At 42.6% G+C, this 142560-nt stretch overlaps 8 protein-coding genes across 11 annotated transcripts in view; 6 read left to right on the top strand and 2 right to left on the bottom strand.

Annotated features, from left to right (window-relative positions):
* Positions 1-9715, bottom strand: part of dipk1aa (divergent protein kinase domain 1Aa) — an 11159-nt gene extending 1444 nt beyond the window's left edge. Inside the window, exons 1-6 of the mRNA XM_083991091.1 lie at positions 9403-9715; positions 3454-3588; positions 3007-3114; positions 2133-2309; positions 1337-1468; positions 1-945 (exon numbers count right to left, since the gene is read on the bottom strand). The exon at positions 1-945 is cut by the window's left edge and continues 1444 nt beyond it. Coding sequence (XP_083847217.1) covers positions 265-945; positions 1337-1468; positions 2133-2309; positions 3007-3114; positions 3454-3588; positions 9403-9456 — 1287 coding nt within the window. The 5' untranslated portion in view covers positions 9457-9715 and the 3' untranslated portion in view covers positions 1-264. The remainder of the gene's footprint in view (positions 946-1336; positions 1469-2132; positions 2310-3006; positions 3115-3453; positions 3589-9402) is intronic.
* Positions 9716-10459: 744 nt separating this feature from the next.
* mtf2 (metal response element binding transcription factor 2) lies at positions 10460-20374 on the top strand. 2 transcript variants are annotated; one of them, XM_083990604.1, is made up of 15 exons: positions 10460-10658; positions 11563-11764; positions 11968-12049; positions 12971-13081; positions 13213-13313; positions 13538-13722; positions 13854-13949; positions 14276-14344; positions 15126-15249; positions 16125-16192; positions 16298-16447; positions 16600-16708; positions 16940-17004; positions 17334-17438; positions 17997-20374. In XM_083990604.1, the coding sequence occupies exons 1-15, from the start codon at positions 10654-10656 to the stop codon at positions 18355-18357; spliced, it is 1833 nt and encodes a 610-aa protein (XP_083846730.1). In that variant the 5' UTR covers positions 10460-10653; the 3' UTR covers positions 18358-20374. The 2 variants fall into 2 exon arrangements, with proteins under 2 accessions (XP_083846730.1, XP_083846729.1); XM_083990603.1 differs by having other exon boundaries at positions 16937-17004.
* A 1119-nt stretch (positions 20375-21493) lies between these two features.
* On the top strand, positions 21494-43705 carry ccdc18 (coiled-coil domain containing 18). The gene is made up of 24 exons (XM_083991198.1): positions 21494-21568; positions 21987-22151; positions 22397-22503; positions 22732-22860; positions 24023-24119; positions 24207-24328; positions 24500-24788; positions 24987-25074; positions 26033-26250; positions 26342-26452; positions 26556-26687; positions 26956-27090; positions 27559-27636; positions 27744-27860; positions 28002-28169; positions 31502-31644; positions 32507-32670; positions 33710-33923; positions 34970-35069; positions 35210-35347; positions 37824-37922; positions 39829-39966; positions 42277-42693; positions 42786-43705. Exons 2-24 carry the CDS (start codon positions 22017-22019, stop codon positions 43551-43553), a joined length of 4107 nt encoding a protein of 1368 aa, XP_083847324.1. The 5' UTR covers positions 21494-21568; positions 21987-22016; the 3' UTR covers positions 43554-43705.
* An 8890-nt stretch (positions 43706-52595) lies between these two features.
* scinlb (scinderin like b) lies at positions 52596-67820 on the top strand. 2 transcript variants are annotated; one of them, XM_083991732.1, is made up of 17 exons: positions 52596-52693; positions 54947-55134; positions 56394-56548; positions 58698-58859; positions 59816-59965; positions 60554-60643; positions 60999-61131; positions 61650-61738; positions 61837-62052; positions 62154-62287; positions 62426-62516; positions 63271-63441; positions 63540-63714; positions 64718-64833; positions 64947-65024; positions 65127-65187; positions 66934-67820. In XM_083991732.1, exons 2-17 carry the CDS (start codon positions 54954-54956, stop codon positions 67092-67094), a joined length of 2163 nt encoding a protein of 720 aa, XP_083847858.1. In that variant the 5' UTR covers positions 52596-52693; positions 54947-54953; the 3' UTR covers positions 67095-67820. The 2 variants fall into 2 exon arrangements, with proteins under 2 accessions (XP_083847858.1, XP_083847857.1); XM_083991731.1 differs by having other exon boundaries at positions 62139-62287.
* A 1928-nt stretch (positions 67821-69748) lies between these two features.
* wls (Wnt ligand secretion mediator) lies at positions 69749-93346 on the top strand. 2 transcript variants are annotated; one of them, XM_083990977.1, is made up of 13 exons: positions 69749-70132; positions 73881-74153; positions 78876-79000; positions 79361-79522; positions 79622-79758; positions 85561-85729; positions 86597-86716; positions 88944-89041; positions 89252-89315; positions 90202-90345; positions 90475-90558; positions 90641-90809; positions 92392-93346. In XM_083990977.1, the coding sequence occupies exons 1-13, from the start codon at positions 70027-70029 to the stop codon at positions 92499-92501; spliced, it is 1761 nt and encodes a 586-aa protein (XP_083847103.1). In that variant the 5' UTR covers positions 69749-70026; the 3' UTR covers positions 92502-93346. The 2 variants fall into 2 exon arrangements, with proteins under 2 accessions (XP_083847103.1, XP_083847104.1); XM_083990978.1 differs by lacking the exon at positions 86597-86716 and having other exon boundaries at positions 69751-70132.
* A 1071-nt stretch (positions 93347-94417) lies between these two features.
* Positions 94418-120783, top strand: gng12a (guanine nucleotide binding protein (G protein), gamma 12a). The gene is made up of 3 exons (XM_083991627.1): positions 94418-94795; positions 118538-118646; positions 119240-120783. The coding sequence occupies exons 2-3, from the start codon at positions 118554-118556 to the stop codon at positions 119363-119365; spliced, it is 219 nt and encodes a 72-aa protein (XP_083847753.1). The 5' UTR covers positions 94418-94795; positions 118538-118553; the 3' UTR covers positions 119366-120783.
* Positions 120784-124717: 3934 nt separating this feature from the next.
* Positions 124718-127151, bottom strand: gadd45aa (growth arrest and DNA-damage-inducible, alpha, a). Its single transcript, XM_083991002.1, has 4 exons — positions 126995-127151; positions 126280-126381; positions 125899-126124; positions 124718-125599 (listed from the first exon to the last, which is right to left on the bottom strand). The coding sequence occupies exons 1-4, from the start codon at positions 127042-127044 to the stop codon at positions 125486-125488; spliced, it is 492 nt and encodes a 163-aa protein (XP_083847128.1). The 5' UTR covers positions 127045-127151; the 3' UTR covers positions 124718-125485.
* Positions 127152-131890: 4739 nt separating this feature from the next.
* The window catches only part of LOC311000584 (sodium- and chloride-dependent GABA transporter 3-like), a gene marked incomplete at both ends in the record, with an annotated part of 21535 nt that continues 10865 nt past the window's right edge, over positions 131891-142560 (top strand). The window contains 5 exons of the mRNA XM_083991322.1: positions 131891-132077; positions 132195-132329; positions 133841-133913; positions 133995-134127; positions 134215-134349. Coding sequence (XP_083847448.1) covers positions 131891-132077; positions 132195-132329; positions 133841-133913; positions 133995-134127; positions 134215-134349 — 663 coding nt within the window. The remainder of the gene's footprint in view (positions 132078-132194; positions 132330-133840; positions 133914-133994; positions 134128-134214; positions 134350-142560) is intronic.

Genomic DNA, 142560 nt, shown 5'->3' with positions numbered 1-142560 from the left:
TGCGATTGATGGCAACATGCAATCATTCAGTTTGTTTCTTTTTTAGTGTTGTGTTGCAACATACACGGACGTGTTTTCCAGGCCCCCAACATGTGTAACTGGGACGGAGGAGGTAGAGTCTCCATCGGTCAGTTCATTCATAAGTGTTAAGAGTTGATAAAAATTACTTTCTTTTTTTTTTTTTTCATTAATCACAGCATTGTTACTACTCAGCTCCATGTGGAGAACTGACTGGCTTCATGTCGGAGTGGTTTCTTCTCCTCGTCATGAGTCCTTCGTGTGTGAGATCTGTTTCCACAGCAGAGCTTTCAGGTTGTTGAGGATAAGCGAGTGCTCCATGTTCATCTGTCCAGCATTGCCCTTCAGAGCCATGCACGCGTACAGCTGCCTCTCCAGCTCCTCCCTCATCGCCGAGGGCGCCCCACGCAGCAGGTAGTCCTTCAGCGCGCCGCACGCCTTGGCCAGGTTGGGCTGGAGCGGCTCCTCCCTGCACCTCTGCTCCGTGACGTCGCACGACGTCCGGCAGTCCGCGCCGTACACGCAGTCGGCGTCCGTCTCGCACTTCAGCGCTCGCATGGTGCGTTTGAATTCGTCTTCGGAGATGACCGTTCGGGCGTTGGTGAGACGGAGCTCGTGGCGGTCGGTGTAACCGAAATGCGTGGCGGCGAGGTCGCAGATGAGGAAGCTGCCGTAGGTGCCGTGGAAGATGTCCTCCACCAGCTCCAGCAGGCCCATGGAGATCTTGGCTTTGCGAGGCCAAGACGGCGTGAACCACTGGTCCATCCGGCGCTGCAGACCGCTCGGCACCCAGGACACCAGCGGCCAGGGCAGAGACAGACCGTACAGGGGCCCGTAGGGGACCCGCTCCGTCATGTACAGGTCCCCGCAGTAGCCCAGGAGGCGGGGGGTGTGTCCACGGTCCTGGAGCAGCAGGCCCAGCAGCACCTCGAAAAACAAAGAGAAACCCGTTCATCCGTCTGTCATACCTGTGCAGGGCCGTTGTGTAGGGGAGAAAGGTGATGATAATTCTAGGGGCCCAGCGCCCAGAAGGGCCCACAAAAAACCCCAGTGGTCTAATCTTTGAATGACTGAATTATTCTACATAAGACCCTGACTAATAGTAATGCTGCATTAGCATCAAAACAAAGTAAATAAAAAAAAAGATAATACGTAGTCTAAGAAAAAAGTGGAAAAGTCAGGGGACAGGGGCCCACTTTAGTATTCTTTCAGGGGGCCCAGAATTCCTAGCAACGGCCCTGTACCTGTGCACAGTGTTTCCCCAGTGAGCAGAACAACAAAGATCTCCATGTTCTCACTTCACTGGCTGTTCTCATACCTCGTCCATCTGCAGGAGGGCCCACGTCGAGCGGGCTTCTGGCAGTGACACCCGTCCATCTCTGTTGCCATCGGCGACGGACAGGATCTGGCTGACGAGGGTAGCGAGGTTGGCCTGTTCTCCAAGCTTGGACTGAGAGATGGAGAGAGACAAGACAGACACTGAGGGTGCTTAGACAGACACGGATCTGGTTCTGGTTCTGGAGTCTCAGAACCTCTGTGCTTTCTGGTGAACCAGTTCACAACCAGTTTACGCAGAACCAAAGTGGGCCGACGTTACTCTGCATAATTGGTGGAAGTGAACACAACAGTGGCAACATTTTTGCTCTTTTGCTGTCTCTGTTATCATCCTTCAGTTTATTAATTATTTGCCCCAAAGGGAAATTCATACAACTTATTCTTTCTTGTGCTGCTTTCTAGCTTTTCTTGAAATTCTCTAGACGCCCAAAATGCCACCAAACATGTAGTTTCTTTAGCAGACCACGACAAATGCCTTTTCTCCATGCTGTCAGTCACTGCCTTCTCCTCCTTCCTGCTCGTCTTCACAGCCAAGAATACGACACACCCACTGATGATGTCACGGTTCGCACAGAAGAAACAACTATTTTTTGGCTCCTTTGAAAACAGACTTTTCAGATTCTGAACCTTTTGGTTTTTTGGTCTGAACTCACCGGCTGGTTCATAATTTGGATCGGTAACTAGAACCAACACAAAGCCCTGCCGGTGTGAAAACCCCTTTGAGAGACTGAGGCTTCAGGCGTCACACCTGGTTCTGACCCACATCCACGGTCTCTTACCTTGAGGTGATTAAAGACCATTTCTCTGAACTTCTCCACCGATGTGCCTCTGGTGGGCTTGTCGAACACAGGGGTCTCTCTCCGAGGCTCCGGCTCCTCGCCCAGCTCGTAGTGCACAATCTCCCCCAACTTGCAGCGGATGATCCCATCGTGGTCTCCCCAACTTCCTGTGTACACCTGGTCAACAGCACAGTGCCAGAGAAACATTTATCATACTGAACATTATGAATGATCTGATTAGTTGGGGTCTTTTCTTTTTTTTTTTTGAACACATACAGGAGCATGCAAACGTTAGGGCACCCCTGGTCCAAATCTCTGTTTCCTTGAACAGTTCAGCAAGTGGAAGATGAAATGATCTCCAAAAGGCATCAAGTTAAACATGAAACACTCTTTTGCAATATTTTAAGCAATATCCGTGTATTATTTTTGTTTTCTACAATTTTAGATTGAAAAAGGGGAACAAAGCAGCAGCCTGCAAAAGAAAGGGAAACCCAGTCGACTTGAGCTCTCAGATAACTTTGACCAAGGTATCAGACAAGATATTTACCATTTACATGCTGTGATAGTTTCTAAAGGGGGGGGCTACTAGGTACTAACTATGCACTGTGGCCAAACCTTTGCTGCAAGCCCCTTTCCTTTTCAGTCATTTAGAAAATGTAAAAGATGACAAAAAAATAAAAATAAAAATAAAATAATATATATATTGTTTAAAATGTAAAGGGAATATGCCATCTGTAACTTTATGCCTTTTGGAGATCATTTCATCTTCTACTTGCTTAACTGTTCACATTAACAGAAATTTTGACCAGGGGTGCCCAAACTTCTGCATGCCACTGAATAACCACTTCAATAGCACACTGTATATTTTTCCTACCTGGTTGTTTGGCAGTACTGACAGACACCTTCCCATATAGAGCGTTTCTTTGTCACACAGGCTGCTGCAGGCAGAGCCATCGATGATTCCCCTCCTGTATTTATCACACTTGGAGAAAGAGAAGACAAGTGTTAAGTGTAATTCTATTATCCAGTATATTAGGACCAGGGTATCTCACATTCAGAAAATAGGGGACATACATGGAGTATTTTCATCTAGACAAGACATTTAAAATAAAATAAAAAAAATGTCACTGTCCGCACAGAGCTCAGATTACATCCTGAGGAGGATTTTCAAACCACAACCACTTAGATTCTTGAGGGTTGCCGTGATCTTGTAACGGCCTGTAGCTCAGGTGTCCCCTGGGGTGCTGTTGGAAGGATTGCTGTGCCCAGAGATACAGGGTCTGAACAAGTAGAGAAACGAGCCAATAAAGCAGATACTCACAATGGCGTTCTTGCACTCGTGTCCTCTGCACAGCTCTGTGTAGGCGGAGTATTGCACGTACAGCACCCAGCTCCCCACCAGCACCGTCAGCCATGTAAGGAACAGGTACTTCACCCGAACAAAGGAGATCCGAGCCTGGGAAGAGCGAAGCACAAACAAACACAAAAGATGGACCCAAATCTGAAACAGGAGGGATCACCCTGTTGTAAAACGTTCATTTCATTACTCAATGTTCATCATGTTGATATATGATATTATCATATCAATTGATTACATACAGAACCTCTATGACATCAAATACAAGTGCAGGACAGTGAGAGAGTCTAGATGAGGCAAATCCTAATCAAGCCTGATCACATAATAGGTTGCCACGGTGACCCCATGATGTTATAGGGTGTCCCATAACAAGGAACTGGTTGGCTGATTAGTCGCTACTGGCAACAGTAGCTCATTAAGCTTGTTGTTTTGTTTTAGTTTTGGAGGTGCCTTCTGTTTACGGCTTAGAAAAGAAAAAGAGCTGTTATGTGTGTCACGCCGGGATGAACATGTCACATGTCTCAAGTCCTGTTGTTTCTAGGCACATTGTGCAAACAAATGCAGTCTGTGAGTGCCACAGAAATGTGATGATACTATACAACCCCTCTCTTTTACCATGTTGTGGAAGTTAGACTTTGCAAATGCTTAGATTTAAAGACAAGAAAACACAGTATACAGAGGTCCTTCACTACCAATCAGCGAATGTTTGCTGTTGTCAAAATAGAATCAATATGAAGTTGATGAGAAATGGGAAAATTTGTTTTTCAATTAATCATTTCAGCCGTATAAACAGTCAGTAAATATTACAATTTATTCCACGGATCTATGCTGTATTCTGATTGGTCAGTCACTGCATCCTAATGTCTGATATTTCTGTATAACAGACCGTTGCTGGGGACCATGGATGTATTATACAGTATTATACTGGGGACGCAGTCTGATCGGCCAGGCTACTGCTTCAGGAAAAAAAAAGGGGGGGGGGGGAGGAGAGATTGAAACCCCTCAGGGTTCAATCCATCTTGTCTGGGTTTATTTAACAACCTTCTCCCTCTTCATTATACCTTACACAGTCAGCAGCCATGAGCTGTACGTTGTGGCACAGTGGTGTTTCGAGGTAAATGCTTTGTATGAGCATGCTAGCATACTCACATTTAAACAGTGATAGCTGTTAACGATGATGACTAATTGCTCACTGGTCCTTGAAACAAAGTGAAGCTGAGGTTGAGGAACGTGTCATCAGTATTTAAGGGAATAAGTACAGAGCTGAAAGTTGGTCCTGCTGGCAGCTCTACAGGTAGAAAAAAGGTCAGGGGATTACCAAGGTCACTAGGACACATCCACTGGGGACCGTGAGTGTTACATTTACTTGAAATGTATCTGGTAGATATTTCAATCTGAGCTAAAGAGGTGAACCTCACAGCGGTCGTATGGCTGAAACCCAAACCATCAAAGGCTTTCATTGTGACCACTGTGCCATCTTCAACTGCTTCTGACAAACCACTAAACATTTACCAATTCCACTTGACAACAGATGTGTATCATTTTATTGGAGTTGCTATTTAGTCACTGACAAATTAATCAGGTAATAAAATGCTCATTTCAGCAATAGCTACTTACACTACTAACAAAAGGTTAGGGACGATAGGCTTTTGAATTAATTAATTAATTTCAGAACGCAACTAAAATGCACTATAACTTTTGTAGGAGCCATGAGTTGTGTTTCCTGTTAGTTGTAAGGTTGATAATTATTTCATTTGTGTAATCACATTGGGTCATGGATCCCATGATTAAAGGGCAGAGATAGCAGTTAATATGTTCACCTGCTGGTTCTTTTGTTTGAATGAGAGACAGCGAGCTGGGGTCGCCGTATTTTTTATTGACTTTTTTTATTACTTGGCCAGTGCGAGGCTTCAAACAGGCAAAGTGTCCACTGAGCTTAGAGTGTCATCAGCAGGTTTACGTTTTCCATAAATATCACCCAAAAGTCAAATATCTATAACTTTTTGTGAGTTGTGTAGATTAAGTGCCTCCTGCAATGCAATCAAATAAAAAAAAAGATTATGAAGTTGCTAGAAGGGGAAATGGAGCGGTGACAAGGAATTTGGGTCGAACTTGCGGTTTCAGCCTCAGTATGCGACTTTTACCACAGCGAAACTGCAATTCATTTTTCTTCAGGGAGTGTAACAGCACTTGGGGGGGATCAAGTGATTTTGACTCTCACTCTGATCACATGGCAGGAACAGCTTGTGTAGTGTGTATTTTGGCAGCGTGCTGGGCTTCTCCGCACAGCTTCAGCACGGTTTCCGAATCCCAACAAAAATATGCACCCAGCGAGGTAGGGACCAAGTCAAAAGCCTTTTTGTGTTTGATGTGATGTAATTACTGTAAACAGGAATGAAGCTCTTGTCTGTTTTGGGCCCATACAAGCTGCAGCAGAACACACACAGACAGTTGGTTTACAGTAACTGATTCTGCTTCTTTATACTTTTTTTTCTTTTTTTTTCTGAAGGGGGGGCATACGACTTTGTAGGTTTTGGACACAATAAACAAAACCCTAATGATGGTCCTGGGCTTTTTCATGGAGTTAGTTCACATAAAATATGTAAAACATCCCCATCCTAAACTACTGGCTTCACAGAAAAGCAGAGGCTGAGTACAGGAAAAACATCATTTTCCTGCCTCTCATGCACTTTGGTGCTTTTCACCAAATCATCTCTTGGCAGGAGGAGGCTGTCAGAGCTTTAACAGCAGCTCAGAGCTGGAGAGATTTCTCCTCTGCAGAGCTGCTGTGTGTGTGTGTGTGTGTGTGTGTGTGTGTGTGTGTGTGTGTGTGTGTGTGTGTGTGTGTGTGTGTGTGTGTGTGTGTGTGTGTGTGTGTGTGTGTGTTTTTCTTTATAAATGCTCTGTGTCCTGAAGAGATGAACAAACAGATAGTGGGGCCTCTGGGGAGGGAGCAGGAGGTATCAAGGGAGTATAAAGCAACTACACTCTACGATCAAATCTCACTCCTTTGGCATGTACGAAGGTGTGTGCAAGCCGAATGTGCATCAGACACGCACGCGCGGACAAAGCGGCGGAATAAAAGGGTGTTTGTTACAGGCGAGTGACACCGAGTCATGAGTTCACGTTGTCTGTCTGACGGTGTGTCTCGGCGTGTGTCTGCGAACACATGATGAAGCCTGTGCGTTAAAGAAGTGAAACCTGAGCAGCAGAGAGCCTAATTGTTCATTTACTCCCTGTGGCCTTTCACAGCGTCTCCTCTTCCTATCACGTAGCAGTGGACTCAGCTAAGATAACACTGGGTAAACTAAATGGTTACCATGTAGGAATTCAAGTGTCTGTGTCTAAAAAGACAAACCGTATGACAGAGGTACTGCAAACAGTTCACACATAGTGAACGCATAGTGTGTGCTGTAAAACTGTTGTCGTACTATGACCCTGAGGACGGGGGTTTAAAAAAGATAATAAAAAAGAAATACATAAACATTTATGGTTAAATGCAAGTGAAAAGGGAAATAATGACCTTGAAATGGGTATGAATAGGCATGACATGGCTGAGCGCAGCAGAGTGAATATGATACTGATGTCAACACTGATGATGGTAACGAGCGCTGCAGGAAGGAAAACTTTAACAGTTGAGTGAAATATGCAAAGACACATCCCACTAAACCCATAGTGTAAACTACAGAGTTACCGGCTGTCAGCGGTTAGATTCAGTTACCCAGCGTTAACCCTCATCCAGTATCGACTGCCGTAAAGTCCGAGTCTCTTCAGCGGACACAAAAAAAGACCTGAGCTATCGCAGCCTCACACACTGCAGGTGGGAGCGTACCTATGTTCCCCTTGAAAAAGGGTCCTATGTTCCCTGTTTTTCCCAAAAAGGGTCCTATGTTCCCCGTTTGCAATACATACTGGGGAACATAGGACCCTTTTTCTGAAAAAGGGTCCTATGTTCCCCGCTGTTGCTGGTTGATGGACTCTCTCCATCTATCTGGCCTGTCTAGCCTCTACCTGGTCTTTTTACTAAACGTAACCAACTCCTTTCTTCATTGCCTAAACCCAACCAATAGAACAATTACACTTCTCGCTCAAAGTCACAACTCAACTTCTCACTCAAAAATAGGCAAAAATATGCCAAGTCCCTCACAACTCCACTTCCAAGTGGGTACAAAAATTGCATGTTCCCCATACAAAGTGGGGAACATAGGACCTTTTTTTTAGAAAAAGGGTTCTATGTTCCCCGGTCCCATACAAAGTGGGGAACATAGGACCCGGGGAACATAGGGATGATCCCCTGCAGGTGGGACAACCTGTAGCTAAAGGAACGAGGGCCGTGGCGGTTCCTCCGTCCTCCTGTTCTCCTCCCTCCTCCTGCTCTTTGGGGTCCACAGAGCTCCTCAGGACAGAGTGGGCTGTCCTCTTCAGTCTGCATCTCTGAGGATGCATCTCAGAGTGAAAAAGACGCCATTAAACCAAGCCTTAAAAGCAGGTCCCCGTTAACGTAGCAAAAAAAGTTACGAGCGCATAAGAACCACAATGCTGATATCAAAGATCAAAGACCCAACAGGAAAGACAGAAATGCACAAAATACAAATCTGGCTTTCAAGTGGCTTTTTTAACCTCTGGTACTTCAAAAAGAGCATTGAAATTAGAGGCCATGTATTCTATCTAAAGTGTATAGAGGTTATGTGGCTTTATGGTTTGGTCCAGTGCAGTAGCTGTATGATTCATGCACAGATGGAAAAAAAAAACACTTGGTAAAACTACATGGTGTGTACTTCTACCAGCAGCCAGCCTGTGGACCTTTGTACAAACCAGGCACAGTGTCCTGTGACATACCTAAACACTCGACCTCTGCCAACACACTCTTACTAGATTTGGTACCAGTCAGGGTTTGCTTTGTGTAGGTGTGTTGACCTAAATATGTATATATATATATATATATATTAAAAAAAACTACTTTGAGAGCTCTGTCAGCTGCAAACAGCCCAAAAATGTTCTCAGCCTAATTTAGCCTTCCTTTTTTCTTTTTCTTTGCGGCCAAAATAGGAACTGAGGAAATTGTGAGGAGTGAGCTTGCACATTGTAGTGCTGTCTCAATGCAAGTGCGTGGGACAGGAGCAGTTTATTTTCATACAGGATGAAATGAAGCCTAATTATGGTTGATCTTATTGAAATTTACCCGACCACGAGGCCACAGGGAAAATGCTGGCTACTGTTTTCAAGTGTTGAGCAAATCACCTCTGCCCACATGTTTCACCTTTCAGGAGGATTTCAGCCGCACTGACTGTAATCATGTGGTCGACTCGTGCAACACTCGTCCCCAGAGCAGATGCAACCTTCCTCTGGCATAATCTCCTTACTGTAGCCTACAGAGCTGTACTGTAGATGCTGGCAGCAGGCCAATGGTGCCCAAATCAGAAGGTTCAACTCTTAAAATCCACACCAAAGGATTACTGAAAACAACTGTGGGCGGAGAGTGAAAGTCTTGGCAAGCTCCTCAGTAATGTGAGGAGGAATTAACTTAATATTAAGTGATATGAAATGAACCAAACAGAGATTGCTCTCTGACCTGGCCTGGGTTGTAAATCCTGGCATCAATTGCCACAGTTACACACTCACACACACACTCAGAGGTAGGCCTGAACTCTGCTCTCTGTAAATCACTGTGGATCAGCAGGAAAGACTGTCATGATAATCTTTAATCCACAGTGTCATTCCTCAGGTGTTTTGCAACAACCCACAATCCCCGTCTGAGCAGCAGGAGGTGTTTGATATTAACTGCCAGCTGTCACTCTAACGTGACACCTCAACCACCTCATTACACACAAACTCACAGTCACAACCCGCTGGGAAAAAAATAATTATATAGGCATGCTATATATAACAACAACTACCGACCTGTGATATTACCTGGAAATAGAAAGACTTTTTCACCCAGGCCCGTGGAAACAGACCCTTCGCCATCACAAAAATAGATCATCTCAATACGTGGACCTGGCTGTGGGAGATCATCCAAAATACATGGGAGAAAGCGGCTTCCACTCAAAACCCCAGACCGACTGGTTCTCCTTCACGGTACCGGGACAAACGACAGCATCCCCCGCCGGTCTCAGCCCCACAACAACGATCCGCGGTCCGGACTGTCGGCTCGTCTCGTCCGTGTGGACCGTTTTGATATCTCACTTTGCCTGCTGCGCCTCTGCTCTTTGCAGCAGCTGCCGATTTTCAAGCTGAGCAACATACCTCACGCTGAAAAAAAAAAAAAAAAAAAAAAAACGCAGGTTCAGGGCGCACGCGCAGCTTTCTTTGTGGCTATTAGGCGTTTTAAAGTTTTAAGGTCGTGAACCAAAATGACGAGAAATGTGAGTCAAAGTGCAGTCACTGGTGCCTCACAGGCTCCGGTGTTATCGCTGTGTCTCTTGTGTTCAATGGTTGCTTAACTCTGGAGATGTGACCGGGTCATGCTACCGAGCACAAGTACACGCTTCCGCCGAGTCCTTCACAATAAAAGCCCAACACATTACCCAGCGCCAAACACAACTTCCGGTCATCACATCCAAAATAAAATAAAAACAATCTCACGAAATGTTGAAGCAAAATTAAGTGGCCAAAATCTGAACAAGTTAACTAAACCATTTTCATTGAATTTATTAGCATTGTGAATGAACACATGCTTAATCTCTGAAACTGTCTAACCGCTAATTAATAACGCTGAAAACGTCAGTTAATTTTTTTTTTTTTTTTTTTTTTTTTTTACATCCACATCAGTGGAAGAAACTCCACAGAGAAGACGCTACATTTGAGCAACAATAAGTACATTTTGTGCCCCTGTAAGAACGGATATGCTGTGCTGCTAAGTAGCTGTAGCTAAATGCCCTGCCTACAATTTCAAATGTTTGAAAAAAGATGAAGGCAGCAGCAGCAGCAGCAGCAGCTCAGCTCTTCCCATAATGCACTCCCCGATCATCAGCGGGAAACCAAAATGGCGAACGTGCGGGGGGAAAATGAACCGTTTGTTATTTTCTGAAGAAGACCCGAGCCCCGCAAGTTTTCGCGATGCACTTCTGAAGTGTATCCAGCAGCAGTAGGAGCGGGACAGCAGCGGCCACATCTTATTCGTTATTTCGTCGTACGAGTTGAGGGTAGAAGCGGAGGTGACCGATGAGGTATTGTTGTCATCATGTTTTCCTGCTGTTGGGGGGTGTGGGTCCGACGGTCAGCGACCTGGCGAGGGTTACAGCTCTGCATGTGGATTATTCATGCCTACACTTTGTTCCCGCTGCCGACTGTTAATTTATAAAACCACATTTCAGTTTCCAAGGCTATTTCAGGCTGCCCATGTGTCCTCTCCTGTGGCTGGTATTGATCATGTTCACCCTGTGCTCGAACAAAGGGAGTCTCAGACTGACGGACTGAGGCTCAGAGGAAGCAGAAAACTAAAACCTCCAGTTTCTTACAAAACCTAATACATAAAGTTCAATAAACAACAGAAGACGGAAAACACCAAATGCTTAATTTGTAGAATTACCAACTTACCAACTGTGACTGACAATCAAATGCCTTCTTAACCTGTGAGCCAGGTGAATGATCAGTATTGGTACAATAACTGCTGCCTTTCATTGGTAATTTTCCGATGTGTTATGGAAATGCTCAGCATTGCACTACCGCCATGGCGCTGGCTGCTTGGACGTGGTTACTTGCCAATTAGCACTAATTAGAGTATAATCACCTGTTGTTTGTACCCACTGGAGGGGAAATGTCATGTGTTTCAGCATGAGGCGTTGTTTTGTAAGCTCCTCTGTAACCACACAATCTATCATTACATTCCTCGTTGTGCACAACAATATTGCATATATTTATCAGCAGGTTATTTCTCTTGTTATCAAATATAATGAAATTGCATCAGAGCTAATCAAAGAGTTGCCTGTTGCACATCAAACATGTGGTCAGTTTTGCAATTCTAGGCAATTATGCACAGAATGAAAATATGCCATGATCTAGAAAAAAAAAAAGAAAGGATTTTTAATTTATGATATAGCTCATCCCTTGTTGTAATTGCATGTTTTTCAGAGACTCAGGGGTTGTGGACCACCTGTCTGCCCATCTCAGAGCCCACCCCCAGAGGCAGCAGCAGGCTGTGTCCTTGTCTCCCACAAGCCTGTCTGCTAGAGGGGAGTATGGAGAGGACGACATGTCTGGCAGGTTTACAGAGGGACAAGATGTCTTGGCCCGGTGGTCAGACGGTTTGTTCTACTTGGGGACAATCACAAAGGTTAGTGTGAGCGAAGCATTCCTTCTGGTGCTGTAATTAGATTATTTTTTATCACTACCATCAGATTCTTATTGTCAAACTCATGAGGTTTTGATGAGATTTGTTGTCTTATGTCTGTGGATGTGTGATTCCTGGGCAGTGTGACTGGCAGGTTTTAAGAACAATGTCCCATTTTTAGGATCTATTCTTCATGTGTTTTTCAGATTGACCGGGACAAACGGAGATGCTTTGTTGTCTTTGAGGATCGCTCAAAGTCATGGGTCCTTTGGAAGGATATTCAGACAGGTAAAATGTTTCTACTTATATTTTTACATGTTAAATGTGATTGTTCAATAAAAATTCAGTGTCGGGAATCGCTAAAGTACTTTTGCTTAAAACCCTGGATGCGGTCCACACCCCTGTCTGCCTTCTTCTGCCCTACTTATCTCTCTACTTTTGTTACTGGCAGTTAACTGTCCACAGTGTCTGGTATTGACACAGCAGCAGTGCGTCGACCACAAGTGAAAATGAGCAAAGGGGGAATACACGAAGAGGGTTTATGCAGTTATAATATGACGCATAATTCCCTCTTTTAGTAAAGCTTAACTTGGTTTGTATTGAATGAAAAAACAAACAAACATTTATGACAAATATCCATTATTAGATTAAAAAATCAGTATGTTGCTGCACAGCTGTATGTTCAAATTGTTCAGTGCATTAGTATTCAAAAAGTTACCATCAGTTGAAAGCCTTGTTTTGTGCTGACCTCCAGTGGTTGAAGTTCTCACTGATCTGCACTGACATGACACGCTCTGTTTCACTACTACACCCTGACGTTACCTTTGGGTGTGGTGCAACAGACCGACAGTGTGGTATTTAGGTTACTCTTCGATTAGTGGTTTGGCGATTGTGTTCTTGGCCCATGTGAAAATATTCACATCATATTTTTTGTTGTTATTGTTCTGTTGGGACAGCTGACAATTTGGCAGCAGCCAAGCATGGACATTTAGATGGCAGCCACTTTCTGAATTTTATGGATTAAAAATAATGAATATCGGTGTGCAGGATATTATGAAACACCTGTTCCCATTTTCATTTTTGATTTTCTAGTTTGAGATATCCATATCTAAAATATCTGCTGCCACTCTCATACCATTGAGGCGTATGTAAAAGGCTGGTTGTAAAAGAGTTGGGATTCTTTGCCTTAATGGTCTCTGTGTGTTTCAGGGGATGAAAATGATGACGATGATGAGGACGATGACATTGTGTGCTCCATATGCCAGGATGAGACTTCAGAGGAACCCAATGAGATTGTCATTTGTGACAATTGTGGACATGGTACTGTTCATCGTCTCTGCTCTTTTAATCCACAATGACCACTGTTATTTAAATTGGTACTGAGCTCTAATCTCTGTGTAATTTTGAAAACTTGACCCAGCTGGATTTAAATGTGTTTGTCTTTTTTTAAGGTTACCATCAGGTGTGCCACTCACCCATCATTGATGCCTCTGTCATTGACTCGGATGACAAGTGGCTCTGCTCAGAGTGCGAGCTAAGCTCTATACCTAAGGTACAGCTTTTTCTTTCAGCACAGACACAAATCCTTTAGTTGAAGTTGTTTGATTAAATACGTGTGTATTTACTTGATACATAGCTATTTTGTCAGACTCATTATTTACCCTGCTTTAGCTGTGAAGCATGAAGGAGAAAAGAGAGATAAGATAATCTATAGAGTAAATATCTGTGTACATAGTTTTATGTTGGGTTAAACACTCTTTTGTCTGTGTGGTACAGAGGGGGAGTGCGCACAGGAGGGGAGGGTCAGCGAAAGGTTTCCCTAAGCAAGAACAACCACATCAGCAGCAGCAGCACACGGGGCTGCACCTGTCCTTCCCATACGACCTAGAGGACCTGGTGTGGGACCAAGGCCACAAGACTAACATGCAGCAGTGTTACTGCTACTGTGGGGGCCCAGGAGAGTGAGTGGCGCGTTTCATGCTTCCAAAGACAGACTGAATACAAAATTTCCAACATGTACATGTTTTTTAAGAATTTTATGTATCACACATGCCAGAGCAGTTCACCACTCTCTCCATCTGTTTCCTTCTAGCTGGTACCTGAAGATGTTGCAGTGTAACAGATGTGAGCAGTGGTTCCACGAGGCCTGTCTCCATTGCTTACAGATCCCCATGCTCTACGGAGATAGGTGCGGATTTTGAGAATATTTTCATGATGGTTATTGAAAAGCTCTTCTTTGGTTGGTTGTCTTTCTGAATCAGTATATTTGGTGTTAAACTGCAGCAAACATTAGAACAGTACATCAGCTCAGTGCTACCTGAAAACAAGCCCGGGTTAATAGTTTTGAAAATCTTTTTCTTGCTTTGTGTGGATCACTCCAAATCGCCTTGCTAGAGAAAATACAGTAAATTGATCATGTGAAATGATACCCAAAGCTGCTCTTTGAACACAAATGATTTCAAAGCAAAATAAAGCCAGCTACTGGAGTAATGTGTGTTTTTTTTTTGCCTTCAGGTTTTATCTCTTTATTTGTTCTGTTTGCAATGATGGGCCAGAGTACCTCACCCGACTGCCTCTCAGATGGTAGGTGAATCTCAAGACGTGTTTAGCTCGGACACAAACATGTCTCATGTGACTGTCAGTCTTTCTAAAGTAGTTAAAGCAGAAGTAAGCGATATTTTTGTGTTAATCTAAGTCTTAAATAGTTATATCTTCCGACAGCAATCACTTACATAGAGTGTTTGGACCGAAACACGGGTCTCTCAGTCACTCTGCTCTGCTCTGAGCCGGGGAGAAAACTTTTCTCGTATCCTACAAGTTTTATCCAATGAGGAGAGAGAACGGCATGAAGGGCTGTGTGTGCAGGGACGAGGACCAATAGATCCATGACGAGGGCGGGGGCTGCTAACTCCATCGGCTGACAAGACGTTATGGTGCGTTCAAGGCAACTCGTAACTCGTGTTTTTCCGACCTGTGAAGTTGTACCAGTTCGATCTGGTACGAGTTCACGGGTCGGAAGTTACGAGTGGCCGTTATAGTGCACTTTCACAGGTAAAACAGGTCGGAAAAACACGAGTGGGTTGCCTGGAACGCTACTAAGTCGTGACGTGGAGCTGTAATTTACAGTTTCAAAAGCCTGCCCGGAACGCAGCATTAGCCAAAACGACCGGATCGCTTACTTCTGCTTTAATGTTTTAATAGAATTTAACATCCTACACCAACTGCTAGAAACCTAAGGCACAGTGGCCCTGCTACTGTACCAACACCCACAATTTTTGCTTTTTCTACTCATATTAGTTCTGTATGACATTCATTTTGAACCAGATTAAGTTAAGAAAACACTGCTTTTACTAAAATGTTTCAGGGAGGATGCTACACACTTGAGCCTGTACAACTTGAGTGTGATCCACAAGAAGAAGTATTATCACTCGGAGATGGAGCTGATGCCTTACATCAATGACAGCTGGGAGCGACTGCAGCTCGGAGAGGTAAATTCTCAGTCGTTTCAGAAACGCAACACAAGATGGTGCACCGTGCAGCCACTGGTAACTGCTGTCAGAGAGCAGCTAAGAAAAATTGCTTTCCGTTAAACAAACACACATAATCGCACTAATTGAACTTATTCTGGGAAGACAGTTTTCCCCGGTGGTTACTTACTGTTGCAGAAATCCTGTGGTTTGAAGAAGGCCACAGTTTGTTGTTGAGCCCAGCCCAGTTTTAAGTTTGTTTTCCATATGTTTAGTAAGATAAGACCCAGAATGAACCCTGTAAGCAGACGGCTGGATTACAGGATAATTTAATCACCATTTGTATAGAAATGATCCTGTCCCAAGCTTGTTGATCCATATTAAAATTGTTTCCACTGCCTATGTATTTGTTTATGTTTAGCATTATGGCTTTAACCTGTGCCATGCAACAATGGCAGATATCATCACATCCATACAGGGTTACACAGCTGTTTAACATTTTTCAAAGGCATTGGATTCAATATCAGTAGGAGGAAAAATGGTATAAGAACATCTCGAGACTTGACATTAACGTCGGCTCCAAAGTGCCTTGCCTTAATGCTTCTCTGGGTACCTGGCTATATTGTATCTATGCATAGGTGGCAATATGCAACAACATAACACTGTAGCAGTGGCAACAATGTGGGAAAATGTGCATGCAGGCACACACTAGGTGTCCATTATGTGTAGCAGCTAAAGAAAACCACATTGCTAGCCTGTCCTTAAAGATTAATTTATTTTCCAAATTCTAATACCCTGGCTGTCAGGTTGATGTTGTTGATTTGTGTTTGCTCTCCCCCCCCCCCCTGCATCCTGACTTTCCTGTTTGGTATCCTCCCCCTCCCCTGTATCTGCAGCTCGCCAACACTGAAATATCGGAGCGATATGGAAGTGTTCTGAAGGCACTGAACAACAACGAGAGCAGGTAAGTTATTTCCTTCCTTATTTGACTGTATGTGATTTTGATGATTGTCCGAAAGTGCCCAATCATCTCTTGTGTGCTCCTATCCATCATGACTGTCTCTACCAGGTTCGTGTCGGGGAAGGAGTCAAAGAGAAAGAAGCACCTGTTTGGCCTGAGGATCCGATTCCCTCCTGCTCCCCCGAACTCCAATGAGGCGGCCAGCAGAGAAATCAGAATTAAGGGATGCAAGTCCGCCAAAGCCCTGTCTGGCATGAGGTACGCTGTGAATCACCCAGACAAAAAAAGCCTCAGCGTCTTGACTTTAAATCATGAAGTTAATTAATTTTCGCTGATGCGACTGAGCACATCTATATCTATAAATTAACTCCTTGTCAAACAGTTGAAAACATTATGTTCCTGTGCTTCAGGACTGCTCTAACCAATGGCACAGAGAAGAAGAAGAAAAAGAGGAAGCAAGGAGCTCGTTCTCTGGAAACTCTGGCTAAACCAAAACGCTCCAGTGAACTCTTGTCCCAGGTGTGTGTGTGTGTGTGTGTTTGCATGCATGCATGTCTTAGGGGGAGTGAGCTGGGTGTGTATGTAACTTTTGAAAGGGGTGGGTATAATTACATTATTCTGCACACATCTCGACATGTGGCCACTCTTGTGAGGAGAACGGTAACTCCTGATGGGTGCATTGAGAACATGTTAACTTACAAAGAAACCCACTGACGGACGCTAACAGTTTTTATTTTGCATTGACAGCAGATGAGACAGATGAGAAAGCCTCTACCACTAGGGTCCCATGCATTGGATCACTTAACTTCTATCAAGTAAGTAAGAAATGTGGTGTAAATGTAGTCCTAAACAAGATTAGAAACGATATCGATTGACTTCAATCAATTGATGCATTGGTGTAGAAAACATCAGCAAATTATCAAAATTAATTAATTGATCCATTTATTCCTGTACTTTCTTCTTCAGAGTTTTGTTGTCATTGTTTTGCCATGTGCAGCTGTCAGAAAAACATGTTGACATCGACAAAAGGATGCAATTCCAATGATGGCAGCAGTTTTCTCTTTCTGTCTCTAAGGTTGTTTTTCAAATTTTTTCTTATCAAACTGTTTCCTTCTCTTTCATTTCACTGCCGCCATGGCGCCAGGAGTGAAAGGTCTCTGCTGTCTTCTTCACAAACTTCAGATGTGGAATCCATAGGAGCCCTGAGCACCTCAGAAACTACCTCAACTAGCATTTCAAGACAGTCCAGGTATGCCTGCTATGCAGCTGCAGTGTTTCTTCCTTTCTGGCTCTGACGTCTGTGGCTCAATAGGTGGCGATGCTGCTCTGTCAGTTGGTCGAATGCATTGATCAAACATCTCAACTGTTATTGTCTGGACTGTCGTCATATTTTGCACAGACAGGTCCAGTGGATGAATCTTAACGTCTTTATGGATCATTATAGCTTTTGTTCTATCGCCCCCTTGAGGTAGATGGTTGTGGATTTGAGTCAAAAGTCAAAAACTATTGGATGAACTGCTGTAGGTACAGATGTGCATGTTTACCTCAGCACAACTGGAATCTTATTTTGAACATGGTAAACATTATACCTTCATGAAATCAGCTTGTTGCTATGGACGAGGGACAAAATGGTGACATTAACATCTATCTCAAGGCATCGCTGTGCCTCGTAGAGCCACTAGCATAAATTAAGATTCTTAGCCATGTTATTTGCACTTCACGCTCTCTGCAGACTTTGTTTTTGTTATTTCCCTCAGAACCAAAATCAGTTTTTTAACTTCCTCTTTTCCTATCAAATACCCCCCAGCCTCTGTAGCTCCATCAAGACACGCACGGCACCCTGCGTCATGCCTGTTTCCTCTCCACCATTAAAGAGGAAACGTGGGCGGCCACGGCTGAAACCGGAGATCCCCCCTCTCAGCCATGCAGACCCCAACCCCACAGCAGTGGAGATGCTGAGCAGCCTTCCAGGGCTTCACTCAACAGACATAGTTCATGGCATGGACCCCAACAGCCAGCTCTCCCACCTCAAGAGCTCCATCAGCAGTTATTTTGGAGCAGCAGGGCGCCTGGCCTGCGGTGAAAAGTATAAAGTCCTGGCCCGACGGGTCACCCTTGACGGCAAGGTGCAGTATCTGGTGGAGTGGGAAGGAGTCACTGCCTCCTAAGGCTCGTCACTGTCGTCAGCATCATCATTTCTAACTTTTAACCAGCACCTACAAGAGGCTGCGGTGAGGACGCCTACACAGCCTGTATTTGGAGCATTAATTGATATGCCTTTGTTTAGTTTAGACAGGAACAAGTTTTGACTGATAAGCTTACTGTAAAGCCTACTGGTTCTGTGCAGTGCAATGTGATAGTAGCACATTTAAACACATGTATTTTTGTCATGCGTTTAAATATTGTAGTTCATTGACATTATACCACAGCATATTTATGTTAACTTTCATTATGTGCGTCGAATGTTTACAGGAACCCCCAGTTATTCAGGGGCAAATAATTGATCAGTGCACTGCACCTGTAGGCTTTCAGTGAACCGTGATTGTGCTTGTTTTCGATCCAGTAATATGCTTTTCGTTTTCAGACTCGGTAAGTATGAAACTGTACACAGTAGTTCTCCAGGCATTTACATGGTGAATCACAGGGGATAAGAGAAAGAGGGAAGGTTTTTCCTTCAGCCTTTTATTATGACAAACTGCAATCACGTAGTGAAGAATTACATACATTACGCACGTTTGATTAACATTTATTTTCTTAATGTATTTGGTAAATAAAAACAAGTCCCTTTACATCAGTGTCCCCTCCTTCTCTAGTCCCAGCTGCAAGTACCTCCTGTTGCCTTGGGCAGATGTCTCCTTCAGTTCTGGTTGGAGAGGAGGAAATCAAAACAAAAGACGTGCTGCTGCAAATGTTTATTATTTTATATAGAATTATACTACATTTATTAATACCTTTTCTACTTATACACTCTTGTATGCCTTTTTCTGTTTCACACGGCAGATTTCTCAGACTTTCATTTTATTTTCTAATTATGGATTGCACATATCAAATTCTGTTAGGCCATCATCTCATTTGGAAAAAATAAACCAGGCAGCATTTAGCATGCATTGAACAGTTTGAATGTAAGGGTGAGTCTTTCAAAATAATGTCCCCAAATGAAGTCCTATTTCAGTGTGTAGTTGTTCACAATCCCATACACAAGAGGATATCCAGAAGAGTGTGTGCTTTCTGAAAAAACTAATTTTGTTTCCAGAGTCGAGATTTTCTTCGATGTCTTTGTCTAAACATATATATCATTTTAAAGCATTTTGATTTGAAATCAATGACTGTTAACTCTGAAGTCTTTCAGGACCTATTTAGTTTTTACTTTCTCATAGTTATTAAAAAAAAAGAGATAAAATAAAGTGCTGAATAAGATGGATGTTGTATACCTGGTTCCCAGTTCAGAATTGTTTTGTGTTTCTTGTGCTGCCTATGCAAGTTAGTCCTGGACAAATGTATTGTTTCACACAGCTTGACCACGGGGAACTTCAGCATTACTATTTTGACCATTTGACTCAGGTGTTTCAATTTTGTCATGTGATCGGTGCAACAAAAAATAATTTAAAAATGCACTTGGAGTTTTACTTTTACAGTCAAGTTCACCTTGTAGTCTACACACTCAGGATATTCCCAAAAAACGTCACTGTATTGCATAGGACAGCATTTGCAGCCTGACAGGAGGTTTATAAGTTATTTACTCTGTTTTTGGTCAGTATTTTTATATCAGGTCCTCCATTTGTTGCATTTCTTTGGACCATTATGTAATTATGCTTCTTTTCTTTTCTTTCTATGAGCAAAATAATTTGTAGTCCATTTTTACTGCTATTCTTGCTTGTTTAAACTGAGTCAGAAAACAATCACTGGAAAACTAATAATGCTGTATGTCATTGCAAGAGGTAAATATTCATTTAGTTTGGCTATCTCCATTTGGAGATGTTTTTTCGTTTGACATTAATACCTCTTCACTGTAGGGATGTAGGCTAGTCAGTGCATTTAAAGCTTCTCTCCTCTGTTCAGTCGGTGTCTCAGCCCTCATGCTGCGTTCACTGACTTCCAGCGGGCCTCTGCAGCCAAAGAACGTACGTCTGCTTTGTCTCTTGAGATTCTCCTTATTACATTTTTACACATCATTATATAGGTTGACGTGTTACTTCTGAACCTGTTTCGTTAAAGGTTAAATAAAAGCAGATATTTTTAAATGTTGTGTCGCATTGTGTGTGTGTGGTTGAATTTGCTTGTAAACATTTCAAATTTTCTGAATGTCTGTGAAAAACGGACTCTGACAGGCAGCCACGCAACAGACGCGCCGCCGTTCTTCGCGGTACTGCCCTCTCGACCAATCACGTCACAGACCAAGTCGCTTTATCCAATCACAAGACGCGTTGTTCAAATGTAGGCGGAGACGCAGGAATACAAATCGTTCTGGTAACAGTGGCTTTTGCTGCATCCATCTACACTCGCTTAACCTGGAATACTTTCTTGTAACTTGCAATTTACAAATATATATTTTATGTCTTCATGGCGCCATGACGATAAATGTCATTTAATCAAGAACTGAAACGTCGTCTTCCGGTTGGCGGCAGCGTTTGCTCTAAAAAAAAAAAAACCCCGATAACGTTAAATCTTGAGCCACCTGTTGATGCGACGAGCGTCTGTTTACATTTAGCTAGCGTAGCTATGCTAGCTGGTTTTGTTAAACGCTGCTGTAGACACAGCTGTTTAAAAAGTAGAGGTAAGTGTGATGTTGGTTTCCTGTATCTTTTCTAACCAGTCACACAAAAGTGAAATGTTGTTTGAGCCACTTGAAGCCAAACTCAACCAGTCGAGGAGTGTGTGACTAGCTTGGAGGTGGACATGCACTCATCGTTAGTCCAATGTTTGAGGACGAGGAGAGTTTAATTCAAGATGTGAGGGATCTTTTGGGACTGACAGACCACAGCCTGCGAGGTGTGGGACAGACACAGAGGTTCGCTATCTGCATTATTGCCATGAGCACACAGTGTAACCCAGCTGTCCAGAGCTTCTTGTGCCACAGAATAAACCTGCAGCCAACACCTGAGAGCACTGCAAAGGGTTTGTCATGCTGCATTTGACCCCTCTCTTATCTTCTGTCCAAATCTTAATGTCCTCCTCACTAGCCCCTTGTACTCTCATGCCAATGGTCATGGTGGCAATGTTGAGCAGCAGAGTCCAGACATGATCTTACGAGGCCTGCAGATCCCTGATGCTCCTCTGTCCCAGTCGGGCTGTGTTTGTGGAGAGGAGAGGACTCCCAGTGCTGCATCTGAAAGAAGAGCCTTTGTTCGCAGTATCAGCCCACTGTCCTTCAACTCAAGGGTAAGACTGAGTGTGTCCTGCCCTAACAATCAAATTATGCACTGCACATCATCTATTATCTTGTCCCTTGTATGTGTGCATGTCTAGGGATGTGGTACTTCCAGCTCCTAAAAAGCATAGATGAATTCAAGCTATGCACACGGAAAATCACCCGTATCAATTGGCAGAATAAATACAAACTATATTTGCATTGTTGATTATATCAGTACTATAGCTATAAATTAGATGTTATTATGTCAGTCAATTTTAAAGGATATGATAAAGGAGATGGTATATGCACCAGTCTGTGGTCTCTGATCTGAAAACACAAGTTTTATGCAAGATACTTGATGAAAAATATGGCCCTGTGGAGCGTCATATCTAAAAAGTAAATAAAAACCCTTGACACTGATCCACATCTGTTATTTTCTTCTTTCAGTCGTCTTCAGTCAAAGCTAAGTCAGTAGACATGGAGTCTGTTTCTATGAGGAAGAAGTTGGGCTGTGCCGTGCGTCAGGAGAACGCCTGCCTGACCATGCAGGATGAGCAGCACATCTGTGACACTGATGCGATGCAGTATGAACTGGCCACCTCCAAATCACAGGTATGACAATCACACCGACACTGTCAGTACAGTTTTCTTAAGAGACTATATCTTGTGCTTCATTTTTGTGTTTTTCCAAGTATAGCAATAGATTGTTATTTAATTTGTTTAGGTATGACATTGGCAAAACAGATTATTCTGTCTGTTGCTTCTGCACTTGGAAGTCACATCAATGAATTTATAACAAATATTAAAAACCTAATAGAAATTATAATGGTGTCATATATGTCGTGTTTTTTTTTTAGCTCCACCTTAGAGGCCCCAGGATTGGGGTCAGAAACAATGTGGCAGTCATGAGTGAGCAGATTCGTCAGCTTCAAGCAGCACTGGAGGCTCAGGCCAAAGAACGAAAGTAACTTCATGACCTTGTTATACAGTACTTATGTAGATGTATAAGATTATGTCATGTGCTATGGAGCGCAGGCAGCTATTGTTTAATCCTGGCTATAGACAACTGTACTAATATAGGTCACTGTTTTCTCTCCTCCTACAGGGGTTTGCTTGTAGCTTCTAATAACTTGCATTGCATTACCCGCTCACTGGAAATAATATCCTAACAACCTGTCTTTGTTTGTCCCAGGGCAGCAGAGCTGAGGGCTGAGTGCAACCAGGAAGCAGCAGCTCACAATGACATTGTGGTGGCAAGTCTTACTGAAGAGCTGAGTTCACTCAGAGAAGAATTGGATAACAAGATGGCATTAGGAAAACGGTGATTTATTAAGCTGGGCTTAACTTCCTTTCATGGAACTGAAGTTCACGATATTGTTTACACTTCCCCAAAGACGGGTTATAAATATTATGATTACATGAACCTGGGGGGTATTCCATCAAAGTCGCTAAGAACATCCAGACTATGGTGTAATCTTGAAGCTTGAATTAGCGAGAACTCTAAAACTAGCCCCAACCCGTTTCATCAAACGAGATATGCTGGCTCCACTTGACGCTAATTCAAGCCTCACCTGTATTTTCGGCACTCGACTGATGTGGGCTTGGACCAGGTGAGGTCCAAGCCCACATCAGTCGAGTGCCGAAAATATCATAAAATGGCCGGACAACGGACAAAGTGAATATAGATAGTGACACCTATTAACAATTCATTTAGCCTAAGACCTAAATAAATTCACAAAATGTAGGCTATTAATTTATTTTAACAAGTGATATTTAGCTATCACTTTTATCAACTAGCCTATTTCATATGGTTCATCACATATATTTCAGAATTGACTGTATAAAATCATATTTACCAAATCCATCAATTCAAGGAGATGAAGAGATAGTGAATAGCAGTTTTAAATGCCTCCGTTTCATTTTATTATTTTTTAATTTGTTTTTAATTAATTTTATCTTTTTAATTTTTTAATAGGCTTTTTTAAAATATCATGTAATATAACATGACGGTGAGTGTGTAAAAACACCAGCAGAACTGTCTTTTGGACATTTTTTGAACATAAATGGAGTTACTTCACCTTAATCCTGCTCCAGACCAGAATTGGCCGGCAGCATAAGTCACCATGGTTACAAGGTTGGCATTCGTGTTAAACCACTTTGATGGAACCGAGTTGAGGCTCAAGTTGATGGAACGGGAAGTCGGAGCTTAGCTCGAAGTGTCCGGCTTAGCCAGAACCATGTTTCCATGGTTACCGAGGTGGAGCTAATCTTAGCCATGTTGATGGAACTGAACTCTCACTCAAATAAGCGAGACTCGGCCATTTAAGCCAGACTTCGAGCTAAGCGAGCTTGATGGAATACCCCCCTGATCTGCTGTAGTGACCGCCTGCTTTGTCCTAACTCTATAATGTATGTTTCACTTTCACAACTTGATGAAGTTCTTGTTTTACTATTTACTGTATTTTCTACACTATTCCTCACAGGGCGGAGCAACAAAGGAACCAGGCACTTGAAAATGCAGAGAAACTCAAAGAAGCTTTCAAAGATTATAAAGCCACAATTTCCATTAAACTTAAAAGGGTGACTTTAATCAATATAGATAATTTAATTATTAAAATGTTCAGGTACTTAAAAACTGCATATTGATGCCATTTTTTTGTTTTTAAGGTGATGGAAAGTGAGAGCAAACTAAAAGAGAGTCATATTGAGTGCGACAGAGAAAAGGAGGAGCTGCAGATGAAGTGCACTGTGTTGCAGAGAGAAAAGGCTGAACAGAGCCAAACCATAAGGTACACATGAGACTGCTTGTTTCATGTAACTATTTCTGTATCATTGTTTTCCTAAATATTTGCATGTGTAAAATAAATCATGCAGAGACTTCAATCATCAATCAAATTTTTTAAAGAAAATATCTCTTTGTTGAGGTTATCCTGTTTGATCCCTTTTATTCTGTCTCTCAGCCAGCTGAAGGAGGAGGCGGTGCAGGCCAAGTGTTCGGCTGCTGAGAGCTCAGACCTCCAGGTTCAGCTGGAGGAGAGCAGACGACGGGCCTCACTTCTGGAACGGCAGCTTGTGGAGCAGGGAGCGGAGTCCAGGGAGTCGGCCTCTCTGCGCAGGGAGCTGGAAAACCTGAGGAGTGTGACCCAGAGCCAGGAGCAGAGAGAGGCCCACAGCCACAGAGAGGCTCAGCAGAGCCAGGCCGAGCTGTCCAACCTGGAGGCCATTCTGGCTCTGCTGCATCTACAAGAGGTCGAGAAATATAATACCCACATTAACATTGTTTTTTGTGTTCCCATGTCACATGTTTTATCAAGTTGCCTGCAGCGTTTGACCCAGAGGATTGTTACATCATTAGTTCCTTTTTTTCTTAAAACTGAACTGCCTTGAACATGCTGCCATGTTTATCTCTTGTGTTTATTGTTGTCGCATGTTACTTTTTACCTCCAGGGTGCTGTGGGGCCACTTTGTGCCAGGCCGTGCATGCTGCCCCAAGTGGACTATTCAGGAACTGCACAGCTGCTGAAGCTAAAGCCAGGTAACACTGGTGTATGATACATGAGACACAAATTAAAGGGGAATCAACACAGTATTTTTAGTAAGTAACAACAAGTCATGTTATAGTGGGTTTAGATCTGGTGACTGAGAAGGCCACAGCCTATGATTCACATAATTTTTATGCTCATCATATTTCTCCACTCATTTCCTTAATTTTCAGGGTTTTCCTTTAATTTTTTCATTTCTTTTCTCCAATTTTTCATATATATAAATATCCTCTAATTATGTACTGTATGTCTTTTAAAGGTTCAGTGTGTAATAATTGGCGATTATTTGCAATATTTGCAAAATCTGACCATACTACCCATGAATATATTTGTATAAATGTATAATGGCTATAAAATAAAAATTAGTTTGGTTTTCGTAGCCTTATAATATTCTTTTATATATACTGTACATATAGCAAGGGTCTTGCTTTAGAGAGCGTCGCCATCTTGCGCCGCTTAAATGGAAAATCCAGCCAGCCAGAGAGCACGTTTCGCGAGTTTCGCATTCATAAATACACCAACAAAGAAGGTGGAAGGAAAGAAGGAGTAGGAAACAGCAGACATATCGTAACATTTTTTAGAAATGGTTTAGACCTTCATCTCATCGCTCCTTGCTCCTGAAATACTCCCAGTCGTCCCAGTCATGGTAAACAAGTTATTTTGTCCGACCGCTGGATATCATGGTTTTACCCCCATATTACATACTGGACCTTTAACTATTTTCTATATCTTTCAACTGATTTTTGCCTCTTTTTTTTTGGTTGATGCTTATGCATAGTTGTCTCATTGGAGTTGGCAGTAGTACATTTTGGAACTGCCTTCAAAGCTGTTATTTCCATTTCAAAGAAAGTTCAAACAATCCAGCTATTAAATGCCTTTAGATGACAGGGACATTTTTCACTTTAATAAAACGTGTAATCCTCTCTCTGCCTGCCCTTTAAATCTCTCCAGGTGAAGGTTACCAGCAGCTGTTGCGGGTGCTGCAGTCGACAGAAGCTGAGCGATCAAAACAAAACAGCGTGATCGAGCGGCTTCAGGAGCGTCTGAGGAGAACCCAGGAGGAGATCTCGTCCCTGCAGAGCTCCATGGCCCAGAGAGCCTCCCACTACCAGAGTCTCCACACAGAGCTGATGGACAAAGTCAGCCAAGCCACTGACACAGAGAAAGAGGTAGAGCTTTTGTTTTCTTTTTCCAAGCTTGAGGAATAATTATTGGTTATTACATAGCTTTTTTTATTTTTCTATTTCTGTTTCACCTCAGTTGAAGAGAAAAAGTGCTCGTGTGGCTGCACTGGAGAAGCAGTTACAGGAGAAAACTTCAGCCTACAGTCAGGCTGCATTGAAAAACACTGAGCTGGAGAATCAGATACTGGTACAACACATACACTGAACACATGTTTTTGTCAGACATGAAGAGGGTATCTGTGAATATAGCTGGGCACATACCCGGGCTGAATGTCTAAATCTAATTACAGGAGAAGACCAGCAGCCTTCAACATTGTCAGTCACTGATGACCAAAAAGCAAAGAGAGTATCAACAGTCTCTGGACAAGTGTAAAAAGTCTCAGTCTCAACGATGCCTGGAGCAACAACACAGGATAGAAATGGTGAGCCACATTTTTTCAACTCACTGTCTCCCCTTCCAACCTGACGACTTCACCACAGTGCAAATCTGCTACACCACCATGTTATTGTTCAGTTCATTTTGATTCTGTTCAACCATAATTTGCTCCATCAGCGACAAGTATGGTGTTGATTTAATCTGCATTTAAGTTACTGCAGCAACTCTGGATGTGATCCTGTTTTTAATACAGTGAAGCTTTGTCTGAAGTATTATCCCTTGCAGTAAGTGATTGTATTTTCTCTCCCCTGCAGTTGCAATTGTCTGTAGAGCAAGCTCAGTCTCGGGTGTTGGAGATGGAGCAGGAGCTGTGCTCACTTCAGAGGGAGCGAGATGAGGCTCAGAAAGCAGCTCTTGTGCTGCAGACCACAGTGGAGCAGCTGACACAAGTAAGCAACCTCACTGTGTAAAGCAGAGGAACAATTTGTTTATTTAAGACCCCAGTTGTCATTTTCTGCAACTAAATGCTCTAAATTACATTTTCATTTTGAATTTGGGAGAAATGTTGTCAGTAGTTTCTATAATAAAAGAAATGTGTTAATTTTACTCAAACACATACCTAATATAGAATATTTGTATTGTCATTTATACCAAGGTACAGATTAAATTCATATTGCAAACCCATGTGGTTAAAAGAGAAGGAATGAAGGAGGCAGTGAAGGATAAAAACACACAAAGCAAACAACAATAAAACAATAATAAAAATTCAGTATTGCACAGCCCTCTAAAGTGCAGCACAGTCCAGTGTAGGAAATAGAAGTAGTAAAACCAGAGAAACTGATCATTTTGAAGTGGTCTCTTATTTTTTCCAGAGCTTTGTATACTGTGTTATTTACATATGGGCAATTTGATTTCAGGAAAAGCAGATTGAAGTCAGGCACAAGGAAGAGTTGCTGCAGAGTTTCAAAGAGCAGGCAGCTCAGTCTGCCAGCAAGGTTTGTAGACAAACGCAAACAAAACACAAAAAACTAAATTTGCAAAAAAAACAAATTCCACAATAACCACCGGTTCGCACCATCCACGACTCCTGTCTTTACATCAGGTGCGTGAGCTACAGTCATCTCTGTCTACGTGCAGAGAAGAGCTGGCCTCATACAAGCAGCAGATAGAGGAGGTTAAGACGAACTATGAAAGTGAGCTGCAAAAGAGCAATGAGAAGGTAAAGTATTACATATAATCAGAGATGTTCTTTTAAACGTTGAGACTTTAATAATGAAATAAAAACATATATTTCCGTTCTTGTTCTCCCCCTGCACTTGTATATTTAAGCAAAGATCAACCCCTGTTCCTCCCTCCGCAGGTGTCCTCTCTGCAGGACAAGCTCCACAGCACCAATCTGATTTGTCAGAGCTCCAGTGAACAGAACCTGCAGCTGCAGCTTTCTCTCCAGCAGCAGCAGACCATGCTGACTGAGAGCACCGCCCACATCTCTGAGCTGGAGGAGAGCCAGAGTCAGCTGCAGAAACAGGTAGGGAGGGGAGAGACCTAAACACACAGTATGTAGGCTCTGCTACTAAAAGACGGTGTTTGACCCTGAGAAAAGTCACAAAAATCAACAACATCATTTGTGTATAAGAGAATATATTCCTCATCCCCATATACATGTATTAATTATAACATGATGTCATACAGAGTCAAAGATGAGTCACAGAGTTCATTTTACTGCAAGATCAGTTGTTTTCCTGCTCGTACTCTAACTACATCAGGCTGATACAGATGATACTTGTGCTCTGTGACTGCAAATGAACCGATCGAAGCTTGTTAAATACAAGAGAGTCACGCTTAAGCTACTTTTGCATCAAATCAATATTTGAAGCTCATTAAGCTTAGAGTATTTGGATCGAGCAGTATGTCAAAACAAGTAGCTAGATAGATACATGGATGGATGGATGGATGGATAAATAGATAGAACTAGGGGTGTCACGATTTCGATTTTTTATCGAAATTGATCGAAATTACGTCACGATCTCGAGCATCGAAGTCAGAGAGGATCGACGATACTACACAACACCTACAAGCACTGAGAGCCGCATGTTGCTGAGACGTTATAAGATAAAAAAAAATAAAAAAACCCCGCAAATAATAAGCCAAAAGGTGCAACTTGCCACTTTTTGTCGATGTATTATTTGCGGGGGCTTTCGGGGGATCTGTTGACGGTGGAGGATCCGGGACTGATTGACTGTAGGCCACCGCCAGTCTGATCAGGACCTGGTCCATCGCAGCTCTGCCCCGCTGTCACATGACTCTCGCGTATCAGCGCAATCTCGTTTACATTACATTAAGCCGACATCAGGAGAATAATGAGACACGACGGTAAATTAATGAAAATAAAATTATGATAATGTACAGATATAAATATATTTGTTTCAAAACCTTGGGGGCAATTTTGGCCCCAGGATCATGATTTTTGGGGGCATGTTACCTTTATATTGTAAAGAAATTATTTAAATGTGACCATTAGTGCCTATAATGTGATACATTATGGAAATTGCATCACTTATATGTATCCCATCTTTTGAAATAAGATTTACTGTACAAAACTGACTAGACTAGTCTGAAAATAGCATAGGCGTCTGTGCTGTAAGAAAAAGTAAAAAAAATCGAGAATCGAATCGAATCGTGACCCTAAAATCGAAAATCAAATCGAATCGAGGATTTGGAGAATCGTGACACCCCTAGATAGAACGTCTTTTTTTTTTTTTTACAGCTGGTGAATGACACAAACAGCTTGACATACTGTATATGGAGACTTATACAAAGTTATAATGCGTAACACAAAGTAAGGTATACAGTAGGGGTGTAATAGCCTCGTAAACCAGCCTCTCGCGGAAATGCATTTCATTTCATTTCTCGGGAGACAAATAACCACGGAACTACTACTTTAGTTCGAGGACATTTATTACTAAAAGCCGGTTTGACCATAGATGATGTTCGGAAACTTGTGGATATGTTGAAAGGCAAAGAGAAGTGATTCCAGAGGTGATGTGTAATGGTGGATGGACTGTTTGTATAGAGGATGTCTGCTCACTCTCAGGTTGGAGCTCCAGGTTATTCACATTAATTGGTTTACTTTCATTAATGTTAATATTGATTAAGTTAGTTAAAACTTTAGTAAAGGATTTTTCCTGGTTAGTATTTCAACCTTGTTTTGGAGAGCTGCTTTTTCCTCTGTATCCATGGCATCAGTTATTCTCTCTGTCCCAGTTGAGCACTTCATCAGGAACATGGAACGTACAGCATTCATACAACATGTGATGCAGGACAGGGCCTCTCTTTGCTCTTAAATAGCCTCAGCTCTGTATTGTATGGATTCCATGAAGTGCTGGAAATGTTCTGCTCCACGTTGACACGACTGCATCGCGTTGTTTCTGCTGACCTGTCAGCTGCTAATTCCCCGATCTACCACTTCATAAAGGTTCCTACTGGATTCAGATTAAACTACACAAATATACACATTGTAACATCAGTAACATTGTATATGATAATGTACCGCTCTGTTGACTGATTTCTCGCTGGCTACTTTGTAAACAAATGCACATGACCAGGATGAGGGTTAGCAAAACAGCAGAAAAGTGACTGGACTTGCATAGTTCCCTTTTAAAGGGCATTTCCAGTTGTAATCAATGTTTACCTGAGACATCAGGTCACCTACGATCAGGTCAGAGAACACAACAGTAGAGGGACTCTCTCTCATGAGAGACTCTGAGGCGTTTGTTCTCTGACCCGGAAAGGAACAATGCGGAAGCCGCAGTACGTCCGATTTTGATTTAATTCAATTGTAAAGGGAATTATAAAATGTAAATGATGGTCAAAAGGACGATACTTGCGACCACAGAACAATTTTAAAATGACCTGATCTGAAGTAAACATAGATTACGACTGGACTGGAACTTTAATGTGTTGTTCATTCTGTGATGTCCTCATCTGACCTCTCATCATCATTTTACGGGCTGCAGTGCTGCTGCTTGCTTGATGTTTTTTGTTTTTCACACCATGTTGAGAAAAAAACTCTAGAGACTATTTTGTGTGAAAATCCCAGGAGATCAGAGGAAATATTCAAACAGCTCGTATGGCATCAACAGTCAAACCAAAGTCAACTCAAAGTCACTGAGACTACATTTTTCCCCATCCCCATGTGGTTTGTTTAGTTGTCATTTTAAATAGTTTTTGGCCTCCTTGCTGGGTTTTGCTGGAGGGTCTGGGCTCAAGAAGCTTTTTATTAGCTAAGCTCGAGCATGTTGCATAATAACAGAATAGAAATGCCTGAAGGACAGAGGACACGTATGAGTGACTTGACCTAACCCGTGTCTGAAACACACATTTGCAAAACTGCTGCTGCATCCATTCCCACACAAATCACAGACTTGTGTTAAATCTGCAGGGCTGCCTGAGGGAAACGGCTCTTTGAGCTTGTGATTTTATTTATAGTTGACCACATTTTAGCCCCTTGTTGTACGGTCTGTCCTTCACAACAAACAGGACACAATGGTCTCCATTCAGTACATAGAGTTGTGCAATGACAGCAGCATGGAGCGTTTGAACATATTGGTCTGATCTAGGTAACAGACAAGAAAAACAAATGACCCGTCCCGTAGGCATCAGGAGCATTGTTTTGTAGTAGTAGGTCAGGTCTTCTCTACAAGACCATGAGTATCTACACTAGTTTCTTTAATAGCGTCATTATTTTTTGTTTTATCCGGTAGAACTGAAACATATGAACAAAATGGACTGCCTGTTTGTTTTCATGTAAGAGGACAACAACAGAGATTGACCCTGATGATGTTGTGTGTGTGTGCACAGGTGTCCGGTCTGGAGCAGCAGCTGGAACGAGCCAGGGCTTCTCTGCAGGACGAGGTCAGGAGCAGAGAGCAGGAAGCTCAGGAGAGAGACAAGAACCTGCAGGAGATGAAACAGCAAAACACTCAACTGTCTGAGTCTGTCACGTAAGAACATCTACACACGCAACATAACACAGGAAACAAAATCAGAGCTCAGAGGTGATAAACGTGGGAAAAATGCATCACAGTGATTTCAGTCAGCTGATTTTGTGGCCTTTACCACCACAAGTGTCATTGGTGCTGGATCGTCATTGCACAAACTACTATAAACAACGACAAACATTTCTAAATGACATTGGTTTGCACTTTTTTCAGTAGAGTTTCTATTGGTGCTACTGCAGTGCGTTTTCTAACGCTTGTAGTACATCTAATAAGTACATTTCCTGATTACAATGTTGTGGCTATTTCATGCTGCTTGTATGAGGCTTTTGTTAATGACTATATCCTGGCTGCTCACTTGTCCTGCAGCAAAGAAGATAATCAAACAACTCCTCAGTCTGAGGCAGTCTTATGATTACACCACATTCCATTTGTCTGTAGGCATGAAGCCGCCCTCCCATTCTCCATCAATACGTGTATATAAATGAGCTTCCCGCTCCTTGGTAGGACTCGGAGAGAGAAGCCTGACGTGTTTGAAGTAGTTTCAGTCTGCACAGCTGCTGCTGGTTGCTGCTTAGTTATTCTAGGCTCCGTAGGAATACATGTGCTGTCAAAAGGCAACTTTGGTTTCTTTTAGCTTCTCTGATAGTTTTGGAGGCTTTTGTCACTTGTGAAGCCGTTGCAAGTCTACAATGGGAGCCGTGCTCACGTTAAGGTGGGAGTGAGCCCTGCATGTTGCACCTATCCAGCCTGACTCGATCTACGCTTTGTGTGTGTTTTTGTTTTTTGTCTGCAGCTACTGAACTTCCCATTCGTTTGGTTCCTTTGACAGCACTCCTTATAGACGGATATGATTCTCTCTTTGCAGCCACCTGACATCTGAGATGACAATGTCTCGAGGGGAGCTGGTGTCTAAAGATTCGGAGCTGCTCCGACTGAGGAGGGATGTCTGCGTCAAGGCTTCCCAGATCAGTCGAATGGAGGAGACCCTGCTACACATTAGGAATCAGCTCGACAGAAAGAGCGACTTGGGTACGAGATGATGTTCTACGTAGTGCACTAGGTTTAATCTGAAAGTTATTTTCATTTAGATTTTCAATTTCAATTTCAATTTTCAATTTCAATTTCAAAAACTTTATTATCCACAGAGTGGAAATTCCTCTTTGGTTTCACCATAGACATGTCTCACAAAACAGAACACAATGACACAGTAAAAAACATTTCAAGGATATAAAAAAAAAAAAAATATATATATATATATATATATATATATATATATATATATATATATATATATTTATATATATAAAATAGCCTACGGCAGTAACTGTACTTCACACATCACACATTCAAGTAGGCCCACATAATTTCATAAAGCACACAACAGTACGAACCTGCTGTGCAGGGAAACCCTCAGCAAAGGAAAAAACAGGAGTAAACAGGGTACCTAGCTACCGCATTCTGATCTTATTTATTGCGTTGACAGCTTCTGGGACAAAGGACTTTTTGTATAGGTTCTTCCTTGCCATCGGTAGTCTATACCGCTTCCCTGAAGGCAAAAGCTCAAACTCGCTGTACATGGGATGAGAGGAATCATTAATTATCTTCTCAGCTTTACTTCTAATTAATTCATCATAGAGACAGTTCAAATGTTTATGTGGCTTCCCTAAAATCTTAGAGGCCAGAATATGAGTTCCAAAATTTGACGGATGAACTGGGCCAGTATCAGATGGATGGAGACTGTTTTTATGAACTAATATAAATGACATGTAAAAGCCATTACTTAAAAGTAAAAGGAAACGTACAATCAGTTTCAGTGGGAGCAGAGTTGTTAGTCACCCTTTTTTGCCAGTGCATCAAATTTTGAGATCTTTGCTATAATTTGGACAATTTTGTACCAATATTTGATGGGCTGGATTAAAAAGCCCTACGGGCCGCATTTGGCCCGCAGGCTGTAGTTTGCCCATGCCTGGAATAGACCCGAAGAGAACACACTTGACAATCTTACACTTACAAATTTTCCCTTTATTGTGGTTTTATTTACTTTTCATGTCCTCCTCACCCTTTGTAGTTGTGGATCTGGAGGAGAAGCTCCATCGCTGTGAAGCAGACCAGCTCAACTGCGCCCAGCGGGTCCAGATGCTGGACGGACAGCTGCAGGTGGTGCGGGGAGAGCTGGCCGATACTCTACAGCAGCTACAGACACTCAAGGACGTTTTGCAGAGGACACAAACCATCGCGGACGAGCGACAGGCCACTGTGGAAGAACTGACTGTTCAGCTTAGGTGAGGATATGCCCTCGTGCGAAATGTTCTTCTGCACACAGGAACATGGGGGGACACGCTTGAGATGGAGAAACCGTCCACGTGCTCTCGCTCAGATGAGACACTGTGCTCTATCTGAGTCATCTGTGTCCAAACAGTGTCCATATTGTTCAGCACAAACACGCCGAGAGACACATGCACAGTCACTGAGCTTCTTGTTGTTGTTCCAGTGCCCCTCTCACTGTATGACGTCATTATAATGAACTGACAAATCTTAACAGTCAGATGATTCACTGACATATGTGTGATTTTATTAAGCAGATCCTCACCGTTCAAGATGTTATAATATAAATTTCTGTTGGTTATTTTTTTAAGTTATTTTCCTTATTATCCATGGTGGATCTTCTGTACCATGTCATGTAATTTGCTGTGACAGATTTTTTCACACATGATGTGGTGGTTTGTGATGTAATGTTTTCTTTTTAAAACTGACAACAAAGATGACAACTGTGTACATTTAAATCACATACATTGTGAAGGTCACTGTGCGAAACCTGTTGTACATAAAGCACTAAAATGGTCGCACATGACACAGATCATGAAGAATTTTCTTGTGTGAAAGAGGAAAGAGGGATTTCATGAGTCATTAGTCACACCGTCCGTTACTGTTAGATGGTGTAATTATCCCACAGCACAATGAGCACATGGTGGGTGTATTAGGGACACGCAGAGGCTTGTTTTGGGGAATGCCCAATTGAACAAAAAGGCCTTTTTAATAACAGCTATCATGATGTAGGTTGTAGTCATGAGCTGCTTTACACACTCAAAAGACACTGAGATTAGTTCAAGTCCCATCCACTCAAGGATCAGTCTGCGTGTGTTCAATAATAAAACTCTTACAGAAATTACTCAAACCATGTTCCCTGTATTTTGGCCTGCAGGAATAAGACTCAGTACTCAATGTTTTTTTTTATTACAAATATTAATCAGACACATATCGGTTGAAATCTTATACAAGTGTGTCTGTGTCTCTGTCTGCGCGCGCGCGTGTGTGTGTGGCTTCATAGTGAGACCCGGAGGGAGTTGGAGGAGAGGACTCATGAGGTCTTAGACATGGACACTGCTCTGAAGGAGAGACAGGGGGAGCTCCAACAAAGAGCACAGCTGGTACAACTCACGCATAAACATAACAACATAACATCTTATCTTATGTGTTTTGGATTTAATTGGAAGATAGCATGCCGTTGCTGTCATGTTGACTGTTTAAAATGTTCTCCACTTCTACCCGTTCGTTCTGTCGTCCTCAGCTGGGCCAGCTGGACGTGGCCATCAGAGAGCACAAGCAGGAGATGGAGAGGAAGGTGGCGTCCCTGCAGCAGAGCCTCGAAGCCCGAGAGAGGGAGCTGAGAGATGCACAGAGGGACCTCGCGGACAGAAATTCGAAGGTCAGCAACAGTCACAGAAAAGGAGGGTAGAACATGTGTTTTAAAGGGGACCTATTATGCTTTTCCAGCTTTTCAGACTTTTATATATGTTTAAAATGTTGGATAATGGTTCTAGAGGCCGTGGAAGTGTCATATCCTGCATTTGGAGGTAAACCCTGCTAGATGATTGGGATTTCTCTTGGATTTCTCTGCACACCTCAGTGCACTGACACAGTGCCATGACGTCATGGCGTGCCGCACTCCCCTACATAGTCATGCCGAGGTCTCTGCTCCAGCCGGCCCCGCCTCCTCCCATGCTGCTCTGTTGTGGCTGGTGTCACAGCGGAGAGCGGAGCGGACTACTTCCTGCTTTTTCCCTGCATGTTTTAGCGTTGTAGCGTCACTTTACTAAGTTTTATTTAGAAGTTTACGCCGACGTTTCATGTAAGTGAAGCTGTACCTGTGTGAGAAGCGACCTACCGCGGGGCGACGTTGTTCGTCGGACCGATGTAACGCTGGACCGACGGAGCACCGGAGCTCTGGAGCTGCAGCGGCTCCTCACACAGGCAGAGCCCGTCTGCAGGCCTCCTTGGCCGGGCAGACGTCCGTGCTCATCGCGGTAGAGAAAACCATCGCTAATAAACATACCCGCAGGTTTTTTAGACGTTTACCACCGTGTTTGAATGAAAAGTGAAGCTGTGAGAAGGAGGAGGAGAGGAGGAGCAGTGCTGCGGAGCTCTGTAGTCTATGTGCACAAATCACCACATTTACATCAATAAATAACTGTTTTACAATGAACTGACCAGTCTGCATATATTTTTAATTTATTTTATATATTTATTTTTGCATTTTTATATTACATGTTACATGGTTACAGTAGCCTACATGGCAAAGACTACTCTATACCATCTTTGGTTAGGGTGAGACTAGGTCATGGGCACATTTCATTACACAATGTAGACTGGTCAGATGCAGACTGGAGATCTGGCAATTTGCCTACTGCAGATTTAACTTTTGTTTGCATACTACATTTTGGCCAAATCAGTATAGGTACTAGTAGTAGACATCGTCATGGTAACGCAATCCTGAGGGAGTGGTTCATTTGCATTTAAAGGGAGGGGCCACTGAAACAGACCGTTTTGCAGAGCCCTGTTTTTGAGAGTGCTGTGATGTTTGATCTTTGGGGTATTTTGACCGAAGCACGTCACAGACATGTCTTTAAGACACCCAGGAACTATTTTAGTTTGTGCAAAAAGGAGCATAATAGGTCCCCTTTAACAAGTGTTTAAGCGTCACTAAGACTCAACTCAGTCTGAACAGATATTTAAAAAACCTTTTTTTGGACCTTTCACTGAATGTTTACAGAAGCGGTAGATGTAATAGACTGCAGCACTGTGACCTTGAGAGATTATGATACCAGTGATAAGTGTTATCTGTTACTTGTTGGTACTTTTATTGTGTGCAGCTCTAAAGTGTAGAGTCAAGAAGAACAAATTAGAGTAAACAAGATAACGGTCTATCGTGAATGTTTACTCCTGTCAGTTCATATTGCTGTAAAATTATGTTGTCAAAGCGCTCAAAAATTTTCTGCTTATACATGATAAACAACAGCTATGAAAGTTAAAAGAAAGAAATAATAGTTAGCATTTTAAGAGCAATGTATTTCATGAAATGCATTGTAAATTTAAAACTGTCTTTTAGTATTGATTATAAAAACCATCTTTTTACAACTGTCCCCACTGCCAACACTCATACCGACCACACTGTCTGGGGCCTTAATGACAAACTGTCTTGTCTTACCATTAGGAGTCCATTAGGAGTGCTCTTAGCAAAGATGTTTTTTAACCACAAAGCTGCTGAGAGCAACGACTATTGAGGAAGTGAAAGAGCTGGTGAGCGAAGAGTAAATGCAAGGTTGACTCTGCTGCTGTGTCTGAATTATGTCCACTGTGTATGACTGACAGGTGAATGAGCTAGATAATGTAAAGTTAGTTATACCGCAATCCATATGGCTCGATTGGATAAAAAATTACATACAAAATATAATATTTAACTGTAAATTTAAGTATATAAAGAATTTAATTTGATTAAATCTAAAAAGCTGTAGCACATTCTGCAGGGAATCCATCAATGGCCATTAAATCAGCGTCATACAGAGCTTAGAAAGTGTCGGGATATTAAATTTGGAACAGCAGTTATGATGTACTGTACTTTCAGCTGTATAATGTGCTGTCCGTCAGGCCCCTGGTTACTATCAGCTTCAATAACTGAGGAGCCAACAATGAGAAACCTTGATCAAACATTATCAGTTAATCCGTGATGATACAAGGCGTTTACTCATGTTTACACATCTTCTGTTTGCATTAATTTTGTGGTCTGTCTTCATAAGAACTATGGCGTTTTATAATGAGTAAAAAAACAAACATTGTGAGACCTAGAATATAGTCACAGTGTTGATCATTACACAGCATCTGTGTGTGTGTGTTTGTGTCAACAGAAACTTCAGACTGGGCTGCAAGAGCTTCAAGAAAGTCAACATCACTGTGAGGCCTTGACCAGAGAGCTGGACGCTGTCAAACTGCAGACCAAAGAGACGGTAAAGCTGACGTACAATTTATTATCATTATCATTAATATTGTTATTTAATTACACAGGTTGAAACTGGCCCTGTGATGGACTGGTGACCTGTCCACGGGGTCCCCAGCTCTCGTCCTGTGTCAACTGGGATTAGCCCCAACCTCCATGACCTTACAGCGATAAACAGTATAGCTCATTGATGGATTTTCAGTGCATCACCTGGTAACCAAAAGTTGGATTTGATGATGTTACAGTTTTTTTTTTTTTCAATGACTAACCCGCATTGGTCAATACTGAAGCTTCTTTTTCAAAACTCTTAACACAGTCTGCATCACCAACACCCATCTCAGCACAACACTTCATCTCATTCTCACCAGAAAAACTCTTTCTCACCAACAAGACACTTTATACTCAAAATATACTCATTTATTCATAACGGTGCCAACAAGTCAAGTCTCACTCAGGAAGCACTGTCAATTTGAGTACACTGAACTACAAAATACCAACAACAGAGAGCATTACACACAATGAATTTTAAAGGTCCCATATTATGCTGGTTTTCAACTATTTCACATGGTTCTAAGTTGTCCAACCATATGGTATTCCTAGTGTATTGTCCCCAAATCAATCTGCAGCTCTACATCTCAGTAATCTAAAAGTGGCTCTCCAGAGCTCTCCTGCGAACGAGCCATTTCTGTGTCTGCACCTTGAAATGCAAATAAGATGTGTAAACCACGTCCACTCCACACCTGTCACGGGGAGAGGGTGTGGTTTTCACTACAGGTACATGTGCCAGTGTTGACATTGGGACAGGGGTCTGGCATTGATTTCCGAAAAAAAAAAAAAAATTCTGAGACTGGCATCTTGTCTGAAAAAATTTAAATGTTCCTTTTTTCTTTTCTTTTTTTCTTTTTTTTTTACTGTGGCAGAAGGAGAAACATGGAGAGACTCCTACTACCATCAGAAAGTGTGAAACTGTCAAATAAGAAAAACAAGTGAAACTGAGGAGCAGCACAAACTGTGCACTGTTGTATGGACTGATGAGAATATTGAGGTGGTTTTGCGCCGGGAGAGGAGACTTCCTCGTTCAGATGTCTCTCATTCCCTGATGAGGACCGCTGCGCTGATGAGAAGCGGTATCATTCCAATATTCTCTGATCCGCGATTTCATTTTTAATGACAGGCGGCTGTTTTTCAGTCAATGATTCAAAAGGATCATCTGGTGGCCACGGTACCGACTGCTCCTCACGTAGGCCTACCGCTTCATGTCAAATGACGGACGGACGGACGGGGGGGGGGGGCGTGTGTGTGGATGGGGGGGGCGCTGTTCTGGAAAACTGTCAGCGGGCGGAGCTCACGTTTTTCCAGACTGGCCCAGGGGGAGTATAAGGAAGTACCGGGAGGTGGAGTCACCTGAGTTCAGCGCATCCTGGCGTCAAGTCTGCCAGCACTTCCAATTCGCCCGTTTGGAGACACAATCTCAAAAAAGTGTAGAAATCAATTAAGGGAGTGAACAGACTTTTTTCACCTCCAGGCGTCATAGAAAGGCCACGGGAACACATAGGACCACTACAAAACCTGTAGAAAGTGGATTTTGCATAATATGGGCTCTTTAAGTTTGAATACTTTTTTCAGATTCATCAGTATTATAGAAAAACATCCTTGCACTTCACTGGGTGCACTAAAGTATTGTATATTGTAACAAGAATGAATAAGGAACGCAGCATTTTGCTGCAAATCCATGTATTGTTCATAGTGATTTACAGTTCTTCTGAAAAATAAAGTTCACTGTAAATAAAGAAAAAAGCAGAAGCTCAAAATTCCAAAGAAGCAGCACACAAAAAAACGTTTTCACACCCTCTCCTCTGCATTTGGAGACTAACTAAATACATTTTATTATATTGTGTGTGTGTGTGTGTGTCCAGGAGGCCCGGCTGTGTGGTGTGGAGGAGGAGCTGGTGCTGAAGGAGGCCCACTGGCTGCAGGCTGAGGCCAGGCTGCAGGGCACCGTCACCTCTTTAGAGCAGGAACTGGAGCTGGAGAGGGAGCAGCACTGCAGAGAGGTACAGTAGCTCCTGAGGCATCAAACTGTCTTAACACTTTTTCAAAGCACTGTTAAGTTTGGACAAAAAATTGTATTTAATTTAATTAATTTAATAAACATGTTTGTCAACAACTTTTTTTTTTCATGACTAAGATGAGACGATCCTGTACGGAAAAGAAAGACGAAGTTTTGCGAGACCTCAAAGTAATTTTTTTCTGTTCTTCTGAGTATTTTTTTTTTCTGACTTAACAAGATTTCAGCAAGCAAGTACATTTAACAGCTGCGCTCAAGTCAGCCTCCACTTCATCATGGATCTATTAGATCCATGATATGTATCTGAATTTACAGGGAACACAGTGAAAATAAGAAAGATTTGGGCTTTTACTTTGAAAATCTACATCACCTTACAAATTATACAATTGAATCCCTTTTGGAAGGTCACCTTTATTTTGAAATCAGTCTTTTTACACGCTTAACTGTCGTATCACAAAACACTGCCGGGGATAGCTTGACTGTATTTGTAAGTGGACCTTGTACATATCATTGATATTAATTATTAAACGTTACTTGCAGGTGGGAGCTTCTCATGGGATTTTGAAATCTCGTTAAGTCAGAAAAAAATTACTCCAAAAAACACAACAAAAAAATACTCAAGAAAACAGAAAAAATATTATTCAGAAAAACTGAAAAAGAAATTTCTCTGAAAAACAGAAAAGAAAAAAAATCTCAGAAAAACAGAAAAAATAACAGTGAATGCAATACGCTTCCGTAGTAGAAATGATCATAACTCACTGAATTTTCAACCTATGGTTTGTTAGAAACTGCAGACATGTTGTTATGATACAGGGTGCTTTCATACATTAAAAATACATGCGTTCATACTATAATACTTCAATAAAGAAACAGCTATTTAGATCCTATAATCCTGTGATGGCAACAATGTCATTAAACACTAGCTGTAGCTGTATCAACATTTAATATCACTTGCACGTGCACTAAAAATCATCCTTTCTTTATACATCTTTCATCGTTGTTTCCTTTCTGTTTGTCTTTCCATGTAGTAAGGATCTTGTGGGTTTTAGATCCCTATTCATCACTTTGTCTGTGTCTGTCTACCGTAATTTCTTTTCCTTTTTTTAATTTTAAAATGTCAGCATCACCGTGAGAGTTCCTTATTTCTTCTGTCTTCTTATTGCCACATTTCTCCCACACAAAGCTGATAACTTCCTGATAGTATCTGTGATGGTTCTTAATGCTCAGTTCTTTGCAGCCTTTGAACTTTGAGCCAGCTACATTAAGTGGATTGTATGTTGTATTAATGCAGCACATGAAAAGTCAGTCAGATAAATGACAGTGGGCAAAATCCACATAGTTGAAATCTCATATATCAATCAGTCTGTTTATTTATTTATTGGATCTCCATTAGCACCAGCACATTAGCTTGGCTATTCTTCCTGGAGTCCAAACATTCAGTCAAAATTACCCACTATTTCTCCAGGTACATCAAGGATAAAGTAGAACAAAACAACTAACACAATCCCAACACACGGATACAATCACACAGTAGACGCAGACATACGTATAACACAAGACACGATACACCACCAGTACAGTACAATCAAGAATCAATAAATATACATATACAAGGGGAAGGCAACACAGTAAAACATACAAAAACCGAAATAGTAATCTCATAGGGCAGGGAAGAGAACAGGCACCTCATCATATAGCATATACCATATACCAACTACTGGAGCTTCAACATAAGAAACTGTTTGAGCAAGAATTTATACCTCTCTTTAGAATCTGTTAACACAATATAAAGTGGCAACGAATTCCACTCTAGGATGGCTCTGAACAAAACAGATTTCTTCATCACATTAGTGTTCGCTTTAGGCAAAGTAAACCTCCCTTCTATAGCATGTCTTGTCGGATAATTATGTCGACTCCACTGATGTGAAAACAAACAATACAAAAAATTTGGAGACTTGTTTACAATAATATTCCTAAGGAAGTTCAACAAAAGAGCTTCTTTGAGTGACAGTTAGCCAACCCAGTTGCTCATGAATATGTGCCACATTAGTTCTGTAGGAGCACTGTAGTACACAGCGTGCTGCTTTATTTTGTGCCACTTGTAATTTGTTTAGATCCTTCATTGAGGCACTAGACCAAATTGGAGAACAATAATCTAGCTGTGACCACTAATGTGCCACTAATCTTACATCATACTGTAATTTATTATTTAACCCTACTATGGATGGTTCAGCTGAGTATATTGTACAATCATCAGCATACATGACAGTTTTAGTTGTTCCCCCTCCGTCCTCAGCTGGAGTCCCTGCAGCAGACCCGAGGTCAGCTCCTCAAAGTCTCTGAGCAGATCTCCTCCACCATGCGCTCCTCCCAAGAGCAGCTCACCGCTAAACTCCAGCAGAGCCAGACCCAGCTTGAGGAAGCCAAAGCCCTGCGAGACCACACTAAATCGGAGCTGGATCGCTGCCGGAACGAAGCCACTCGGCTCCAAACTCAGTTGGACCAGAGCCAGAGTGAGCTCCTTCAGAGTGAAACCCAACTGGAGCAAAGCAGGCTTCTGTATGAGCAGACCAGATCCCAGAACAGTGACCTCCACGTCCAGTTGGAGCAGCTCGCTGCCCAGTTGAATCAAGCCAGAGTGGTGACCGCCCTACTGCAGGCTCAGCTGCAGGCCGAGTGCTTGGAGGCGTCCAGCGCGTCCGTCCTCATCAAGGTAGGATTTTAGGATAAAAAGGTGAAACTTAAATAGCTGGAAACTGCCTCTCAGTATTTTATCTGTGTTTTTTTGTTCTGGTCTTCCCATAGGAGTGTGAGGTGACCCGTCCCCGAGCTAGGATCTCCGTTCTGGACCGGGCCGCTGACCGCCAGAATCTTTACAACCACGCTCTCTCCCTCCCACCTCTGGACAAGTTCACTCACTCCCCAGAGCGCTCGCCTCCTTCCTCGCCCAAAAAGCTTCAACACACTCTCTCAACCCATGTCCCATCCCCAACATATGTTCACGGTCGGTCGCCGCCCCCTGCTCACGTACACCTGCAGCCCGCCTCGGCCCCTCGCCGCTCTGACAGCTGCCAAATTCACGACTGGCTGCAGAGCAGCAGCGTCAACTCCTCCCTGGACCTGCCGCCGAGCCTGAAGGCAGCGCTGACGGAGGCTCTGAGGAAGCAGCCGTGGGAGTCCTTCTCTTCCCTCTCCTCCTTCTCCTCCCCCGTCTCCCCTTTCCCGCACGAAGTGGACCACAGCTGGCAGGGCCTCAGCGCCACGGAGACCACAGCGTCCCCTGACCGCTCCTTCAACCCCCTCACGTACATGGTGGACAAACAAGATGACAGAAGCCCCAAAGTGGAGGCTACCTCGGTACACGAGGGAGGCGATGAGCGGCTGAGTGAGTCGAGGAGGGAGTCGGTGAGCACCGTGGTGGGGGAGGAGCAGGAGGTGGATATGGGCTCGCTCACAGGGATGCTGAGGTTTGTCAATCAGACTTTAGCCATGCAGGAAGACACGTCCCTTTGGAGCTCCGCTGGCCTGTCACAGACACGGGTAAAGACACCACTTACACACGTTATAATCTAAACCAGAACTGTGTCATCTGTTAAACTAAGAGGAAGATGCATTCAATCAAAAATACCTTCGAACTCTCTCTGGTTCCTTATTCTCTAATGTGGTGATGTGCTGCTTCTCTGTTTTCTTGCCTCTGCACCTCTGCATGAGCATAATATCTTCAGTAACACTTCAAATCTGTCACAAGCGCTCCTGGACTTGGACCTGGAGAAGTGATTAGATTTTAATGGTCAAAGTGACACCTTCAGCCCTGGGAGGCAACGTAACCCTTTCCTGATATTTATAAACTAAACTATTTATTTCTAATGTAACAGGTTAATCCATAATGAAAATAACTGTTTCTTTCAAAACTGTAATGAAATGATCTTGAGAGTTTGCCTGACTGTTTCCGGTGACAGTATTCACTGTGACTGGTGTAACTAATGCGTGAGAGATCCACTCATCTGCTTTATCATAATTGTGTGGATGTGGTTTAATCAAGCAAAAGCCCCAGAGCTGTCAGCACATTTTGATTCAAATCTTGCTTAACGCTCATTGGTGCACAACATGTGACATCATCATTTTCCAAACAGTAGGCCCACCCCCTCTTTAAAGGAGAGTGAAAAGGAGAGAGGAAAAAAAAAAGACCTAACATCTTTAAAGAGAAAGAACAAAAACAGTTTTACCTGAAGATGTAAAATGTTGTGTTCATGCTTCGCTGCATCACTCGCAGCATCGGTGTGACAATGATGCACGTTTCTTTTTCTGTTTTAGGGGAACATTAAAGCCACATAAATCTGCGCTGCCATGGAGATGTCAGGGAGCAGACCAGCTGTTTACAGTGTAAACAAAGTTGGTGTGCGCTGTCCAGGCTGAAATATTGTCTGCGAGGGGAAGATGAACGATCTGTCCAGTGTAGACGGCCACTACTGTTCCAGTCTGTAAATGATCCACCGCGATGATGGTTCATGTATTTTGTAGCATTTGCATTTCATGTTGTCTCTTTTCTAAACCAATATTTATATAGTTTTACACAATTTTAAATAAGCTAGGATAATAAAATGTTTTTATGTAAGTATTTTGTCTTCTCTCAGTTATGTTGTGTCTGTTCGACTCGTACTTGTTCTCCAGAGAAACACGAGGCTGAGCTTCCTGTATCATGTGTTTGGATGTTCCCATGCTGTTGGCGACTGTGGGGTCATGTTTCCAGAACAACTGGCAGCTTCCAGGCCAGAAGAGGAATATTTGGATCAGGACCGTGGAGGAGGTCACACTGAATCTAATACATACTCCAGCTGGTTAAATTGGATTTGGCGCTGGCATGTGGTTACATAACTGGAACATCAGAAATTATTGGTCTGGGGATAGTTTTAAGATGAGTTTCACTCCTTCAGGCTCTTTTTCTTCATCAGATTATGTGCTAGTGCGACTATTTGTATGAAGTATGTAGATGTAAGGGAGGAAAACGGTTTTGTTTGAATTTTTAATAACAGTGAGTACAGGATGTGCAACACCACTTATGGCTAAAACCATTTATAGCCACTTAAAGGTAAATGTCTTTTACACTGATGGATCCCTAAGGGGACCAAGAAAACAGGGTCCCAATGCTACAGCATCAGGTAGATGTTGAGGGGGGGGTCAATCAAATGTCTTGATGTCCCAATTTTTCATAATTAACTTACTTGGTCATTTGCCAGTTGCGAGGATTGGCTTATTTTAGCATAAATACTGGGGTTAGCCTAGATATGTCAAAAACAGAATTGCCCTCTGGGATTAATAAAGCTGATCAAATCAAATCAAAACTAATAAAATAATGGAGTAATTCTGCAGGTGCAGACTTAATGGTGACCAAAAGACAACGTCAATGTACCTGGCCAACAAACTGTCTCATAAATAGCCCTGTCTAAACTCATATGTGTGATGTGTTGAGTTGGGAGCTTTAGATGTGCTACTGGGTGGATTGTGTCACCTTTGAACAGACCAAGGCTAGCTGCACCCCCCCCCCCCCCCCCCCCCCCCCCATTTCCAGTCCTTGTGCTAAACTAAGCTAATAGTCTGCAGGCTCAGTTTATATAATTTGCTTTTTTACCTTTGAACATTTATGACGTACGCTAGTTATGACAATAAACACGTAGTTAAATTCTGTGCTGTCTTCATGCATATGGTTTTGGACAGTAAAAGGTTGTTATTAGTGATTCTAGTTATTAGTTATTTTAGCACAATGACTGGTCTAGGTGTGGTGTTGAACCACTTGCTGCAGGTCATAAAGTGTTTGGTTTAGCAAACACAGCATCAGGAGGCTGCCTGACACAATGAGTGACATCCTGCCCAAATAAAAGGGGGCTGAACATATTTACATTTTCTCACCACTGGCTTCGGTTGTTAGAGGAGCTATTCTCTTTGTGTGTTTGTGACAGACAGTTTATGTGTGTGTGTGTTTGTTGCCACTGGAGACGGGGTCTGCAGTCGTTTCTGTCAACACAACCAACCTGCCTGTCCTGCATGCACAGCACACAGGTCTCCTTCCCCCGATTATAAATATAGCTAGGTGTGGGAGACTTCAAATGAAAATTTCTAATGATGATATAATTCTATTTAAGTTTTTAGGGGGTTTTCTTCCCATTTTAATCTATTATAGACTTTTAGGACCACCTTGTCTCTGTTCTCTTTTTCTTTGGCTGACTTTCTAGATGTTGAGAGCATTTTTTTTTGAAGGATGTGGTTGAGTAGGTGGTGTATTGCGTGCCTTTAAAGCCGTGCTCTAGTTCCTCCATGAAACTTCCTCAGCACAGTATGCGTCAATATATACATATGAAATCTCAAGTAAACATTCATTAGTCCTGACCTCAGCAGCTGAGGAGATTAACGACAGACCACTCAGTTTCAGAGAACTCCACTTTGACCAGTTTACGGCATTAAAGTACATCTTTAATCCAGCTAATGATTATCATAACATATAACTAGATTTATGTGGATATAAACAACTATGTACTACACAAGAAAATATTTTGGGGTCTTAAAAAATTCAGTAAGATTTGTTGGAGAAAAAAAATCAAAATCAAATGATAGAGTTTTGCTGGCTAGTAGTTAAAATTACACTGTTAAAAAAAAAAAAAGTAGACACAATTACATCCACATAAGATTTATTAAATTTTGTTTGAGACATTATGTAAGAAAAGATGTTTTTAATGTTAAGACTTTAATGAGTGAAAAAATAAACCTCCAATTGAGACATCTTGCATGAATATCAGGAGACAAGATTTAGCCTCTGTATTTAGACGTGCTAATCCTTATACATGTGGCACAAATCAGCAGAGAAAATCAGTTTAGAGTCACTCTGGCTGCTTTTTTCTCAGTAATTTGAAGATTTATTTTTGTCTCCTCACAGTACATGACATTTGACAGATGTTTTTATCTAAAGCAACCTACAAGTCTCAGTGTTTGATAACTGAACAGTCCTTCTTGCCCTTTCCCATCATGGAGACATTATGACCAATATGATCAAACCAGGATAATGAATTATTTAATTAGATACCCATTCATTCAGTCTTAGTGGCCTTCTCTGCTATTATACCATTTTATGAAGAACTGGGTGCAGTGGTTAAGAGCCAAACACAATACATTCAGTTTTGGTGAAGTTTGGTATCAATTCAATCTTTTCCATTTAGTATCACTAGATTCTCTCTAACTTCTGCTCAAGATGGCGATGATGTGCAGAACAAAGTTGAGTCATCATCATATATATAACCAACATGTAGTAAATCATTAATGAAATTTGAAAATAAAAGTGCAATCAAACAACTCATCGATCTGTCCTATGTAGTAACGTAGTGCCCTGTTTTCTGGTGTGTGTTCGCAGTAGATGGTTTGTGTGCGTGTGTTGCTACTGGAAACAAAACCGGCAGTCATTTTTTGGCAGTAAACCAACCTGCTTGTCCTGACCTCACAAATGTCTTTCCACCCCCCGATGACACATAGAGCAGGGGTTGTGAGCCTAAAATGGACATTTTTTCAAAAGTTTGAAATGCATGCGGCTGCATGAGTTTACATTATGATAACTGCTCATGTGGTGCAGTAAAGGACCCAAAAACATCTTCCAACACTAAACACACTAAAAAGCTAACTTAGAAAACTACACAATTACACAAGTTGAATGCAGAGTGTAGTTATCAGAGAGAAGTTGCAGAGCTAGAAACCAGGACCAGGCTTTGTGTGCCAGTTCAGTTAGACGTTAACCACACGCGGGTTGTCAGGTTGACTGGCACACGAGTGAAACCACAGAGAGCAAATAGGCTGGTCTTTGTGCAATAAAACAATAATTGTATGATCAGCGCAACAAGATCCTTGTTTGCTCATTGTACACAGATCTGCTTTATTACTGTATGTCTGTTACTCTGGATTTATCCTGTCTAATGTATTTTTACTTTACTTTTTACTTCTCCCTCACATGTAGGCTATAGGTCTTTATGGAAATTATTCTTTAATGTATGCTACGTTACTTTGTTCTCCTGTTTCCCCTTACAGGAAATCACAGATACATCTCTTATCTTGATTTGACATATCAGGATGTTGGCTCTGGGGGTTATGCTGCTTTGCTTAGTTAATACAGCAAGGAGAAATAACAAAGCCAGACCTGACAGTACTGTCACATGGAGTCATGCCAGGTACCAGATACAATGACCTGGTTGTTTTGGTACCTCACAGCTGACCAGCTAAACCAAAAGGATGGACACTCATCGTTCTCCATCTACTGCAGTAATTTTCAGGAAATGTGATCTACTTAGCTGCATTTATCCAGGGGCTCATACTGGTGGACGAACAGGTTATCTGCATCCATGCCCTTCCTTCATAGCACTGAAAGTGACAAATGTCATTTTATTTCAGTCACCAAGGAGCTGTGTTGTCCTCATCTGACGACCAACTTTCAATTTCAAAGGAATTCTAAATCGAAAGCAACTGGACTTGGTTATTTGTCTAGGAAGACATCCAAGAGGCTTCATCGGTTCATGCTCGCATCTGACCAGGCTGGGGACTGGACAAATGAGAAAATGGTGCGGGAACATGAAAGGACCAGTCCCAGCCTGGTCAGATGCGAGCATGAACTGATGAAGCTTCTTGGATGAGAGGTGAAACGTCTTCCTAGACAAATAACCAAGTCCAGTTGCTTTCGATTTAGAATTCCTTTTAGATACTATGACCTAGACAAATGAGAATATGCACAGGCCAACTTTGACATTAATTTTTGTGAAATAAGTCTGTGCTCGTCTTTTGGGTGTGGCAGGAACCTTTACCTTTTTCATTTTACTGGTCAGACAAGTTTTGCATGACGCACCACAATCCAGAGGCCAATTCTTCCTGAGGAGATGATGCCAAGATCTGCAGTCGTATCCAAAGCACAAACTGAGCAAATTGTCTTGAAGTTGAGTTTTCATGGAGGAGTAGGGCTGTCAGTTTTTAGAAAAATGAGGTTCGAACGATTATTGAATGACCGGTAATTCGTTCGGATATATTCGAATATTCCCCCCCCCCCCCCCCGCCGCGCCGCGCCGCGCCGCGCCGCCGCAGCACAGTCGCGGTGTTTTATTTTGAAAATTGACCGGATACTCTCGTTGTTTCCTGTTTGACTTCCTGCCCAGCTTGACGCGATTGCTCGCGGCTCGCGCACAAAATAGACCAGACGCTGCACGGCGCGAGCCGGCCGCGGAGGTGCACGCCGCGACACCACACCAGCGGTTTATATGGGCACAGAAAGTAAACTGGCTCCGCTTCTCGGCTCTTCGCGGCCCTTCCGCGTCCGGTGGACGTTCCGCGGCGCTATGCAGGCACCGGGCACTGCAGCCAAAGGCGGTAAATAGAGTATCTTTGCTGCAGCCTGCATATCGAGCAGGTCATTACTGCTCGAATATGAACTTTTCCCCCCACATTCGAACGAATATTCGAATGTCGAATAAAAAGTGACAGCCCTATGGAGGAGTTGTGTTGTTTTCTTTTTATTCAGAGGGAGTGCTGTTTGAGTCAGTAAGATGGAAAACAACCACCAGGCTACTGGTTGTCATTGGTGAAAGGTCATTGTTATCTTCCCCTTCCAGTACTCCACAATCACCGAGCTGCAGCTCCCAGGATCTGACCTTTCTCTCAACAAACTGAACCTCCAGACATACGGGCGGGAGTGGGTGGGTTAGGTATCCTAGTGACCGGTTTTATGACAAGTAAAGGTTATAGACATTTGCCTGAAGCAGGCAGCTGATGTTGTTGCTCCTTTAGTCACTGTCTCAGTTCCTCTGAATCATGTGCAACTTTCTTGACCCCTGTATCTTTATCAAGGGTCATGTTTTTACTGTGGACACTCTCAGAAACAAGGAGCAATATACGTAAAAGTCAGGGCCTGCTGGAGCCACACTTCTGTCTGACTACCATAAAAACACACTTGACATTGTTTAAAATGTGTGATAGTGGTCATCAGTTGTGACCACATGCTTTTGGTAGGCCTACTTCCCTGTCTTTTTGTATTTATTCTTTTTAAAATGAATAGGTGGAAATCCTACTTGAGATATGCTTATTCACTTTGTTGCTCATCATTAGATCTGAAAATATGAAGCTAACGTCAACAGCTGGTTAGCTTGGCACAATGACTGGAAACAGTGGGGAAACATCTGGCTCTGTTGAAAAACATCAATAACTGCCTGCTAGGGCCTCTGAAATAAAACTAAAGCTAACAAATTAGCTTGTCATATCGCATGTGTTTATTACACACCAAAGCTTTGTGGAATTGATTTTGAGAGCCAGCTCAACTCAGGAAGTTGAGCTGAAGAAGCTGAAAGAATGCATAAAATAGAAGATATGTGTTAGAGCTAACATGCTGAATACTGATGGTCTCATCAAACTCCTTCAAAACTTCCCTTTAAGTTTTTAAAGATGATTTTTTACAACCGTACTACGAAAGCTGACAAAGTGCAACATTTTATCAGGTCATTTGTGTTTCACTTTATTTCCTGATTTTTCACTGTGGGTACTTTTCTGCTTCGTCTCCCTCAGTGAGCTGAACAGCTTTGGTACTGTAGCATCACCTCCCCTCGGTGTGTAAGCCTCTGATGATGAGAGTCTAATCCATCATGGGTTGGTTGCATTGTCACTGGGGATGTGCAGCAGTCAGCTGTCAGTGTGTGGCACAATGGGTCCGCAGCAGCCCAGCCATTCAGCCTGCACATCCTGTTCGATGATAAGACTCGCCCACCCACCCTAACCCAGAGACGTCCCGTTCACAGGGACGGTGCAGCAACCAATGGAGCAAGCAATGGAGGAATATGAGGTGTGATCTCAGGGTGTCAGATCTTCACTTTGTTTCTGGTGTCTTTTTTTGCAATGAGTAGAAGGAGTTCGTAACCATAACTGATCAAAATCATACAAAGAGGAACAATTGTAATTTACAGGTTGTGGAAAGGCCACAAAGCCTATAGCAACTGCCATCATAATATCAACTATGTGTATTTTTTTGTTTTCTACAGACTTGAGCAGAAAAGGAAAAGACAAACAGTCAAATTGAAAAAAATGCTTGACCATCAAGCATTTATCAACCCCCCAGCATCGTTGGCTCCGTCCACACTGCGTCGCAGATATTTCCTCTTTTCTCTGATCCACATGAGCTCCTTCACTCAAGTGTGATTTGACTCTGTTAGTTCCTGTGCTTTTCACACAAATGAGGATGTGAGAATGTGTTTCTTTGTGTAGTGATGACCAGCTGTCGAAGTCCTCATCTACTGTGTTTCTATTGTACTCCATTCAGTGAGATTTAAACGGACACTTTATACTGATACAAGCTGCTCCACTTTGTCCTGCCTGTTGATATTAACTTGGGTAAAGTTGTTTTGTACAGTTGTGTTGGAAAACTTTACCAATGAAAGAACATGAGTAATTTATCATCTCATCTTGCTTCCTGTTTGAGGCATCTACGAAAGCTTGTATTAGCAACAGTGATGAAACTGTTTTTTTGTTTTTAAATAGCAACTCTGTCATGTAGTTGCACCCATCAGATAAAAGCAGAAGTGTGCAACATTTGGTGAGAAGTTCACAAATTCTTCTCACACCAAGTCACAGAAGAAGAGCTTTTTAAGACAGAAGACGTGAGTCATCTGTGAACAACAGCTGACTAAATTCACTCACAGTCAAACAATTTTTAACCCAGGTCCAATTAAAGACCTATTGCAGCATCAGGCTTTGTTTTGAAGCTCTGGTCTGCGTGTGGTTTGATTGTTATACATAAGTTATACAGAAGATGACGGTCTTTGTGTGCGACATACAGTACTGTAAATGGTTGGATAACATCCATTCATCGCCACAGAGGTGGGGGATTTGTCTGTGTACACAAACACTGACAGAGGGAGTATGGTAAAGGCTGCAGGGCTACAGGTGCTCGACTTCTGGTTCAACTGGGATCCAGTGTGTACAAAGAGCAGAGCTGGAGTAAATACAGTATGTGTGTGTGTAATGAGGTAGTCTCAGCAGGCTATGTCAATATTTTGCATCCTCTATTTAATGATTATTCGTGGTGTGTAATGTCTGCACTCCTAGTTTTTGAAGCTGGAGGTTTTTTTTTTTTTTAAATCTCTTAAAAACTGACTCACTTTCCGTGTTGACTCTCCCTTTCCATTTAGCCTAAATCCTGTTTTTGCTGCATTCCAGGAAATTAAAGGAAGGGAGACACCTTTTCCTCGCTGTTACTTTTCAGTCTGTCTCACTTTTCCTTCAAGCCAAAGTCAAACAGACCAGCTGTTGATTAAACTGCAACCCTGACTTGATCAACTTTGTCCCTCCCACTTTGAACACTTCATAATCTGCACTGCAAATAAAAAAGGCTGGTGGAGTGGCGTTCTGACAACAGTGGGAAAGAGAAACCGTTTTGTGTCCCTGAGCTCAACTCGAGCGCTGTGTAGCATCTACATCTTTTGCGGCCCGTGTCCACCAATCAGTGGCTCCTCTCACTTCTCCTCCTCCTCCTCCTCCTCAGAGCCGTGCAGGCTGAACACTCCCTCCTCCTCCTCCCCCTCCTTCTCATCTACACATTAAAACATACAAAACTCTCCACGGTCCGTTCACTCCCACCTCCACAGCCTCCACCAGCGGTTCTGCTCCACTCCGTCTCCGTCTCTTCTCCTGCGTGTTTCCTCTCGCCAACTGTGAGTTCAACAAGTCAACATGCATCCACCTTTTTGTGACTTTCCGGGCTTTTAATATCTGTGGCAGCTTTTTTTTTTTTCTTCTTAAAAGCGTGCAGGATTTCTTTACATCGAGGCTAAGTGTTGTTGCCGATGTGTAGTTGGGACTTTGATTGTAAAAGTTGTGAGTGATTTCATTTCCAGATGTGCAGAGTCTCGGTTCATTTCGCTTTTCTTTTTCTGAGTCGCTGACTGAGCTTCTCCGCAGCCAATGAATGGACGGGAAGTACCAGGGCTGGACGTTTAGGTTTATTATGGGAACAGACTGCATGCATTGTTTATTATATTTAGTGAAAAACGATATTCTCGTCTGTGGGTGAAGCGTAAAAACTAGTTAGAAATGTGGGAAGTTGTAAAGTTGGAGTTTGGAGGTTATGTAATACAAAAAAAAGCCTGCCTGGAGAGTTGGCAGTGGGTAATAGTACTAATGGGGGAAAAAAAACAACTATGAATGGATCCTGGAATCTGCTCTGCTTTAAAAAAAAAAAAAAAAAATCATAGACAGACTCACCTCTCAGATTAAATAAACAGAGGAAATCTCCAGCAGCAACAGCAGATTACATGCAGTCTCTTCATTAGAGATGCTCTTCCCAGCAGACATCTCTTCTCTTGTCTGCACTGATCCCCACAGACCTGCAGTATTATGCTCATGTCAGTGTTATTACCGGTGCAGCTGCTTCCAGACACTTACTGTCCAGAGGAAGAAGTGGTCTGCAGCACTTGCCTGTGATGCAGCATTTATTGATCAGCCTGTTACAGGAAGTCCACTGGGTGTTTTCTTCTCACTGCACTGAAACATGAGCTACATTTAACTCCTGTCTGAACAAACTCCACTGTAATAATAATAATAATATTCTGTCAGGCGGTGGTGATGATGTGTGACTGTTTGTTTTATCTCTGCATGGTGTATCGGGTATAATCTAACTCTTCAACATCCACCTTTAGATAATACACCTTGCACAAATAAGCAGGTGCAGGGTGCAGTTAAAGTGGATCACAGGGTAAAGTATACAGAACAGTGCTCTTGAAGCTCTGGTTGTATTACGGTAGTGAGGAAGTAGACGTTCTGTGAGCACGGTCGACGTCAGCCTCACTGCAGCAATAATCCTGCTGCTGCCGCCGCCGCCGCCTAATCTGGCTCTTGTGTAAGCGGGGGAAACAGTAATCTGTATAATCTGGCAGACCTCTCTCATCATGATGTGAAGACGTTTTCTTGAGCAAACTTCCTGTAGCTCTGGATGTAAGGTCTTGTGAGACCAAAGAGTTTTTACTGCAGAGTAGTTTTTACATTCGATTTGTTAATTAGAACACACCCCTCATGTACAGTACTCAAACTTTATTTTCACTTCATGGGAGCTATACATATTTATTAGTTAGGTGAGAGTTGGATCATGCATGTTGCCCCATGTTGATACCTAACTGTAAGGTGATAAAGTTGGCACAGGTATCAAGTTATGACTAAATAACAACTGATAATGGTGCAAAGTTCCCTCTGCGGTCTGGTTTCACTTGTGAAAAACACACTTTATGCAATTCACTTATTACACATGTTTACTATTTTTTTTGACATCTATGTGACAATTTATACATTTTTATGGACTTTGGTGTGCTGATTCAAGAGGTCAAGGGTCAACGCTATTTAAAAATGAAAGCATCTCCAAATTTTTCATAAAAATCAACCCTGGTTTTGACTTTTGAGATGATACAATGGGGTTTTACTAGCCAAAGCAGCAGATGTACTTTACCATTAACCTATAATTTACTCCCCCAGATTATGTGAAAACTTCAAAGTCAGCATATAATTAATGTATTGAAGTCAGCACAGTGGTTCATGCGTAGTAATAATCAACAGATGTGACAGCAGCAGTGAGTTACTGGAAGTTTGAAAACGAGTTTGTCTGTTTAGCACCTTATATGGTAAGCAGTAAACATGTTTGCCTCATGTCAAGATGACAGCTATTATTAACAACAATTTAGTTTCTCTCAGCTCTTGACCACAACTATTCAAGCACCTGCTTCTCAGGTACCCACAGATGACATGACCCAATATTCGTGCTGCAAAACAGCTTCCTCCTTCGTATGTTTCGCTTGGGTTAAGCATTACGACATTAAAACCGCTCCCTGTGGTTTCATGTTGTGTGTCCTGTGACCCCCTAGTGTTTAGAAGCATCTCCATATTTCTGACCTGTCATCTCCTCTCTCTCTCTCTTTCAGAGCCATCATGGTTTCCCATAAGGAGTTTGTGGGTGCAGGGAAGACGCCGGGGCTGCAGGTGTGGCGTATCGAGAACATGGACCTGAAGCCGGTTCCCAAGACCCTGCACGGCAGCTTTTACTCCGGGGACGCCTACCTGCTGCTCTTCAGCACCTCAGCACCTTCATACAACATTCACATGTGGCTCGGTAAGACACGACGAGGCACTTTTGACTTGTTTAGGGCGTAGGCTTGTCTTACCTGATGAAATGTATGTTTTCATCGCAGTTTTCAAAACAGGAACAGGTCTTACATTTTGTTTTTGAGAAATCATGAACAACACATTTGGGAGCGGAAGCGATTTAACTGCAGGATATTCCCCAATTCTATTGTTGTTTTCCCCCCAGGTTTTTTATGGAGGGGGTTATTGCTTGACACTTGTCCTTGTGTGGTTTCATCAGTTTTTCTCTTATGTTATGTGTTACAGTTTTGTGATGTTAATGTTTAGTTTATGTTATATGTGAGCTCACCAAAGGAAATTCCTATTTTTATGTGCTTATAAACTATTGGCTGCTGAAGTGGTGAACAATTATCTCCTCTAAAGCTGGTATGCATACAGCACATGCGCTTTAATACTTAGACCCACACAGACACACCAAGACTAGAGAAGTGAAACTTCCTGTGGTCTTTGAAGTAACAGGAGATCAGATGATGCATCTGATCTCAGAGCTTAAACATCCTCCAATGAATGAGTCGCAGAATTTTTTTTCTAAAAGTCACACCAGTTTGCGAAATTCCTCTCCTCACGTGTCCCTTAGTCCAGGCATGAACAGAGCGCACAGACATTTAACTTTGAGTACTTAAAATAAACTGAAGGCAAAATCCTTTTCTCATGCCCTGTAAATTTTCAGTTACATAACTAAATCAGAGGCCTAAACTAAACCGCGGCATGACTCACACATGGAATACCTCTGTAGGCCACAACTAACAGGCACTGGTCCCTGCATGTTTGTGCTCTTCCCTGCCAGCGTTTTCCTGTGCCAGAACACACACACACACACACACACACTCACATGCACACACGCAGGCTTTTAGTTCTTTGCTCCCACTGCTGCCATCTGGAAGAAGTTAGACTAGAAATAACATGCAAGAATAATTAATCCCTCTGTCTGAGATCCACGTTAGTCATGTAAAGTTATGGCATAGTTTAATCCACGCTGTGTGCCTTCTGACAGTAATAGCAGGATTCAAAGATCCTCTGTAGATGTGGTTTGATCCGATTCAAAGGCTCCGCTCCCGACTCAGAGGTCTCTTAGGGTCACAGCAGAATCTAAAGTGCTGCCGTTTTCTCCATTAATGTAAAGAGACTTAATGTGTTTGTGTGAAACTTGATCAAACATCGATGTGAAGCACTTAAAGGACTTGACAGAAACAAGCTACTTGAGCGCAGATAATCTCATCTCTGCAGGGGACGAGTGTTCACAGGATGAAAGTGGATCAGCGGCCATCTTTGCCACACAGCTGGATGACTTCCTGGGTGGTGGGCCGGTGCAGTTCAGGGAGGTGCAGAACCACGAATCCAACACCTTCCTGGGGTACTTCAAGTCAGGCATCAAGTATCAGGTGAGCAACTTTGCATTAATGGTGTCACTATCAATGATATTCTCAACATTAGGGTTGCCCCCCACAAGGGGTCACAAGATAAATCAGGGGGGTTGCAGGTTGATTCTGATGTAGACAATAAGAAAACAACAACTAAAAAAAAAGTGTATAGTGCTAATGAGCTAATATTAGCATTCTAACACGCTAAACTTAGATAATGAGCAAGGTTAAAGGTGTACAGAAATGGCCGTTTGTCCTGTTTGTCGCACCTAGTTGTCACGAGTTGCCGCACGAGTTTACCCGAGTAAGGAAAACGAATTTGATTGGTCGTTATCGAGCGGGGGTGGGATATTCAAAGCTTGGGGCTAGACCGAGCTCGGTGTGTGTGTGTTGTCTCAGACGTTTGATTGACGGATGACGGATCCAATATCAGTGGCTGATGAATCGTGTGCAGGCTGACGTATAATTCGTGTGCCTGCATTATCCACTGCAAAAAAAAAATTCCACACTTTCATCCCGGATTTAATCAAAAATAGAATTTTGCACAAAGTTTGGGCTACATCGTCTGATAGATGAGTTATTACACTAATGTTAGGACCCACAGTGGGCTCAAATTCAATTTTCTTTTCTGTACAGCTTTAACGTTATGCCTGCTAAACATGAGCATGTTGGCACCGTCGTGGTGCACATGTTAGCATAGCAGTGCTGACGGTAACATTTACTGCTGTGCCTAATTGCAACCACACAAAGCCACTGGCAACAGACTGTAGACTCCTGGTCTGGTTTTGAAACACTCGCAGTATTGTGTCTCCAAAGGAAAATCGCTTTTTGAACGAACAGATCATATTAGATAATGACTGCATGGATAAGGAGTGACGCATTTCTTTCAGCATTTACAGTGATTCAATTTGTGATGTCTAAAAACATAGAAAAGGGAGAAGAATCTGTTTCAGAAGTTTCTTTGACCTAAATATATCAACAGGGTTTAATTATTGTCAGAGTCCCGTGAACTTCGACATGCAGTTAAGCTGATGAGTCTGAAGTTCAGAGAGAAGACACAACATTCCCCCTTTTGCTATTTACATCCAAGGGTGTGTCTGGCTCACTGGCTTAGACCGTAACCAAGTCAACCGGGCTGTGCAAAAGGAAGACGTTTGAAAAGACACAAGCGAGGCCACTTTTACCAGGCGTCTGTTTCTCATTTCCATGAATACCATCCAAACCCCCTCCTGGCTTTAGTTAGGGGTAATTAACCCAGAGACTTGTTTACTACTTTTGGAGAGTTGAGGATGGAAACTCTGCAGTGCACATGTGCAGAAAGCCAGTCCACACGCACACGCTTCAGAAAATCTGAAAAACAGTGAGGAACAGAACTAAACCTCATTATCTCTTCATAGTTTTGGTAACTCCACTTTTGGGAAACAATACTTCCATTAGAATAAACAGTGCCGGCATTGTTGCCATGGAAAATTTTACTGTTTCTTTCTTGAGGGAAAAAACAAAAAACATGAATGTGGTTTCCATTGAGGTCTGTATAGTCACTATGCAAACAAGACTCTGCTTTTGTGGGTAAATGTAAAACCCTCAAAGGCCATTTTAAGAAATAGGAAGCCCCCTCTTGGTTTTTGTTCTCATGACATTTGCTTTATTTTCTACTTGTTGAACACTCGCCAAACATGTCTAGCTTTTGTCTAGCAGAGAGTGTGTCTGTTGCTCTCTTGCAGATTTAATTTGCATTTCTTGTAAATACCTGTTTTGTTTAATGGCTTCACCAAGGACGGCACATTACGAGACAATCCAGCCTCCCAGGTACATGATCCTTCTTCTGTCCAGAAGCAGGCATCATGTTAGTTTCATTTCATCCATTTGATAAGGTTTATTGGTTCCATGGCTGTGATTTACTGTCAGCTAATCTCATTATTTGGCACTAGTATAGAGCCTTTTGTCCTTTGAAGTTTTACGGTTTTGTGTAAAACTCATTTCACCCTCACCATGCTGCAAACGCTGTGTCTCATGACATCATCTGACTCCATACATCCTGCCTTAAACCTGCATTTGTGAGCCGAAACAGTGGCACATGCTGTTACATTTCCTCCCTGAACTATCCTCATACACACTGTGAATGAAGCCGGAAAGTCTGCATGACCTGAATTGTTTTTCTTTGTCACAGAAAGGGGGTGTGGCCTCAGGTTTTCAGCATGTGGTGACCAATGACATGAACGTCAGGCGCCTACTGCATGTCAAGGGCCGGAGAGCCATCAGGGCGACAGAAGTGGATCTGGCCTGGAGCAGCTTCAACAAGGGCGACTGCTTCATCATCGACCTGGGGAAGGTGAGATCTGTTAAATACATAGTTTGTGGCTGGGTGTTTGCTTCTGTCAAACTCACTTTTCCACATTAACAAAGGGGTGGGAGAAAAAATCGATTCACATAAGTATGGCAATATTTTTTGGGACGATTTTTAAATCAATTATTCTTTTCAATTTTTTTTTTTTTAAATTATTATTATTATTATTATTATTATTTATTTTTTTATATTGTGCAATGTGCATTTGTTTGCCTTTTTTACATACAGAGAGTCCAGGTTTTAAAAAGGGTTTAAGTTCACTTTATAATGGAGTATGTTAATTTATAGGCTCCTACAGTATTTGTGTGTGCAGATAAATGTTAAAATGTAGCAGTTTACCTCATTTAGTCAGAAAGGTTTCAGAAGCCTGTTTTTTCTATACTCTGTATAGAAATAGCCTGTTTTTTCTATACTATTTTTGCCTCTTTTATGCAGTCCAGGCATTGGAAAAGAGATATTGCTGCTGAATAAATCTTAAAAACTGACTTACAGGTGATGGTTCCTGGAATAGTCTGTAGACAATCATAATCATTCAACTGTTTCACGGGTGTTAAAAATGCAGACTAAAAATCGCGAAAATCGGCAATATCGTAGAATCGCAATTTAAATCGAATCGGCATCCAAAAAATCGTAGCAGAATCGAATCGTCATATATATATGACATACTTTTAATTTGCATACACATGAGGGATTCGCTGTGAGTGAAGTATCATGTATTCCAGCATTACACTTTGTGATTTTAACCTGATGGTTGCTCATTTGATTGTTTGGCTGCGCTGTAATTTTTTTTGCAACATTTCTGACATGGCAGTTTGGAATTGAATTGAATTCTGGGATTTGAAGTGTTAGACAGTAGTTGCTGTACCACCACCAACAACCACAGTTGTCACCAAATCCTCCAGGACTAAAGCACTGGACCATCTCTTTCCCTCTCCCTGCAGGACGTCTATCAGTGGTGTGGCAGTGAGTGTAACCGTTTCGAGAGGCTGAAGGCCTCCGGGGTCGCCATCGACATCAGAGACAATGAGAGGAACGGCAGAGCCAAACTGCACATGGTGGAGGAGGGGGAGGAGCCAGCAGCAATCACAGAGGTAACACACAATCACACACACACACACACACACACACACACACACACACACACACACACACACACACACACACACACACACACACACACACACACACACACACACACACACACACACACACACACACACACACACACACACACACACGCACACACACTCACAAGCCCTTAACCCAGTGCGTTTTACACCCCTGAGGTGGTCGAATCTATAAGTGTCATTGATGCATTTCATGGCCAGTGAGTTGGTCAGCGTGGGAACGAGTGGTCACAATTGTGTCCTTTGTAAGGCGCTGTACATGTGCCAACTCTGTGCCAACTGAGGCTGCATTGTAAACACGTTCTTTACAATGACAGAGGGGGGTGAACTGCAGAGAGGAGGCCTAATGAAGAGTGAGAGGAAGGGAGGGTGCTTTGGATTCATTTATAATCAGATAAAAGCTCTACAATACAGTCATCAGAACAAATCACAGCTAAGGCTTTCCCCTTTATCAGTGACAAAAGACACATCTTTATAATTTGTAGCACAGGTAATATTTATGAGAAAAAGATGAACACAATAGTTAACTCCTCTGTTGTGGCTGTTGTGTAGGCTCTGGGGCCCAAAACCACCATTGCCCCCAGCACTCCTGATGACGACAGGGTGGACACCTCCAACAGGAAGAAGGGTGCCCTCTACATGGTGAGTAACACAAGTGCTGCATTTGTAATTCAAATAGAGATAGTTCTGCATTCTTGTAGTTCTGTAAAACCAAACTCTAATAGAGCCAACACAAAGGTTTAATGAGTTCTGAACATGCTCATAGATTTGAATTACGAGACAATTTATGAAACACTGAGAATTATTTTCAAAGACTGCATCTATACCCTGGAGTTCAGTTACAAACAAACAAACAAAACACTATGTTTTTACACACTATGAGTCTTATGTGTATCTCATGTGATTTCAGTCTGTACCTTTACATCCCAAATGCATTTACTGTAGAAAATTAAAAGTAAGCCGAGCTGGCGGCTGATGATGTTCCTCTGATTTGTAGATCTCTGATGCATCTGGCTCAATGACGGTGTCGTCTGTGGCTCCATCCAGTCCCTTCAAGCAGGCCATGTTGTCTCCTGAGGAGTGTTACATCCTGGACAACGGGGTGGACAGGAACATCTTTGTATGGAAAGGTGCCGACAGAATCATAGACTCAGTTAACACGCCAGAAAATGGCGTCAAACGAACTCAGAACACAAGCTGTTAGTTTTCTCCCCGTGTCCTTACAGCTATTTTTTCCTTCCACAAATTAGGAAGAATTTATGTGGAAAATGTGTGTCCACAACTAGCTGTACCTCCAAGCTAAATACAAGGAAAACAGCTGTTCTGTCCCCAATTCGGTCTGATATTTTAAAATTCTGGCTGAATACTGTTGTATTAGCTTATACACAATTTACTGGTAATCATTAGCTGGTACGCCCAACTCTACAGTAATTATTGTCTGTGTTGAGACTAGTCTGATAAGTTTTTGAGCCTCCCGGAGGAGATGGAGCCTGTGTAGTTAATAATGCCGGTATAAACCTGCCCAGACAAATGCCTTTTAATATTTAATATGTACTGTATAAGGTAGTATATGATATAGTATCTCTCTCAAGTCAAATCATGTTATGTTGTATTTCTCATCATATCCTCCTCGTTTGGCTTGAACCAGGCCCCAAGGCCAACATGTCAGAGCGAAAGGCAGCCATGGCAGCGGGTCAGAAGTTCATCAAAGACAAAGGATACTCCAATAAGACACAGGTAAAGCTGATGTGTACTTACTAACTCAAATATTGTGACAAAAAATACACACACTTGGGAAAAAGTCCATCAAGCTGAAACTCCTGTTCCTCTTGCAGCTCCAGGTTCTCCCTGCAGGAGCGGAGACGACTCTGTTTAAGCAGTTCTTCAGTGACTGGCGGGACAGGGACGAGACGACGGGCCCCAGCAAGGCCTACGCCATCGGCCGGATCGCCAAAGTGGAACAGGTGCCGTTCGATGCCTCCACCCTGCACTCCAACAAAGTCATGGCAGCTCAGCACGGCATGGTGGACGATGGCAAAGGCAAAGTCCAGGTACGTGTATGTTCAAAACAAGCGGGGAGGACTCATGACAAAGGCAGCTTAATGTGGTGGTGGTTTGTTGTGTAAAATGGATGTAGTCGTCTCGCTTTCAGATCTGGAGAGTGGAGAATGGTGAAAAGGTGGCTGTGGATCCTTCCTCCTACGGTCACTTCTATGGCGGAGACTGTTACCTCATCCTCTACAGCTACAGACAGGGAGGGCGGGAGCAGCACATCATATACACCTGGTGGGTCGAAAGAAAACATTTCCACAAACATGAACAGCATGAGAGTGTGTTCACACATAACCCCACCACACCCAGTCTACACCAGTGAAAAACACTTTTCCAGGAAAATAACCCGGACTGTGTGTGTGTGTGTGTCAGGCAGGGGCTGAAGTGCACACAGGATGAACTGGCAGCTTCAGCATTCCTCACTGTGAAGCTGGATGACTCAATGGGAGGATCCCCAGTTCAGGTTAGCTCTACGTGACAGCACGCTGCTTTACCTTTTTATTATTAAAACAAGTCCATTCAGTCCCATCTTGGTTTGAATATGATGAGATGATTAGATCATCTAGTGTCAGCGGGAACAATTACTCAGTTATTCTAGGAGTTTCTCTTCCTGGAAGCAGATTTTAATATACAACGGTGAGTTCTCTAAATTTGTGTAGGGGATTTTGGAAGTTGCAGCTTAAGTATCAAAACTGAGAACTAATCTGAATATTACATTACAACATATGATATTCAGTGGTGAAGTGGTGATGAAGGTCCATCCTCACAAATCTCTTGTTATGGATAATCTTGTACAACTGATCACAACCAAAGATCTGAGAAGTAACTTCACTTCTTTGCTGTGAAAAACAAACAACCCTGGATGACCAGCAGAGGGCAGTGCTGCTGTAATTTTTGTTGTTCAACTCAACTCAAACTGCAACACTCCCTGCACAAGATGACATCCCAATCTTTGTGGCCATAATAGAGTTGTTTGGGTCAAAGTTCAACATTTTTGATACATTAAACTGCATTAATGTCATAAAGATGAGCTGTAAAGCAGATGTAGGTATGCTAATAGATCATAAAGAAATTAATTGTAGGCAATTGGCAGGAGTTTTCTAAAATGTACAGAGACATTCAGCAATAGTCTGATTATCTGATCTTATCATTTTATGTAGTTGTGTAAAACATTTAAGTAGACTAGTGGTGACGTTTCTTAATGACTTTGTCCACAGGTGAGAGTGACTCAGGGTCAGGAGCCTCCACATCTGATGAGCCTGTTCCAGGGCAAACCCATGATCATCCACAGCGGAGGAACGTCACGCAAAGGTGGACAGTCTCAGGCCGGCAGCACTCGCCTCTTCCACATCCGACAGAGCACTTCCCGTGCTACCCGGGCTGTCGAGGTGAGCTGCACCTACTGTACACTCCCCCCTCCGAGTTCTTCATGTAGAAATGTCTTATTGTCGCCCATTTCTCACCAATCCTGCATGTGTTTCCTCAGGCCGAGGCCACCGCGTCCAATCTGAACACCAATGATACGTTCGTGCTGAAAACCCCAAGCGCTGTGTTTGTGTGGCGGGGGGTGGGGGCCAGTGATGAGGAAATGGAGGCAGCCAAACATGTGGTGGGCTTCCTGGGTGGAAGTCCCACCAATGTGTCAGAGGGCAAGGAGCCAGGTGGGTGTCCAATACACAACAACAGAAAGGACAAATTATTATCTTAGCAAGATTGTAACTCCATACACGTGCACCAATGAAACGAGTCTCAGATGAACTTTATTGTGAGGGGAGTATGCAACACCTACATACAGTATATGTATATGAGTGAGCATTATCCTCATTAGCCATATTACGGAAATAACACTTTTTGAAGGCTCTTTAATATATATTTGGGTGTTTGTCTTGCCTTCTGGCCCTCAAAATGTGAGAACTGACAACTAAAAAAACTGTAATAAGCCCCCCTAAGTTAAAATCCATGTGGTTTTATGAGTTGTTCCCTCAGTTGTCTGACAATGATGTCATTAGTTTTCGAATTTGCATAATACCACCCCTACCTGGGACCTGTAGAAGGGGCGGGGCGGGGCGGGGCAAACAGTGGTTCATTTGCATTTAAAGGGATAGGCACTGAAACCAGCCGTTCTGAACAAGGCTGTTTTAAAGAGGATGAAAAGAGAGCTGTGATGTTTGATCCTTGGCATATTTTGACCGAAGCATGTCACAGACATGTCTTTAAGACACCTGGGAACTATTTTAATTTGTGGGAAAGGGGCATAATATGTCTCCTTTAAGGGTGTGCAGCATTTTGAAGCCAGTTATGTAAATTAGCTCTATGAAATCACTGGATCTAATTGTGACATGATTTTGAGCATGAAAAACTGTTCAGCTTTGTTTTGTTGTTTAAATAGTACAGACTGTCAGCCATTACTGCTACACAGTCCTGTCATGTCGCTACATGTTGTGTCTTGCCGTGCTGCTCTAGCTCTTCCAACCAGTTACAATGACTGGGCTGATCAGATATAACTGGTACATTTCTGGTCTGGTTTAGCTCAGACTTGAAAAGATGATGCAAATTGTTGCTGATTGGCCCAAAGAGGATGTGATTTACTTCCTCTTGAAACAAAACACCAAATATGGGGCAAATTACTTGGAGCTGATTGCTGTTGTTTTTGTTCCCTCCCAGCTGAATTCTGGTCTGCTCTTGGTGGCAAGAAGGAATACCAGACGTCCAAGAGTCTGCAGAACATGATCAAACCCCCACGTCTGTTCGGCTGCTCCAACAAAACTGGAAGACTCATTGTAGGTCACACAGTGAAATGATCACCGGGGTTTACATGTACAGTCATTTAATACTGTGCAATACAAATAGTGACATTCAAACACCCACAAAGGTTTCTTCTGTGCTCTCTCAGGTTGAAGAAGTACCAGGAGACTTCACACAGTCCGATCTGGCCACTGACGATGTCATGATCCTGGATACCTGGGACCAGGTAAGATGAGTTCCCGGTTTTGATTTTTATGAGCTGCTCATAACAGCCTTTGTAGATGTCGAACGTGTTAATGACTGTGGGTATTGTCTCTCCTCCCTGTAGATCTTCCTTTGGGTCGGCAACGAGGCCAACGCAGAGGAGAGGACGGGAGCTCCCAAAATAGGTTAGTTGCACTTAAGGAAGAAATGTGTCACTCAGATTATATTATCTCTCGCTTCAGATTATTTCTGACTAGCCAAATATTACTGATTCATATAACAGGAAACATTTTGTATATTAGTATTAGAATTAGGTTAGTGTGAGTATTCGAGTATTGTAGGTCCAAAGCATTACACAAATTCAATTCACAATAAAAATTGTATTTATTTAGAATCAGGGTTAAACGTTGCTATTTGCTACTCTACTGTCATTATTGGTACTACATTAAGATATAGTAGTACCACAGTCTTTAATAACAATACGAAAGGATTTTTGTAAATAGGATGTAATATGAATACAGACTGGATTTTTATATGTATTTAAAAAATGTGTGGCGAAAATGTTAATTGCAGGTTTATTCAAATCAGATTTTAGTGTGGTAAGCTACTATTCAGGATGCTACTGTGGGACTGATGTCTAAATACAAGTAAAGGAGTAGTTCTAAACTAAGCTTTCAGGACAGTTTGCCATCTTGAATTATGATACAGTAATTACAATTGACACATTATTCCAGGTGGCCACCTCAGGTTTTGACACCTTGATGATGTTAATCACACAGAGTCAAGTACACAGTTCTCTATTAATGAGCAACATAAAGGAAATAAAGCATCATATCTAGGTCTTCTAGGCTCACTGTGCATATTATGACTGTATGTATGGAAGACATTAAATATTTTTTATGATGCTTTGTGTTAAACATAGTTCCCTGCTCTGAAGTCAATTTGTAGGGCTGTATTAATATGTTAGGTTTTCAGTGAGTGAATATTCGGCTATGACATTTCAAAGCTGCATTAATCAATATTTTCATATTAACAATGGAGGAAAAAAAAAACTTAAATAAGAAAGGTAAACCAATGATTGTGTATAAAGATGGACAGCACATCTCCACTTCCTCCTGCTGTACAAAAGTGAAGGTGAAACATCTCTGATACAAGTGCTGCCATGTTGTGCTGGTGATGTCACTTGTGCAGAAGAGATTTGGAGGTGGAGCCGCAGTATTACAGTCCGGCCCAAACGCGTATTTGACTCAGTCATGGTGTCCCTTATTATAAGATCAAGTAAAAACCAAACTTTGAAAAGAAAAATTGAGAAAGATTAACACTTGAACATACAGCAGCATGATATGAAGTATCCAAAACAACGAAGGCCATCTTTGGGAAAAAATGTATTTGATGTGGACTTAAATCAGTTTTTGCCCATGTCCTCACCAACATGGAGGTGTCCAAGGCTCATGGCCTAAACTGAAACCAGCCACCAGAGGGAGATGTTAATGTTTTGGTTTCACTGGGGGGAACTGTCAAAGCAGAGAGCTCTCACATGACTGTGCAGTCCCCCTCTGAGCTTTTTAACCTTTTGGGGCCTAATGTTTTGGTTTTTGCCTATATGACTCCTTCTCACCATTCCCATCAACTCTTCAACTCTTCAACTCTGCAGCTGAAGTAAGCAATACTGACCTGACCAGCAACAAACAACAGACGGACACCAGCCATGAATAGTTGTTGAAAATAGTGGTGCATTTAGCAGCAAGAGTCAATAAATTTCAGGAAATCAGGAGTTTTGTATGGTGGTAATATGCCACAGATTTTCTCACAACCTAGTGGGCAAAAAGTTGATTAGTGTTAACATTTCTTCTGTTGTTTTTGCATAATTATGATGTCAGATACTGTATGTGTTCTCACTTTGTCTCCTGTGTCTGTCTCTCCACCTACAGCAAAAGAGTACGTGGACTCAGACCCATCTGGTCGCAAAGGACTTCCCATCACCACCATCAAACAGGGAGCAGAGCCTCCGACTTTCACTGGCTGGTTTCAGGCTTGGGATGCTAAGATGTGGGAGACAGATCCATTGGACAGAATCCGTGCCCGTTTCTGAATGCAAAACCCCAGGCTCTTCCCCCCAGTCTGACTTTTTTTTTTTTTTTTTTTTTTTTTTACCTATCGAGCACTTCCTGTTGCTTCTTTGTTTATCTTACCTCCAATCCCTAAGTGCCAAAACCAATGTCATCACTGTCATCAGGTTGAATGGCTGCCTCAATGCCTTGGTCTCGGTGCAGTGCACTAGACTTCATAAACTGGGATGCATCCCATCAGGAGACAAATGACTTCCTCTTGTAACATTATCCTTAACTGATAGAAGTGGGTTTGTTGTCTGTTCACATCCAAAAGCTTGTTATCTTTACATGTTCGGCAAATACCTACAGTTGCTCTAACATGAATAGGAAATAAGAAAGGAGGCCATTTTTGACAACTGGATTTATTCCCTGTTTCTCTCTGCTTTCTTTCACTGCAGTGCACTTGTGTTCATCAGACACCATTGTTCCTTTTCTATCCGTCTTGACAGTCTGTTTTTCCATAGTGAACTAGTGTTTGATATAAACTGTTTACTTTATTGCTGCACTGTGTCTACATGTGTTGTGTTTATCATTGGTAGTGGGATGTTGCACACTCATAAGAAGTTGCATGCTGCATTTAAAAAAAATCATATTATGTGCTTGTGAATTGTAAAAGCCGTACAGTGGTGTGTGCACAAAATGTCAGTTGTGTCTTCTCTTTGTTTAATGACCCTGAAATGCTCTTGAGTATGGCTTTTAAATAAAACCCAGGATTTCAAAGATGTTTTCTTTATTTGAACATTTTCGAGTCTGGTGGTTAGGTTTATCCTAAACATGCACTAGGACTCATTCGCCAACAGCATTTTTAATTTGAATCAAAGCAGCAGAAGGTTTATGCTGAAGGTTTCTCTCCTCTGTCTCTCAGGAGGAGAGAATGGGATCTTGTTGCAGCTCACAGCATCTGTCTAAGTCGGAGGAAGACATGAAAGCTCAGCTCACAGCTGCGCCGTCCTTCAGGATGTGCCGCCACACGTTTTCGTGGAGAAAAAAACAGCAGCCAGCATGACAAATTCTGTATAACTGAGAGATACAGAGCATTGTGTATTGTGCAGATACAGCTATGCATGAATGGAAGGAAAGTAGGTTACAATCTATAGCTACTATATGAGTGAATGGAAAAACATTCTTAGGTGTCCAAAATACTTTCCTTAAGTTATTTTAAAGGATGTGCAACATGTGGTAGACGTTTGCTTGACCTAAAGAGTAGCTTACCCTGAACACCATACTTGAACGTGGTTTTTGAGTCCACAAACCACCAAAGGTCCTGGTCCTAGTGAAAGACGCAAAGAACCCGCAGGGGACATATCCTAACCCTCTATGGCATAGCGTTGCCCTCAAGCAACGAACCACATAACTGGACCTCACACTGTCCCTTTAACCTTTTTTTGGGGGGAAATGTTTTAAAATATCTCCAGAGGTGCACACACAAGAGAGGTACACACTGACACACTACAGAGGTGCACACACAACAGAGGTACACACTGACACACTACAGAGGTGCACACACAACAGAGGTACACACTGACACACTACAGATGTGCACACACAACAGAGGTACACACTGACACACACACACACACTACAGAGGTAGACACACACTACAGAGGTGTACACACACGCGTATGTGCGCACACTGTCACACATGCACACACACACACACACACTACAGAGGTACACACACACACACACACTACAGAGGTACACACACACACACTACAGAGGTACACACATACACTACAGATGTACACAGACACACACATACACTACAGAGGTACACACACACGTATGTGCGCACACTCTCTCTCTCTCACACACACACACACACACACACACAAAATGTCAAAAATAAAGTTGTTTTCTATGAATATATTATTAGTTTTACTTGTATAACACTAATCATAATCACATAAAAAGCTCGGACTTTTAGGACCCTTATAGCACAATGTTGGCCTGAGGCAACAAACCCAAATCTGATTCGGGGGGGTGGGGGGGTCAGATTTTATGATGGATATGTTATCAGGGACCTCCAAGCTCCCAAAAGATGGGGTGAAATATTTTTTTCCCCAAAAAATAAAAAGTCATGCCATAGAGGGCTAACACACAAGGTTTTTAGTGAGGAAACAGCCAAATAAGCAGACCGTTGTGTGTAAAATGTAAGTTTTAGTGCAGTTATTGGATTGGGACATGTCTAGGTGTTTCTGATTGATCTAGTTTCTCCAGGATTTTTTGGAAACAATGTCTGTTCAGAAAGATTATCCAGGTTCCTCTGTGCAACTCTAATTAAAGGTCTTGATGTGAATTAATTAATTTAAAAAAGAAAAAGAAAAATCAAGTTACTACAAAGCACCTTTGAATAGGACTATGTTGCCATAAACTCAACATCACAGAATAGGCTACTCGAGTTTAGGTATAATTGTGCAGACGACACATTCATCAAACACGTAGCCAGACCAACGCCGATTAAGAATAGACTTTGAACCACAATGTGTTGACGGGTATTGGTTCACCAAACATGAGTTAGGACCTGTAAACCTTCCCTTTAAATAGCCCTGCAGCCTGTGACCGCAAACAGGGGCGCTATTACAGTCATTCAATGACACGGTAACCTGCATTACCAGCCCCTATTTGCAATGCAGCGGCGCTCCACGGATCTCTTCCCAGTCTGGTGTTGGCTGTTCGGGGATAAAGCTGAGTGCTGTTCGGTCATGTGATTCCTGTTTTTTTTTTTTCTTTTTTTCTTCCTCCCTCTAAGTTGAAAGGCAGGAGCAGAGCGGTGGAGGGGGGCCCAGCCAGTCTTCCTGCTGCTGGCCGTGGATGCAGCGTTTTCGTCCCTTTTCCAACACACTGTTGTTTGTTTCTCGCTCGGTGTGATATTTGTATTTTTTTTTTTTTTGCTCCAACCTTCGCTTCGCCATGGCGGGGGCTATTATTGAAAACATGAGCACCAAAAAGTTGGTGATAGTGGGAGTTATTCTGCTTTTGTTTCAGGCGTTTGCCTTCATGGTCGGCGGTTTAATTGGTAAGTTTTTTTTTTCTCTCCCTCTCTCCCTTTCTTTCTCTCTCTTTTATATCCCCCACTTTTATCATTTATTAGTTATCCAACTCTTGCCCTTTGTGCGCGCATGTTAACGTCTCCAAACGGGGTAAAGCACAAAGTTTGTGACTTTGCTCTTGCTCGCTGCATGCCTTCATACCAGCGTTCATAAACGTCCTCATCAGAGACAAAAGACGGTGAGTGTGCTGCTAACTTTTTTAGCCGTGTTTTACCCACCTGGGCTGTGTCTTTGACCGAGCCTCGCACAAACAATGCGGCGCTTTGAAGAAACAGTCACTTTAGACACCGCAGCCGGAGTGAGTGCACCTCGGATAAATCACTGCTTTGTATCAAGGTGTTTGCTGCTGCCTGCCCTGCGTGCCACGACCGACCGACCGCTGCCGTGCTTTTTTTCTTTTCCTGCTAAAAATAACACGGGACACCATTTTTGTCTTGTGGGTTAATTTTTTTTATTGGATTTTTTGAACACAGGAGTGCCGTGGAAATGCACCCAGCCTCCGTTTTTCTGTGTTGTTCACACTTCTTTGATCTGAACTCGTATGTTCTTGTCCTCTCTTCTCCCCTCATACCTCCCCCTCCTCCCTCCTCCCCCCTCCCCCCTCCCCCTGCATATAATGTCTGTCTGCTGTGTGGGGCCCCAGGCAGCATCTCTACCTTCCTTTCACTCCCTTCTCCTCTCCCCCTGTGTGTCTCCCCTTCTCCCTAAATCCCTCTCGCCTTGCAGGCAGTGCATTCATGTTCCCTCCTCTTTTCTCTCTCTTTTCCCCTAGATTCACATTTGCATTGAGGCAGACAGTGGTACACACACACACACACACACACACACACACACACACACACACACACACACACACACACACACACACACACACACACACACACACACACAGTTGTCAAAGTTGCATTTTGCCTTGAGGAGTGTATTGGAGTTGCTGTCAAGTTTCTTCAAATCCACCCACTCATATTCGCACAAAGCAGCTACACACACACACACTCACACACACACACACACACACACACACACACACACACACACACACACACACACACACACACACACACACACACGCACTCACTCTCGCAGTTAATAGAAGTTGAGTACATGTGAAAGATGCCAGTCTTTCCTATGGGCTGAATTTGGAAACCATTCACATCCCCCAGACACCAGTCACCCTCCCTCTCACTCACTACATGGCTGGTGATAAATTAGCTTGTTCGGTTCGTTCCTGGCTGAGATGGTTTTAATGAAGCCAGATTCCTTTGTGCTTGCTCGGTGGCCGGGGGCGGCAGAGGTAATTGAGTAGAAAGGGGTTTTTCTCCCCTTGTTTCCCGACAAACCCGGGGACACGGCATGGGGTCAGTGGGCTGAGGGGACTGCCATTATTCTGGACACACTGCGATGGCGACAGGAGGAGCCGGTGTGCTGCTGGACTCACAGGGTCACTAGATAATTGAACTCCAAGGGGCTCCAGATAACTGGGTTTAATTCAGTTTGGTGGGTCTTCTTTGTCACTCTGTGTGTGTGTGTTTTTTATTTTATTTTAACTTGGCTTACACACTTCCTCTTGAAAATAGACAGTGTTTGGTTTTACAACTGTGGACTGTGTACCCCAAAGGGTGTGTAATCTGTCTGTTGGTGGTGTCCGCCCTTAAGCTCTCTGCTATGAGTACACAGATATGATTAGATAGACAGATAAGTTAAGGGGTTCTTCTTCTTTAAGTGCTGCTGACTTTTATAGTTTTCATGTAGTTGCAGTTTGCATACTTTTTGGAAAGTGAACAAAATGACAAACTATCAAATCTCTAAATGTACTCGTCAGCATCTGCATGCTCAAGCACATAAACATGTCATTAATCTTCTTCATTAGCTGATTCTGGAAAGTCCAAGCATTTTCTCTCTTCCATGATTCACTACTTCCCACAATCCCCCTCAACAGTGATCACAGCTCGTGGGGGTTTTCTAGGTATGTCACTAGGACGCAAACCAAGCTTGTTTTTACAGATGAACTCAGAAACATAATGAGCATCTGCACATTTCTTCCACAGAATTATAGTGGGATTCAGCGTTTTTTCTGGGTACACAAAGTCTGCCACAGACAACACCGTCTTTTGATCGTCAGAGATTTAGTAAGACTGGTTTTCTGTGTTCCAGTTGATGTCATAAGAGCGTCTTGGTTTCCAAATGTTTTTCTTTTATTTCACAATTATACGTACTTGCACAAGTTAACAGCATTTAACTGTTACCAATAAAGGAACTGTAGTACCAGTTCCTTTTGCATTAGTGCTGAAACTAATGTTCGTTGTTTTCCTTGAATATTTTGGTCATTATTTGTAGATAAATATTTTTGGTCCTGATGAAGGTCGATAGACTGGAACGTTGTTGACCCAATAAACAGAGCTTTGATATGAGTATGGGAGTAAGATGTGATTTTGCAGTGAATTTGTCTGGGGATCTGCTCCCAGCACCAGCCTTTTTCAGGAGAATGTGCATGTTTGGTAGATAAATATTATGAAATATCTTGGAAGGAAAAACTCTAGAAAATGTGCCCATCACATTGAGTTATAGTGACATGTTGAAAATGCGAACAGTCCAAAGCACACAAACTTCATGAACTTCGTCATATTTGACAAGAAGAACAATATGTCAACTTTGGGGAAACTTTAACCAACCGATATTGTCATTAGTTTCAAGAGTGCGAAACAATCGACAAATAGTTCCAACTCTGCTTTGCTTCTCCATGACTCTGATTCATAGTGCTGCAGTTCAGTTTGTGCTTTGTCCTGTGAAGTGGCACATAATGTATTCATTTCAATCTACTGTAGTGTTCAGTGAAACAGGACATTGAAATTGCATTTTACGTGCCTAAAATGTAAGGGAGACTTAATTAACTGTGACTACATAGTATTTTCTCTTTGTCATTTCCGAATCCTTTTCTCTCTGCTTTGAAAAAAATTCCTTTGCTTTTTTCATGTTGCAGACGAAAAATGCAATGTCATGCTGCCCTAATATGGATGGTTTTTTACTCTACCTGACTTAATGCCTGTTATACCTGATACCAGAAAGTAAGGGTTCCTGTCTGGGTGCCTCTCTGACGTCATCTCCTGACCTTATGAGTAGCTTACCCTGAACAACAGCTCTTTTTTTCCCTTGAGGCTACAGCTGGACTCTAAAACCCCTCAATGACACAATTCACGTCAGACCCCCGGTTTTTACAACAGGCAACCAATGTTTTTGTGTTCTCATGATAATGATAGATCTTTTCCCAAGCACTACTCAAATCCTGTGAGTAGAGAGACTACAAACACCAGTCTTGTCAAGCTCATGAATCTCAATGCGTAAACAGTGTAATTGGTGCCTGAGAGCTTTCGGGAATTTTCCCTCCCCGTCATTTCAGTGAGGGAGAGAGGACCTTGTTGCTACCAGGCATTTTCTAAACAGTGTTAAAAGTAATTGCCAAAGTGTTTGAACCGGATTTGGCTCTAACCCAACCTGTTGACTATTCCTAATGGTTGCCAAGATATGAATATTATCCATGGACAGTTAAATCCACAGTGTCGTTTTATTTATTGATTTTTTTTAAATTCAAACCTTTTCTGTGATTTATTGGTTTGAGAGGAAATTTGACTTGGCAGGGCCTTGAAACACTTTGCTGCAGTATTTCAGTATGACATCCGGACTAATATCAATCCTACTTTCTATTTGTCTCACCAGCTCCCAGCCCAACCACAGCGGTCCACTACTTGGCCACCAAGTGTGTGGACACAGTCAAGCACAGAGACGACACAAAATGGTTCATGCCCTGGGGACCCGACCAGTGCGACAGGATCCGAACCTTTGATGAGGCCATGGCCAAGAAGATTGAGGCCAACAACATTGTATTTGCTGTCCACATTCCTCTGCCTAACAAGCAGATGAGTCCCTGGTTCCAATTTATGCTCGTCATCATGCAGTTTGACATTGCCTTTAAGATCTACAACCAGATAGGTGAGAAAACCAATGCTTTCTTATGGGTAGAAAAGTGGGTAAAGACAATGTGGCCTGTGTTTCTCCTCCAGGGCATGGCTTACTGGCTTTCAAGGTGAAAGAAAGACTACGGTAACCTAATGTGCACAGGCTTGTAAGAGGCCATGACGTCTTGCATAGGAATCTTAAAACAACCGAAAGCCAATTAGGTAATCATTAAAGGGATAGTTCAACATTTTGGCAAATTGGCCCATTGCCATAATCGCTATAGTCATAGCAGTAGGTTTGTTACCTTTATTTCTCGGTATTTCTTGGTTTCCCTCATCAAATACACAATCCAACAACTCCAAAACACTCTGGTGGACAAGTTGTGACCTGCACATTCACCACGCTATGAGATAATAACGGAACGTTACGAGACAGAGTTGTTTTAGAGGTAAATTCATGCAAAACTGCTGATGCGCGTTGCGTTCAGGGGCAGTTTTTCAGCAAGCAGACTCTGCGTTTACCTCAAACGGCTCCGTTTCGTAACGTTCCATTATTATCTCATAGCGTGGTGAATGTGCAGGTCACAACTTGTCCACCAGAGCGTTTTGTAGTTTTTGGATTGTGTATTTGATGAGTTTGATGAGGGAAACCAAGAACCATTAGCCTCCATAGTGTAGCTCTGAGCAGCTCGTGGCTCTGGTCCACCGTTCTAAAAACAGCTTGCACTGACAATTAAAGGTAACGAACCTACTGCTATGACTATAGGGGTTATGGCAATGGGCCAATTTGCCAAAATGTTGAACTATCCCTTTAACAAGTGATATTTACTTGGTTGGTTGTGTTGTAAATTGCCAATTGTCACTCAACATTTTCAGTATCAGAGGTTTCTACAACTACTGTTGTGTTAGTATTTGTTCTGTTTTCTTAGTTTCACAACCTGAAGGCAAATGTGCAGAGGCTCAATGAGACCAATCTAGCTTGTGAAATATTCACAGCCGTTTTCGCTTCAAATCCCTCACATCTTCAATGCAAGTGCAGAGTCAACTTTACTAGAAATAAATGTTACCTTTCTGTATTACCTTTCCTACACAACGTCCTGGTAGGATGTTGTGTTCTTAGTTCAGTTTACCATAGTGAATGCTTGAGGGATCCACAGGAGTGTGTCTTTGTCAAAAGATTGGATTTCTTGACACTGAAAGGCAGCAAACAATGATGGATGTCCTGCTGTTTGTTCTCTGTAGCAGCGTAAGCCCGTAGGGGTTTCGTAGATGGGCTTGTCAGACACCCTTGAGACAGGTATAAAGAGGAGAGAGCGGTAATCTGGACCGGTTTCATAGTTGACTGACTCCAAACAATGCAGTGTCCTATTTTCCAATCCCAAGACACAATCAAACGATTTACATACATATGTGTTAAATATATTCAGTTTTCAAAATGATGTGATTTGTTGCTCTCCCTCTTTTATAGTCAGGATGAATTTATAATTTGTGTAAAGACCAGGCTTTGTTTTTCTGATTCTTTTGCCCAGTTTTAGAGTCTACAGAATACATGAGGTGATTTCAAAACCTAGAGACTAGACTGACACACATAAATCTTAAGATAATAAATAAACTTCAATTACAAACACCTCATTAATTGTTTTCTTTTGCTACACCACACATATTATGGTATTTTATACCTCAGATGTATCTTGAATCTTCACCTTTCTAACTCCTGAGGTAAATGTTGTCTTGTGGAGCCCCGAGGTCTGTGCAGTATGTCGTTTCCTTTGTCATAAAGAACACAAAAGCTTATCGCCAACCCATTTCGTATCCCTACTTGGTGCTGTAAAGTGCATCAGCGGATAGACGGTCCTACAGCATGCTGATGCTGAAGTGCCTGTGTGAGGGGAAGGGGAGGGGGAGGAGAGCGAGATAACTGGTGTCTTATAGGAGACGTGGCTCAGTATCCTGGCAGGGTGCTTGGGATCCTGAAAGACAGGATTAGAAAGGATGAAAGTCTAATAAGTGACTGGATCCCAAAGAGAGCCTGGGAATGAGGTTTTGACTCTCATTTACATCTTTTGCTTTAAGGCTTAGAAAGTTAGAACGTATCTGTATTGAGACGGGATCCTCAGAGTGACCAGTGATGTACCGAGATGACACATCCGCTTTAGTCCAGTTAATAATCAACAGAAAAGTAAGATGAATTTATAACAAAAGTTTTTTAAGCGGTGTAATCCTTATTGTGACACAGCCGTTCTGGTCTGGCTTGTATAAGCAGTCATGTAGCAATGGTGGCCTAGTCATCAGCATCATTTACTCACTCACATTCTTGGCCTTGGTGAAAATCTGTTAGGGGGCTGTGGATTGTTTACTGCCTGGCTGCCAGACAGACGAGCTTGTGAATCAGCCTGGACCTTTTGCCAGATGCTGCAAACTCATGTTGATCTTTCTGAAGTCTAGGAGGTGCTGTGAGAATAATTGGTTCTCTCCTTTTCTGGAAATTAGTTTCGGTTTGTTCAAAAAAAGTTGCTTTATTCATCACTAGGTGCTTTGTGAAAGCTTTGTAACCTTATTGTTCAGCAGACATGGTCACTAGTAACTTCATCAGTCAGGTTGATGTTTATATGGCTGGCCCTGCTGCTTCTGACCACCAAAGAACTGGTGTAGGCTGCATTTTTATCTTGAACCTTCATCGTCCAACATTTCTTTATGATTTGATTTGATTTTGAAATATAACAGGCTTCTTACAGAATTTTTAGTATATATTTTTTTGGCGTTTTTGCCTTTATTTGATAGCACATAGTGAGATAGACAGGAAAAAGGGGGAGGCAGAGAGAGGGGGAATGACAGGTCTGCCCGACGCGGGCTTCGAACCGGGGACGCCTGCGTTGAGGACCGTAGCCTCTACATGGGGCGGCCGCCTTAACCACTGCGCCACGCACCGCCCCTTCTTACAGAATTTTTAAATACAAAATTAAATTCACCACCAGTATATTACAAGACCATAAAACTACTATTAACTGGCATATTTAACAAATGGCAAAATGGTGAAACTGTACTGTGTTAAAACTTTTACCTTCTTTTTTAAATATCCCATTTTAAACTGGCTTACTGGCTGGATTAGATATGTTTTCTGATTCCATGAGCTGAGAAACTGAAGTTTCGGACTGATTCACTTTCGCAACAGTCAACCCACAAACATCGGAGCCAGGCCTTCCACAGTCAACAAAATGGCGCCTGGTGGTCTGTCTAAACCCTGACCAGAACATTTGCTCTGTGCCTGACTAAGGTGGGGAGGTTTTTGTTCTCCCGCTGTGTGACAAACCAACACAAAGCCATCTCCTTCCTTGACTACGTTATCTGTGCAACAATGTTCATCCCAAAGAAGAGCTTCGCCCTTATTAACCACTCCACCTACTCCACTCCACCCCGGCACCAAGCACCCGTTGGCTGAGGTCCAGCAATAACACAGCTGTTGAGGAGGCTTAGTTTCCGTGGCGATGGCCGCTGGACTGAAGTGGAATGTTTGCATGAAGCGAGCTGACATTTGAGGGCGTCGGGCTCAACCAATGGCAGAGGGGAGGGCATTACAGAGACAGTCGGCTGCCAGTTCTCATCTGGCTCCCTCTCTTCCGCCTCTACAGTTTTTTTTTTCTCTCCTTCCTTATTCACAGCACAGGCCACTGGGTTTCTTTCTCTTCATTCCAGCTTGTTTCATAACGGCACAAGAGGCACCCTGGAGGGCTGGAGGAGAGAACACTTGGCTTTGTAATGTGATCTAAAGATGCAGTTTTAATAGCTTTGCTTTGGATGTTTTTGCTGGATATACCGAGCTGTGCTGTCGGAGGCCAGCTCAAGGTCTTGTTTAAGTTTGTCAAGTAGGAAGTAACCTAACCTAGATTTGGGCCACCGTGGAGAGCAGACTCACGGAATCAGAATATATTTACATGCAGAGAAATAATCCTGTTAATCTGGCTGTTTCAGACTCATTTCAGGTGACTGTGCCACGTTTTCATACTCGAATGATTTGGTCTTGTATGAACATGTTTGTTTTAGAGTAAACCCACCAAAGCAGTTCCAGTTACAAATGCAGCCCTAATCACCAGACTGAGCCATAACGGATATTAAAGCTTCAGCCGTGAAGCTCAGGTTCTCGGTGATTTTTAAACACAATAGATCCACCTTCATCCTTTTTAACTCTCTGTACCTCTCTTGAACACACAAGCATGTGAAAAACTAGCTTCTATGTGAAAACGAACAGAAAACGAACAGCATATCTAATGTTATGCCATCTTTCTTTGCTTGTTTACAAAAAGCCGGCATATTGCCACTCAGAGATGTGACGCGTAAACCAGCAACACCACCATGCTGGCTCTCCCTTTTACAGACATCAGTATTGCTCTGCTCTGCTACAGACTTAGAATTCAAGGACATCACTGTTGTGCCTTTGTAGCTGTGCTGTAATACCGGATAGCGAGGCAGAATAAAGGAGCAGCATTCCTGCTTTGAACAGACTGTGTAACGGGGGCTCATGTGATGTCAGTGTTGGCAACGTAGTCAAAAAGGCCAAGGCTGCCTGTCATCGGGACTTAATTTTATCCCGTCAATGGGATAATAACAGCCAGCAGGATTGTGCAGTGATGAGATGCAACACCCGTGATTTTGTTGAACGTATTTATTCACGTACTTTGAATATGAAAACTCTTCAGTTGACTACCAATTTGCGTGTATTTATTTTAAAGTAAATGACATAACTTATTCTTGTTTTCAGAGGATGGGGCAATGGTCACCGTTGACGTGGGTCTGGCTTACAGAGACGACACAGTCAGTGAGTGGACGGCGATGGCACACTCTTTCGAACAAAGGAAGCTCAACTGCAATTTTACTGCTCTGAAGGTGGGGAAAGAACATTTTTGATGCTTTACCATTATGATTATTACAAGTAGCGATGACGATTATATTGAGTTTGTTTATTTTTTAGTTGTATCATGGGTGAAGACGGGTATATCTCCTGCTGTTTGTCAGTTTCCAATTTAAGAAATGATAGTTTCAAATAACTGAACTGTTTTTCATTGAAGTATAATCTTTTGTTCAGCACATTTATTAACACTGGAGACTTGAAACTGTAATTTGAGCTGATTGTTTCTCAGACGATCAGACGTTGCGCTTTAAGTCTTGAGTTTGTGGCTTTTATATTATTAAAAACACATGAAATAGCAGCCAGTGTGATGTGTTGTGTATCTTTTTTTCCCCCAGACCTATGAGAATGAGGGACGTTACTACGAGTGTGATCTCCTGCCCTTCATGGAGATCGGAAGCGTGGCCCATAAATATTATCTTCTCAACATCCGCTTGCCTGTCAATGAGCGCAAGAAAATCAATGTGGGGATTGGAGAAATCAAAGATATTCGTCTTGTTGTAAGTTTTCATTGTGGATTAACATTAAGGAAGTAGCCTATAATAAAATGCCTCACAGTACTAACCAGTTGACATCGATGTTGTTCTCTCTCCTCAAAGGGCATCCACCAGAATGGCGGCTTCACAAAAGTTTGGTTTGCCATGAAGACCTTCCTCACACCCAGCATCCTCATCATCATGATCTGGTACTGGAGACGTATCACCCTTATGAGCAGACCTCCGGTGCTTCTGGAGAAGTAAGGCCACTCCCTCACAAGTTATCACATGGGTGCTCACTACTGCAGTGAAATAAGCACGCTCCTTATTCATAAACAATTAAATTCTAGTATATCATGTCTGTGGTGATAAAGGATGAATGCAGGTCCAGGGGGTACGCCGGTATACGGCGTATACCTACTTATTTTTCAGTCAGGATTGCGTATACCCACTTCTAAATCCCCCCCTGATGCGCACAAAGGGTTAACAGCCGGTCTCTGCTAGAAGTCCCGCCTCTAACCTGAATATTGATCTCCGTTTCTCGCTAACGTGCATGTGATTGGCTGTCCCCGCTGTCACTCCGTCTGCTTGTAAAAGTTACCTGCTCGTTGGTCGGACGGGACAGGAGGTCACGGTGCTTGAATCTGCAACCGCGAAGTAGTCAACATGTTCGGCATCTGTTCTGCCTGGGTCACGTTAGCTGAACGGATTAGTGGTGTCATTTACATGTGTTTCTGTCTGTCTGTCTGCATGCGTGCGTGTGGGCGTGCGTGTGTGTGCGCTCTGCCATTGGGTCTGTGCTTGGTAGGCTAATAAGGATGTCAAAGACAAGGAAAATGGACATAAAACACTTTTCTAGAAGTGAAAGTGTAAGTTACTTAAAGACCGGGTAAACCAAATTAAGTAAATGTCTTCTTATCATATTAATTAGGCCTTAAATGTGTCCCTCAAAACATGTAAAAAGTATTTTTCCCATTCATAATTTCCTTGAGGAGCTAGGCCTCAGAGACTGTTCTGTGTGTGCAGGTTTTGAATGGGCGGGCCTATGTCGAAGGCCGCTTTACGTAAAGCGGCCGTACTTACATAAACTCGCCCCCTGCTCTGCTCTACATATAAATACATTCAGCCAACTGACTTCCGAGGTTTTCCGTCCCACTTGCTCTTCAGTCTAGCTGAAACACTTGAAACAGCCAGCTAACTAAACGTACGGTAGTTCATGTTCACACACAGGGGAGACCACTACTGTCTTGTTCCTTCAACGAGTTTACAGTGCTAACGTTAACGTATTCACACCGCGATAAGCAGCAGTCACCGCGAGGAGAGAGGCTGACTCCCCCGGTCACACACCGAGAATCCTTCACGTTACACACGCAGCAGCAGCAGCAGCAGCAGCAGCAGCAGCAGCAGCAGCTACAACACCGTCTTTTGACCAGAGTCTCCCTCATTAACACACTGTCCGACCAAACAGCCTCCACTCACGCACACAACCAGACACACGGGAGACCAGACCAGCCATACAATCACGGACAGAAAACACCGTTAAAAAAAAAAAAAAAAAAAAAAAAAAACTCCGCCGTGGTCTCAGTCCACCACACGTCCGAGCGGACACACAGCTGATCAAACCATTTCTTACCTTCACTCTGGTGTCTAAAACAGGCAGCAGCAGCATCATCCAGCCCCAACAGTTTATTAATCCACCGATATTATTCCCGTTTTGATCGTTACTCGCGTTCTGCCCGTTTCCTCCGTTTGCATTGTGTGAAAGAAGAAAAAAAAAACGCTTTTAGCCGCCGTAGCAGCCGTAGCCTCCCGGCTCCACCGTGTTGTTTACCCTGGTCTGGTTCTGATCCCGGCTCCACTGTGTTGTTTACCCCGGTCTCCTCCCACCGGGACACGGCTGCTGCTCAGCTCGGACGCCGTGTGTCACGGGCGCCGGGCGGTCTGGACCGGGTCTGGACTCGGTACCAGGTCCAGAGATGATTCACTGTCTCTGCTACTGCTTCTCCTGTCACGACACTTGAAGCTAAAGCTAAAAACTTTATTTATTTTTTTCACACAATGCAAATAAATGAAACACGCTGACCGGTAACGAGATGTAAACGGGAGCAGCATGGTGGATTATAACCTGTTGCAGCTGGATGGCTGCAGCAGCTGCTGCTGGGACTGTTTTAGACACCAAGAGTGAAGGTAAGAAATATTTCCTTTAGGTTTATCAGCTGTGTCAGTGCTGAGGACTGGGGTGTGTGGTGGAGTGTGTTAGAGGTCACTTTCCCGTCTTTATTTCATGACGACGTGTACAGGTTGTGTGTATCAGGGATGTTCAGCAAGTGAAGCCCAGCTCTCCTGCCATGGGGCGTGGTTTCTTTGCCTGCAGCACGACCATATCGCGACACACCCCCACCGTCCGGAAGCAGAGAAAACTGCTAATTTATTGACAACTTTGATGCAGAATTTTATATACTTAACGACTTTTTTAGTCCTCCAAATTTGACAGAGTGGTTAATAATGTTTTCCCGTGGTATTATAAACTTAAAACACATATTTATTCTTGGTTTACCCGGTCTTTAAATGGTATCTAACTGTATCCTCAACAATAAAAACCAATATTTAATGGCAAACACTTTAAAAAAAAAAAAGTTATTTTTACTACTAGCGTATTATTTCCATGTATCCTTTGTGTGAAAGGGAGCAACTGTTTAAAAAACAAAAATAAAGAACATTGGTCGGGAAAAGGCCTAGAAAAAAACCTCAGATTCCAGATGCTCATGTAGGCTAATTTTATACATTTTGGGGGAATAAATTACACTGTGTGAAAGTAAAAGCCTTTTTTCCTCAGGCAATAACTGTAGGCCTACCACCAAGCTCTATTGTATCCCTAATATATCTGTTCATATGTCATGCATCAACATATTTTTGTCAGGTGACAGACAGTAGAGAGGCTGGAGGAGATAGAGAAGGAGAGACCAGAGGAGGTAGAGGAGGAGAGGCTAGAACAGAAGGAGGAGAGGCAGGAAGAGGTAGAGAAGGAGGAGAGGCTGGAAATCCACAGGTGAGGTTAAATAATGATGGATGTGTTAGTCATGATGATGCACAGTTGACTTCAGCCAGAGCAACTGAGAACTCTTCTAAGTTGCCTTCTTGCCTTTCATTAGTTGCTCATTAGTTACCCCTACATAACATAAAACTATGATTGCAAATGCAAAAAAACATCAACTTTCAGGAGCGATGCCTCGGAGCACTTTTGTGTCCCCACCAATGTTGCCCTTGGCAAAGAGAATGATTTGTGTGTTTTATTTAAGATGAAATATGAACAAGGATGCATTGTCAACTTCAGATTTTAAGTAACTATAAACTATGAATAACTGAAACGCCATGTTTGCCTCATGATAAATACATTCATTCAGGCTGCTTGTGTGACCAGTAGTAACTACAAACTGCTCCTAATCAAGTCATGATCATTTTATAATAGTGAGCAAGTAGAAATGATGGATTTTTTGCATAAACTAAATAGAGTAGTCTGTTTCTAAAGCAGGGCTTTTTTTCTTGACTACTTATATAAAAAAAGGTGAAAATACCCACTTCTCCAGGGACCACTACACCACTGGATGAATGATGCCTATTTGAAGACACACCGCCAGGTCTACAGTGACAGTTTAATTCAGGCTCTGCTTCAGTGCATCCACGAGGTGAAGGTATTAACAATGAATGAAATGTACAAGTAGGTCATGCAAACTCTGCAGTGAAGGTCACTGAGATCAGACGGCGTTGTTCATCAAGAGCCAGAGGAGGAACAAAGTCTAGAGCCTAGAGATAGGAATGTGGTATGAGCAAATATCTGTGAAACTACACGTTACCTCTTAGTTTCTCATTTACTAGAAAATGAACAGGAAGGGCTGCTTCATGTATTTTTTTTTTTTTTTTTAACATATATTTAAAAAATAACTATTTATGTTCATTTTGGGAATTTGTGTGCAGGTTAGGAGGTTAAAGCAACAAATACAGTTAATGCCGCCTGGAGCAGAAGGTGTGAATTCTGTCTGTGCTATGTAAAGTTAAAGCCATGCTCGGAGCCCAGTGTTTGTCTAGCCCCCTGCCGTGCTGGGAAGACGGATCAGTAAGAGGCAACGTTCTGCACCACAGGAAGGGCCTAGCCAAGCGTGAAATACGTTACAAAATCTGCAAGCTAGCACTCAACTGACACATGCTGCACGCACACACACACTTTCAGGACATGCACACACCAGCTAGTGAGACACCACATGTACAAAGCTACACGCAGCCAGTGTCTCTCTCCTGCCTTCTATCTTTTCCAACTCAAAGGCTTTTATTCCCAAATGACCAGCAGGCTCTCAGGAAGTGCGAGTCGTACCCTATTTATGGACAGCGGATGATTTTTTTATGCTGTGAAAGCCTTACCAAAGTCTCCTGTCATGCTTGTCCACAGAGGTGTCAGAACGGTGAACCCCAGACTTCCTTTAAACATAGAGGACAGATGTGAGCGGCATTTCTCAGTGTGGAAAATGAGATAATTTGATTTCAGTATTTCAGTCTTTATTCAGTCAGTCATCACGTAATACAACAACTATCAACACTACATTGTCAGCACGGTAGTGACTCAAAAGGCACAGGCAGAAGCATAATGCTTATATTTATGCCTGTCCTTTTATAGCATATTGAGCAAATGAAGCTACCCTTCAGCATTTTTACAATATAGGAAAAAACAAACAAACATAAAAAGCGAAACTAAATGGGGGAAAAAAGGACCACAACCAACAAAGTTCAGTAATTAAATATAGGAGTAGAAAAGAAATCATTATATAATGGAGAGGGAAAAAAACATTTACAAAATCATTAACACTTGTAACCTCCAAAAATTGTCCTACATACTTTTTTTTTTTTATAAAAAAAAAAAAATGGTATGTACAATCTGTAGATATCATGTTATAATTCATAAAGTTGGTTGTTACACGACATCCATCGTATTTGTTTTGTTGCACTCAAAATAGTGAAATGTAAAAAATATTCCAAGCTCGCCAAAAGGAAAGATACCAGAGCCCTGGCAGTAAGAGCACAGGTGGAATTAATTACACTAATCATGGGCTCAGTTCAGTGACATGTCTCAGTGAGTTGGCATGCTCAGTCCCCAGGCTCAGGAACTGGCTCATTCAAATGGAACTCAGAAATAATTAATGCTATTAGCCCACCTCTGCATTTCCTGTGTTTGCATGCTATAACATCCAATGAAAAAAAAGAAAAGGAAAAAAAGGTCCATTTAGGACCTTTAACACATCAATTGAGCACATTTTAATATCGAGCCGCCTCATTTCCTTCCACACGCGTCCACATACAGATGCCGTTCTCAGCTCTCCAGTCGGTGTTGCTTGTGATCACATCAACACATTCCCTGCATATTTCTCAAATGTGGTATCTGTTGGTTCGTGCTGTAGATCACTGCTCACTTAAGTTCTGTTAACCGCAGCCTTTGCATGTACCATTCGTACCAACATTTTATTTTAAGGTCACTCAATGTGCCTTTTTCCCCTCCTCCCCTTCTCACACACAGTGTAGCTCTGTTTTGCCCTCAACTGACTATTTACGATCATCCTTTCATCTACTGGCGGCATGCAGGAACCTGCTGCTGAAGGCTGATTGTTCCTAATTCAAGCTTATTTCTCTCTAAATGTCTGGATTCTTAAGGTCGTGGGAGGTTTGCTGTAATATTGAGGCTACTTGGAACAGTGGTGAATTATGTGCAATTGGATAGATCGGGGGGGACATACTGTGCTCGTAGCTGAATGGATAATTTAATCAATGTCTTGGGATCTAAATGAGCCTTCTTCAGTCATTGCTGATGTATTGCTGCTGTGAAACATTGATTGTGTCTGTGTAAAAGCTGTAGTATAGATTTGGGTGAAGTTTTCAGTAAAAGTGGCTTTAAATTTCATCTGCCACAGTTAAAGTAGGACGAAGGACAGCCGTGGTTGACACCTTTTTTGAATTCAAAACGAGAATGATGATGGAAGTATTGTAGTTTTTAACTCTGTTTTTGCTCCTTTTTTTAGGGTAATCTTCGCTCTGGGTATCTCAATGACATTCATCAACATCCCAGTGGAGTGGTTTTCTATCGGCTTCAACTGGACCTGGATGCTGCTTTTTGGAGACATCAGGCAGGGCATCTTCTACTCGATGCTGCTGTCCTTCTGGATCATCTTCTGTGGGGAGCACCTCATGGTACTGTACCTGGAACAGTTCAAATGTTTCATCTTTTTCTGACTGACCTGCAGCCTTGCTTGCTAACTACAGTCTCACTTGCAGACATTTAATACCAAAGGTGTTTCACAGCCACTCTAAATGGTGTTCAGCTGTGACTGCTCGCCTAGAGGAATGCTTTAGCGCCTGTGTGTCTTTTCCTCTTCCTTCAGCCAGGTTTATATTAAAGATCAAAAGTGTAGCGTACCACCACCAGCTTTCAGTAAGACTTGCCCAAGCATTGAAGGCTTCTGGATATGGCATGTGTCAATTTTGCAGGTGTATTTGATTTGTCATCACATTACAAACTTAAAAAAAATTACACCAAGAGACATAAACTCTAGCTCCCTTTCAGGGTAGGGGTGTGTATACAGTATTTACAGATGTACTCTCTTGTTCTCAGTGCAGGCTATGCATCTTCACCTAATCAATCAAATTACATCCCGTGCTTTCAAGAGTATTTACCCCAACCCCTGGACTCTTGTCATTTATTGTCTTTTTTTTATAAAATTGATTTGTTTGGTTTTAAATATACTCTTTGAGAGTAACGCAGGAGAGAACCAATAACACAATTTGAGAACATGCCAGTGTGCGTTTGAACTATGAAGGGCTCAGTTATGCTTGGATGCAAATGAATCAGGTGTGCCTTTTTACTAGGCAGACTGTTTTCATTAGTCTTAGTAAAACCTTTACTTTTCTGTGCTGTTTGCGGCTCTTTCTCCACTCTTTGTGACTTGTGTCCTGTATTGATTCATTGGTCTGTCAAACAAAATGAGTTACTGTTAAAAATCTAAAGTCAAAAAATGGAGGGTGCCTTGCCCATCTTATCTTGGTGTTATTTTTGTTTAGGAAATACAGGTCTATTCAACATGGGTCACGGGCAGTGGACAAGTGAAGCTGTGTCAGAGTTGTGTACCATCCATCAAAATCTTCACTGAACTCGGCTGTCATCCAACAAAAAGCGTGCAGGTCATTCTTGTCTGACGTCTGTAATTTGTCCCTGATTGGGGCAGTCATGGAGATGGTCTGCCATTTCTCTTATTAAACATACAGACTTATTTAAATTTCATGATCTCCATGGCTGCCTCAGACAGGACGACTCTCCCCAGCTCTCTGGTCATCAGAGTATTCTGCTCAGCAGGCTGTCTCTCTCGTTGGCCGACGGGCTGAACTCTGCTTGCTTATCTGTGAAGGATTTCTGAACTTAAGTCAAAACGGCACACCAAGGTCTCCACGGTGATGTTGCATCTCCACCTCAAGCTAACTGCCTTGTCTATTGACTTGTTCCCTACATAATCTATTCCTAAACCTGGTTTTGACAACAAGCTAAGTTGTTGTAAAATACAACTTGAGTTGTTGTCAAGGTTCCACTTGGCAGACACTCTCATAATCACCTGTGTATGTCTCGTTGTACACTCGTTTATGGCACTTGATTTTGAATCACCCAGTCTCACCTCGTGCTCTTTGAACTGTAGCGCTCGAGTCAGTTGTGCATGACATCCGTTAAACAGTGCTTCATCAGTCTGTAAATGTCAAAATCAATTTCTGTCTGTCTGCACCTTCCCATAAAATGGGAACTTGATCTCCTTTTTCCTCAGATATTTCTCAAACAGTGTTTCTTTTGATTTTAACATGAATTTAAAAAAAATCATTGCTGGGTTTGATTTGGCTTTATTGTGTTTACATGAAACGTCTTGTGCAGTTTTTTTCCAGCACATCACAGGTACGTGTGATTTTTGCCTAGACTGCCTGCTTGATATATTGCACCAGATCACAAGTTTTTCTTTATGTCAGATCAAAAAGCCTTTGTCTTTCACTTTTCTATACACAAGACTATGCAGTTCTAATCCCTAACATTCAATGTAAAAGAGAGTGACGGATTCAGTAAAGTGAGACCACAGAGGAATGTCATGTTACAACATCCAGAGAAAGGCTGATTGGCCCCGACCCTGATATTCTGTGGGTGGGGGTAAACACTTAGGTATGTGTGAAAGCATGTCCTGCATTCCTCCAGGGAAAACATCACAGCCTTTAAGCATACCACCAGTAATTCAGCAATTGATTTTTTGTGTTTTTCCATCAAAAAAGTGCTGATCATGTGCCTGTTATACCTGTCCCCGGCCACCATTGTCCCTCATCTGAACCCACCAGAGCCTTCAGTAGAAAAAAAGACCAAAAATATGCCTTTTTCAAAGAATGACTTATCCTTTTTTCTGTGGTTTTTCATTGAAAAGAAATTACTCATTTGGGAACTGACTCACTTGGTAGAGTTGCCACCCCATGTTGAGGCTACGGTCCTCACAGCAGGCGGCCCCCAGTTCGAATACCGCATCGGGCAGCCCTTTCCTGCATGTCATTCCCCCTCTCTGCCTCCCCATTTCCTGTCTCTCTCTCGACCGTGCTATCAATTAAAGGCAATAAAAAGCCCAAAAAATATACTTTAAAAAAAAGATGGGTAGTCTGTATCAGCATTGCACATCTGGAAACTCCCATTGTCTGTGCAAAAGTGATTCTGTCGAGCTGAATGGATTAATCGGCAAACTCTTAACTGGCAGGTCTTTACTATGACTCTATTACTCGAGGACTTCAGTGAACTTGATTGTAGGCAGCTTTTTTCTTAAACATGAGGACCTAGTGTTTGAATTGTTTCCATGGCCTTTCAGGTTTGAATGGCTTTGTCACCATTACCGCTGAAGGGAATAGAGGAAGACACATAGTTAAAGGCTGCATTTAATCATCTTTTCAGCCTTATCAATCATGTTGTCAAATGTTTACACTCTGATCTTAACTCTATTTCAAATCCGTATTCTGGGGTGACCTCAGAATATCCAATCTCAGTAATACCTGGATCCACTCCAGAGAGTTGCCAGTGTAACAAATCAACATATCAGCTCCTCCAAGGTTTTTCCAAACTTTTAATGGATGCCGCTGAATCATCAATATGGCATTTTAAAATTCCTTATGCACATTTCATGACCTTGGGCGGACAAAACGAACAAACACAGAAATTGCATTTTTACTGCAGTGCAAGACAGAAATGCTACCTGCAGAATGGCTTTGATGAAGAAGGATTTTTGTTTATAATGAACTGTTTATTCTATGACATGAATATAGTATAAGTAGCCTATACTGCTAAACCAGTATACTGCAGGACTATAAGGTGCATCTTTAAATCAGTACTGTCTGTTTCTCTCAGGATCAGACGGAGAGGAATCGTTTCTCAGTCTACTGGAAGCAGGTTGGACCCATCGTCTTCGGCTCCTTCTGCCTCTTTATCTTCGACATGTGTGAGAGGTGAGAATTTCCCTCATAATCCCCCAACAGACAGTTTTTTATTGAAGTGGTTGATTCCGGTGTGCATTATATTGTAATAATAAATCTTCTGGTTCCTTTTGTTTATTTTCATGCATAATCTCAATCTCCTATTTTTTCTGCCCTGTATTATAAAATGCTGGTACTCTAGATGTAAATCTAAAATGTAAATGAACTGTTTTCTGTCATCAGAGGTGTCCAGCTGACAAACCCCTTCTACAGCATCTGGGCATCTGATGTGGGAACTGAGCTGGCTGTATCCTTTTCAGACAATTATCTGATAACAGCAACAAGAAAAAGAGCACTTCATCAGCCCGAGGATGATGCCAATTAAAAAGCCTGACAATGTAATGTTTTTTCAGTTAATCAGCCATCGATCATTTCAATTGGTTGCTCTTCTGTACTCAGCCAAATGCCAGACTAGTCTGTTTCCTCCTGTTGTTTTGAAATCACTGGTTATGACGACTCTGTCTCCAATTCTTGCACAAATCTGGTTTTTCTTCTTTCTTGGTTTTTAGCATGACCTGAAAACAGACCTCCAGACTGCTATGATAAGAAATAATTTAGTAATGCCATATGTGAAGGTATTACCCAGGGTCTTGGGATGGAGTGTTTCTGAGTGTGTACCTGTTTGTTTGCTTTGCTTTGCTTTGCCTGCCAAGCTGAGCAATGTTGGATTTATCAGCACACCTCTTCTAAAACGACTGCCAATAACCCCCTTTTTTTTCTTTTTGGTCTCTGCCCCCCTCTCCCCTCTCTTCCTCTGAGACTCATCAAAAGCAAAAGGCTGCTTAGTGTTCCTGACTCTCAGCAGTGTGACAAAGACATTTGGCATTGTGCCCGTAAGCAGGGTCATCAATTCTTTAAAGGTCCATGGGTGACAAGTTTCTGCTTTGCTTTCTACTGCAGTGAAATCTTAAGGTTTTACAAATGAGACACATCACCTTACAAAGCCCTGAACAGCAGTTTTTGTTATTTACACGTATTACTTACACTTATTGCTCACGTACAAGCAAGTTAATGTACAAGCAACTATAAAGGTCAGTTTGGCAAATCCGTTTTAATTATTTTGCAAATTCAATTTAGTTTAAAATGTTGAGTGTGATGCTCCATCAGTGTCTCCTTAACCAGTGCTACCTCAGATGGCATTCATCATTGTGGCAGGGATCTGTGCCTGTCTCTACTTCCTTTTCCTCTGCTTCATGGTTTTTCAAGTCTTCCGCAATATCAGCGGTAAGAGGACGTCCCTGCCTGCCATGTCCAAGGCCAGACGCCTGCACTACGAGGTGTGTGTTGTCTCGATCTCTCTCCTGCTCATCTGTCCTGTTGGTTAATCATTGCTCCAACTTAAAGGTCATGACAAGTGCAAGAGGTTTGCTCTTCAGTAACTCATCTCCTTTACCGCTCTCTTTCAGGGGCTAATTTTCAGGTTCAAGTTCCTCATGTTGGTCACTCTGACATGTGCTGCCATGACCGTCATCTTCTTCATCATCAGTCAGGTGAATTTTATGAAAGACCAGTGAAGTGATCATTGGTGTCTTTAAGAGTTAAAAGGCATTTATATTTCTGTCCTGTGTCCAGGTGAATGAAGGTCACTGGCACTGGGGAGAGCACACGGTGCAGGTGAACAGCGCCTTCTTCACTGGGATCTACGGCATGTGGAACCTGTACGTCTTCGCGATCATGTTCCTCTATGCACCATCTCATAAGCGCTATGGAGATGAGCAGTCAAGTGGTCAGTGCATCACCGGTAACTACATATTTCTACTAGCTTTCTAAAGAAATAAGATGTCTGGGGTCCTCCTGGTTTTAAATTGGTACTAAATTGTTAATTTATAGTGGGTCAGGATGAAATTTCCTTGTGGGGAAAATGGGTATTGTAGCAGTTGACAAGTATAACAATAGAAATAGTTTAAGTTTTTCTTTAATGTGTAATTCAAATGATGTAACGTGACAGATTTGTGTAGAAGTTGTGTACAAGGCATTCTGAAAGTATTCAGACCACTCTACTTTGTCATTATGGGTCATTGTCTGTAAACTGATGATTGGTAGAATGTGAAAAACTAAAGAGAGTTTGAGAAATGTGTTTATTAAAAAGGAAAAAATAAGTATTCAGACTCATTACACTCGAAGATTAGCTTTTTTTTGAGTTTGCCATAAGACTGGGACATAACAAAATATGAAAACGGGGAAGGTCTGAATACTTTCTGAATGTTGTCGAATTAAGCCCAAACTATCTTTTAATTACTATTAAAGGGATAGTTCACCATTTTGGCGAATTGGCCCATTGCCATAATCCCTATAGTTTTAGGAATAGGTTTGTTACCTTTAATGGTCGATGCAAGCTATTTTTAGAATGGCGGAGCAGAGCCGCGAGCTGCTCAGAGCTACGCTACGGAGGCTATTGGGATTTCTTGGTTTCCCTCATCAAATACACAATCCAACAACTCCAAAACGCTCTCGTGGACAAGTTGTGACCTGCACATTCACCACGGTATGAAATGATAATGGAACGTTACAAAACGGAAAGCTCTGTTGTGCCGTTCTAAAAATAGCTTGCACCGACAATTAAAGGTAACGAACCTACTCCTAAAACTATAGGGATTATGGCAATAGGCCAGTTTGCCAAAATGTTGAACTATCTCTCTATATAGTTATAACATTTTAATTAATTATATGTAAAGTTCAATTTAATCTGAGTGGCTCCTCATTCCTGAGTGTCATTCTGAAGGGAAGCAAGTGTCTGGCCTCTGCTGTAAAGATACCTTTTCACCCAAAGTTTGTTTTTGGAAGAGGGGGAGGGGGGTGGTGATTGAGAAATACCCAAATTCCCAGGGGAAAGAAGGGTCTCTTTGGCCCGAGAGGGTGATTCTAATGGACACCAGGCTTCCTTCCAGACGGAAAGGAGCAGTGAAGAGGGGGTGGGGCGGAGAGCAGGGAAGTAATGAAAACCATCCATCCATCTCCTGACGTCAGTGACACAGGGAGAGAAAAAAGAGGATTTGAAGCTCTGGAAGCTTTCACCGAAGTACGTCAGGCAATCTCTTGGGAGGGGTGCCTCTCTCCAAGTTTCAGTCTCTGTTTTGATTTAGGCCTACTTTATCAGCTCTGGAGTTTAACTTCAGTTTCAAACAAACTGAAAGTATTTATGCTGATCAAATTCTTCTAACCCGGCCTGATATGCAACAGATCATAACCTGCTGTAATGCAAATGGGAACGGCAAAAACCCAAACCAAATACTTGCTCCTATAATATTATATCCTCGAATTGAAATCATATTAATAAATTTAGTATTAATGATGTGCCGTGTTTTTGTTTTTTGTTTGTGCAGGAGATGCTGGAGCAAACAGTGGAGAGGACATCCAGCTAACCACTACCATCACCCATGTCGATGGTCCCACTGAGATCTACAAGATGACTGGCAAAGAGGCCCAAGAATAGACATGGCACTGTTATTGAGACTCCCTTTTATTACCTACTGCTCCACTAATCCCCTCCCTTATACTGTATATTATGTAATCAAAGGGGCTTTTGTCTTTACATTGCCATCAGCAGTCCACCGTGCATGTCCTTAGCAGTCCCACAGTTTCTGCCCTCTTCCCGGCACCGTGCCCTCAGCTGTGATTATTACGTGCCAGCCTGTTCCCAAAGTCCCTATTGTACCTCCAAAGGCTGAATATTATCAACGCTCCTATCAGTCCTTTTCATTTCATTGTGGATTTTTTTTTCTTACATTTCGTACTTGTTTGTAAATGTTGCACAATGCTTTTGACACAAAGTCAGGTGCTGTAAAGTAACCTGTTTCTTGGTGATCAGAAGTTGCATTTCACAGCAGTCTCACACTTGTTTTTAAATACAGTGCAGTTAAACTGAGTGGTGCTGACCTGAGAGATGGACTGTAGAAGTTTTCGGACGCTATATAGCCACTCTGGTTTCAAAATTCTGTTTTATTACGTGGTGTATTACAGTCAAGGCATTTAGAACCTGTTTCATATACATACTCTTCCATAGAAAGTAGATCATGTGGAGTACTGCTATCAATCTTAGTCTTTCAAGTGGTGGAGTTTTTTTATATTGTGTACAGACCACATAGCCACTTTGGGAAATGCATACCGTACATTCATTATGTTACAATGTAGATATCTATTTTTTATAAAGTGCTTATTTTCAACTTCACAAAATGTATGCTTCAAGCTCTATCAATGTTTTTGAAGTTGACTGTAGCCCATTACACATGGTTTTTAGGTTTTTATTTGCCTTCTTTGCTAATTTAAATAAAAAAAACCTTTTACTTAACATCCCTGTGTGATGTAGTTTTATGCTTTATATACAAGTCTTGATTTTTACTCTTAGTTGCCACTAATTCAGAGGAAATTATTACTGTAATATGTCATATTACAATAAAATGTGTCTTATACTCTATAATAGCTTATACTTTTTCCATTATATAACGACACTGAAAAGGTAGTTGTATTGAGGTGTATGCTGTTTTTGGTGATAAACTGTCCTTTGTTAGATGCTTGTATGGATGCCTGAAAATCTCGTGTAGGATTATTGCGCCTCCTCAAGGCTGGTGGGAGAACAGCAAACAGACTTTCACTTTTAACTTATCAGTCAAGTTACCCAGAGCTTGTATGCAACCGGAAGTTGTGTTTTTCTGTCGCCCTATGTAAGTTCTGTGAGAAAAACCTGAATTTATATTTACAATACTTCATTATCATATGATATTTCAGAAGTGGAGGGTGGAAGTGCTATAAATACAGTTGTTACTCTTCCTGGTATTTCTTATGTGTAATACTGTTTTCTCTACTATTCAGAGATAACTCCTCCAGTTATTCAGAAGATTAATACTTCACCTGAAATTTGAGATCGAATTATAAGAATGTGCTGATTAAATGTAGTCCACATACTCCTTAAAAAAAAAAAAAAAAAAAAAAAAAAAAAATCAGTTTTCACACATTCACCCCAACCTCCCTCCCCAACTTTTACATGACAACAATAATTATTATCATGTTGTTATTCATATCGCACCTTAACAAAGTAACATGGTTCTTCTTGTATGAAATACATAAAACAACAAATTGAAAGCCCAACAGGGAACAATGCACATTGTATAATACATGTCTTAAACCCAAACATGTGCAGTGTAAGGTCTCCATAATATTGTAGAGAGAAAAAAAATCACTTTTTTTTATTTAGTTAAAATCATAAATCATTAATATTTGCTTGTTTTAGGTTTTAACTCACACAAACATCTGGGCACGCAATAAACCAGTGCTTTATTGTGAAAGTTTCCGGAAGTGCCACCGTCGGTTGGTGCGCGCGGCTTGACGCTCCGGCTCGCGGGCTTCGGGCGGTCCGCCTCCCCGCCTCTCGGCTCCCGACAAAACTCGGCAGTTCTCGACGCGAAGCGTCCAAGTGGAGGAGGAAAAGGAAAGGAGAGGGGGGGAGCGGTCGTACTGTGGAGGAAGAAAAAGTACACGACAAATAAATATTGACACCGACCGTCAGCGGAAAGTGAGAGCGGTGCGAAGTGGCAGCTGTGACGGCGACAGCGCGGTTCATGTAGAGCTAGTTTTCCACAGTCTATGGTGTAAACACACGGGTGTAGTTGTGACATTGCGCCGTGAGCGACAGAGCAGAGGGAAAGGTCTCCTCCCAGTCTGTTGACGGATAGAGTTTGGCTTCAGTGAAAGGAGACACGGCTAGACCCGAGTGTACATTACCCCGGCCAGGTAAGACCGCCATGTGTCACATATAAACTGTAAACTGTCGCAAATAATAGCCTACACCGCGGACACAACGCGCTTTTTTTTCTTTCTTTCTTTTTTACCTGAAGCAACAGTTGCTCTCGCCCTGCTCCACTATGACACATACTATTTACTGTCATTGCTGCCAGCTTTCACAGTCCTCATCCGTTTATGCAACACTTGTGTGGCACCACAGCTAATTTAGACACAACACTGTTTCATTTTACATAGGCTACCTGTTACTCCAGCGGCCGCACATACACACACAAAACTGTGAGGTTAGCTTCATGAATATGGTATTCAACAGGTGATGGCTTGAGCTGAAGGTTTACTCAGCACTGTGCTGTCTGGGCCTTCTGCCCTGATTATTCCCCACAGGCCCCACCTATTGTGTTTGCCACATAATGACTTATTTTGGAAAAGCAAATAGATTATTCCTGAACAGAATAGCACTTTTTTATAGATATGTAAACCAGCCACTTCCCTCACATTAGTCGATTATGCAATAGATAATCACTTGCAACATTGCCAGTGTAGTCCCAACGTGAACCAATTAGATTATGAGCAACAGTGTGATGGTTGAAGTGGAGGCCCCACACAGGGAAGTGGCTGAAATGTTTACATGGAGCATCAACAGCTCTGTTGATGTCCCCCTGGCCATTAGGGAGGACAGAATACAGACCAGCCATTGATAAGGCCAACTCATTAGTACCCCATTCACCGCCATCAAAGCCTCCTCTCAACGCCCATCAACATGAGTGGGTCACACCGTGCACACTGGAAGCTGAGGAGGATCACACACTTCCTGTCTTCTCACTGCTGACGGAGGGGAGGGGTCGGTGTGCTGTGCATTAGGATTTATTATGACATACTTCACCACGACCGTCAGCAGGCAGGAGGAAGTGCCTCAGCAGTTAGAGATGAGACGAGGCGCTGACATAGATAGACAAAATCTTGGTCAGTGTGTTTCTTATGAAAGCACCTGTTGGCGGTGCTGACTGTGTTTCTTATGTTTGATTTGCACGTGTTGTGGTTTTTACTAGAAATGAGGATGATGACGGTGAGGATCAGGAGCCGCCTTGTCCCACGCTGTCTGCTCCTGTGTGTTTGTGTGTATTGACGAGATATGACAGATGATCAGTTCATCAGGTTCAGCTCATCGAGACGTGAACCAAATGTTGTGTTGAGATAAAAGTGTGACCTTTGACATCTTTTGATTTCTCTGAGCCAGCCTTGATGGCATGGCCTGCATGCATTTGGGAGCTTGTGTGAGTAGGTTAGCCCCCCCGAGTTGCTGGCAGGGTTTAAGGTGACGTGTGATGCATGTAAATTGATTAGTAACAGGAGGAGGAGGGGGCGAGGTGGGAACAGCGTCTTGCCTGGTGCGAGGAGGAGGATTAGATATAAAGCGTAGGTCACCGTGGAGTTTGAGATTGAGGGGAGGACCGATTTTTAATCTCCCTCCTCTTGTCTCTGCCTCTGTTTGAGTTTAACTCGTGGAAACAATGGACGAACTGTTGGGATCATGTGGGAAGTGGCACACGCAGCTGTAACGAATGCTGCACAGCACCTTATCGGCTAACATGCTGCTCTGGAAGCGGCATTCATCTCCTCAAACGCAGAATGTGGGCCAACTCGATCGGCAGCTCCGTCTGCAAGTTTTTTGACAATCGGCCAGTTTGGTTGAGCAGGGAAAGCTCGGCGACGGTGGCCGCCGTCTGAGCCTCTCGTTAGCCAGGATCTGTTTCCTCAAAGTGCTGATGTGTGGATTCCCCCCGCAGGTGTTTCACTGCACACAGTTTGTTGAAGTAGGAGTTGGTGTGTGTACGTGTCTGTGCGTGCTTGCCACAGTGTCTTCTGAGTGATCTTACTACTTCCTTACTGGGCTAAGTGATTCATGTGTTTTCTCAACATGATACGCACACAGAGAGGCTTAAGTACATGTTCCTAAAAGTACAGCCCTAAATGTTTCCAGCTCTTTCATAGACTACCTTATATTTCTCTCTGTGTTTTTGAGCCTTATGATAATTCAACTAGATGCTCATTAAAACACTGAGTGGAGTCTGTTTTAATCGTTTACAGCTAAAACCATTAGTTGCTCAACAGTTGAGAAACTGAAAGAAGAATGATCAGTTTGTTTGATTAATGTGTTATAGAGAAATGTAGTACAGGTATGACTTGTCAAATGTGAGAGTTAAATGATTTTGGTTTTCCATGTAAGTTAGTAAAGTGAATCTCCTTGAATTTGGGCGATGTTGGTTGGGTAAAACAATCCATTTAGATATGTCATCATGACCTCTGAGAAATAACATTTTCACTAGACACTGACATTTTATAGACAAACTGAAGTTGTTACAGTCGGAAAAAAACAGATTTTCACATCAACAATAGGCTATATGTGTTAGTTGTCATATCATACCTAACATTTAAAATGATGAGTCAGTGAGTTGATCAAGAGAAAATGAAATATGATGCAGCTTTGTATCACAGACACCTCATCTTGGACTTAGGACCAGACTCTGAGAAACTGTTAATGTCCATTTTTTCATTATTAGACCAATCAATGGATTGATATGTAATGACAATTAATTGATTTCCTATAATTGAAACACAAGCAGACATCTGAGAGTTTTTTTTTTTAAATGTCACAATAAAATAATCTAAAATGGGCAAAATTAGATTTCGGACAGGAAGCGTAGAATCACAGTGAAACAACAGATCAAGAATCTGATGAAACAGTTTCGGTTCATGACACCATGAGCCGCAAGATAACATGCATTTCTTAGATCGAAGGGATTTCATCAAACGCTTAATGCTTTCTCTGGTTGTACTGGGCCTTTAGAGCAATCAGTGATGTCCGTGCGATGACTCCTCACTTTATACATAAACGGTTTTACAGTTTAATTGAAATTTTACAATTTGAGATCATTTTAAGATGGTTATGCACCACGACAGAACAGTTGTCAATAATCTGTTACAAAATCTGTTTTCGGTTTCAAAATCAGGAGTTTCGATAGGAGCAAACTTGGACCAGTTTGACTTTAAATATTGCTCACAATTACACATGCACTAACAAGAACTCCACGACTTCCAGTTTCCTTTCTCTTCTAAAACCTCAGGACTTAAGAGGTATGTAAAGACATACTGTAACCCTTATGGGCTTGCCTGAGTTGGTGTTTGTGGTGTGTGTGTGTGTGTGTGTGTGTGTGTGTGTGTATGTGTGTGTGTTGGTAGTCACAAGGCCTGGCCTACAGTGGCTGGTTTGCTTGAATTCCTCCCTACCCAGCAGCAGATGTACTGAGAGGAGCGGTGGTGACATTGTGGATATACAGTCACACCCATCTGTTGGTTTGGCAGTAAAATCACTTGCTTTCATGAAATACCGAGCGTTACTGGATCCTTTTTCATTGACTCAAAATAGACCAACTCGGTATCTACTCTAAAGCGGAGACATTTGCTCTCCCAACACTCCACTTTGAGTATCGATGATTGAAGATCGAAGTTACAGAGAACTAATGCAGCACTGTAAGGTGAAGATAGATGGTAGATCTGCTGCAGGCGTCAGGAAGTAAGGAGCTGTTAGTGCTCATGTACTAATCAGGTTGACATCAACCTCTGATGCACACGCTCGTCAAGCTAAACAGGAAGTGTTGTCAGGGCAACCATCTCAGATCGCCATGAAAGGTGGCTCAACAGATGTCATTTCCCCTCATTCCCTTAAACGTGTCAGGGTTTTTTTTTCCATCAAAGTCTTATTTATTGCCAGCTTGCGGTTTCTTTCTACGTCTGTGCGCTGGTTGATCTTTAGTTTCTAGGACAGACTGGTCGCAGGCAGGCAGGCTGCGAGACGTTACACAAGCTGTACCCAGAGTGCAGAGCTTCTGTAGTCCTGTTTGTCAGACTGGATGACGGACGGAGGCAGTTCACAGACAGAAAGGTCAAACTCGAGTCTCCACGCAAACAAGAGGCGCTCAAAAAGCTCATGGGAGGAGAAACAGTGGAGTGCTCTGTGACCATGTCTTCCTCATCACAGCCACACCAGCTCATCTTCAAAGTCATTCAGGTCTTTTTTTTTTTACTGTCGGGTCGCTGTGAAATGTTCTGCATGAGGTTTTGCAAATAATCTAGGTGCTTTTAAGACTAATGTCGAATGATTAAAACCCAGTCAACAAACAGAAACAACTAGTTCTGCTGTCAACATGTAATCTCACCTGTTAATCTGCGTGTCTTTACTCTCCCAGATTAACATCTTTAAATGCCTTTGTTTTGTCCAACCTGCAACACAGAGCCAAAGACGGTCTATCAATAATGAAGTGGAATATAGAAAAACAGCAAATATTCAGATTTATGAAGCTTTAATTGGTATAACACATGTGTTCTTAATCAAATGGGTCGTTATTGTCAATTGACTTTTCTGACACAAAGAAAGTCCAGAGTGCTCAGAAGCCTTGGATTTTCCTTTTTTTTTTTTTTTTTCCTTTTCTGACACTTGACTAATTGAATAACTCTTTACTATTTTCAGAAATAGTCATAAGCAAAACATGACTGACAGCCCCAGATTCTTTATTCATGATTTCAAAAATAATGAACAGTAAATCTCAGTTGGCTTTTGGAGGAATCTCATTGAAAACCGATGTGTGGATTCTGACCATTTCCTTCTTACAGTTTGCATCTTGCTTTTATAGAGCAACAGATTAAACTGGAAAAGAGTCAACAAATCAACTCAACAACGCCATCTTGAGTCTGTCTCCTGTTGTCTGGTTTTAGCAGGCAGACTTCCTTCTCTTGGAGTTGTAGTTTTTTCTCAGCTGCTGACCAATGCAGAACTGTTAATGAGCATTATACATTATTTATTGAGCATGAAATATAGGTAGTATTATATACCCAGTCCTACTACATGACTTAAGTGAGCTGTTCTGTAATACTGAAGTCAAAGTAAAGTTTTAGTCAGTGTAGGAAACATTAATTGTGCAAGAGAAACATTAGTGGTTGTAAAAGGAATACAACAAAAACCCAATGGGGAAACACACGGTACCATTTCTTTCTTTCTTTTTGTTTTTGTCCGGGTTGTTCAGGAGGCCTCCTTTTGCTGTTGGTACACGGCTGTTCATCCTCAACTTCCATTGGACAGAGAGAAGGAGGCAGATAAGATAGGTGTGTTTAGAGTGTAAACTATGTCCAAGGTTGAAGTTCCTCATAGACACTGATCTGAAGTTAGATTTGCGGCTGTCCCTCAAATTGTCAAGGTTAGTTATTAGAAGCCGACCGCTCATCAGTGTTCATGAGAACCTCACAGTGTGAAGGTAAAAGGTTGGAGTGTGTGTGTCAGATGTGTTGGTAAAATGATTTTTTAATCAGAATAAATATTTATGTGTTCACTCTGTGAATCTGTGAACATGGAGAACAGAAACAAAGAAGCATGTGATATCTAATAATTAGTTAATTAGCACAACCTATAATATGTATGATTACAAATCAAAGTTAATCATAATGGGTCTGACAACAACAGTTTTTAAAGGTACAATCCGTCAACACACACTGAAGGTTTTCTCTGCCAACAGAAATCCAAGCCCAGGACTGACTGCTGCTTTTCTTTATAGACTTAGCAGACAATTTTGTCATGTAGCACAGACCTTATCAATAAAACCATTAGCAATAGTTCTGTTCTAGTCAAGTGTCCCATAGTAGAGTGACAGTGAGCCAGCCTGTAACAGCATCAGCCGCCAATACATTTTATTTACTGGTGCTTTTCCTACTTTACGCAGACACAGATTTCTTGTTGTTCAGACAAAAGAAGCAATTTAAATAGGTTACCTTGACCTCTATGAAATTATAGGGAGAATCTCTAGATAATGGTTGAATAAAAAGATGGTTTTCATGAACAAAAATTTCTATTTTCAACTTTTCAATTGTGTATGCAAATTTTTTTAATTTTTTTTGCAAAAAGTACGACATATTGGGACCTTTACTGGAAATCAACTACCTTATTAAAGCAGAAAACGTGTTCCCAGTCCAGCTTCAGCTGCTTCACACATTTCCATGCACAAAGGCTGTGGACAGACAGGAGAATAATGTGTAAATGAGTGAGAAGACAGAGAGAAAAGGTTATTTATGGATCAACAGTGACATAGAAAGTCTATTTTTATGGCCCATTGTCGAGTGGCACATGCAGGAACGTCTCTCGGTCGTCCACCTGCTGTTCAGCTCTGTGACGGGGGAGACTGGAGATGCCACCAAATCATAACAAGGGATCGCTGCCAACTTTGCGAACAAAACAAAAACAAAAGCATACGATGACCTACCCGGGAGTGATCAACCGTAGCTCTGCCTCCTCCCCAGTGGTAATGTCACAGGAGTGGATGCTGTTTGGCAGAGTCTCAACACCCAGCAGCTATCTGCAGGAACAGATGAACACTGTCTCTCTCACAGGACGTCAGCCCTTAAAGCTCATCTTGTGGGTTCTGCTTGGAGAGCTGTGCGTGTTTCTTTGAAATGCTTTACATAATTTGAGGAAATGTTTTTATATATAATATATTGTGAATAATGATGAGCTGAAGAGGGCAGTGGACTGTTTTAACAGGTTCAAATAGACCATAAAACACACACATGCTCTACTGTAGGATTCAGGGCAGCAATCGCAGTAAAGTCAGAAAACAAAGCACTTGCGCTACTTTGGATATGGAGGTTGACAAATAATTAGGTATTTCTGGTCCATAGGCCTGCAGTTCCCTCTCCTGCCACTCGGTGGCGCCCTCTGACTGCCTTCTGCCTCGGTGTAGCTGCTGCTAGTGTTGAGTGGCTGCTGCTCTGACAGAGGCAGAGATCTGACGAGGTGCTTTGTTGTGCTTTGATGCAGCGTCTCAAGATCGGGGGAAGGATAGGGTTTTGAATCGAAGTGAAAGTCTTTACATCGGTCCCGCATGATGCCAACTTTAAAGCCAGTTCTCCTGTGTGGCCTATTTGCCCTCACAATGACAATTCATCCCTTTATCTCGCTCCTTGTCTCATACACACATGTACACCATCTGTCACTCCGACACTGCCAGGTGGTCCAAACCCTGAGCTTTTATTCCTCTTGTCCATTATACTCACTCATTTCTGTTTATTCCCATGAGAGGGACAGTGAGTGTGTGTGTGTGTGTGTGTGTGTGTGTGTGTGTGTGTGTGTGTGTGTGTGTGTGTGTGTGTGTGTGTGTGTGTGTGTGTGTGTGTGTGCGTGTTTGCGTGTGTGTGTTTTCCTAGAGAGAGGTGTTGAATACAGTACGCTGCACCTGTGACGTGAGTCAGTTTTCGGTTATGTCCTGTCAGATGGCTCAGGTGGCGAGTGTACACCCCTGTAGGTCAGGTTACTGTTTGGCAGGACTCTATAGTAACCACCACAAGCAGAGCACCAGTTGGTAATCTACCTGCAGCTACAACACTTTAAGTGATTCTAATTATAGTCCTGTGCTTCATGTTTATACTTAAGATCACAGTACAGACATAAAGACAAGAAGACCAAGAAAATTATTTATTAGTATTCATCAGTACTGCAGAAATATTTCAGGTATTTCATTGCATGCTGTATGTTTGTTTTTCTCCATGCTTGCATTTCAGATGAAATGAGACCCAACTTCTATAAAACGCTTTGCTTTATACAGCAGATACTGGAATGATTGCACATGTGATTGCCTTGTATTTCAAGTTTCTGCCCTGTGTTGCAGATATTGTACACATGTTATGTAAAGCCAACACTCCTGTCTGGTTGGACTGGGCAAAGTGGGCTGAAGCACTCCCACTCGCAGGAAGTGGCACCTTTTTGTAAGGACTCCAACGTTCCTCACTTGCAATATGTTATTTCCTCTGACATACACAACATTTCACAAGACAGACACCAGCCCAAATATGGGCATATCCTGTCAGAGTGGGAGGAAGAGTCCAGCCAACATAAAGCAGCATCCTGCCAGACAGGTAAGGAAGAGAGGGAGTGGGTATAAGTTTCCTCAAGGTGCATTCAAGTTCATAGTGTGTTCTGCTTTCAAATGAACCAGGGAAGGGTTTAAGATGCAGCAGGAACTTAAAGGCCCGAAAGATAAATGAATCATTCATAATGTTCAAAGTGGAATCTGCATGTAAATTCAGCTGGGCGAATGTGTGTGTGTGTGTGTGTGTGTGTGTGTTGGGGGTTGGGCGAAACACTGTCACTGTGATAGATTCTTTAATTTCTTTAGAGTCTTTGGGAACTTTGCTGGCATCTCAAACAAAGACGTGTGTGTGTGCGTCCTCACTGAGGCCCAGTTGCGACTCAACACCTGTAGCATAAGGCGACACATCAACATGCGACTGTGTGCTGTGTGTTTGAGAGGAGAAACTGCCCCTCCTTTTTTTTTTTTTTTTTTTTTTTTTGGCCCATCAAGTCCTCGGGGCCCCCCAAAGTTGTTGTCTGATGCCTCATGAGGTTTCTCAGTTAAAAACAAGCAGAAACAGGTGTCCCAGGAGACGCACAATCGCTGCCTGTTTTCTCTCAGTCTTCTCTCGTTTTGCTGAAATCAGGTGTCTCATTCACACTCTGTTGAATCCTTTCACTTTCAAAGCCCCCCCCCCCCCCCCCCCCAGGCTTTGTTTGACAATGATTTACTCACTCTTTTCTGGTGCACGGTGGAACAAGGACTCACTTTTTGTCCCAGGAGTGGTTCTTGTACAGTGGCTCCTTGTGCAATTACCTCTCTGAACTGTAACTGTTCCTTCTCCACAGGCGTCTTATTGGAAAACCAGACAGTTATCTCATTGTCTGCAATATTTTTTTTTTTCTCACCAGGAGCAATCAGTCGCAGAATCTGCAATTCAGACATTTCATACCGGCTCTGTTTGGAAAAAAAGATTACATCTCTGAATCCAAATGCATGTATGTTGAAGCATGCGGCCTGCTTTACAACAGTAGTGTTTTGTTTCAGGGCTCCTACTCCCTACCTTGAGACGTGACCTTGGGGCACACTTAACACCAAGCAGCTCTTTGTGTATTGTCTGGTGTCAACTATCTTGTGCAGAGGAGATGAACACAAACCGTATTTTAATACAGTTCCCCCTTCTTCTTCTTTTTTAAATGCACACAACTACATGCATGAAGCGGAGGGGTGGACCTGGTGACCTCCCTGTGCTGAGAAATGACTGTAGCATGAAGAGAGAGGAAGTGAACGGAGACGGAGGGAGGATGAGGAGGAGGCAAACATCACTTCTGAAGGGATTCGGGGGTGGGCTGCTGAGGAAGTGGCCTCAGTGTGACCCACAGAGTGAGCCTCTTCCTCCAGCCGACAGCCCTTTGAAACTGTTAGATGAACGGAGTCGCAGTGATTGGAGGGAGGGGCAACCATTCATGTGGCTGCTGATTAATAGTAACTCTGACCCCTTTGTGTGTGCGTCTGAGTTTAGAGGGTTTGTAAGTCAATCTGATTGCGTGTAAGTCAATGCATCTGTCTGACAGATCTTTTAACTTTCATGTCTGGCTGCTTTAAATGTCGTAGTGATTGGATTTTCTTTAATATGATAAGTTTAGGTTATCTCTCAGAAAAAAAACACCAGAAAACTAGAAACCTCCAGATTTTTCCTGGAGGAGAAATGGAGAAGTTACTCTTTCATTCTCTTCTCTGATTTCTGTATTGATGTTTAAAAACCAAAACCAAAAGTACCTTGGACTGCCTGCTACTTAGTCATTTTCAATATCTTGACTTAATTCTGTTTCAGCTTCTCCTAGGGATTTTTTGTTAGGGTTTTACGCATTTGTGAAATTCTTTCATGCCCCTGTCATTCTGCAGCTTCTCTGATTTTCTAACCGTGAAGCAGCGTCATCTGTGACTCGTGGTTAGTAGCAGAATCGGTCTTAGTCTAAACACTGGAAATGACTTCACAGAAAGCCTGTATTACGCACTGAAGATGAACTGGAAAGAAGTGGACATGTGTATTCACTAACCTTGATGGAGGGAGGTGGCATGGAGCAGAAAAAACCCCATAATATGTGAAATCTGGTGGTTGTTTGACATTGGCCTTGAGTGGCCTTTGAGTTTCTTTCTTGATCTTGTTTTGTTTATTTGACATAGATTCAAAACAGAATAAACACAACAGACAAAACAAACAGCCCCCCCCCATTATACCATGATGATTACAGTACTTGCTGCACGTAGCTTGGGAGTAATGTCAGATAGATGTCGTTGCATTCTGGGAAATGTAGGCTCTGGTATCTTTTGAACTTTCCCATACAAGTGTAGATACCTCAGCCTTGGATCTTGGATGCAAATATAAATAAATGACCAGTTATTATAATAGTTATGTAATACGTAACACTAACAGTCTTTGCTGCTCTCAGATAGGGAGGAAAGGCAAAATACAGTACATGTGGTTTTCCTTCTTGTTATAATAATATAATAATTTGATAAGAACTACATCAATTATTTTAACCAACCACTTTTGCTTCTGAACCACATGACAGAAGGTTGTCATACTTTAAGTCTCATTCTGTGTGGTGCTGGCCTTTTGTCCTGACCCCGTCCCTCAGCAGTGACCGAGGCCTTCAACTCAACTCAGTCATAAAGCCACCATAAAATCAGTCACCTGGCCTTGTGAGTAGTAGCACCATAAATACTTACAGGGTTATTGTGAGAATGGTGTTGTAGTCTAATAGTGTTGATCAGTTTAGAACTGGTAATCTATTAATAGGTTCATTATTTGAATTCATATGATAATTGATTGATTAAACTTGCCTCCAAGCTGATCCGGCCTGAACAGTGTGTCATTCCCCCAGTCTCACTCCCCACTTTTCCGTCTCGCTCTACTACTGTATGCTATCAATTAAAAAATGCCCCAAAAAATATCTTTATAAAAATGTAATTGATCACATAAAAAATGCCATCATGAATGTGCATTTGTCAGAGTGATTTGTATTTTCACTATAACTCAAAGAATTCTGCATCAGCACTATTTATTTGTTTTTACAGACAGTTTCCACCAGTATGTTCCTGTGTGTGTGTGTGTGTGTGTGTGTGTGTGTGTGTGTGTGTGTGTGTGTGTGTGTGTGTGTGTGTGTGTGTGCGCGCGCTCATGCAACTTGTCTTAAGTAGTCACATGCAGTAATCACTCCACTATCCACATGCCTGTCATTCCTGTCCTTGTTTGTCCTGAAGTGTCCCTTCTTCTGTGCAGATAGTTGAGATCTTTGGGTCCTGAACCACACACCGTTCAGAGACACCATGAGACCACGCGTCTTATTGCTCATCACGCCTTTAGTAATCCCATGTTTCCTGTGAGTGGAAGGAAGCTCAGGTGCTCTAGAGAGTTGCATCTTTCTCATTGTGTGGCTTGTTTAAGATATGACCTCATATTTGAGAGGACGTACCGTCCTACTAATCTGTGACACAGTGTCTTGGAGTGTCCTGTTCTGTGTAGAGCAGCACTGTGTCGAAGTCGTAGTTTAACTATTAAACTCATCATACAAGCCACAGTTTTCTCTCTGTTTAGAGGTTCACCACTCTAATGCCCTGCTCTGTGCTGTTATTCCTGAGTGATGTGCAGCCCTCTGATACTCACACTATCCCAGCCAGCCTGTTGAACTCTGACCGGTGAGGCCAAATGTCAGCAGTTTGCAGAGAAATAAATTTCACCTTGAGAGCGACACACTAGACGAAGCACAGCTTCTCAGATATCCCCTGAATTAATGAGGCGGTGGCAAATTAGTGACTAATGTCTCGTGCAACAGGAGATAGAAGAGCTCTGAAATGTGGATCTAGGCGCTCCCAAGGTCTCTTCCAAATTTGTGGGTAATAGCTTCTTGTAAAACCAAACATGTGACAAAATGTAACACAGTGACACAGCAGTGTGTCCAATGATTCAGCAAAAGTAATGAGTTGAAAATAACCGAATCAAAGGAACTATGTGAACAAGCCTTATCAAACATACATGCACATATGCATACAGATACATATATACATGGTTGCCCATAAAGTTGGAATCATTTTTTTTTTTACCTCTTCTCATGAAATGATTGTGACTAGGGATGCAAATTATCGAGTAATTCATTAATTGATAGTTGATAGACCTTATCGATCGATGATCGATTAATTGATAAGCGGCGATTTTCCTGAGAACCTAAATATTAGGGGAAAATTTAAGATCAACATTCCTTATGGACTTACACTAGTATTTGTTAGTTTATTTTAAGAGCACAGCACAATGAAAATGTTTAAGTAGCACGTTATTGGGACATAGAGCTCTGAGGTTGAAGTCCTATCATAATGAGATGAGATGAGAGACACCGCTGCGTTTCCATTACAGATTTTTGCAAAATAAAAGCGATATTTCTGAAACTTCGAAAAAGTGCAATTGCCATTTGCGGGTGTTTCCATTGAAAGGTATTTTGCTAATGAGCCGTAATGCGTCTTGCGTTTCTATGGTGACGGCACAGCGATCTCAGCTGCCGACAGCTGTTGCTGTTATTGTTTTTAACATTGACAAAAACAGCACTTGATTGCTGAAAGGCAAAGCCCGTGTGGCGCTGCAGCGGCCACAGATAAGGGCGCACTCACACTAGGGCCAGTTGTTCTGTACCGCGCTGAAGCTCTAATGCCCCCTCCTCTGTCCCTCGCTGGCCCGCACTCACACCACCTCCAACCCAAGCCTGCAAGCACGGTTTCCTCCGTTGATACAGAGGGACTATTTGTTTACCAACACGGCGGATGTGCGCTTTAACCTGACTGCAGAAAGAACGGAGCCTTTTAAACACCAGCGGTGATGAGGCGCTGACAACAATATAGGTGGTTGTGTGTGTCCACACACCCGTACAGATTTATGTGACTTAAGGTGACATTTCGGCGCAGGAGGGAGTGGGAGTGTGGATGCGAGCCAGTCTCCTTCAACCATGCACGGAAAAGGGGAATGATAGGAAAGGGTTTTCTAATTTAATGAGAAACAATGCCCAGGTCAGCAATGCATGACAATAAATATGTGGTTCATTTGTCCCCTCAAGTTACATAAACCAACACAGCGTGGACACACGCGCTGTTCTCCGCGGCTCCGCAACGAGCGCTTTTTTTTCTTTTTTAATTAAGCTCCGGTAGCGACCGGCTAAACTACGGAAGGATACTGTAAACCAGCGCGGATCCGGTGTGTTTATCAAAGCTTGGTCGCCGTGCTGAGGCACCGGGTCGGTTTGAGCTGCGTTCAGGCTGCATTACAACTCCTCAGGCAGCTCCGTGTCGGCGGCTTTTTGACTCGTTACTCACTGGTCGTCTGTGTGTTAGCGATGGTACAGCCTGAGTCCCGTATAGCTACAACAGGTGTTGTTGTCTCTTTTCACCTCCTCTCCCTCTCTCCCTTGTGTGCTGCAGTGCGCTGCGCTGCACACGTTTACACAGAGATCCGCTACATTATGTCGGCTTTGCTTGTTTACATTTCACAGTAAAACTCCCATTGAAAAGGAACGATTAATTGCAAGTAATTTAATTTAATCGATTAAATTCTTATCGACAATTAATCGATAGTCGATTAATTGTTTGCATCCCTAATTGTGACAAATGTGATTTGTATCAAAACTGTAAACTGGGACGAAGGTGATTACTGATGTGTATAAATAGGAATAAAAAGAGGAATGTGTCTGAAAACAAAATTATTCTGACTACCGTATATGGGCAAGAGTGTGTATATAGTATACTGTATATAGATATGTATTTTACATGCATGGTTTTATAAGGGTGTGATGTGTGAGCTATCTGAAGTGATGTGGGGGTAGTGTCTTTCAAACAGCAGTGTGCAGATCTGTCTGTCTGTCTGTCTTTCACATTTAAGAAGCTGAAATATTATTTAAATCATAATTGATCGTCATGATTTGATTATCCATAAAAAGTGAATTTTCTGTTGATCAGCTGATCGATTGAATTGAGAAATCATTCCAGCTCTTATTGCACAGCTCTGTTTGAAGAATGATAGTTCCTACTACTGTAGTAGCAGTAGTAGTAGTAGTAGTAGTAGTAGTCGTCTACTGTTTGTCTCTGCAGCATATGATCAGATATAATTCAATGTTCGGGACATTCTTGTAAAAATCCCAAACAGGTTTGAATGTGAAATTTCCCAACTAAATGATATGAAAAAAGTTTTTTGTTGTTGTTGAACTGTTTGTTTTCTCTCTCTCTCTCTCTCTCTCTCTCTCTCTCTCTCTCTCTCTCTCTCTCTCTCTCTCTCTCTCTCTCTCACACCTTCCTGTCAGGAAATCAAGCAGCCTGCATTTTTCCATCACTAATCCCTCTGTCCGGTTTGACAGGGTTGGTCGCTGCTATTGATTTCCAAGCTGAGTTTATTGTTCTTAATTGTGCCGTTTGCTTTCACTTTAAGCACTGCAGTGGTGGCCCCTTGACTTTTCTATATAATCTTTTCATGGAGCAACATTAAACATAATAATCAAATATTCTGAAGTGTTGTCTTTATCTCTAATTTGCTTGCTACATTAGTATGATGTTAAGACAATGTTTTGTATACCTTAACAACATGAAAGGCACATGCAAATAACATCTAAAAATAGATCTGGCACCTTCAGACACACACGTAATTGTTGTGTTACACACACCTCGTCCCCATTTATGTCACCCTCTGACTAATCCCATTTCCTTTTCTGGTGAAAAACAAACTCATCTTTATGACCTTCATGTTGCTGTCTAATGAGCCGAGTGACGTCCAAGCCACTATCAATTATTCCGTCCATGCGCGTTTAACCCTCCGCGCTTCAGCTCCAGCAGGGAGGAGGGGCTGTGTGACGGCCCAACCAGGAACTCCACAGACCTTTGGTCGTCTCCGTTCCACCTTTGCTGCGGTGGTAACGCACATGCAGGCAGGCCAGTCCAGGGGTGGAGGTTGGAAAGACTGAATTCGTTTGTTTATTGTTCCATATAGGCAGGGCAGTGTTGGGCCAGAGATGGAGATCCATTGTGTAGTATCTCCCTGCCTTCGTCATGAATAGTAGCTTTCAGAAGCGAGAGGGGCTGAGGCGAAAGGCAGAGTGCTCACAATAGCTTTAAGTTTTATTGCGTTCCTGTCGCCGGCAGCAGATTTTTGGCAAGAGACCAAATGCAACATACACACAGCTGCACAGCTTGTTTTCTCCAGCTGAACTCTCTCTCTCTCCCTCTCACACACAAACTCTTATCTCTCCCCCAGGCTCAGTCGCAAGCAAGTTTTTTTTCTACAGCTCTCTGCTCCACCATTCATTCCTTCCCTTGCATCCATTTCCAGCAAGCTCCACTCGGCTCGCACTAAGCTTTCTTTTGTGCAGTTTTAGGACAACAATGCTGTTTGTTTTCCGAGGGCAGAGCAGAGAGACGCTGCCTGGCAGCCTCTCTGCCTAGGTCGCCCGTGTCTCCTGCATGTCACCCTCTGTGCGTCTGCAGTGACGTCTGAAGGGCATTATCTGCCATAGGCCTCTGTTTGTTTTGGGCTGCTCTTGGCTTGATAATGGCCCATTACTGGAGAACCAGAGGCTCATAGGCACCTCAGTGGAAACTGCAAAAACCTTGCTAATCTGGATGACACCCAGCTGGCATTCAGCTTAGTAATATTAGCTATTTTTGGGAGTAGTTTTTTTAAACGAAACCAGCTCAACTGTTGCCAGCAACAACACAGACCCAGTGAGTATTTTTAGTGCATACTCTGGCTGCTAATGATATCACTGAGGCGTCAGCCGCCCTCTGTGTCTGTTTATGTGTTTCTCCCAGACGTTTGGCAACCTGTGCGTAAAGCCAGGAAAGCCAGTTATGTCTGAATACTTGTTGAACATCAACCGAAGAACGCCATTAGCAGATCATATCCTGCCTCTCCTGTGGAAGGAATGTGAGGAGTTTCGTTGACAGTTGCATCAATGGAAAAAAGAGAAACGTTGTCACCTCTGCTCCCACTTTCTTTGTGCATGTTTCCATGCAGTCTGTGCTTCACCATCTCCTCCCTGTCTTGATGTTTATCACGTGGCAGAGGAGAAAATGAGTCTGCCGCTGGTGTTTCCCCTTGAATCATTTGATCATTTATCATTTATTATCCATACCTGCACAGCGCATAAAAATTCCTATCCATGACTGTCTGCATACTCTAAGTAAGAAATCATATCTAATGCAATGCTGCTGTTAAACCGACATTAATCCTTTCTGATTATCAAGCAAAAATGTTGAAAGACAGGAGGTGAAGTAGTTCTTCAACATAGTTTAGCGGTTACCTCCCAATTTTTCTAAAGCTCCATGCGTTGAGTGTCTTTATTCTGGTTGTTCCTGAGCTGACACCCCCTCCTACACCTGCTGCAGGTGTTCATTAGACCTTCACTTATCTACTCTGCACTTACACTACATCCCCCCTAACATTTAACCACACTGCACCCACATTTAGGATTACACAACTGATAATTTGCGATCGCAACAATAGGCCAACAGCTTGGCTGACCCTGCTTGGCTCAAATGGCCTACTCAGCAGTTTTCTTTTGTTTTTTTTACCACCCTACACTAATGTGTAAGAGAGGTGTAACCACTCCATCCATTTTCACCATTGTTTTAATGTTGTGAAATTTCCCATTATATCTCTGCAAAAACAAGTCACCAGCCAAGTGTGTCCAGACAAGACAGCAATTGATTTTATGTATTGCACTGAATATCTGTTGCTCCATTACTCTGCAGGTCTAAATGAGGCAACAGTGGTCAAGCAGGAGAGTGTTTGAGTGTTGAAGCCAAAGTAGATGACTTTCCTTTGTTTAATCCTTGCATACCAGAGTGTTACGTGCTCTGTGTTATCACTGTTATCTGTCATGTCAGTCGGATGCTGCTTCTCCTCAGACTTGTCCCAGCCACCGAATGTGCAGCAAGTCATGTTCAAACAATCCTGTTCTAAATATCACCATGTTTAAGGACACTGATTAACATGTGTTCGCTATCTCACGGTGTCTCTGAACTTATCAAACTTGACATGCAGCTTTTTGTTTTCTGTTTTATTATTGAGTTCATAACACACCGGTCTGGGACCACTTGTAATTCCTGCAGCAGAACCAGTCGGGCCATCTAGTCTGAGCACGAAACAAGGAATCATTCATAGTTCATTGGGACAGGAATGTGCCTCAAGTAAATTGCACATGAATTTAGGATTTAGAAATCCTGCAGAAATGAGTCCAGTCTAGTCTTCTGTCTAGACACTGTGCAACTGTGTTACAGTACGCCGGATTGTTTTTGTATCCCGTCAAGCCACAGGACTTCAGGATTGTGCAGTTTGCCAGGTTCTGAGAAGCCACTGTACCGGGGTTTAACTTTAACTGAGACTTCTTCATGGTGGCGTAGGAATGACACTGTTATTTGTAGCACCACATGTTTATTCTGAGCGATTTTCCATTAACCTTTGAACAGTCCTTTTCACTTTTCCTGGAAACATCTGCTTACACAGGAATAATGGACACCCCCTCGGCCAATCCAGATCAGGCGGTCTTGCAGTCAGGCGTAGAGAGAGAGAGAGAGAGAGAGAGAGAGAGAGAGAGAGGGCTGAATTTCCCAGTAGTCCCTCAAAACCCGTACTGAGTGTGCAGCCAGTGGTCTGGGCGGGGTGCTGTCAGCTTCACTTATCTCAGCACCCATACCTATCAGCTGTGGGGTGGTGCTGCAGCTCTGTGTCTCATCATAGATCCCCTAAAGCACACACACTTCAGTTTTGTGCATGTGCTTTTTTTTTTGCCCCATTTTTTTGAGTCATGTGTCTTGTTGCAAACAAGGGCTGCAAATAACCTTTTTAATTAGTGCATTTTTCCAATTAGTTGGCCCATAAAGTGTTTTTCGGCATATTAAGAAGGCATGTTGGGAATCAGGTTTTGCAAAATTACAGAGCAATGAATGACATGTAGTTTTAATTTTCTTGACGAGCCGGTGATATTTCCCAGAATGACTTGTGGTGTTGTCGCCAGGGTTGTTAGTTTCTGTTTATTTTTGGGTAATCAAGATCATCATCATGATATATGCAGCATCAGCCGTATGAGAGCAGCTGCCAAAGAAACAGTTCTTTTCTGTTTTTTGGTGGGAAAGTAGTGATGTTACTCTGGTGGTTCCCACAGCCTGTGTGTATGTGTGTGTGTGTGAGAGAGCACCGTCCCCTCCCTGCCCCACCCTTTCTCTTTTCACAGACCTAACTCTGCAGCCAGAGTCTCTCTCCCCACCCTCCGGCTCGTAAACACAAATCCCACTTTACTCAGCAGCAGGACTGATGACTGATGAGTATTATCCAGTTTGATAAGCTCCGGGAGCCAAGCGAGAACAAGTCGGTGTTTACGTGGAAGCGAGCCTTGACACAGATCTGATGTGAGAAGCAGCAGACAGAAGTGTGGGGTCATGTTTGAGGTGTAGCAGCAGGAGACGGTTTTTCACTCAGCCGGGAAAGTGCTGACTGGCTGCGGAGAGTAGGCTATGAGACGGCTACTTTTAGCTTCGCCTGCAGACTGGGAAAACTCCTGCTTGCAGACAGAGAGTGTGCAGGGGGAGGAGGGGAGGAGGGGAGGAGGGGAGGAGGGGGGTACATGAGAGAGATGATAGAGTTGTGTGTCAGTGTGTGTGTGTGCGGGAGAACAACTAATATAGTGGCTTGTGGCTGGGGCCCAGGTCTTTGAACTCTCTTTTGTTCAAAGCAACAGACATCTGTCTAGACACCAAATATCGCCTTTCCACAATTCACTGCTCTGCACTTGTCGGCTGGTGTATAAAGTCAGACAGACGCCAGGCAGTAGATGTTTCAGAGCCTCTTTTTTTTTTTTTTTTTTACATGATCACCAGAAGAGTTACAGGCAATAAAGCTGCAACTTAGATCTGGAATTCAGAAGATGAGTAAAGTGAAGTTGTCGTGCACGATTTGTTTTCCGTGCAGAATGTGCATGTGCAACTGGTGTTTCTGTTTGCACTGCAACCCGATGACCTTCTTGTGCATGTTAATAAAGAGGTTAATAAATCTGAATTGCAGCAACGATCTGATTTCGTGGTGCAGATCGTTTTTCGCTGAAACTGGCGGAGAAAGTTGGCAACGTGCAGCCCGTTTTCTTGCAGCTCCTCACTCATCGCGTCACCGTGGCCTCTTCTTGTTCCATTACTGGCGTGCAGAAAATGAAAGATGAGAAACGTGCGCGTCAGTTGTTGGATGCTATATTGAACCTGATGGACGCTGGCAGCTTCCGTCACAGCAGATTTCCTGGTAAACTATAAACGTGACGAACGAGACAGCGAGGAGTGATGCTGGCTTTCTTCCTGCATTCCTGCATCTCCTCCTCGGGTGTAAGCAAACCACTAAAGAGAAGAGAGCAGCTGACTGCTGCATTAAGAGGTCAACATGCACTGATTGGAAAGATGATCAAAAATAGGTCAGACTTTTTTTTTGTCGATACAATAACCGGAATGTTTCTCCATCTTCCGTCTTTGCACAAAGGAAAAGTTCCAGTAAAATGAAAACTCAGTCATCATCTTATTATCAGAGTCTTAAATTTCAGTGAGGTTTGTCAGAAGACCAATTACAGACTGGAGCAGGCTTCCCCTCCGTATAAACTGTGTGCTACTGCCATGTGCAGACGCTGTTTCTTTTGTACTTGTGTGCATTTTAAGTTGCGTCAAGGGATTTTTCTTTCCTGTATCAAACCTGCATGATTCCAGTCAGAGCAACAGAAAAATAACCAACAATGTATATTATCATTTTCCTCCGAGTCCCAGGCTCAGACCACAAAAATGTGGAGAAAATGACTAATCTATCATTTTGGGGTGAGCTAAATGGAGGGCTGCGAGTGTGGAAAAGACATGATCTTGGCCTACCTCTCATCACCTCGTGTCAGTCAAGTCTCAAGTGCAGACGGCACTGTGTGTAAGCCCCAGAGCAGTTTATTTCCAGCGAGTCTACTTTATTACAAAAACTGCTGCAGTCTGAAAAGGGACCACACAGACACACACACACACACACACACACTGTGGAGCTGACAGCACTGACTCTTCTTTCAGCCTTTAATGGATGCTGTTTGTGTTCGTCAGCAGCAAATTTAAGAGTTTTCTTGGGATCTGAGCTGCAGTACAGCAGCACTGTAATGTGCACACACACACACACACACACACACATACACGTTTTCATCTCTGAGTCGGTGTTAATAGCACTGACTCATAATGCTTCCCTGTTCTTGGCACTTTGAACGTGGCACTAATGAATCACACGTGTGCGGGTGGATTTGTGTGTGTAAGGTACAGCAGCAGCAGCAGTGGGGCCTCGCCGCTCTGTGCAGTAGGTGGTCCCGCTCGCTGTGTGTGTGTGTATTGTGATAGGGTGGGCTATAAAGGGGGTGGTCTTTTTCTGATCCCTGGAGGTAACTTTTTTCTTCTTTTTTTTTTTTTTTTTTTTGCAAGGCTCCTATATGTACATGCTGGCGTTTAATGCCTCACACTCGTGCACACACACACACACACACACACGCTGGTGCCCTCCCATAGAGTTTGAGTCAGGCTGCTGGTGCTGGTAGTAGCTGGCATCACATCACAGGGGCTTCACAGTTTGACTCGAGTGACTCAGTCGGGGCGGTTCGCCTGCAAAGATCACTTCTGAGTGCCTGTGGGATTTAAGAGCTGCCTCTTTCTCCCACTTCACATGCTGCTTGAACTGATTTTGGCGCCACACAGTAGTAAACTATAAACTACTAATTCTGTCTTTACCCCTTAAATTACAGCCATGGAGATGTCTCTTTCCCCCACTGTAGTCACATGACAGAGAGGAGGCTATTTTTTTAGTAGTTGGTGAAGAATCAAATGATACTACTGTCCTTTCTAAAACTGATTAAAATTCTCTACGGCAAAGCTTCGTACTCGACTCGCCCTCAGTTGATTTCCAACAAAGCAGAACATGGTCATATTGATTTGGATGTATAAGTAAAACAAAAATAAGAATGTAAAAACAAATGTAATGAGACAAAAAAAACAATAAAAGCTTTGATATCCGCCAGTAGTGATCCCTTCAAAGTAAGTTTCTTCCACCAGTTCCTGTCCGTCTAACTGCAGATGCATCAGATAAAGAAGGAGGAAAAAGCTCAAAGCCCCATAAAAATACAACAAATGTCATATTTGATGATCAGTTTTATCTGGAATAAACCCAATGCAACATTGTAAAATAAAAAGTCAACATGGAAACAGCACAGTTTATAACAAGGTTATAACAGCTTAGCGAGAGCACAGTACACTAACTGTAGTGCTAACTCAGCTCCCTCCTTCATGTCATCCCGGTCTCACCGGTCGAAGTCGTTGCTTGAGCATCTCTCGACACAGAGGAGCCTCCAGTGTATTCACTGCAGCCCTGCCGTGTGAAGCCTGTTTGCATTTCTCACGTTATCTCTTTAGTCATGGTTGTAGCCGATCAGCAGCCTCTGTGCTCTGTTTGCATATTGCTCAATTTATAAACTGTGTTATCTGGTTAGCTTGGCAGTACCAGGGAGGTCTAGGCTTTTATTTGGCGGCAGAAAATGACCCGCTGAGAGAAACGAAACCAGGCGGAGCACAAAGAAGCTGGCGTTTAACCTCTGCTCCAAATAAAGGACTGCCACATCAGTGTTTGCTGTGCTGATGCCAGGCAGCCATTGTGTTAATTACGGGCTATAAATACCTGACTCTGTGAATGAAATGATAACTCAAAGTAATGCCATCAGGAATCTAAGGACACATCGAAAACTATTCTTGCAATGTGATTTAAATACAGTTATTATCTCGCTCTGAACCAAGTCGTTCGGAGCGGTGCTGCTGTTTGACGTAGAAGAAAAGTCATGACCTTTCCCAAGTTCATCTGTTTAGCTCCCACTATAGAAATGAATGCAGTCACTCATCACATATAGATGAAAGGGTTTTATTTTCTTCACCTGAGCTGCCTTGCCTTTATGACTAACCTGGCAATGTCTCCTGGGATGATTGCTGCTCACTTTACATTGTAATGCATGACCCTTTCATGTGTCACTTTCATGTAGTCAATCACATTTTTGCTCTTTGAGTCATCCTCGGCTGTGTTTCCTTGAAGCGCGATTACTTATCTTCAGATGAAAAAGCAGCTCTCTAATCAGGCACTCCCAAGCTGAAGTCCAAAAATGGAATTTTTTTCTGACCCTTCCCATTTCCGTTTTTTCTTTTTCTTTTTGTCTGTATTCTTCCCTTTTACTCTTTGTTCCTGAAACAACTGAAGAGCCGTCTGATCCAGCTGCAGCATCGGTGGCTGTCTTGAGGGGCTACATCCTGCAGGGTGGACGAGGTGCAGACAGGCGTGAACAAAATAAACACAACTTTAAAAAAAAAAATAGTTTCCAGGCTGTTTATAGCTGTCCTAAGTTCAGGCGTGTCCCTATATCATCCTTATTATTTACTGGTACTGTGAGTGAGACCTGCATTACACAACACCATGCATTTATAATCTAAAGGAATTATTTGAGACAGTTGTGCAACACGATATTAATGTTAAACATTAAAGCAAATCCAGCAAACATGAGAACAAAATGCAGATGGAAAGATCTGAACAATGAAAGCCTGTCTTTGTTTCCATTTGTCAACTACAACTCAGAATCTGCAGCAACTGTTCTTGTGCATTTCACAATAACCTTCTGAGAAACTGTGCTAGAAGCTTCCTGTTCCCTGCTGAGAAAAGTTTGGTAAAGTGAGGTGTGTCACAAGTTCGCCAGTACATGCGTGTGTGTGTGTGTGTGTGTGCATATTGCAAAAAAAAAAGTTACAGGAAATATGTGTTTGCATGAGAAACAGACAAATGGCAATAAAAGGAAGCGAGAGCACAGGGGAGAGACGACGCTGGAGGCAGAGCTCCCACATGGACTGTAGGATGTGTCGGGGCTTGTTCCCATCCAGTCTGTAAATGATTAGCAGGAAGTGGAATCACAGCTCTGGCGTGCAAAACCCACTGCAGCGTTAGATCATCTAACTTCCAGACACCAGCCCCCCCCCCCCCTCAGTCACAGCTCTGAAATCTTTACATTGCAGCAGCTTTTTGTCTGAGTGTAGATATACTGCAGTGTCAGATTTTCAGGCATTGTCACAGTTTCCCAGCTATCAGATTGTGTGCACACACAGTTGGAACAATGTGACATTATGTTGCCAGGTCTGGCAGCAGGAAAGCTGTAACGCCAGAGAAGGGACTTTATGTGCAACTTTTCATGACATGAATTTGCATCAGACAAACAGTTATGTGTGTTGATGATGTCACTTGTGGTAAAAAGCGTGCAGAAGAAGGGGAAGTTGTTGACAGCTACTAAATCGACCCCCTTGCTTACGATACATTGACCTGAATTACCTGTAGTAAAAAACATTCCTAGGGATCACGTTGATTTAATGCTCTTCCCTGCGCTGTTGCTGCACGTTTTCATGCATTTCCTCATCTGGGCTCAGCTGACACACATAGCTGCTCTGTGACCTGCAAATTCACCGTCATCTTCACAATCCAGTTCTTCCTGTACACTGAAACTAAAGTCAACATCACCTGCATTTAGAGCTAAATTAAAGTGCATTCCCCTGTTGCTTTTATCGTCGGTCTCTGAATTGACGTGACCTTCTTTAGAAGAAAAACAAACAAACATTTGTACCATTTTTCTTTTCAATTTGTGTTTAAAACTCTTTGGATATTTTCTTGATGTGCAGAACAAATGCATCGTTTTCTCCTGTGTTGTATTCACACATTTCCCCTGTTTGTTATTCTTCTGGGTTACAGTGTTAAATCGCCCAGGATGTCTTCAAAGGCTCACAGTTCCAATAACATCGCCCATGCTCGGCGGACGGTGCAGCAGCTGAGAATAGAGGCGAGCATCGAGAGGATAAAGGTACAGTGCAATAGTTAACCTCATTATGTTAAATGTATTATTATTTCCTTGTTTGCATTTCACCCAGTGTCTCCTTTGCATTGGTTTTCTTATTATTTCATCTGTACCCTAACCCTACACATTCATGCCAGTGGTGGTAAGCTACATCTGTTGCCACAGCTGGACAACTGATTGTTGGAAACTTCCAATGTTAAATGCTGCTGGATATAAAGTAAAGTTCATTCAAATAAGATTAATCTGAAACATATGAAGTCATACTGTATATGTTTAGAGTAACATGTCAGTATGAATCATGTTATAGTCTATACCAATTTAGAAAAACATGACCACACATACATGATAGACACATTTATATTTATTGTGGTGTACACTTTCTGAGGATGATATTATGTCTCACATCTATCGAGAGTAAATGCCCATACACAAGATCTTCCTTACAACTCCAAAGGAATCCAGTGACAGGAACTGCTGCATGCAAGAGTGCAAGTTGTATGGATGTTTAATAACCACTGCTTTTGGGCATATAAGTTACATGGAGGATCTGTTTACCACTGGTTCTCATGTGTGAGCATGTCTCTCCATTGTCTCTGCAGATATCCAAGGCGTCTGCAGACCTTATGAACTACTGCAATGAACATGCCAGGAACGATCCTCTGCTCATGGGCATCCCTGCTTCAGACAATCCCTTCAAGGACAAAAAACCCTGCACTATATTGTAGTGGATGCCACTTAGCCTTTTACGATTTTTTTTTTTTTTTTTTTTTTTTTTGGCTTATTAATGTTGCTGTATTCTTTTTGTTGGGAGGAGTGCGGGGTGGACTGATCATAGCATTACCACCAGTACTGTTAACAATTCAACCATGATTTTCTTTGTAATGATTGTGTTGTGTTGTGTTGTGTTGTGCGGCTGCCCCATTAGCCTGTACTATTCACTGAAACTATTGGCCTTTGGCGGTGCCACTGTTCAGTTTGAGTTCTGACCACTAACTACACTTTGGCTGTGTCAGTTGCAATGGCATCAGGTGGATAATTACCAAAAGCAGAAACTACTCTCTGCACACACTGTCACATCTCCAGTGACTATTGCCTCTGTTTTGCCTTAAGTGAATTCATGCAGCCAAAGTTTCCCTCCTGTCCTTTAAAAGTACATGATTTGCAAGACAGTAAACGGATTCCCCACCAGTATTTTCTAGTTTTTATCCAGTCTAGATCACTGAATTCAGGGTTCAGGGTTTACGTTGAGCAACATCTGGTGTTAAATCCAACTACAGTCACTCAAAGTATTCTGCACCCACCACAGCTGCATCAGCTCTGACTGGTCAATGACAATCCACATTGAATTTAATCCACCATTTTCTCATCTGTTAATAGCAGTATGATCACCATGATACAGTGTCGTCTTCAGATGATTTAAAGAGGCATCATGTTGAAATATAAACACCTTTTATCCAAGATCATCTTTGCTCAGATGATAAAATGAGCCTGGGGATGTGATGCTTATGATACTTTATGACATTAATGCAGTGTATACATTAAATTACTTTTTATTCAGCTGATAGTGTGTGTGATGAAGAACTTGGGACCAAGCCAAACCAATGATACCGCATTTGGAAACATTTAAATATGCGTCTTTATGAGTGTATTTTTAGCCAATTCTTCTGTAACTTGTATGTGGTACAACATTTTTGGGAAGCTGACGTCACGGAGCAACGCCAGCAAGTGTTACGCAAAACACTGTGAGCCACGCCTAATCACTCGTCACAACAAGTGTCTTAGTCAAGTGAATGTGCATGTCATTGTCTTAAAGTGTTGTTGGTGCAAGTATTGTAGGCACAGGTGTAAATGGTAGTGTGCATTGATGATAAAACCACTCTCCCAAGACTGCGCTAAAATCTCTCATGTTTTTCGTTGAAACTGTAACATTTGTGTCGGTGAGGGTGTTCAGTCTTCGGTCTAACATGTCCTGCATGTTGTGATTCTCTGGGCGAGAATGTCTACTACGGTAAATTTAACAAAAAAAGAAAGAAATAAAGCGACAACAAAAAAAAACTAAATAGATAGTATTAATTAAAAATTGTCTTACACTCTAAAGCCTTACTCATATTTGCCTTGTATCATGCAGAGTACTCTTATTGGGGGTACTTTCTTTTAAAAAAAGAAATATGTTTTGATAAAATGGTATATCTGTGGGATGAAAGTGATTTGTAACAATATTGTGCCATCAGTTGTTGTTGTTTTTTTATCTACATGTCACTAGCAAAACATGTGAAATTGTGTTTCACTGACCTGGTGCTCCGCTTTTCAGCACTTCTGCTGTTGTTGCCTTCTCCAAAAGGTACGTTCAGGTCTTCGAAGCAGCAAGATCTAGTGTTATTATATGACTGTCTTTTGTATGATTGTCTCTAACAGTCACCTCTTCTTCCTTGCAATAAATCATTCCTGTTTGCCTCTTATGGAAAAATTCAGATTACCACTGCCATGTCATGATTTCTGTCCATTCAGCAACCTCTGTAATGGCCTTAGTGTACTATTGATTAATTTAACTGTCAAAATTTGCATTTTGATAAATGTCTTTATTAATATACCAACTTTGTATGAAGACTTATCTAAGATTAATAAAGTGAAGCATTCCTACAGTACAAAACTGTACTAATATATCAATAAAGATGTGTTGTGCTGCACAGTCAGAAGATTTGAACTTGTGATGTCCATTGTCTTAACACCACATTCAACCAATCCTGAAATGTACACACTGCAGAAATGTAATTGTTCAGATGGAGCCTGCTTGGTCACAGAAATCTACCCACAGTGTATCTTGGGTCGTTTCCTCTCATTAGTCCTATATTTATATCTCAGTCGGGAGAGGAGAGAGCTCAGGCGTCTCACCGTGGCTGTCAGACACCAGAGAGCACAAGGAGGCTAAATATAGAAAGGACCAAACCCTGGTTTCCGCTCTTGGAGAGTGGACTGGCTATTTTGGGAAAACGTCTGCTCAGCCTGAAAGTCTGTTTTCATTCTCTGTTGGTGGCCACTTGGGTTTTTCTGACCTTGTTTCTGGCCAGCTGCTGCTGCGCACAATGGGAAGATCGTAACGTGATTTTTGTCACCCATTGTAACTACTGCAGAAATACTGACTAATGACAGTTTTGACACTTGAAACAGACTAATGATGAAATAACACAGTCACCTATTATTCATTGTTAAAAACTGCCTAAAAGAATAGATGTGTCTTTTCTCTTGTCAGTTTCTCACGGCTGGAGCTCTTTTTTCCTGAAAGATGAAATGCTGCTGCAGGAAAAACCAGGTGCATTAGCATTGTGTAGGCTGGAGAGCACCTTCATTGAGTGCCAAATATAGAACTCGCAGCAGCAAATCCAGTCACAATGCACACTCTCTTCTCTGGTGGAGTTCCCATGATGCACGAATATGACCACAGACTGCCTGGATATTCTCTGTAAGCATGAATGCCCCTGAAGGCCACCAGGGCTCAGTCTCTGCAGTAAATCCCAGTTTGTCATTGTGCAGCAATGTGAGAATCAGAGGGGGGCACATGGCGGCGGGCGGGCAGTCAGGCTGGCTCACTGACCACCGGCCTCACTGTGAAAATCCGTCCTGGCAGTTACAGTGTCAGTGTGTAGGAATGTGCTGATGTGGGGGAGAGGAAGGGGAGGGGGGGAGGCGCGGAGGGTGAGGGTGAGGGTGTGGGCTGATGGAGCGGACTGCAGTGGAACCTCTGTTCCTGCGGTATAGGGCCCAGCTGCATGTGGAAACACACAAAAAAGCTGTTAAAACACCCAGTCCCACATCTTATTAGATATATATTACACGGACATGAGCAGCTAACAAAAGTCAAAGTTTTAGATATGTGCACATTTCAATTTTTTTTGCCACTTTATACTCCACTGCATTTTAGATATACATCTTTTACTGCACACTGCATAGTTTCTACTGGCTTCAATAAACTGAGTAAAGGATCTAGACACGTCCGTCCTTCCTGCAGCGATGATTTGCAAACCTTAAGGGAAATTCCACCATAAGAAGAAATGTGGATTGTATTTGTACCAGTTAGTGGGGCGAGTGAGTACAATTCAACAGGCTGCTATTAATCCTATGATGAAGGTCACAGTGTTCCTTGTATCTGTTGTTTACTTTAATTTACCATTGAGCTGAATCAATACCCATGAAACCGTTTCAGCTTGTCTTCAGGATTTCCTGCAGGACTTTTATATATGACACTTAATTAAATTTTAGCTCAGTGACCCTGAGAAAAAGACGACTGAGTGCATAATATGTCATGGTTGATTTTTCCTTTATTCTGCAATAGTATTTGTCTGTGCCTGATGTTTACCCTCTCTGCCCCACCATGATCAGAGAACTGATCTCTGTATGCTCCTAATCTCTGGCACAGTGAGCCAGTATAATACAACTGTGTATACATTAAAACCCCTCGCTTATGTTATGCAATATGTTCCCACTTTTCACCACAAATGACAATTCAAAGTGCATCGTGACTTATCAGATCATCAAATTCTTCTCTTATTTTTAGACACCTAGATAACACTTGGCCTGAACTTTGACCTACAATACAACAGAGCCAGCAGGCACCAGTGATGATACGCCAAACTCAACCCCCCCCCCCCCCCCCCCCCCCCCCATACACCCCCTTTTTTTTGGGGGGGACTGTCTTCCCTGGAAGGTAAAAGTGGTTTCAAAACAATTACATCAGCCCTACCCTCGCTCCAATCTTAAAATAACCTTTTGCCTTCCACCCCAACAATACAACGTTACATCAGTCAGCGTCACACCCCATAGTCACAAGCCAGGCAACCTTTCACACAGAGTGCCAAGTGAAACCACGGGACCTGACGTTATGAGCTGCTTTATGTAAATTTCAACCACTTTCATATCATTCCACAGTGTATCAGTGGTTCATTGAAATACTATATGTGGTACTCTGGCATTATACAGATAAACAAGATAAACAAGTGTTTCCTGTGTGTTGTATGAAGGCATACATGTTGACATTAGACTATGTAGTCTATATATAGCTATAACTAGCTTTAATGAATATATATTCATTAAAGCTGGTTATAGTGAAGTTTAACTTTTACATTTCCTTCAGTTTCGCTTTAAAGTTTTCTTACTGTTTTCACTTCAAGTGTCACAACAATCCAGTCATTCATGCATATCCATCCATTTGCTAAGACAAAATATTAACAATGACAGGAAGCACATTAGAATTAATAAAGCATTTTGTAATCATTTTGCAACTAATGGTTTTATAAAGCATCACATTTAATAATATGAAAAACTGTCACATGGTCTGTCTTGTGCAACTCAAGGACAACCCTCTTCTCCTCTCCTCTCTTCTTGTGATCATGACTCGGCACTTTTAGACGGGATTGCCCCATGACATCACAGTTATTCAAGTCCACAGAGATCACCTGTGTGTGGGAGTTGGAAAAGGAAAGGAGCGGGGGAGGGTTTAGACCGGCTTGCACAACACGTTGCATGCCAATGCCGTCTTTTCAAAATTTTCCAAGTAGCTGCAGTCATGTGCTCTGCTGTAAACCACACCACGTATTCCGGTCCAGAGGGAGTTGCCAACACAAATAGCAGGAAAACACCTGATGCAACCTTGCTGCCTGAATCATACACACATAACTCTGATATCATGAATATTCCCTGTAATGCAATCTGCTAAATGGAGACATTTCTACTTCAGCCGTGCAGCATGAGTGCAATTGTCACATGCTCTTTTCTAGGAAGTCAGCTGGTGAAAATGCAAACTAAACTGTCCAACAAATCACTGAGAATTGGTGAAAAGGGAACCTGTTTGGATGAATGAACATGTTCCTGCTGACTGAGGCAGAAGCCTGTGCAGAGAGAGCGCTGAGGATTATTGTTCTCTTCAGCTCAGAGATGGCGCTGAGGCCACAGAGGCCAACATGACCCCTGTGATCCGCACGTGACTCCTCTTTTACAGCTACTAAAGGTCAGAATTCAGCTCGGCTTTGCTAAAATTTCTAGAAATGGAAAATAAAAAAGAAAACAAGTGCAGTTCTGGCTTCAAAAATACTTTTCTTTATTGACAGCAATACATATGTGTATGTTGTATTCAGAATTTGCAAATAGTTAAGGTAAAAAATGAAACATAAATACACTTAAATATCATTAGAAATAACTTAAAATTGTAACAAAAGAACTATTTTACTTGTGGCAAAAAACCAGCTGGCATAGGACACACTAAATACACAGAATGTCTTCACTGGATGTGTAGCCCTTCCCTTTTTAAATTATGACAATAGCAACACCAACATTAACAATTTAAATCAATTAAGTGAAATTGCAAAAGGTCCAGTGTTTCAACAAGTGCTTTGTTTCTGCAGAGAGGCCGAGGCCTTGGTCCACTCAACAGCTCCATGTTCTGGTTTCTCCCCACTTTTCTGTCTCGTCACAGAGGCTTTACCAAACAAATACATGATATAATCCTTCTGTATAGTGTCCAGCTTCACAATAAAAAGCATGCATGCTTTTTATCGTTCAAATTTCCACCTCATGACGATACAAGCGCCTCGCCGTCTCATCTCGGTTGCAAAGGCTGACAGATGCAACTCCAAACAGTTCTGTCCAAAGTGGAAATTCCTCCTCCTGCCTTTTTTTCCCCCTCTTAAATACATCCCATGTAGACAGCAGGCTCTTTTGTTTCTTCCAAAATTTTCTTTCCCCACCAGCAGTGCTTTGGATTTTGATCTCTGGGTGGTACTATGTCCATCTGGGTTCACACCACTCTTCCCGTGCTGATTTAAGTCCTCTCACAGGTTTGTGCAGCTGACAGTTCATCGCTCCGGCAGGTTGATGATAGGTACCCACTGGTCCATACAGCGGCTCTCTCTGCAGAATCGGTTCACTTTGCTCAAAGCGGGGTCCTTCCACGACGTAGAATGTGGGCTCTGAAAATATAAATAAAAAAGAATAAATGCTTTTTCAAAGTGACCTCTGCACTCAGTTGTAAATACTCCCTGTGTGTGCACATACAAGGTGTTTCCTTCTACTGAAATTCCTCAGAAGTCATGTGAGGGAGGAGTCATTTACATGTTTACCAAATGCACTAGAACAAGTACCGGCAAGTTTTTCCTCCATAACAGTTGCACTCATCTGCACATGCCTCGCTATCTTGTATAAAAAATCACAACATGGCAAGATTCACATTGCTCCTAAACATATTGATTGATGAGTAAAAGATACTTACAGTGACTAGGACACAGTGCAGGTCCATAGGTTCACCCCCGCTCTGTTTCCCACCTCCTCCTCCACCCAGTATTTCTGCCAGGCGCCTGGTGTTGTTGACTCTGAGGATGTTGATGTCATTCTCGCAGCAGAAAGCCTGTATGAGGGTGAAGTGGATCTGCAGGGCCACGTCTTTGACATCTTCATCGTCAGTGGCCAGGATGCACAAAACCACATTATCAGGGTCACTAAGAAGGCAGAGGAAAAAATAGAGACTGTTAGTCTACTTATATTTTCAACAAAGCACAAACTATGTTCTGCCAATGATGAGAAAAATGAAATAGATCAGCTGTCTACATAAGTTAGAGGGGATTTAATAGCATATATACAAGCCTGTACTTACACATTGAGTGATTTGGCAGCCTCGTACACACCGACTGTGATGCAGCCCTGTGGTAATGCAGAGGTGAGGACTTCTTCCAAAGCTTTGGCCACTGAATCCATTCTGCAACACAGAGACATACACAGATATTAAACTTCGACGTCCACATCGACACAACTTTCAACCGTCCGCTGCTTTTCTCCGGCTAACATTAAGTTAGCTACACTCCTGCTCCTAGCTAAACCAGCCGGCGTCGACCACTACTGACGTTCAACAAAGTTTCGCCATGTTAAAAAAAAGAAAGAAAAAAAAAGAAAAGAAGAAGAAGAAAGTTCAGTTGTACACAGTTGACAGCTGTGGGAAAGTGAAAAGACGTTTTATTAAACGGACAGACCAAGTTTTCAGCTACTTTTCCTCCCTGTTCGCCTACATCCAGCAGGCTGCAGCGTCAACTCAGCCTCGTTAAATTAGGAGACAGAGGACAGACAGAGTCGCCTCCGTGTCTCTACAGATCAAACACCGTGTTTTAATGTCCACATCCTGCTGTAAAGACGCTGTACGGCACCAGCAGCGACGTGGACAACTTAGAAATCGTCTCTATCGTGCATTAATGTGTTCAGTGCATGTATCAGTGCTGCAGTCACACAGTAATAACACGGTGGTAATGACCGGTGTACCGTTAGCAGGCTGACAGCAGTAACGTGTCGACGTTAAATCGGAATAAATGTAGATTTACCTTTCTTGAGAATAATCTCCACTTAGTTCCTCAAATGTCATGTTGTACATAAAATCCAAATCCACCTTAGAGCAGAGGGTACAGTACTGGAGAGTTATCCCGGTATCTTCTCGACCTAACACACTTTTTTTTTTTTTTTTTTTTTTTTATCTTTCGTCCTCTATGCTGCAACTGAGAGATAAATCTGGCAACTTCACATTAAAACCGTCTGGGACAATGCGAGTCAGGCGAATATTTGCATAGCTGTGATCATTGGTCGTATGCAAATGTCTCGGGTGTGCTCTGAAGGGGGATTGGACAGACACACACACACCAGGCGTGTCTGTCTCCAGCCGGGTTACTACTGTAACTGCAGCTGTCTGACTGCTGGCCTCTAACATTTGGACTAAAATAAAATAACTTCAGGAGCCTGGCTACAACACAGGACACAGCCATTGCCATCTTGAAACAACTTGTTGTAACGTTAATGTCACAGTTGAACATCAGATACTCCCGAGTCATGCACACAAACACGACTAACTTTGCCTACAACGATGATTTTTTTTAAAGAACAACCAGAAAACAAACGTGTATCTAGATTTAAAAGATACAGCCTAAAGTGAATTAATCTGTCTCTACTGTGTATTTTTTTTATACCGTAATGGATGGGTAATGTGTTGCAGGACTCACCCTCAGTGCCGGACAGGACGGGACAGATTTCAGGACGACTGCATGGCAACGCGACGCTGCTCCTCGGAGCTGCTCTCTGATTGGTCCGCCGGCGGAGCGTGCGAAAACCCATCGAAACCGCGCGCGAGATCCAAAGGACTGGCGCGAGAGCACCGGGATACTGGAGCCGGTCCTAACCATAGACTGTAACAGGTCCTAACCCAAACTGTCACAGGGCGACACGCCGGACTCAGTCCTGCCGGGACTCCTGAAGTAAAACTAGGTCAGGCCGGGTCAGACGAATTCCTGGCCACTAAATGCTCATCTTTTATTTATCGCCGTTTAAATTAATTAAATGTTTGCATAAAAGGGGAAGACGTTGATATAATAGCCTAAGTCTTGCACTCATGTTATGGATATGAATACAAAAATATTAATTCAGCAGTTAATTTAACAAAAGCAAAGTAGTTCTTGTTTAGCACAATAAGTCTGGAGAAGTCCATCTTGTTCTTCTCTCCTAAGATAGTTGTGGCATAGCTTGGACTTTTGTTTTGGGTCACTATCTTGCTCTAGGGTCAGGGTTCAAGGTGCCTTTCACACTGTTCAAGTCACCGACCCTGGATCCAGCAAAACAGCCCCGGACCATCCTCCATGTAGGCTATGAAGTTTATGTCACACACTGAAGAACCGTCCTTTTGCCAACTGAGCGGCATACAAAACTCAACGGAAGATTTTAAATTTTGATTCATCAGTCCATAACACCTTCTCCAGTCTTCTGTAGTCCATAGGCAGTGTTTCATGGCCCATGCATGCATCTTTTTTCCCTTTAACATTATTTTCTTTTCTTTTTTTTAAACCCCTGGCAGTTCATCACTCTGTACCATTTAAATCCATTAAATGGACTTGAACTGCTTGTATTTCAATAAAAAATTGGTGTATATCAGGTGGTCAAGGTGGGATTGCTGGCATTAATCTACAGAACAATATGTGATAGAACACTATAAATGATAACCAAGCAGTGTAGTATTGTGACCAGCATCAACACAGTGTTCAGTGAAACTTGTGGATTGCTACTGCACTGCAGAACTGGCACTAGTAATTAATTTCAAACTTTTTTCCCCCTCCAAGTTGTGATGTAGCCTAGGTCATCCTGTTGTTGTGACATAAATGACACTCAAGCAGCACCCCTCATACGTATATATACACACTTATTTTATTTCCTGGTTACAGTGAGTGTCAGTTTCACAATATTCTTTATAGGAAAGATACATCTGTAGGATCTATATAAAGGCTACATCAGATAATCTGCAAATAGTCTTAAAACACCACATAAACCATGTGTTGAAAATAGTTTAAATGATGAATAAGTCATCAAATAGTTTCCAGTCAGTCAATTGGGAAGTTAAAAATCAGTGTTATGCTGCCTCTTGGTGGTTGCACTGAGAAGTTACTGACGGTGAGAAGAGAGAAAACTCACAGCAGGTCACTCAGATACTATCAGTAATACATTTACCAAGAAACAAGTTCTCTATTTATGCACAGTGTTTGCTGTTTGACTCTGACTGTAATGTAGCCCTGTTTACTTTTAGTCTACTTGCCAACAATGAGTACCCGGAAAAGTTTTATGTTAGAAATAGATAGTATGGGTCCCCAGTATTCAGAAACTGCCGGATGCTAACTTATGGGCAATTAGCATAAATTAGCATAATTGCCTATATGGGCAATATTTCAACAAAATTGACTTGGCTGATCTGGGCAATATTGGAGTGGTTTTAGGGGTTATTGATGATGCTGAATCCATTTCTGACATTTTCAAAATTCAAAATGGCTGTCTAAACCGGAAGTGACCAGATTTTAACCGCCAGTGGGCCGATTTTCGATGGATTTTAAGCCAAATCTTAAGTTTTAGAGGATGCTGGTTGGACATATAACTCATGTATTTGAAGTAATATATAGTATGGGTCCCCAGCATTCAGAAACTGCCGGATGCTAACTTGTATATAGTGAACAATTAGCATAATTGACATAATTAGCATACATTAGCATAATTGCTATGGGCAATATAACTGCTTGGCTGATCTGGGCAACATTAGTGTGGTTTTATGGGTTATTGATGATGCTGAATTAATTTCTGACATTTTCAAAATTCAAAATGGCTGTCTAAACCGGAAGTGACCAGATTTTGAAATCCATCAAAATCGGCCCACTGGCGGTTAAAATCTGGTCACTTCCGGTTTAGACAGCCATTTTGAATTTTGAAAATGTCAGAAATGGATTCAGCATCATCAATAACCCCTAAAACCATTCCAATATTGCCCAGATCAGCCAAGTCAATTTTGTTGAAATATTGCCCATATAGGCAATTATGTAATTTATGCTAATTATGTCTGTTATGCTAATTGTCCAATATATATAAGTTAGCATCCGGCAGTTTCTGAATACTGGGGACCCATACTATCTATTTCTAACATAAAACTTTGGGGTACTCAACATTTCCGGGTACTCATTGTTGGCAAGTAGACTAAAAGTAAACAGGGCTACATTACAGTCAGAGTCAAACAGCAAACACTGTGCATAAATAGAGAACTTGTTTCTTGGTAAATGTATTACTGATAGTATCTGAGTGACCTGCTGTGAGTTTTCTCTCTTCTCACCGTCAGTAACTTCTCAGTGCAACCACCAAGAGGCAGCATAACACTGATTTTTAACTTCCCAATTGACTGACTGGAAACTATTTGATGACTTATTCATCTTAAACTATTTTCAACACATGGTTTATGTGGTGTTTTAAGACTATTTGCAGATTATCTGATGTAGCCTTTATATAGATCCTACAGATGTATCTTTCCTATAAAGAATATTGTGAAACTGACACTCACTGTAACCAGGAAATAAAATAAATGGGGCCCTATGGGCTGGCAAGTAGACTATTTCTGAAACTCACAGATCTACTTTCTTTTCATGAGCAATTACCCATATTAATCATTCTAATAACATTTAACACACGTTATTAGTTGTTAGACGGTGCTTGTGTACATCATAGACTTTCTTTTTTAACCTGATTTAATTGAAATCTTTACCCCATGATGGCAGAGAGTGAGGCTGAATAAACCATTGTCCTGGATTCTCCAGTAGGAGGCAGCACACACACACCTTTAAATTCCTTTAGTGACTTTTATCTCATCATGGGCTACATTGCCTCACTCTAATAGCCATCAGCCTAAGGTTAAAGGGACCTTGGGATAAAGATTGTTGTTGCATGATAACTCTAACTTACAATAATGTAAACATGTTTAGGTCAAAAGTAGTGTTAGGTATACATGGTGGTAATTAGGTGGTAATTACAACTACTCAAGGTAAAGGTTCGTCATTTGATTTCAGACCAGGAAATGTCAGTGGACTCGTGTTACAGAAATTATTATTATTAATCATTATCAACATTCCATTACACGAATAACTAAGCAAGTCATGGCTCAATGAAAATACACTTTTGATCAGTGTCATTTGGTCATCTATTTTTCCCATTACCATGGTTTATTCATTATTAACTTTATGGTTTTAAACTTTATTGCATTTTATGCATATTATATTTTGATACTTCTCTCTTGCAAAGCGTTAAAATTAAGAGGTGCAATAAAAAGAGGGTTTGACAATTTCCCAGAAGTCTCTAATTAAGGCGAAACATCAGTAATGTTCCCCGCAACTTTCGCAACTCAGCCCCGCCTCTGTTATACTGCACCTTTGATAAATTTACTTTGCGCTGACAGTTTGAAATCAGTTCCCAGAACAGATACTGTAAGTGATCGCCTCCATCTCTCTCTCTCTCTCTCTCTCTCTCTCTCTCTCTCTCTCTCTCTCTCTCTCTCTCTCTCTCTCTCTCTCTCTCTCTCTCTCTCTCTCTCTCTCTCTTCAGTAGTTCTTTCAGTGTGGTCACTTTTTTGTTTTTGTTTTGTTTATAATACAGTAATTAACATTGCTTGAAAGAAGGAAATCCAGTCATTCATAAATTGTGGATTTTTTTTGGCTTGACACAGGTGAGTGGGTAGCCTAAACTAATCTGCTATATATAATATATGTATAAATACATAGCCTACAGTATAATCTAACCAAAGCACACATCTTAAGTGTCAGGTATGACAAGATAAAACAGACAAAAGAAAAGAAAAGAAAAGAAAAAAAGCTGAAATGAAATGTAATGTCTTAAAACTCAACTTAACTGTAACTTTTCAGCACAGTGAACCTGTCCAAATGGATCCAGCAACTACTTCAGAGGAGAAATTGAAGGAAGATGACACCCCTCCAAATCCAACTTCTGATTGCAACAACAGAGGCCAGTGGGCTAACAAAAGGGAGTACATTTTGGTACTGGTTGGACAAGTCATTGGTCTGGGCAATGTCTGGAGATTTCCGTATCTGTGCTACAGAAATGGAGGCGGTAAGAGAAAGATTAAAGTCTCATATAGTGAAAATGTAGAACAATAGGCAAATACATGGTGCAGTCTGTTACAATCACCACTGAGTCTTGTTTTTCAAAATCATTTTTTTCAATCAGGAGCTTTCTTGATTCCTTACGTTTTGTTCCTGATTACTTGTGGAGTCCCACTTTTCTTTCTGGAAGTGTCTCTGGGACAGTTTACTGGTCAGGGCGCCATCACATGTTGGAGGAAAATGTGTCCCTTATTTGAAGGTACTGCTTGTTTAGGCAATCATTTCATACAGCAGAGTTGATATAATATGAATATTTGGTATTGACTATTGTTCTTTAATTTCAATAGGTTTGGGCTATGGCAGTCAAGTGGTTGTACTTTACTGTGGGATGTATTATATCGTCATCTTGGCTTGGGCCTTTCTATATCTCTTCTCCTCCTTCAGCGCTGTACTCCCATGGGCCAGCTGTAACAACACCTGGAATACAGGTTAACACAATAAAGCTTTTTGCTTGGGGAAGGGCAAAGCCCTTTTTGCATATTGTAGAGTAGGCTATAGAGATGTCTGGACCAAAGCCAAATAGTTAGCGTGCCAACTGCAGTAGAATAGTAGAGTGAACTTTTTACAACCAGAGCTGTTTAGTCAAGGAATTAAGTTTGATGAGAACTTAACATTTCTTCTCGACACCTGTTAATGCAAATGATGCCTATGTTGCAGCAAAAATGTATGACTATCTCCATGAATGCTGTAACTTAAGGTGGAGTCAAGTGAAAAGTAGGAGTAAGCTAAACGTTTGTTGTGTCAGGTCTGTGCAGTCTGACATAACCACTGCACCATAAATCTCACGTAGATTATTTTGACTCATTGGCATATAGACCATCCTCCCACTGTCTGTCTTTTGCATATTAATCTGCAGCTGACAGTTCACAACTAATACACCAACTCTTCCCATTTGAGTGAGGTTTGTTGAACGTGAGAGGCCAGCTGTGGGAATAGGAAAACAAATGGTTTTGAGACTGTGCAACTCTGCAGGATGAAGAAAATGAAAAGCAAACAAAAAGATGAATAATAACATTGTTGGTCAATTGTTGACTCATTCATTATGAACTAGGCGTCCATTGACAAAGGAGAAAAGCAATTAAAGCAGAAGTAAGTGATATATTTGTGTTAATATAAGTCTTAAATAGTTATATCTTCCGACAGCAATCACTTACATAGAGTGTTTGGACTGAAACACGGGTCTCTCAGTCCCTCTGCTCTGCTCTGAGCCGAAGAGAAAACATTTATCGTATCCTACAGTTTTTATCCAATGAGGAGAGAGAACGGCATGCAGGGCTGTGTGTGCAGCCAAGGGACGCCGTGAATGTGGCGACGTAGGGACGAGGACTGTTATGGTGCGTTCAAGGAAACTCGTATTTTTCCGACCGTGAAGTGGTACCAGTTCGATCTGGTACGATTTCACGGGTCGGACGTTACAAGTGGCCGTTATAGTGACTTTCACCGGTAAAACAGGTCGGAAAAACACGAGTGGGTTGCCTGGAACGCTACAAAGTCGTAAGTTGTGACTTGAAGCTGTAATTTACGATTTCAAAAGCCTGCCTGGAACGCAGCATTAGCGAAAACGACCGGACCACTTACTTCTGCTTTAAGCTGTGTTGTTATAAGACATATTTAAGAGTTGATGACAAAGCTGTTATTGCAAGTTACAAAATTGGATTTTAAATTCCCTGTCTCACAAATTCTAACTTCAATACTCTTTTCCTCCACAAGACAACTGCGTTGACAGTCACCTGAATCATTCAACAATGGAGAATACAACATCTTCAGTGAAGGAATACTGGCAGTGCGTATTCACTAAAATGATAGGTAGCCTACTTGAGAAGTTATTTTACAGACTTACATGGTGTCCCTCTGTTGTGTTCAGGAGGAGAGTCTTGGGTGTGTCTGGAGGAATTGAAGAGATAGGTAGCATCCGCTGGGACCTGGCTGGGTGTCTTCTACTGAGCTGGGTAGTTTGTTACTTCTGTGTGTGGAAAGGGGTCAAGTCTTCAGGGAAGGTGAGATTATGAATGATACTGTCTGATAACTCTGAATGTAAAATTATCATTTTGTATATTGTGTCTGTGTCACTCTTGGTCTTTCAGGTGGTCTACTTTACGGCCACATTTCCCTATGTGATGATGATTGTGCTGTTGATCCGTGGTCTGACATTGCCAGGAGCCATAAACGGCATCAAGTTTTACCTTTCCCCTGTGCCAGAACTTCTGACCAAGCCTGAGGTGAGACAAAAATGTATGTGATGAGTGAATCCATGTTAGCATATCAGACTGTGTTAACAAGAAGGACGAATGAGATGGATTTATTATTTAATTGATGATGTTAAATAAGTTACGTTAAGAAAAAGAAGAACACCGCACACTCAGCTCCAGTTGCAGAGAGTTTTATTTGACAGCGTTTCGGCCGGTTCGGCCTTTGTCAAGTCAAGTGTGGGGTGGCAAGGGGAGTGGCTAATGAAGCCTTCTGTGAGCAGTAGGGCTGTCCCGATTAATCGACCTAATCGATTACGTCGATGACGTAAATACGTCGACAGGTACAACACACCGTCGGGTTGTGAACCATAGACTGTAACACGTGCAGCAGAAAACACATGCTGTACCACAGCAGCACCACGGCGAGGAACCAGCACCTGAAGCTGCTATATCTTTCCGTTCATTCACCTCTGCATAGCGCTCTGTCGCTGTTATTGATGCTCTCTCTCTCTCTCTCTCTCTCTCTCTCTCTCTCTCTCTCTCTCTCTCTCTCTTTTTAAAATCCACTCCGCTGCTGCTCTGTGTGCACCCGGACGCAGCACAGCATGCAGATCGTAAGTGAGGGTGACGTCCTGCACCCCCGGCTTAAAAAACATCCTCGAGGAAACACTGGTCTGCTATAGGCTACTAAATAAATGTGCCTATTCAAACTCATTGTGCACATTTCAGTGTGCACTCTGTAGGGATGGGACGAAATATCGTTTGGCGAAATTTCGCGATACAAAATATGACGAAATGCATCGTGCTGCAAAAAAACGTATCGCGAAATAAACACAGGCACGCCGCGGCATAATAATTGGCACGCTGGCACCTCCACCACTAAATTTCTCACTGCCACCAGCTCACGAGTCACTGTTTTGTTTTCCGGGCTTTCTGCGCTCTTATTTTGAAAGGACAGCTGGAGAGAAGGAGGAGGGAGAGAGAGAGAGAGAGAGATATTATTTGATTTGACAATTGACACGCAGCAAAGGCGGAACCCAGGGTCGCTGCACACCCCGACACTCGCGGCTCAGCGTATTTAATTCTGAGATCAAGTGACGGTGAGCGGCCTGACGCTGCGTCATTATTACCGCCGTGGCCTCAGGGCAGACGCACGGTCACCCGGGATCTCCGCGGGTCCGTCAGCGCAGCCGTATGGCGAGTGGATAGTGCCACGGTTACCCAGCCAAAGGAGACTGTCGTGTGGAATTGACGTCTGAACTACGTCGCCTCACCTATGTGTTGATAAGTACGTCGCCTCACCTATGTGTTGATAAGTACGTCGCCTCACCTACGTCGCCTCACCTATAAGTACGTCGCCTCACCTATGTGTTGATAAGTACGTCGCCTCACCTATAAGTACGTCGCCTCACCTATGTGTTGATAAGTACGTCGCCTCACCTATGTGTTGATAAGTACGTCGCCTCACCTACGCCGCCGCCCCCACCCCCCATCCCTCCTCCCCTCCTCCCCACCACACACACACACACCTGCAGTTTGTAAAAAGTAGCTACTACTGCCTAAGCTGCACAAAGCACCGTCAGTGCATATAAAACACAGCTTAGGCCTAAGAAAAACAAAAAGTGAATCCAATATTGAAAGACTGGAATTCACTCAATTACTGTAAATTGGGGAAAGTGACGATGAGGGGATCGACGTAGCCTACTTTTTTTTCTTCCAACTTTATTGAACAACAGACAATTCAGACATTCCAGCTCACGTGTCAGTACAATAGCTAGATTTACACATGACAGCATAAGAGTTAACTAAAGAGAGAACAATAGAATTAACAATAAAAAAAAAATACATTTCTTGGTGACAGAGCTTGTAATCAATAATGTTCTTGTTATGATGTTTAAGTTCTATGATTTCAGCCCAGAGGAGTGCAATTGTTTTAATGGAGAGATGAGCGATATAAAAAAAAAGCACGATCGCAGCCTGAAGCAACAGTGTTGCTGCAAATACGACGAGAGGAGGCTGCTTTTAATTTTTCTGACAGCTCTTGCGCTACTTTTAAATATGAAGCTTTATCCATTTAAACTAGGAGCAACATCAACTGTCATTTTAAATTGTGTTTTATATTGTTAAATATTTCACTGATCGCAATTATAACACGAGTGTGTGTTTTATTGGAAGTGAGGCTGGATAGGTTACAGTGAGTTTTTTTTTAGGTGCTGCTGCTAGGTACGTACAAGCAAATCTCATAAACAAAGACCTTTTTAAATGTGAAAACAGCGGAAACTTATTCAAGATTTGCGTTTGGGCAACACTGAAATATAACAGGCGACACATCGGAATTAATTTATTCACGGCCACATTAAGTGAAATTATTAACTTTACCGATTATCCATCTGATTATCCGTCCTGCTGCGAGCGAACAACTTCTATCAGTGGTGACTGTAGGCTATATAAAAGTAAAATATAGGCTATAGCTAATGACCTCCTGACGCTCAGGTCAACGGGTGAGGAGAACATCTGTAGGCGGAGACAACTCTCGGCGGAGACGCTCAGAGAGAAAGTCAACAGCAGCGGATCAGCTGATCTCTCCCTCCGTACAAACGCTCCGTTCTGATCCAGATCCACTGGACTTTCAAAGTAAAGGTGACGCAGCTGTAAATGAGTTAAATGGTGAAACAGCGGCTTATATCCGATTTTATGATTAAACTCTGTATTCTGCCCCCAGTAATTACATTAGAATGCAGTGTGCAGTGCCCCCTAGTGGTGGAGGTAGTTAAAACCACTCAAGATTTAGCAGGGCAGCCATTTTGAAGTTAGCAGTGGAGAGTTGTAATCACATCTACATCCACCCTCTTTCTTTTGACACGATCAGGCACAATCTGTATAAGTACATTTACACAGTTATACGTGTTACTGTTTGTTATGTAGATTATTCATGAGCATAATCACCAACCAGTTAACTCTCTTCAAATACTTACCATGGAGTTGTTGAATATTCTTAGATGAAGACTATTAGCCTACATGAGTGTGTTATTTCATCTGTATAATTTGATGCTGTACATACTGTACATTGATTCTGTGTTTCTGTTTGTATGCAGTTTTACAAAAAGACTTCCATAAAAATACCTAACGCTGGATTCCCATCTTCGTGTTTTTACTGGAAAATTGTTAAGCTCACTGTCTACACCATGCTCTCATTCCAACACATGGTTAGGGCAGAAGAGTAAAAAGATTACCTATACGTCAAAACCATAACTGTGGATTGGATACACATTATATCTCCTCCAAGAGCAAAATGTCAGATAACAAGGAAGTGTCCAACCTGGAGGTCAGGTCAGAGTGTGGAGCTTCAAATGCTAGCCAGTCATCATCTTCAAAACGCTCTTCCAAGTCAAATTCGAGCCAGATTGCAGCAACGGCACGGGCAAAGGCGGAAGCCGCACGCAAAAGAGCTGAATATGCAAAACTTAAAATTGACATGGAAGTTGAACGAACCCGTATTGATGCAACATTGAATGCTCTTAAAGAAGAGAGTGAAGCTGAAGCTGCATTGGCTGCAGCAAAGGTGCTCGAAGCTGCTGCAGAAAGTGAAAGTGGTAAAGCTGACTTGGCCATCGGCCCCCCTTTATCGCCGGCTGTATCAAAACAACGAATTAATGACTACATTGATGCACACTTCAGCCCCCAAAAAGATGATAAAGGTGATATCAAAGGGAAGTCAATATACATTCCACAGCCCCAATACAAAGCCACTTCACATAATTCCCACAGCATGTTGCGGCCTGTAGCATCTCATACAACCCAGCGTTTTGAGCAACCCCAGGCCACACAGCGGCCAGTCTTCCCTCATGCCAGCGTCAATGCTTTCAGTCCCTACACACCACAGGGCAACAACGCAGCAAGTTCTCCACATAAAGTCAGTGACAGGCTTACACCCAGGTCCACAGATGTCTCTGACCTTGCTGCCTTTCTCGCTCGTCGTGACCTTCTCACAGCAGGGATAATCGGCCTGAGAACTATATGTCGTGGAGATCCACTTTCTGTAACGCCATAGACGGCTTGGATCTCAAACCCAGTGAGGAGCTAGACTTACTTACCAGGTGGCTTGGTGGGGAGTCACTTCAGCATGCCCTGCGGATCAGAGCAGTCCATGTCAACGATCCAGCGGCTGGACTCGACAGGCTATGGCGACGGTTGGAAAAGACTTACGGTTCTCCAGAAGTTATTGAGGCTTCACTATTCAAACGTCTTGAGAATGTACCTAAAATCTCTCCCAAAGACAACCAACGTCTCCAAGAGCTTGCAGACCTTCTTCTGGATGTAGAAGCTGCAAAGAACGAAGGTTACCTGCCTGGCCTCAGTTTCCTCGACTCAGCTAGAGGCATAAATTCAATTGTAGAGAAGCTTCCATACAACCTCCAGGACACATGGGTTACTCAAGGGACTAGATACAAGAGAGAGAACTTTGTTCATTATCCACCCTTCTCTTTTTTCGTTGAGTTTGTGAACAGTCACGCAGAAATGAAGGTGGATCCCAGTTTTGCCCTTCAAGGCTCCAGCACAGCACCCTACAAAGATGAGAAACCTCCCACCAGGCAGTGGAAGGCCAGGACTCCCATCTCTGCTAATAAAACTGAGGTTAAAGCCTCCAACTCTTCAGACAGTGACAAGCGTCCTATAGATCCAGAGAGACATTGTCCGATTCATAAGAAACCACACTCTCTCAGGAAGTGTAGGGGTTTCAGAATGAAGAGTTTAGAAGAGAGGAAGAGTTTCCATAAAGAGCATTACATTTGCTTCAAATTCTGTATGTCCACAAACCATAGAGCCAAAGACTGTAAGACTGTAATTCGCTGTTCAGAGTGTGACAGCGATCGTCACGTCTCAGCTCTTCATGATGGTCCACCTCCCTGGATGGCAAGAGAGCCCGTGACTTCACCAGAGGGAGATGGCGGGGAGCAAGCTGAGGAGAACTCCCCTGTAACTACATCCAGCTGCACAGAAGTTTGTGGGGAGGGCTTGCTCGGAAAGTCGTGTTCCAAAATATGTCTGGTCACTGTATATCCCAAAGAATATCCTGAACGGAGGAAGAAAATGTATGTAATGCTGGACGACCAGAGTAATTTGTCACTCGCCAAGTCCGCCTTCTTCAACATGTTTAACATTCAGGGAATGGTCTCTCCTTATCAAGGGCGTCAGTTTACTTTGAAAAGTGGTGGGGACAATTTGACCATATGCGCACCGCACCCCCCCCCCCCCCCCGACGCCGCCGCACCGCACCTGGCTGACACCGTTTCCCAGACCGTCATAGACTACCGTTCTCAACCAGACTCTGGTCTCCTATAGGACCGGGTCTGGCTCCAAGTTTGAGCTAATAAATGAGCAAAGACCCGACCAGGTCGACCAGTGTTTAAACCTCCTGGACCCTGGACCCGATGCGGCTGGACTCACGAGCATTTTTTTTTTTAATTCTCCGCTGGACCGCAGCAAAAAAAAAAAAAGAAGCCCAGTTGGGGCATGACAAGCTGGTGATCAGCTGTGGTCATTGAATTGTTAGACTACAGTAGGTCATTTCAATTTGCTCATCTGTGTTTTTTCCTTTTTATTTTATCTATGCGCATCGAGAGTGAGTGAGAAACAGAGAAACAGGGGTGCACACCAGATGATTGCCAACCGGCAAAAACTGAAACGAGAGAGGAAAAACAAACTACAATATAGCCTATGTCCAAAAGACTTTGTCCCGTCGTCACGTGAGTGAGGAAGGATCGGATGGTCGCTCAGGTTTAGTGATGAGGAAACTGTCACTGTCAGCAGCTGCTCCAAACAGACACGTTACTAGGCTACGGTAACTTTATTTTGAAGGGACAGATTAGATGTTGATTTCGTTAACAGTGACTTTGCACCCAAACATTAAGCATAGCCTATCGGGTGCTGTCTCATCCGGTACAATCAACCCCGCGTGGAGGCTCGCGTGCTGCCGCCCTTCAGTTCGGCGTCTGTTTTATTTTTCACGCGAGCCGTGAGCGCCGTTGTCAAGCTGGATAGACGGATCGTACCAGACAGGAAGTTGGGCACAGAAAAGGCGAGAGAATCCGGTCAATTTTCAAAATAAAATGATGATTACCGGTAATGAAGTTGTTGCTTGTCCGTCTATAAATATTTGTCAGTTGCGTCTGCACACGAGACACACATCCATACATACAGAGCTTGAGACAGACCTGTGTGTGTGGAAAACCGAGTACAGACGAGTGGAGTCGATGTTTTACCGGCGAGGAGAGCAGGAGAAGCTGCTCCCTGTGTAACCAGCCAAGCTGCGAGGACGCGCGCAGCGCGCCGCTCCGGGCTGTGAGAAGTCTTTAATTGAAGCTACATTGTTGCGAGTTGGCTCCAGCAGAAGCTCTGCGCCGTGCACACTGTTTCAGCTGCCTATTTTGTCATAGTTTATCAACGTTTTTTCGTCATTCTTCATTAGGATAATGTTAAGTTCATTTTGTGGTGGGGACAAAATTGTTCTTGACAAAAAGTGGTGGGGACATGTCCCCAGCGTCCCCAGCGTAAATGACGCCTATGCTCCTTATACATTGAAAACATGTTCTGGCATAACAGAGACCAGTGGAAGAAGAGCCACAAACTTCATCATAGAGGCTATAGATGGCGGAGTATCCATGGCACTGCCAACACTCATTGAGTGCAATCTGATACCCAACAACAGAGAGGAAATTCCTACTCCAGAAGCTGCTACACATCATCGTCATCTCGAAACCATCGCCACCAAGATACCACCTCTTGACCCCTCAGCTGAAATCCTTCTGTTGCTTGGAAGAGATATCATCCGGGTTCACAAGGTTCGCAGTCAGTGTAATGGGCCACACAATGCGCCATATGCCCAACGCCTCGATTTAGGATGGGTAATTATAGGAGACGTGTGCCTCAGGGGAGCCCATAAACCCACTGTGAACACTTTCAGGACGAGTATCCTGGAGAATGGTCGAGTTAGTTTCTTCAGACCCTGTGAGAGCAGCATCTATGTTAAAGAGAGGTTTACAGGAGAGCACCCTAAACAACCTCCTCTGAAGCCAGTTCAAGATGGTCTTGGCAAGCAGATCTTCAGTCACACCGTCGAGGATGATAAACTGGCACTGTCGGTTGAAGACGAGATCTTCCTCCAAATCATGAATGAAGAGTTCTCAAAGGACGACTCCAACAGTTGGGTGGCCCCCCTCCCGTTCCGGTTTCCAAGGCAGCGCTTGCCGAACAACAGGGATCAAGCCCTCAACCGTCTCCTGTCTCTTCGGCGTACTTTGAAGAAGAAGCCAGAGATGAGAGATCACTATGTAGAGTTCATGGAAAAGATCTTCTGTTGTGGACACGCAGAACCAGCTCCCCCTCTGAAACATGATGAAGAGTGCTGGTATCTGCCAAGCTTTGGCGTCTATCATCCGCAGAAGCCTGGGCAGATCAGGGTCGTATTTGACTCAAGTGCCCAGTACAACAATGTATCTCTTAACGATGTGTTACTCAGGGGCCTGGATCTGAATAACAGCCTGATCGGTGTCCTTGTCCGCTTCAGGTCCGAACCTTTTGCAGTAATGGCTGATGTTCAACAGATGTTCCACAGCTTCTTGGTCAAGGATGAGCATCGTAACTACTTGCGCTTTCTGTGGTTTCAAGACCACCAGCTTGATGGGGACATCGTGGAATTTCGTATGAAGGTGCATGTGTTTGGGAATTGCCCGTCCCCAGCCGTGGCCATCTACGGCATTAAGAGGACGGCCATGGAAGGAGAAGAGGAGTACGGAACTGATGTAAGACTCTTTGTCGACCGTCATTTTTATGTCGACGATGGACTGAAGTCGTTCTCCAGTGTGGAGGAAGCCGTTGATGTGCTGAAGAGAGCTCAACACATGCTCGCACAGTCCAATCTCCGATTGCACAAAATTGCATCTAACAGCCCAGACGTCATGAGAGCCTTTCCAGGTGATGACCTTGCTAAAGAATTGCAAGGCCTCGAGTTTGGGCAGGATTTTACACCCATGCAGCGCAGTCTAGGACTTGGGTGGGACCTGTCCACAGACACATTCCACTTTCGAGTGGCTATCAGTGAGAAACCTTTCACAAAACGTGGTGTGCTGTCCATTATCAATAGTTTGTATGACCCTCTTGGATTTGCCGCACCCGTCAGCATCCAGGGTCGTTCAATACTAAGAGACATTACCTCTGATGCCAGTGACTGGGATGCACCAC

This window comes from Trachurus trachurus (assembly GCF_905171665.1).
Source record: "Trachurus trachurus genome assembly, chromosome: 17".
NCBI lineage: Eukaryota > Metazoa > Chordata > Actinopteri > Carangiformes > Carangidae > Trachurus > Trachurus trachurus.
The sequence above is the reverse complement of the archived record's forward strand: the minus strand, read 5'-3'. Positions and strand labels throughout refer to the sequence as shown.

What these genes read in the sequence shown, in the direction of transcription:
- mtf2 (XM_083990603.1), top strand. An exon ending in TTGGAAGGATATTCAGACAG is followed by an intron (nt 12,050 to 12,970) that starts GTAAAATGTTTC and finishes TGTGTGTTTCAG; the next exon opens with GGGATGAAAATGATGACGAT. An exon ending in TACTGTGGGGGCCCAGGAGA is followed by an intron (nt 13,723 to 13,853) that starts GTGAGTGGCGCG and finishes GTTTCCTTCTAG; the next exon opens with CTGGTACCTGAAGATGTTGC.
- gadd45aa (XM_083991002.1), bottom strand. Translation starts at nt 127,044, where the DNA reads ATGTACAACATGACATTTGAGGAACTAAGTGGAGATTATTCTCAAGAA. An exon ending in GGAGATTATTCTCAAGAAAG is followed by an intron (nt 126,382 to 126,994) that starts GTAAATCTACAT and finishes TCTGTGTTGCAG; the next exon opens with AATGGATTCAGTGGCCAAAG. An exon ending in TGCACTGTGTCCTAGTCACT is followed by an intron (nt 125,600 to 125,898) that starts GTAAGTATCTTT and finishes TTATATTTTCAG; the next exon opens with AGCCCACATTCTACGTCGTG.
- ccdc18 (XM_083991198.1), top strand. Translation starts at nt 22,017, where the DNA reads ATGGAGTCTGTTTCTATGAGGAAGAAGTTGGGCTGTGCCGTGCGTCAG. An exon ending in AAGATGGCATTAGGAAAACG is followed by an intron (nt 22,861 to 24,022) that starts GTGATTTATTAA and finishes TATTCCTCACAG; the next exon opens with GGCGGAGCAACAAAGGAACC. An exon ending in CAGCTCAGTCTGCCAGCAAG is followed by an intron (nt 27,637 to 27,743) that starts GTTTGTAGACAA and finishes TCTTTACATCAG; the next exon opens with GTGCGTGAGCTACAGTCATC.
- gng12a (XM_083991627.1), top strand. Translation starts at nt 118,554, where the DNA reads ATGTCTTCAAAGGCTCACAGTTCCAATAACATCGCCCATGCTCGGCGG. An exon ending in CGAGCATCGAGAGGATAAAG is followed by an intron (nt 118,647 to 119,239) that starts GTACAGTGCAAT and finishes TTGTCTCTGCAG; the next exon opens with ATATCCAAGGCGTCTGCAGA.
- scinlb (XM_083991731.1), top strand. Translation starts at nt 54,954, where the DNA reads ATGGTTTCCCATAAGGAGTTTGTGGGTGCAGGGAAGACGCCGGGGCTG. An exon ending in TCATCATCGACCTGGGGAAG is followed by an intron (nt 58,860 to 59,815) that starts GTGAGATCTGTT and finishes CTCTCCCTGCAG; the next exon opens with GACGTCTATCAGTGGTGTGG. An exon ending in GAACATCTTTGTATGGAAAG is followed by an intron (nt 61,132 to 61,649) that starts GTGCCGACAGAA and finishes GGCTTGAACCAG; the next exon opens with GCCCCAAGGCCAACATGTCA.
- wls (XM_083990977.1), top strand. Translation starts at nt 70,027, where the DNA reads ATGGCGGGGGCTATTATTGAAAACATGAGCACCAAAAAGTTGGTGATA. An exon ending in TAAGATCTACAACCAGATAG is followed by an intron (nt 74,154 to 78,875) that starts GTGAGAAAACCA and finishes TCTTGTTTTCAG; the next exon opens with AGGATGGGGCAATGGTCACC. An exon ending in ATGTGGGAACTGAGCTGGCT is followed by an intron (nt 89,316 to 90,201) that starts GTATCCTTTTCA and finishes GTGCTACCTCAG; the next exon opens with ATGGCATTCATCATTGTGGC.